This window comes from Myxocyprinus asiaticus, chromosome 10 (assembly GCF_019703515.2).
Source record: "Myxocyprinus asiaticus isolate MX2 ecotype Aquarium Trade chromosome 10, UBuf_Myxa_2, whole genome shotgun sequence".
Taxonomy (NCBI): Eukaryota; Metazoa; Chordata; class Actinopteri; order Cypriniformes; family Catostomidae; genus Myxocyprinus; species Myxocyprinus asiaticus.
This window is the reverse complement of record NC_059353.1, coordinates 47,493,203-47,637,381: the sequence shown is the minus strand read 5'-3', so window position 1 is coordinate 47,637,381 and position 144,179 is coordinate 47,493,203. Positions and strand designations below refer to the sequence as shown.

The following is a 144,179-nucleotide window of genomic DNA, read 5'->3' as shown; positions in this document are numbered from 1 at the left end:
GAAGGAAATGGGTCTGATCACTGGCTTGCTAGAATATTTTATACCATTTACAAGATAAGGAATCTAGAATTAAATACTCAACTTACTTACAAGTAGAAATTAAAATCCACTTTATCCACTAACCTTGTTGTCTGTTGAGATGGACTATGCTGTTTACAAAAGTGTTGTGAGTGCCCTTTTATTAGTTCAGTAGCCAACATTTACATAAAAGTAAAAGGAGGGAAGCATTTCCCCTGGAGTATTAATGAAAACTATTACACTGCATCCTTTCTTCAGAGACAAAGGCACATTTTCTGCACAGACACATTTGCCAGAGAAACACCGGTCAGTGTTTTCCCCCTAACCAATCACACATAAACAGTAGCATCCAATACCCGATACTACTAACTAAGTGGGTGGAAAAGGCAGATAACCGATTAATCGGCCGATAGTTTTTTAAATCGATTTATTGAATGTTAATTGAATGAAGTATTTCCTTAATGTGAAAGGCACAAACTAAGAGGCAACAAGAGCCTTTAAGGCACGGTTTTCTGTAAAGCTGCTTTGAAAAATATGTATTATGACAAGTACTACTTGTTAAAAAATGGGATCTTAATTTCATGTGATTCAGAATAAGAAAACCAAACTAAATCAAACGAGGAATCCTCAAATGAAATCTGACAGGAGTACCTGACAACACGAATATAACTCAGGGTTTTATAAAACACAATTGACACACTTGATTGAAGATACCATTAAGAGCTAGCGAGCTCGGCTGCCCGCGATCTAGTCCCACAGTCACTCTGAACACTAAACTATGTGGCAGATGGACATGAAAATCTCTCGTGTTCCACAGAAATATGGCAAAGAGGATAAACTGCTTTTCCATATTAATTTTTTTTACATTTTAAGTGGTGCTTGCCTGTGCAAAGCTCACTACCACAATGGTGAGTGAATGGTAAGCTCAAAAAGAACCCATCCCCAAGTCTCGTCTTACTATGTTATATTTATGCTCCATATTGTGCATGAACTCATGTTTAAAATTAACCCCACATGTCAAAAAGGGGGGTGCTATATCACGAAAAAAGTTTACGTTTAAAACGTAAAAGTCCCTGTATAAGTCAGGAATATGTGGTATCATTTGAAAGCTTAGAATCTGAACGTTTCATGATAACCATCACTCCTGCATTTATGTTACTAAAAATAAGAAATTAATGCTTCAAAACATTCACGTCACAAATTAGCGCCCCCTAGAGGTAATGGGGTACAAATATTTATATGAAAATAAAAAGTCCTTCACATAGCATCTAAATGGACAAGTCATATATCAAATAATGCTCCAATAACTGCTGCTGTAAGCCCCAAATAGCCAAAAACCTTATATCTACTTTTACCTTGGGCATTTGTCTAAAAAATGAGCCATTTTTTACTTGTCTATGAGCTTGCTTGGCTCAATAATCCAATGTTATATCTTAGATGTCCAGAACAAAATATGCCATCCAGCAGGAAAAGCATGCTTAGAAAAATATCAAAACAATATGTTAGCTTCTTGTCCCCTCAGAGGCCAAGATATTCAATTAAATAACGAGGGTGGAGCTTGAACTGAAAATTAGACTGAATGTCTATGGACGAGCACTTCTGTGAGGGCTAAAATGTGTTAGAGTGCCACCTACATTTCAGATCTGTATATTGTGAAGGAATATGAAATGAGAGACTTTTCAGATGAGGCTTTTCAATGTGAGGCAGAGTGAACAGAACCAGAATTACATGTTTACAAAGTTAGGACAACAACAACAACACAAACTTTCTGTTTATCATAAGATTATAAACACACAATATTATTATTTTGTATTATTATTCTTTTTTTTTATTTGGGGGGATTTCTGAAAAAGTTAGACCAAGTTTTTGCAATTAGTTCACAGTATGTGTGAATGGTGATCTTTTAAAGTTGAGTGTGAAACATTGCGGGCACCAGCAAAAAATGCCCCAGAGTATACTTGCTCCACTTGAGGGAGTTGGCTAGCATGTGATCTCAGCATTTGGACTGTGACACCACATCTTACAAACACAACAGAAATCATTGCCCAAAATTAACTGTAGTCACAAAGGATTAATCTTATGACATCATGAATAAGTCATAGAACACCACTTATAAAACGTGAGCAGAGCCACACAAATTGCATTTATAAGTGAGGGTTAGATAGATTTGTGGCTTTGGAGTGTGTTCAAGTTAAGAAGAAAAAAAACTTGAAGGTGGAAAAGTCTGTGTTTGAATGCAATGGAGCATTTTTTCAAGATAACTGGGAACTCTTTCAGTTCCCACAACAGGTTCAACATGATTTTATGAAGTGAGACACAATCTGAAAAGCATAGACAGAGTTCTGCTGTCTGTTTGCATGAGTTTGAAATTGACACTATTAATGAGTGTGTCTGCACCTGTGGGGCAATGCACACACAACACGCTCGTGTTCAAAAACAGAAAGAAGTAGTTCAACAGAACAAACAGGGGTCTCAAGATGTGTTTTTTTTAAAGCTGAACTGAGGGCTGCACAGTTCATTAAAAAAGAATCAAGATTACAAGATTAGATCGAGGTTATGGCTGGTGCAATTAACTAATAGTGAAAAGTGTCAATTACAGAATTTCCTTTAGGTATATTCCAGTTGTGTCTACATTTTTTTACTTACAATGTGTTTTTTGCATCACTGAGCATTGTAATCTGTCTGTTGTGTGCATGAATGCAATGATGAATGAGAGTGTTTAGATCAGTCTAGGCCCAGACACAATCTGCCTTTTTTTTTTTTTTTTTTTGCATTTTGTGTGCTGATTTTTTGTGGAAATCTACAAAACTTTGCAGAATGGATTTAAACATGATAAAATGTGTTCTTAAGAGCACTACAGTCTTAATGGCTGTTGAAAGTATTATCAAACTAGCTAAATTAATTCATAAAAACACACCAGGTGCAGTGAATCTTTGTGGAGTGATCCAGTGTTGGGAGATGTTCTGGTCCGCCTCTGATGACGACATCGAGCTTTACGCTGATAGCGTAATGTGTTTCATCAGAACGTGTGTAGAGGACGTCGTTCCGACCAGAACTGTACGAATCTATCCGAATCAGAAACCATGGATCAATAACGATGTTCACGCGGCACTTAATGTGCGGAATTCTGGGAACGTGAAGGAGCATAAACAAGCCAGTTATGCCCTCCGAAAAACTATCAGAACCGCAAAACGCCAATACAGGAGTAAGATTGAAGGACAGTTTAACACCACCAACTCTAGAAGCATGTGGCAGGGAATTAACATCATCACGGACTTTAAAGGGAATAAAAACTCCGCCATGAACACTGCTGCCTCTCTACCGGATGAGCTAAATACTTTTTATGCTCGTTTCGAGGGAAATAACACCGCCCTCGCGGAGAGAGCTCTCGCGGCTGAAGCTACAGAGGTTAGTTCACTCTCCGTCTCTGTAGCGGATGTAACCCGATCCTTCCGACGGGTGAATATCCGCAAAGCCGCTGGCCCAGACGGCATTCCGGGCCACGTCATCAGAGCGTGCGCGAACCAGCTGGCTGGTGTTTTTACGGACATTTTCAACCTTTCCCTCTCTTTGTCTGTAGTCCCCACATGCTTTAAAACATCCACCATTGTGCCTGTTCCAAAACAATCAAAAATAACTTGTTTAAATGACTGGCGTCCTGTTGCTCTGACCCCCATCATCAGCAAATGCTTTGAGAGACTAATCAGAGATTACATCTGCTCTGTATTGCCATGCTCTCTTGACCCGCTGCAGTTTGCTTACTGCAACAACCACTCCACTGATGATGCCATTGCATCTACAATACACACTGCTCTCTCCCACCTGGAAAAAAGGAACACTTATGTGAGAATGCTGTTTGTAGACTACAGCTCAGCATTCAACACCATAGTGCCCTCCAAGCTAGATGAGAAACTCCGGGCTCTGGGCTTAAACAGCTCGCTGTGCAGCTGGATCCTGGACTTCCTGTCAAGCAGACGCCAGGTGGTTAGAATAGGCAGCAACATCTCCTCATCACTGACCCTCAACATTGGAGCCCCGCAGGGCTGTGTTCTCAGCCCACTACTGTATTCCTTGTACACACATGACTGTGTGGCAACACACAGCTCCAATGCCATCATTAAGTTTGCTGATGACACGACGGTGGTAGGTCTGATCACTGACAATGATGAAACAGCCTACAGAGAGGAGGTGCACACTCTGACACACTGGTGTCAGGAGCACAACCTCTCCCTCAACGTCAGTAAGACAAAGGAGCTTGTGGTGGACTTCAGAAGAAAAGACAGAGAACACAGTCCAATCACCATCAATGGAGCACCAGTGGAGAGAGTCAGCAGCTTCAAGTTCCTGGGTGTCCACATCACTGAGGAACTCACATGGTCCATCCACACTGAAGTCGTTGTGAAGAAGGCTCATCAGCGCCTCTTCTTCCTGAGACGGCTGAGGAAGTTTGGAATGAACCACCACATCCTCACACGGTTCTACACCTGCACTGTAGAGAGCATCCTGACTGGCTGCATCTCCGCCTGGTACGGCAATAGCACCGCCACAAACGCAAAGCATTGCAAAGGGTGGTGCGAACTGCCAGACACATCATCGGCGGTGAGCTTCCCTCCCTCCAGGAAATATATACAAGGCGGTGTGTGAAAAAAGCTTGGAGGATCTTCAGAGACTCCATCCACCCGAGCCATGAGCTGTTCTCACTGCTACCATCAGGTAGGCGGTATCGCAGCATCAGGACCCGCACCAGCCGACTCCATGATAGCTTCTTCCCCCAAGCAATCAGACTTTTGAACTCTTGATCTCCCATGATCAAAATACATCAGCACTGCACTTTATTACCCTTACTCTTATATATCTCACACCGGACTGTCATAAATTATATTATTATTATTATATTATGTTCTCTCTTAACAACTGACTATCAACCGACAGCCTGAATGTCAGTACAGTACAATACTGTACATTCTATATATATATATATATATATATATACTTTTTTATATATTTTTATTTTTTATTTTTATTGAATAATGTGTATCTATATAGTGCATATTGTATACTGTACAGTGTATGTTATTATTTGTATACTGTTGAGTGTAATTATGTGTATAACAGATGTTTAAATTGTGTTGTGTTAATTTGATGTTATTGTAGATTGGTATATGTCTCATCACTGTCACGACTGCTATGTTGATCGGAACTGCACCCAAGAATTTCACACACCATTGCACTTGTGTATATGGCTGTGTGACAATAAAGTGATTTGATTTGATTTGATTTGAGTTTTCTTTGCAAATCTGAGGTTTAGTAACAGTCCTGAAGAATTAGTTTTTATCACAGTCTGATGCATGTTTTATGTCTCACATGAACACAGTTATCAGCTAGTTTTGGATATGTAGCCTAAAAAAAAAAAGCAAAAAAAAAAAGCATGCAGTTGTTATTATTTTTTTTTTAATGTAAATTCTATGAATAATTTTTTTTTGTTGCCCTAATTCACACAGTTCGAAAGATTTTCAAAAGAATCACAAAGTGAAATATGATTTCTGTAAGTCATCAAATACAAACATCTCTTTTATGCTCCAATAACTGCTGCTGTAAACCCCAAATAGCCAAAAACGTTGTATCTGCGTTTACCTTAGGCAGCCATTTTTTACTTGTCTATGAGCTTGCTTGGCTCAATAATCTAATGTTATATCTTAGATGTCCAGAACAAAATATGCCATCCAGCTGGAAAAGCATGCTTAGCAAATCATCAGAAAAATATTACAGCTTGTAGTCCACTCAGAGGCCAAGATATTCAATTAAACAACAAGGGTGGTGCTTGAACTGAAAATAAGACAGAATGTCTATGGACGAGCACTTCTGTGAGGACTAAAATGCGTTAGAGCGCCACCTACATTTCAGATCTCTATATTGTGAAGGAATGTGAAAGAGAATTTTCAATGTGAGGTAGAGTTAACAGAACCAGAATTACAATTTTTTTTTATTTTTATTTTTATTAAACACATACAATATTATTTATGAATAATTGGAGTCTTACTTTTTTTTATTTGGGGGGATTCCTGAAAAAATTAGACCAATTAGTCCATAGTATGTGTGAAAAATTAATAATAGCGATTACAACATCAAGGGAAATAATCAACAATTAAAATTTTTGTCTTGTGGTGCATCGATCAGGAAAATTGAGGCCGATACCAATCACCAATATTTTAACACTGTGATTGGCCAATACCGATCCGATTACCGATATTTATTTTTCAAGTGTTCTTTGCCCCACATTTGCAAGTTATATGCAGCAGTTATATGTTTTGCTCCACACTGTAAAATTACAATTATCAATTTACATGATTGAAATGCTAACATTTATTTGAATTGAAAACAGTAATCAATAGTTCTTTTGTCACAATCATCAAAGATAATAGTGACATACTATGCGTGCAGCTCTAGTTGAACTACTTTTAATTGGATCACAACATCTTAAAGGTAAAAGGTCAATGGTTAATATTTCCTTAAACAATTCCAACGCTCTACAGACACGGAGAAAGAATCGCAGGCTAGTAAACTTTAGTTTTTTGTTTTTGTAATGCAACTGAAAACTCAAAAAGATATTAAGCAAACTGAGAAGGGGGCATCTTCACATACAGTATATATGGTTTTCATATACAGTATATGACTTCACACAATATAATATGAGGGATTGTACATTTTATTTTATATTTCACTTTTCATCATTTTAATCACATTTTAGTTTCTTTTTTTTTTAAGTGCAAATTTCACATTCTATCAATTTATATGAGGTAATGAAATTGTATTTTTAATAATAATACAAGCGTTGTCACAATTTAAAATTGCATACACATTTTTAACAAAATTTTCACAAGGTTGGAAACTAAAAATGAAAATAGAATAGCTGGTATAACAATTATTTAATAATTAATAATTAATCATTTATGCGCTACTACATCAAAATTACTATGCAAAAAATAAATAATTACCAAACCCTTACATAGATGCAGCATGAGCCTTTTTGTTAAGTTCTTTAATATTTACAGTATTTTCTGAAGTTTAAATATTTCATAATGTATGATCGAGCCTGCCTTTAATATTTACGTATTTACACATTTATTACACTTTGCACATTATGTTACATGTTTGTTTATATGCACTTGTGTGAATTACATTGAGTTTATACTGACATGTATAAAAAACACTAAATTGGTACAGTTTCTTAAAGAGAGCCAGCAGCTCCACGAGCAAATATTAAAGTTTGAATGACCGCATATTTTCCTTATTCATGCAATGTACGGTAAGAATTAATGTTTATATTTCCATTTTGATCACCAAATGACTGTAAATAACAGAAAGGATATTAAAAGAGACATGAAATGTAAATGGACTGTGTGGATCTCGCCTTTGGACACACAAAGGGAAACTTTTACTTGTATAATGTGTATTGACTTGCTTGTTCACATATTTATTATACAAGTTCTTATATTCAAATCTACAAAATCTCGACTTTTACCTTCTAACCGATGTCCAACAGGCGTGTTACACTGGTCTGTAGTCATGCTGTAAAATGAAGAATGTTGTGTAAACAGTCGGTGACAAAGGACCCACTGCAGCCAAACAAAATACATTTCATTCAGAGTGTGTGCTCACTAGAAACAGCACGCAGTATTCTTATTCAGTAAAAGGATTGCTATGCTCAAGTTGTTCTTCACCACTACACAACTCAATCACTGGTGAGTAAAATCTGAATATTTATTAGCCAGTGGCTAGTAACAGATATGTTTTAGTCGCATAGCATGAATTTTTGGAGCTTATCAGTATCGTCACTGTGAGGAAAAGAGCTGCGAAAACATTTTTCAACAATTCTCCTTTTGTGTTCTGCAGAAATAAAAACAGCATACAGGTTTGTAAGGACCCCAAGGGTGAGTAAATAATGACAGACATTTTTAGGTGAACTATATCTTTAAAAAAGGAACACTCGTGGCACTAAATGCGACACAATGGCCATTGACCTCCATCTAAAGTTTAACTTTGGGTCACAGCGAAAAGTGACAGTTCTTCACATAAGCTTGCGTTTCCAATCTCCTGCATTTGGATGCATTTGAAGGGAGTGAACGGAGCATACAGTCTAGTGTGAGCACATCTTGAGTATATGTACTTATACAAATCATTAAAAAATACAGCAGACAGAACTGTGTGAACAGCCCCCTAAATCAGTCCTATAGCATCCATAAGTGCTTTTGGAAGTGTGCAGGTACATGTAAATACTAAAACACACAACACTTACAGCGTACAGTCGTGCCAACAAATGCATCACACTTTCAGAACTCAACATGCAACATCTTCTGGAATGTGGCAGTAACAGGACAGCATATCTGCGCTCTGACAGAGGCAGTACAACTCTCCAAAAGACATGCCAACTCCTGATTCACACCAACACACATCAAATGAATCAGTTTGGAACATATTCCTTTTTGCTGCATTCAAAACAGTTTACGGTCACTGCCTGCAGTCCTGACAGCAAAAACAAAGACACCCCATTCTCCTGTGTTCCCTGGAGGCCTGCCACATGCTTTCAGAGCTCTGAGAAATGCAACGTGGAGAAATAAAGACCTTGTATTTTCAGACGGGGAAGGCAGTGAAAAATCAAGTGCTCCAGAGAAATACTGCTTTGAGTTCTAATGAAAATGTTGTATAATTTGGAGTTTTAATAGGATGGCTCACCCAGAAATAAAAATTCTGTCATCATTTAGGCTACTTACCCTCACGTCTTTCCAAACTTGTATGACGTTCTTTCTTATATGGAACACAAAACCATTGGAAAAAAAATGCACTGAAAAAGAATGGTGACTGAGGCTGTCATTCTGCCTACCTAACTTCTTTTTTTTGTGTGTTCCATGAAAGTAAGAAAGTCATACGGGTTTGGATGAGTAAATGACTACAGAATTGTAATTATGGGGGGAACTATCCCTTTAAATACAGCTGTTGAGAAAGAGGGAGCATGTGTATGTGTGGTATGTGGAGAAGTCAAGACATATGGTATGTACAGAAGATCTATGACATCTACAGAAACTACCTATGTAGGCAGCATTTTAAGGCATCATGCATGTTCCCAACACAAAGGCTGTTCCAAAGTGTACACAACATAAAGCAACTGTAAAATAACCAATATACAAACACACCTGTGACCACACATCAATTAAATTCTATATTAACAGTTTAAAAAGTACACAAAATAAACTAACACCCCCTTAATACCAAACTCGTCCTCGTCTTGACTTGTTTGGGACACGTCCCGTGCTGTATTTTGTTTTTCTCTGCGCTTCTTTGTTGCATTCCAAGGCATTCCAAGTATTCCATACTTATATTCTAAATCCTCTGTAGCCAAAAGATAGCTTTATTTAAAGGGATAGTTCACTCAAATGAAAATTCAGTCATTATTTACTCAGCCCTGTGTTGTTATAACCCTATATGACTTTCTTTTTCTTGTGTTGTTATAACCCTATATGACTTACTTCCCTTTACAAAAAATTGCGAAATAAATTTGTTCTCAGTAATGTCATACAATGACAGTTTATAGTGACTACCTTTTCAAGCTTCAAAAGAACACAAAAGTATAATTCAGAAGTCTAATAAATTATTCCATGAGACTCATGATTGTTATGAAAGCATACGATAAGGTTTGGTGAGAAAGGCTGGGCATAGAAATGAATCAATTCTTTGACTACAAGCTCTTCTGACATGTTTAGTAAGTTCTGTTCTCTGTTCTGTCTGCAGATGTGTTGTGTTCTCTGTTGCTATCGCTGTGGTGGACCTGTTTTTAGAAAAACAAAATTAGTTTTCACTTGAATGCCCCAATGTCATGAGGGCACTGCATGAACTGTTGCTCTTGTGCCCTATCACGAACGTGCACAGGAGATCAATGGTCTGTGAACATTTTCAATTGCATTAATCAATACATTAGATTTCAGTTTGTTTCTCACCAAACCTTATCGTATGCTTTCATAACAATCATGAGTCTCATGGAATGATTTATAAGACTTCTGAGTTAAACATTTGTGTCATTTTGAAGCTTGAAGAGTTGGTCCCCATAAACTGCCATTGTATGACATCACTGAGCACAACATTTTTTCACAATTTCTCCCTTTGTGTTAAGAAAAAGAAAGAAAGTCATATGGGGTTATAACAACACAGGGGTGAGTAAACAATGACTGAATTTTCATTTTTGGGTGAACTAATCCTTTAAGTGTTTATCCACTAAAAATCTTTTCTTCTATGCTCACCCTCAAATCTTGTGCACACATCCACACATTTAAACAAGGCACATTCATAGACCTTATTCACAATAGCACTAGGGCTGGGTATTGATACAGATTTCCTGATTCGATTCGATTCGATTCCGATTCATATGGGTATATTTTAGTGATAGTGTCCCTTTTGCTTACATATGAAAGAAATTCTCTCCCAGCTAATGCTGTTAATTATACAGGGGATCTTCTAAGTAGGTACAATACATTTTAGTAATTACATTTTATTCGTTTATTCACATTTTAGTTTTTAAAAGTTAACAAATCCATAAATTAATGAATATTATATTGCAGATATAATTTTTTGTTACATGTTTTCTGTTTAATTGCATAATTTGTACCATTTACAGGTATTTACATTGATTACACGTGCTAAAACCGGTACTGTCTCTTTAAGAAAACCAGCATTTCTGTAAAAAGATCTGTAAATGAGCACATATTAAGCAGAGGTTTGGATGGCTTTACCGCATGATGTGCATGGTTATAATTAAATGTTTATTTTAATTCTACAGAACAGAAAGGTTATTAAAAGATACACTGTTCAATAACAAATGGGTCGTGTGGATCTTGTCTTTGGACACAAATTACATGTAACAACTTTTACCCTTATGACACAGTGAAAGGATCTCACTGCTGAATACACCACCACTACACAATTACTGGTGAGTGAAATCTAAACATTTACCAGCCAGTTGCCAAATATACCTTTTAGTCACATAGCCCGAAATTTGGTTGCAAATGTGAGTGATTTCCTCTCATTGTAGTAGAGGGTTGTGCATATAGAGTACAAGATAGATCTTGGGATTTAAGAATCGATTTCGAGATCATTCAAATGAAGATCACGATGCATTGGAAAAATCTATATTTTTTTACCCACCCCTAAGTAGCACCATATGATATGCAGGGAAGACAAGACAAATGAGAGAATATATAGAAGAAGGGAAGATTGTGGACAGGTGTTGCCAATAATCACGAGCAGCGCAAATCAGCACTGCCATGGCAATGCTGATCTGCTGAGCAGCACCTGTGAGAAACATGAGGGAGAGAGGAAAACAACAGCACATGGGACAGCCTGAGAGATGGGCGGAGGAAACTGTCACAATCCTGCCAAAACAAGAATAAAACAAAACCAAAGAGGCAGCATCATGACAAAAAGCATCTTAGGGAGTTGTCGCTTAAAGACCACCCTTAACCATATGTGCTACACTTTGAGTGACAAACACTGGATTACAAATTAGAGACATTCTATTCATAGAAATCTCCCAACCTAAAACCTTTGCAGACATGCAAAGCGCTCACTACATTTCAAATTCTTTTGAACTTTCAACTTGTACATTCTCTTTCACACTAATCATAACTAGAAAGGCAAGACTGTTTTGACAATCTTTGTGTTGCTTTGTGTTGTGTTTGTGTAGACTTGACAAAACCTTTGCAAAAATGTGCAATAGTTTCAAGGTTAGTTTGAAGGTTACAGTATGTCTTATGCATTTAAAAATCTTGCAGAGGGATTGCTAGATGGTTGGGTGTTCTTTCTGGTTGCTAGATGTTACATTGGTGATGTTAAGGTGTACATGCTGGTTATGGTCAAAGATGCCAGTCTGGCGAACGTTTAAATAGAAAAAACATTGGAAAAAGGGCATTTTAATTTGGGTTAAAAACTAAAATTACCAAATGGTATTGTTTTCCAAAGTATGTGGTACAAGAGAGCGATTTCGAAAGTCTCAGTTTTCGATGGAGGCAAATGCCATTCCAATATAGAAAAGAGCTGTAAACATAGCAAACTCAATGCATTTTTAACCGAAAAAGTATTAGTGTGGACGTGGGCTCACAGAGCATTCTGTCAATGCAAGGCCACATCTACACTAAAGTGGCATTCAGAACGAACACTTTCTTGTGCTAAAAAAGCTAGATGCAGCGCAAAGCATATAACAGAATGTCTCGTGAAATGCTTTTAAATTTTACCTGACAAGTATCTAAAAAACGCAGAGACCCTTCGCAAGACGCTGAAACACTATTAGTATAGTCAAATATGTCCCTCTAGTGCATGTTTACATAAAAATACAATGGAAAAAGAGCGGAGATGAATACAAAAATGCATTAGATGTGAACAACCCCAAATAAGTTTTCCATTAAAAACTTGTTTTTCAGTTTCCGAACATCACTGTTTTCCAAAGTACGCTGTAATAGAAAACGATTTCGAAAGTCTCAGTTTTCAATGGAGGTAAATGCCGTTCCAATGAAGACGAAAGCTGTAAACATGGTTTTCATGATTTTCAACCAAAGTATAAGTGTATTAGTGTAGTGTATATTAAAGTATTAGTGTGGATGTGGCCTCACAGTATATTCTGACAATGCAAGGCCCCATCCACACTAAGGTGGCATTCAGAATGAACACGTTCTTGTGCTAAAGAAGCTAAACGCAGCGCAAGGCATATAACAGAATGCAGACATGCTTTTAAAAGTTAACATAAAGGGTTGATGAGAGGCGTAAACATCGCAAAATTGATTAGTTTTGACATGGCCTGTGGAATTTTTTGTCTATTTGCTACATGAAAACAAATAAGTCCAATCGTTTTTAAAAATACCAAATTTGAATGGCCAAATAGTATCAAGTTTGGTGGATGTAGCTTACAGGAGGAGTTAGTCAGAAATTTTGGTCTCAAAAGAATAACAATTAAGTTGAAAAATTGACAAAATCAGCATGTTGGCTTTGGCAAGTCAACATCATAGCACCAGTGTTTACTGTATCTTTTAACACTGGACCAAAATGAACAGCTGGGCTAGAGTGTGAGAAAGTATGGAAACATCTGCAACAGTTCTTAAGTGCTTCCATACCCGTCCCGGACGTGACACTTTTTTGTCAAGGCCTGGTCCAGTAGAGGTGTCTGTAGTGATCATCTGGAAATGGCCAAAGATCACATAACATGACATCATAAGTGAGTAAACATTTCTACAGCTATTCACACTGCCACAGCAGTCCATCCAGCTTGGAATTCCAAGGACAGATGTCACGAGTGAAAGAAGCCAAACTGCAGCAGCGTTCAGGAGAATTCTGCCAACACCTGTGAAGTTCCACATCTTGCTTTCATATTTGCAGCCACATAGAGCTTAAATTCCCCTAATTTGTCAGTCTATTCTTTTACCATTCTGTGCATACTATAGATGATTGTAATGCTGAATGTGTGTAAGTCTGCAGTCGCCCTAGCCATAGCAGGACCTGCATACTTCTCATTTTCTGTGCTTTATAGAATGCATCAAAATATGGTAAAACATGTTAAATGAAGATGAGAATCCTACATTCTTATTAGTAGCTGAAAGCGTTATCAAATTAGCCAAAATACTAAACAACCTTTAAACAAAGTGGCATGAGAAGAATTTAACTTTATAAATGAAAGATGTTCAAAATCTGTAAAACATTTTGTGGCATTCTGCCGGCGCAGACAGACAAACGCAAGTGCCATTCTTTGCATCTAAAGACTGGTGCACCCCAAAATGAAATTTCTGTCATTATTTACTCAGTCCACATCAACACTAATCCATTTTCGTCAAAAAACTAAAACAAAATTCAGTTTCCTAACATCATCTTATTCCAAAGTAAGCTGTAATGGATAGCATTTTCAAAACATTTCAGAAACGCAGTTCCAGTGTGGACGAGAGGGGTAACCATAGCAATGCATTCAAAGCATCTTCAAACGAATACGTAGTAATGTAGATGTGGTCTCACCCTCATGGGGTTCCAAACCCGTATGACTTTCTTATACAGAACACAACAGGAAATCTTTTAATAAATATTGTGAGGCATCTTTTTGGCTCGTGATAATGAGAGTAAATAGTAGCTCTTTTCAAACAAGTCATGAAATACTCTTTTATAATAATTTTATTATCTTCCCTGAGAACCACTGATAATGTTACTAAAGTTGTTTTTGCACCAATACAGGTCATAATTTAGTAATATATGATAATTTTCCACCCTGTCAATGGCCCTCTGTCTGAAACGCACGGTTTTGGCCTCAGCGCCTCCTTAAAACTTCAACGTATCGCACAGTGTTATGATTGGGTAGCATCGTGCAGCCCCTTGATTACAGCCATATTTGAACCTCAATTGGAAGAGAATGGACAAGATGCACAACATCATAAATCTAAATTTCAGGGTTTACACATAATGCATATCCAACACATTGCATCCGAATATATCAGCACCATAAACTATCAAACAGTCATGACATATGAAATATTCATGAATGAAACTGTTTACTTATGGATTTTCGATCGGGTCCAATAGTGTTTTTAACTGCCCCATCCTTCAATGACAGTTCCTTTGCAAAGCTTGAATCTTATTATGACTGGTTCACAAGCAATCCACGCTGATATGAGCCGAAAAATCATAAAATCAACACTGAAATATGCTGAAGACACAGCCACATGACGCACACACATACAGTATCACATCGCCGGAAACGCATCAAAATGGTCAAAGACATCCATCTAGTGCATGTTTACATACATCATCCAATTAAAAATAAAATTGCATGCTCAAAGCCTTTTGTTACCACCCCTTTAAAGTGAGGCACAGTCCAATGCAATGGTATTGAAAAGACAGCCCGCAGTGTTTATTAAAACATCTCCTTTTGTGTTTCGCATAAAAAAAGAAAGACATATGTGTTTGGAACAACATGAGAGTGAGTAAATTATGACATCATTTTTATTTTGGGGGGAACTACTTAGAAGAAGAAGCCTTTATATTTTTGTGACACATTATACATATACAGTGAAATTCTTTTTCGCATATCCCAGCTAAGCTGGGGTCGGAGCACAGGGTCAGCCATGATACGGCGCCCCTGGAGCAGATAGGGTCAAGGGCCTTGCTCAAGGGCCCACCAGTGACATCTTGGCAGTGCTGGGGCTTGAACCTCCGACCGTCTGGTCAGTAACCCAGGGCCTTAACCGCTGAGCCACCACTGAAAACCACTGAGCCACCATTTATTTTAATAGGCTAAGTTAAGGTAGGTGCTACAGTGACAAATAGTAGTCACAAATGATTGTATCCACGCAAACGTATCCCGGTTCAGGCCCAAATAATACGATGCAAAAAGAGACCTACAGGAGCAGAAGAATAAAATCTAACTCCTGTACTGACCAAACAATTAAACCAAGAGTAAAGACAGCCTAATGAACTGGGCAACTTGGTGAAAGGTGGTTTTGCATTTCCAAAGGAAGTTGCACCACAAACAAGCAAGGGTTGATGGTCTGGTGCCCTGCATTGCCAAACAAACCAGAATCTTGCTCCCGAATTACACAACAAGTTCTGTGCGGTTAAGGGTCACACTGTTTTACACAACAACTTTCCCTCAGAAAACCACTAGCAAAGCTACTTGTTTATTTCTGGGTGGAAAACCAGCCAGTTTGTGTGAAGCCCATAAGGCTCCCGTAAAACGCCATCAAAATTCAGAATTGCTTCTAATTAAAATCTCAATAATGCAGAGATGTGCTCGAGCCAACATGGGAGACGAAATGTGTGTGTGTGTGTGTGTGTGTGTGTGTGTGTGTGTGTGTGTGTGTGTGTGTGTGTGTGTGTGTGTGTGCACGAGAAAGGGACAATAATGGCGGAAAAAGAGTTATGAGAACGTGTTGGAAAATCTCGCTCGGATTTCACAGAAAATGCTTCCAAGCATTGGAACGCTTTATGTTGACATCATCCTCCGCTAGCTAAATCTGAGCCCATGGAGCACAAATTTCCAATGTCTTAAAGTTGAAAGTATTTTAATAAAGATCATTGACACTAATGTGGACAGAGGATTCCATCATGATATAGATGGCCACAAGTGGTTTTCAAGGAAAATGTGTGACTGGTTTGTATATTTTACATTTTCTAGACTTAATAGGGCCACAAGTCTTCTGATTTGGAGACTGTACTCTTGCCCCACAGCCATGGATTACTACACAAGATATGTTCTTAGTAGTTTTTTGTTTTTGTTTTGTTTTTTTGTGGTCATATCTATGTAGGAAATGAAAATCAGACACTATTCTTGTCCAGTAGTACAGTTTCAAATGCAATTACATCCTCATTTCCTCAGCTAAGAAATTAACCAGAAGTTAGCGCAGATTCTGCAAAGAACCCCCCTTCTTAAAGTTAATTTCCCATGCCCTCCACATGTGTCCAAGAGCATTTCTCAGCTTTGCTCTGCAGGCAGGAAATGCACCGATGTCAAAGGTCAATGCCTGTGACAACATTGACTTTAATTACAGTCAGACTGTCTCGTAAACAAACATAAATAAAGGCAGATACACAGTTAAACACATTATGTTAACTCTTTCCTTGTTAATAGAAAGTTTACAGTGACAGCTCACAAAGTCACAAAGTATACTCAGGACATTACTGATGTAAAAAACAGCACCATCACTATTTGATAAAAGTCATTTTTTTGATCAACTCTAGACAGGCCCCATTTCCAGCAGCCATCACTCCAACACCTTATCCTTGAGTAATCATGCTAAATTGCTAATTTGGTACTAGAAAATCACTTGCCATTATATCAAACACAGCTGAAAACTATTTGGTTCTTTAAATGAAACTTAACATTGTCTTTGTGTTTGTTTTTGAGTTGCCACAGTATGCAATAGACTGGCATGTCTTAAGGTCAATATTAGGTCAAAAATGGCAAAAAAGAAACAGCTTTCTCTAGAAACTCATCAGTCAATCATTGTTTTGAGGAATGAATGCTATACAATGCTTGAAATTGCCAAAACACTGAAGATTTCATACAAAGGTGTACACTACAGTCTTCAAAGACAAAGGACAACTGGCTCTAACAAGGACAGAAAGAGATGTGGAAGGCCAGATGTACAACTAAACAAGAGCATCAGCACATCAGAGTCTCTAGTTTGAGAAATAGACACCTCACATGTCCTCAGCTAACAGCTTCATTGAATTCTACCCGCTCAACACCAGTTTCATGTACAACAGTAAAGAGAAGACTCAGGGCTGCAGGCCTTATGGGAAGAATTGCAAAGAAAAAGCCACTTTTGAAACAGAAAAACAAAAAGAAAAGGTTAGAGTGGGCAAAGAAACACAGACATTGGACAACAGATAATTGGAAAAGAGTGTTATGGATCTTAACCCCATTGAGCTTTTTGTGGGATCAGCTAGACTGTAAGGTGCGTGAGAAGTGCCCGACAAGACAGTCACATCTATGGCAAGTGCTACAGGAAGTGTGGGGTGAAATGTCACCTGAGTCTCTGGACAAACTGACAGCTAGAATGTCAAGGATCTGCAAAGCTGTCATTGCTGCACGTGGTGGATTTTTGATGAGAACTCTTTAAAGTAGCTTAAGAAGTTCTGAAAAAAACAATTCTCAAATTGTAATAGTAATAATTCATTTTCATTTATTAATGTCCTGACTATACATTGCGATCAATTGAATGCCACTTTGGTGAATAAAAGTAGAGTCACATGGGGTAACCTCCTCGTGGTCGCTATAATGTGGTTCGTTCTCAGTGGGGCGCATGGTGAGTTGAGTCCGGATGCCGCAGTGGATGGCATGAAGCCTCCACACGCACTATGTCTCCATGGCAACGCGCTCAACAAGCCACGTGAAAAGATGCGCGGGTTTATGGTCTCAGACGCAGAGACAACTGGGATTCATCCTCCACCACCTGGATTGAGGCGAATCACTTCGGGACCACAAGGACTTAAAAGCACACTGGGAATTGGGCATTCCAAATTGGTTTAAAAAAAATAAAAAAATGAATTACTAAAATTTGATGGCTAAACTGAAATCAGAAGAAACTGCTATCTACCATTTGAAATAAATATTATTTTTTTTATTATTATATTTTACAAAGTTAAAGTTTAGAGTGAAATTGAGTAAATACAGTGCTAAATTAGAGTTTATTCATTTTTTTAGCAATTTTATGTTTGTTATTTACTATGTTAAATTGTGTGTTATATCGGCATTGTATTGGCCTATCAGCCATTAAAAAAAACGGTCGATCACTAATATGCCTATAGTATGCCAACTTTTGTTTTTATAAAACTAGCAAGCGAAACAGTGGGCATTATTCCACAATAAACATTTTAGCTAAGTCTAATGTACAGTAGTATGTTACATTAATGCAACACTTACTCATGTTGCATGTGAGTGAAGCAGTTTTCATCTTGGGAATACAGTTATTTTGTTTTTACAGAAAATGTGCATACTGTGCACAGTATACAGTACATACTTTATAGGCTACAGCAGAAATAGTAGGAAAAGTATGTTAGGCCACGTCCATATTAATCCATTTATATTTTAAACCTGCAGTTATGGTGAGCATTTTCGAAAGACTCTGAAAAAAAAAAAATCCATCCATGGAAGGATAAATGGATAAGCTTCAATAGTTTGGATAAATTATAATAGTTTGGATAAGAGGCGTATACACAGCAAAATCAATGTGTTTTCACCCGAAAAAACAGATTAGTATAAACGTGGCTTTAGGATGCTATTCCGAACAAAACCTGTATTGTTAATTTTCCTGTCACATTTATTATATTGATTGATTTTAATAATAATTTAATAAAATCTCTTTTAAATACAGACCTTACAGTACCCATAACTATGCTTTTTCTTTGCAGCCTATGGAACTGTAATGTGCAATGAAGCCATTTCATCAAGTTAACTCGCAGGAAAAAAAGGCACGTCCTAGATTATGCATTCCCAAAGATCTTGATATCAAGAATATAAAAGTAGAACATTAAACACACCTGCACCATTGTGCTGCCCACCTGATTCATAACCATATGCAAATATGCAACAGAACATGTGTCATTTGCATGAAGTACTGTATTACAATCTCCCATTACATTTTCCAACAAGACTTGTTTATCTACATTTGCAAGTGCTCTAAACTGAGAAACCCAGAGCTGAAAGAGTAAATATTGGCATTTAAGTGCTTACTGTGTACCTTCGGTCAGGTGGTCGGCTGTGTGCATTACCATCCATTCCTGAGGCAGTCTGTGCGGCTCTGAAATCCCTGGCACTGCAAGACAGAAAGTAAACTGGAGGGGTGCTAACTGATTAAGAAGTTAAACTAGATCAGTCAGTTCTGCAGAAGATGGGTGCATCCCTTCCCTTCATACATGCATGCCAACATGTCAATACAAGGCATTGTGGTTGCATGCAGGTGTTTTCCCAAGTAGGAGGATCTTTAATCATGATTAAAAAGTAGAAACTTTCTTGAGTCACAGTTACAAATAGGAGTGTCATTTACACAGATACAGTTGAAGTCAGAAGTTTACATACACCTTAGCCAAATACATTTAAACTCAGTTTTTCACAATTCCTGACATTTAGTCATAGAAAACATTCCCTGTCTTAGGTCAGTTAGGAACACTACTTTATTTTAAGAATGTGAAATGTCAGAATAATAGTACAGAGAATTATTATTATTATTATTATTATTATTATTATTAATTTTTTTTTTTTTCTTCAGATTTTATTTATTTCATCACATCCCCAGTGGGTCAGAAGTTTACATACTCTTTGTTCGTATGTGGTAGCATTGCCTTTAAATTGTTTAACTTGGGTCAGTCGTTTTGGGTAACCTAACACAAGATTCTCACAATAAGTCAGGTATGTAGGCCTCCATCCTCACACAGGGCTTTGTGATGGCCTCTCCAATACCTTGACTTTGTTGTCCTTAAGCTTTAACTTCCTGGCTGATATCTTGAGATGTTGCTTCAATATATCCACATAATTTTCCTTCCTCATGATGCCATCTATTTTGTGAAGTGCACCAGTCCCTCCCGAGGCAAAGCACCGCCACAACATGATGCTGCCACCCCCATGCTTCACGGTTGGGATGGTGTTCTTCGGCTTGCAAGCCTCACCCTTTTTCCTCGAAATATAACGATGGTCATTATGGTCAAAATGTTAAAATTTTTGTTTCATTAGACCAGAGGAAATTTCTCCAAAAAGTAAGATCTTTGTCCCTATGTGCACTTGCAAACTGTAGTCTGGCTTTTTTATGGGGGTTTTGGAGCAGTGGCTTCTTCCTTGCTGAGCAGCCTTTCAGGTTATGTCGATATAGGACTCGTTTTACTGTGTATATAGATACTTGTCTACCTGTTTCCTCCAGCATCTTTACAAGGTCCTTTTCTGTTGTTCTGAGATTGATTTGCACTTTTCGCTCCAAACTACATTAATCTCTAGGAGACAGAATGCGTCTCCTTCCTGAGCGGTATGATGGCTGCATGTTCCCTTGGTGTTTATACTTGTGTACTGTTGTTTGTACAGATGAACGTGATACCTTCAGGCATTTGGAAATTGCTCCCAAGGTTGAACCAGACTTGTGGAGGTCCACAATTTTTGTTTCTGAGGTCTTGGTTGATTTGTTGTGATTTTCTCATGATGTCAAGCAAGAGGCACTAAGTTTGAAGGTAGGCCTTAAAATACATCCACAGGTACACCTCCAATTAAGTACACCTCCTATCAGAAGCTAATTGGCTAATTGTCTAAAGGCTTGACATCATTTTCTGGAATTTTCCAAGCTGCTTAAAGGCACAGCTAACTTGTATGTAAACTTCTGACCCACTGGAATTGTGATATAGTCAATTAAAAGTGAAACAATCTGTCCGTAAACAAATGTTGGAAAAATTACTTGTGTTATGCACAAAGTAGATGTCCTAAATGACTGAATGATCTGTGGAGTGGTTAAAAAATTAGTTTTAATGACTTCAACCTAAGTGTATGTAAACTTCCACTGTATTGTATTGTTTATTATTCTTGTGAGAGAGTAAAAGTGGCAGTCCTTACTCATTTGTATGCTAGGCAAGTTTACATTTAAATTTTTACATTTAGTCATTTAGCAGATGCTTTTATCCAAAGTGACTTACAAATGAGGAACATAGCAAGCAATTTGTCACACAAGTTAGAGTTAAAGGGATAGTTCACCTAAACATGAAAATCCTGTCATCATTTACTCATTCTAATGTTGTTCCAAGACTGCATGTCTTTCTTTCTTCCATGTAAACACAAACAGAGATGATAAGCAGAATGTTAAACGAATACTCTGGGTTCAATACAAGTTAAGCTCAATCGACAGCATTTAAGGCATAATGTAGATTACCACAAAAAAATTATTTATATATATATATATATATATATATATATATATATATATATATATATATATATATATATATATATATATATATATATATATATATATATATACATATATACATATACACTGTTGATCCAAAACATTATGACCACTCAAAGGTGATGCGAATAACGTTGATCATCTCCTAACAAGGCCACATGTCAAGGTCTGGGTAGATTCGATGGTAAGCGAACAATCAGTTCTCGTAGTCAACGTGTTGAATGCAGGAGAAATGGGCAGGAGTAAAGGTTTAAGGTTCTTTTGGGTTTATAACAACTTGAGCTCACCCTCGTGTTGACAGAATTTGCACTTTTTGGGTGAAATGTCCTTTTAAAAGGAATATTCTGGATTCAATACAAGTTAAGCTAAATTGACCGGCATTTGTGGCATAATATTGATTACCGCAAAAATTTATTTTGACTTGCCCCTTCTTTTCTTTAAAAAAAGCAAAACTCTGGGTTCCAGTGAGGCACTTACAATGGACGTGAATGGGGGCCAATCCGTAAACATTAAAATACTCATGGTTTCAAATGTATAGCAACAACGCATAAACAGTATGCATGTTAAAATTATTTTAGTGTGATAAAACCACTTACCTTTGCTGCGTAAAGTTATAGCCAATTTTACAACTTTGTTGCCATGATGATGTAATGTGAACAAACCCTAAAACTGTAAAGATTACGATTTAAACAACTTTACAGCTCAAATAATACATCAGTTTTAGCAGAAGAATTAATGCAAGTGCTTTTATAATATTATAAGCTTCACATTTCTGCCTTTAAACCCTCCAAATATTGGCCCCATTGATTTCCATTGTAAGTCCCTCACTGTAACCTCGAGCTTTGCTTTTTTATTTTATTTTATTTTATTTATTTATTTTAAGAAAAAGGGGGACGAGTCGAAATAATTTTTTTGTGGTAATCAACATTATGCCACTGATGCTGTCGATTGAGCTTAACTTGCATTGAACCAGGAATATTCCTTTTACACATAATCAAAGAAACATGGTACTTTTAACAGCTAATCCGAGTTTAGCGTGCAAAGCGACCTGATATATATATATATATAACTCATTTGTGTTACGCGCGGAAACAGGTAATAGTTTGAATGAGCATGAAGCGTCGGGTTGCGAACTTACCTTGATCGCCCTCGATGCTCTGCGCGTCCGTCAACTGTCATCAGTCTTGTTGCCAAAACGTCAATATCATCACAGTTATCAACTTCAGCAGCAGCAGGTTTGGTTTAAAAGCCTCTCTCCTGTCATAACGCAACGCTGTGTTCTCTCTCTACAATTTCTGCATCACTTCTGTCCCGTTACCCTCCTATGGGACTTAAAATTCTGCAACTCCCACCATATTTTCCAGAGTCCTGCCCCAGTCAACAGACGCTTCTCTGTTCCGATTTAACAGTGAGGGAGGCGGCAGCCCCGCATATTCAAGTCATGGCACGATGGGTAAGATCGAGGCTCTGCCAGCCATGCCATCCTCACACTGGACACATCGACTGTACACACTATTTAGACGATGGAATGCGAATTTGCATGCCGCCCCCGACAACAAAAGTCACAACAAAGCAGTGAATGTGCTAAATCCCACGTTCTGCAATGTGAGTTTTCCAGCTTGTTTGAGACGGGACCAGTTTACACTGCAAACTGTGGACAAATGCAGTATATTTCAATTATAAATATCAGGAAGAAAGTGGTAGGAAAATGCTATATTTCAAGGGTGCGAATGCAACTACATTTGTAGGCACAGAGGATTGTAGTTGCACATGCTGCTGATGAAGGTCACATAATCCTTGACGTGGCGAACTATTACTGGCTATATAGTGACATCTAGTTAGAGAGTTGGTGTAGTACATTATTCATTCGGGACTGAATCGTTCACCCAAATGTGATTTTTTTTAACTCAACCTCATGTCGAAACCTGCATGCTGTTATTATTATTATTATTATCATTATTATTATTATTTTAATGTGGAAGACAAAATTCACACAGCTCTTTTGCATTCAACAATAGTTCACAGCAGTGGCGTAGCCAAGGGTGGGCCGGGTGGGCCTAGGCCTACCTAAATTAGAACCAGAATCCAGAATATTACAGATTATTCTTTGACTTCAAATATATGTTTATAAAATAGTATAAAAATGCATAAATTCTGATTTCTGAAAGTGCGAAAGAACTTTTTGAACACATCACCGGCTGTAAAGGAAACGTTAGTTAAATAGTTTTTGGCGAAAACTTGGCCCATCCTATTTTATTGAGGCCCACCCAAAAGAAATTTCCTGGCTACGCCCTTGGTTCAAAGTGACCACGGCTGTCAAGCTCAATAAATGACCAAAAGTCAATGTGACTCGTATGTGATGTTTTTAATCTTCTGAAGCCATTCGATATCATTATGTGAGGAACAGGTCAGAATCTTTCCCTCAGACGAAGCATTAAAATGTTGTTTAAATTGGAGTTCAGGTTAAAAAATGGCTCCTCCGAACGCCACTACAGGTTTGACTCACGTGTCCAATGGCTATAGCAATTTTTAAAAAACAACCCTCGGCATATTTCTGCTGTGCACCAATTTAGTGATAAATCGTTGTCTGGTGATGGATATTAACAGTATATCGACATAAAAACATGTACTGTTCCTTTCAATATTTCAGCAATCACATCGTGTGTGTCCGTATTTCTATCGGCTGTTTAGAATCAGAACTAGTGATGCCTGATTCACAAATTAATCACTCTTTTGTGTCGGTTCTTTTCAAATAATTGGTCAAACAAGGTTAAAGGAATAGTCCAAAAATGAAAATTTTGGGTAGCTCAGGGAGTATTGACGCTGACTACCACCCCTGGAGTCACGAGATCTAATCCAGGGTGCTGAGTGACTCCAGTCAGGTCTCCTAAGCAACCAAATTGGCCCGGTTGCTAGGGAGGGTAGAGTCACATGGGGTAACCTCCTCGTGGTCACAATTAGTGGTTCTCGCTCTCAATGGGGCGTGTGGTAAGTTGTGCGTGGATCGCGGAGAGTAGCATGAGTCTCCACATGCTGGGAGTCTCCGCGGTGTCATGCACAGTGAGCCACGTGATAAGATGTGCGGATTGACGGTCTCAGAAGTGGAGGCAACTGAGACTTGTTCTCCACCACCCGGATTGAGGTGAGTAAACGTGCCACCACGAGGACCTACTAGTAGTGGGAATTTGGCATTCCAAATTGGAAGAAAATGGGATAAAATAAATAAATTAAAAAAAATTCTCTCATCATTTACTCACCCTCATGCCATCCCAGACGTGTTTGACCTTCTTTCTTCTGCAGAACACAAAGGTTTTTAGTCCATACAATGCAAGTGAATGGTGGCCAGAACTTTGAATGTCCAAAAAGCATGTGATTAAGACTCCAATGTTTAAATCCATCCCTGCTAGCCAAACTAAGTGACCGTTATGTAACTATAATGTAATATGATGACCAAACTTTCGTCATGGCAACGTAACTGGTTACGTCGTGACAACTGGAAAAGTGAAATTCCTGGAACGTCGTGGAGTTGTGTGCTGGTAACCATGTTTTTTTGGGGGGTTTTTTTGTCCCTCTAACTAACACATTTAATTCAAATCATTGGTAACCTTTTTTCACTTGAATTTGACATGTCTGGTTTCAGAAATGTAATGTCTAAATAAGTAATCATCTGAGACTGTAAAGCAAACAGATACAAAAGCAAATAATGCATGAAAAAGTAAGTAAATATATATATATAAAATATATTTACACATTTTGTAAGATTTATTACCCATCCCACTGCTTACATTATTAATCTTTGATAAAAATGCAATTATCCTAATCAATATTTAAGTCCTTTGTTACTATAAATTCTCCACCCTGCCCAGTAGATGGCGATATGCACAAACAATGCAAATTGTTAAAAACAAAAGAAGAATGTGGATGTGAAAGTGAAAGTGGAGATTTAAAGTAATGTTGATCTCTTTTTCACCCACACCTATCATATCGCTTCTGAAGACATGGATTTAATCACTAGAGACATATGACTTACTTTTATGCTGCCTTTATGTGCTTTTTAAGCTTCAAAGTTCTGGCCACCATTCACTTTCACTGAATGGACCTCCAGATCTTAAATATTCTTTTAAAAATCTTCGTTTGTGTTCTGCAGAAGAAAGAAAACCACACACATCTGGGATGGCATGAGGGTAAATGATGAGAGAATTTTCATTTTTGGGTGAATTATTTCTTTAACTAAATGGTCTGAATCGGTTCGCATTTCAGTCCGAATAATTTAGACAGTTTGCTCACAAACTGAACTGTTTGTAGCGGTTTCCCACAACCTAAAACAGACAGTAAAGTGATACGTGATTAGAACACCGAGAGCAAATCGCAGGATGAATTGGATATTTACATACAGTCAATTAAAATCAAACCTACAAATGTATCCTATCATTTGCCAGAGATTTAGAAGGTGCATGTGCATGATTTAAGGTACTTAAGTGTTTGAATGACTTAAGGTACATCTCTCCAGACATTTTTTCAACCAAAAGAACATCAGAACATTAATAATACATGAAAGTATTTAAAGTGCCACAAATATCTTTGCATTTTAAGGGTACACTCAAAAAATTATTTTAACCTATTTTTAAAGATTTACGCATTTCAAATTAAAACAAAATTCCATCAAAATAAACTGTAATTGTTTAACAAAATTAAATTAATAAAACAAAGTATTTGTTTTTTTATTTTATTTAGTTAATGATAACTTAATTCAATTTGATGGAATTTTGTAAAGAAATTAAAATGCGTAAATCTTAAAATTGTGTAAAATGAGTGTAATTTTTTTTTCTTGAAGGAGAACATTGTAACATTTTTTTTTAATTTTTTTTTTTAATCTTTTGTGTCTATATTTTGAGTAAATATTTAAACAAAATTATAGACTAACTCGGCTTGAAGAAAAAAAAGCTATTTTGCTGACTTGTTTTTTTGTCATTTATTTCATACACAAATACAACAATTAAGTGCCTTAACAAATTATTGCAACAACAAAAAAAAAAAACATCATACAGTATACTGTAAAAAGGCTCCCAGTGAAAATGTTACATTTTAAAATAAAAATTATTTAATGTTTAAATATCATAAAATGCTAACATTCTGTGTGGTGTTAATACTCTGTAAAACACTGCTCGTTGGAGTTGTACTGAGAACTGAGGCGTTGGAGACCGTACAGTAGAACATCTCTGCTCCATGTGAACAGTCCTGAGGAAACAGCACCATCATGATTAATCCGATAATCATAACACAAATACCTGCAATCAGGATGATACTGGGAATTAGATTTTCCCCATGAAACCAGCGGCCATCCGAGAGCTTCAGAAAGCAGGCGGCAGGGAAGATAAAGATGAGGGGAGTCGCACTCAGAACACCCTGAGAGAAACACAAATACACAACAGTTAAACTACAGAAAAACTTTAACATCTCTACAAGCAAAGAGAGCCATTTGCTAGCTTAGTCTTAAAGATTCTGGCAGTTCAAGGTATGTGAAGACCTCATGACAGGATTAAGATACAGGCTTTTATACATGATTAAACTAACTAAAAAAGCATTCTTAGATTCCACAGGAGTTCAGTCTAGATTTTTGTTTCAACATGTAAACTTCCAGAATTAAATATGTAATCATGAAAATTTAGAGATTTTTTAAATGCTCATTCATTTTTGTTATTCATCATCTAAGGGGTTTATGTTCTGCATTTTTGTTTTTTGTTGAGGTCCTTATCAGTCAACGTTTTAGCACCAAAATGGTTATAATTTAGTTTTCCATTACCATTTTACACCTTCTCTCTAACCCTTAGAATTAAACGGGTAATTTTTTTACTACTGTGCCTATAAAAACATTCTCTTCACATGTAAAATTAGAAACATGTTTTGCTGGGAACAAGGGCGTAGCAGCCATGAGGGACATGGGGGACACGTACCCCCCCGCACTCTTTAAAAAAGTGATTTTTGTCCCCCAAACAATATGGTGGATTTTTATACAGTATTCTTTGCGTTCTGTTACTTTGGGCTGATTGAGTGACCATCCAGCCAATCAAAGGTGAGTTTCTTGAGCCGAAACAACCCTTATGTAATAGGCCATCAGTCATACAGTCTAATCAACACGGCTCCGTTCATTTCTACAAAGTTGCTTTCAACAATGCTCATTTATCCATGTTTTTTACTGACACTGATGTTGATCTAAATTAATAATCTAGAGATGAGGAACACACAAATGAGAGTTATTTATCGGCATATTGTTCTTGATTGGCAGCATTACCTTAAATGCACTGCAGAAAAACAAAAACAAAGGACAATCCTTCTTTTAAGCACACATTGTAAGTGGAGTTTATATCAGCGCATGAGTCTTCATTAAGTTATGCTTTTTACATTACGTTTGTGAGGTAATAGTTTGATCGGATGTTTTTGTCCATTTAAGCAGATTACTAGATCTGTGTTAAACATGTAAAGCTATTTTTAATATCAGCTTCTGTTTTTTAACTCTATGTTGGTGCGCAGTCGACAAAATGTAGGAAAAAAGATAGATCTGCTGTGTTCTTAGAACACTTTTGCCTTTTACTGAAATCAATAGATATGTAGACACGCTTTTTTATACATGAAAACGTTCGGACGTTATTGAAACTCATTATAATCATTATAAGACTATTATTGTTGTCTTTTGATATAAGTCATGCTCAGCAGCTCACAAATTGTAGGGAAATGATAGATTTGCTTTGTTCTTATAATGCTTAAATCCTTTACTAAAGTCTCTTTGTAGGTCTGTAGACATGCACATTTTAAAGGATTCAAATTTTCTTTTGATTGTTGATTCGGTGACAAACTCATTTCACACAAGACACTCATTTGTCACCACCTTCTGGCATCACCAGAAATGGTCACTGAATCATTAAATGGATCTGAACAAACTTTGGTGAACGTAGTCACTCTTGCGTGTAACTCTGTCAATGTGAACTGGCTCCGGTCCAAAAACATTACAAAAAAATAAGGCTGGGCATAGAAATGCATAAATTCTCAGACTCTTCAGATATGTGTAGTAAGTTCTGTTCTCTGTTTTGTGTGCAGCTGTGTTGTGTTCTTTTGTCACTATCGCTGTGGAGGAACTGTTTTTAAATAAAAAAAACACGTTTTTGCCTGAACGCCCCAATGTTTCGAGGGGGCTTCGTGAACTGTTGCTCTTGTGCAGGAGATCAGTGGTCAGTGAAAATTTTCATTAAATAATACATTAGATTTCAGGTTTGTTTCTCACCAAACCTTATCATATGCTTTCATAACAATCATGAATCTCATTAAATAATTTATCAGACTTTTGAATTATACTTTTGCATTCTTTTGAAGCTTGAAGAGGTGGTCAGTATAAACAACCATTATATGACATCACTGAGCGCAAAGTTTTTTCATAATTTCTCCCTTTGTGTTAAGAAAAAGAAAAAAAGTAATATATGGTTATAACAACACAGTGGTGAGTAAACAATGACTGAATTTTCATAGGTGCTATTTTAGTACATTTCTATCTTTATACTGTGGATGACTTTGTTTGAAAATTTTTAATAAAGCATTATATTGTTACATATTGTTTTGTTTTGTTTCCTAAGATGGAAATAAATACATTTTGACAGGAAAAGAAGTATATATGGTGTCAAATTTCAGCATTTTCAAAATCTGCGATTAATCAAGATTAACTACAAGAAAATGAAAGTAATCGTGATTAAATATTTTAATCGACTGACAGCACTACTTTTTAGATGTTGATGAATCAACTGGAAAACTCACATTTAGTTCTAGTACAATACCCAGACAGTCATAAGAAAGGGAAATTGCAGTCGTTGCTGATATGATCACCAAGGTAACGATGACGTGGGCTATGTTACTGAGTTCTTCTTTAAAAAAGACATTGGAGATCACCTGGACACAGAATGGAAACCATAAAAAAAAAAGAGATGTGAATTGTAAGTTACTACACTATTAAACTACTAGAACAAGCATCTTTAGCATGGCATTATTTAAAATGCCACATTTGACAGATCTGCTTTTGTTTTGTATTTAAACCCAGAAATAAATAAAGTTGTAGGGTTTTTACTATTTTAAAACAAAAGTTATGCCATAAAATGAAGAAGAAATATTTAAGATTCTGCACTATTTCTAGGCCACTAATCAATTGGAAAAAAGGTAGATTTTCTTGCTTCCTCTGAAGCACACCAGATGCTCTTTGAATCATTCTTAAATTATGCTGGATAACATGATCATCAGATTTTGCACAAACTTGTGGAGCACAAGTGCATGCTATATATATATATATATATATATATATATATATATATATATATATATATATATATATATATATATATATAATTTTATTTTTTTACTATACATATATATATATATATATATATATATATATATTATTATTTATTTTTTTTTTTTAATTTTTTTTTACAAAAGTCAGTAAAAACACAAATGAAAACAGAAATTGTTCAGTATCTTATGATAAGGTTGTTTGTAGATTTTTAAACTGATACAAGGGGGGCATGCTGAAAATGGCCAAATATCAATGGTGAGGTGTAGTGGTGTAAATACCACTAAATACTGTCCTACCTCACGGGTTACAAAGCACTCTAGAGGGAATGTGGTGATGATACTGACACCATAGCAAAACCTGCCGAATGTTGCCAAGTTATCATTCTTGCAGTAGTTCTCAAATATATCACCTGCAGGTGAAAACATGCAATTCCATTCAAACTGTCTCTCCATGCATAGTTTTTTGTCTATGATACAGTCCAATTGAAGTAACAGGTGCTGATTTTGATACATAGTACTTAATTTACCTTGTGTGTAGCCAGTAAAAGTTGCATATCCTGCAGCTGCAAAGATAACACTGACCAATAAGGCCAAGCCCACCGACACGTGTGTGACAAGAGACCAGTTACTCAGCGTGGGCTCCTTCAGTGATCCATAGATCATAAAGCTGTTGTGGTGGCAGATAAAAGCTGAAAAAATATTAACAATGTCAAAGCTGAAATTGAAAAACCAAAGGTACTTTTTTATCTGTTCTCTAACTAATATATTTTATAATATCTGAAAGGGAAGTTTCATCCAAAAATGAAAATCTCTTATCACTTACTCCCCCTCGTGCTTTACTTCTGTTGAATACAAATGAAAATTTTTAGAAGAATATCACAGCTCTATGGTGGCCAGAACTTTGAAGGTCCAAAAATCACATAAAGGCAGCATAAATGTAATCCATACAACTCCAGTGTTTAAATCCATGTCTTCAGGTGCGATATTAGGTGTGGGTGAGAAACAGATCAATATTTAAATCTTTTTTTCCCTATAAATTGTCCTTCCTGTCCAGTAGGTGGCGATATATACAAAGAATGTGAATCAGCAAAAACAAAAGAAGAAGAATGTGAAAGTGAAAGTGGAGATTTATAGTAAAAAATAATATATATCTTGATCGGTTTCTCACCCACACCTATCATATTGCTTCAGAAGACATGGATTTAATCACTGGAGTTGTATGGATTACTTTTATGTTGCCTTTATGTGATTTTTTGAGCTTCAAAGTTCTGGCCACCATTCACTTGCATTGTATGGACCTCCAGAGCTGAGATATTCTTCTAAAAATCTTTGAGTTCAGCAGAAGAAAGAAAGTCATACACATCTGGGATGGCATGAGGGTGAGTAAATGATGAGAGAATTTTCATTTTGGGGTGAACTATCCCTTTAAAAGGAAAGTTCAGGTTTCAGTACAAGTTACGCTCAATTGACAGCATTTGTAGCATGATGTTGATTACCACAGAAAAAAATATTTTCAACTGGTCCCTCATTTAATAATAATAATAATAATAATAATAATAATAGTAATAATAAAAATTAAAACGTAAAAATCGCAGTTAGAGTAAGTCACTATAATGGATGTGAATAGGGCAGTATGTTAACATTAAAATATACACTGTTCCAAAAGTACAGCCACAAAATGTTAACATTACACATGCTAACATGATTTTAGTGTGATAAAACTTCTATTCTAGAGGAGGGTTTTTGTTGTGATTTGATATATCATACATTATTACGGCTATTTTTATATTTGTTGTTGACTTAATTTCATACGTAGGTAACAGCTATAACATACCAGGCTGAGAATACATTTCAATTAATTGTTAAAACATTTGATTTAAATGGACAAAACACTTTGTGTTTTTCTGTGTAAGGAAAAAAAAAATCCTCAAAAAGATGAAAATACCAATATTAGGCAAATATTACCCCATAATAAAGAAGTTCTGAGCACACTGAAATAGTTTAATGAAAGTAAAACCTCACCAAAAGACATGACAGCAACTGCCTGAACTGCATTCCATTTAGCAAACACCCATGCACCCTCTGATGGAGGTCTGGACAAAATAAAAATATGAGTAAATAAATAAATCTACAAACCTCTACAAAATAAAATCTACCAAAAATGTTTTTTTAAGTTTAATATTTAGGGTAAGAGGTTTGTTCAGATCACCAACTCCACGTGTGAACAAAAGTAAAAGTGATGCTTGCCTTAACAAGCACCACTAAGAAAGAGAGAAATAAATAAAAACAATAATGCAAGTTCATGCAGGTCATTTCTCAGAAATCAGCATTTAAATGGGTAAATATTAGCCTGAGCTACAGTCAGCAAACATCAGCATATGGTGGATGATGTGAATGAATGCACACAGAGGGAGAGAGAGCTTTTGTACATCTGTGGTCCAAGAGTCGCTGCTCTCACGATCACTACGATGAGAATGGCAACAGTCAAAAGCATAGACAACAACGATACCTGAAACAGAGGGAGAGAGTTGAATCATCTTCTTTTTAAAGGAGTAATTCACCCTAAAATGCATCCTGTTATTATTTACTCACCCTCATGTTGTTCCAAATCTGTATAGTGTTTTTTGCCTCACATAAACAGAATATTTAAAGGATCTTTGCGCAGATTTTTTTTTTTATATGCCAGTTTATTGTGACCTGTCAAGCTCTAAAAATGACAAAAAATACAATAAAAGCACCATAAAAGTAGTCCATATGACTTGTCTGCCTGATATCATTAATATACGTAGCTATTTGTACGTTAATATTTATAACATTTAAACGTACATGTTTGAACGCTTGGATAGATGCTAAAACGTACAATATGAAAATGTTCACGTATTTACAGCTTTAGAAACTGAAAATACTGACGAATCCATTACAAATAAATTTTAATAAATGAATCGATTATAAATATATTTGTACTGTTTTATAGATACTTTAGATCCCTTAACCCTACCACAACTTCTAAACATATTTTCAACAATATAAATACATGTAACAAGTATATTAATGTACAGTAGCAATTATCTTTGTTACAATATATCAATTTAAATATATTTTACAGTCGCTAATCCCACAAATACTCCTAAACCTAACCATAACCATTTATTAAGCATATAAAACGTAACAGGCAGATACATTTAATCACAATAATTTATTCAGAAAAATGGCAAAATTCAGTACAAAAGTAGTCCAAAGGGCGATGCGCAGTGTGTTAGATGTGCTCCCTGATGGCACACAATAGCATTGTGTGAGGTAGAGTATGGAATATAATTATTAATTGCTGTAAATCTTCTCCTGATGCACACCATAACAGCACTGTCATATCTCATGAAGTCATAGCTCAAACATATACATCGCAGAATACAGCATGTCACAAACGGACACGAGACACTTGAGAGCCAGTGAGCATGCAACATCACTGCCGTAAAACCGGTGGTCGTAATGCTTGAGGCATCAATTTTTGAATTTTGAAAACAAAACCAACCAACGCAGGTTGATGGTTACGGCGGATGCATGAAGATAGAGATCGATGAATTAAAGGCTTGAATTGTGGTCTGTTCTTCACAGAAAGCAATCTGAAAAGTTGGATTAAATTTATGGTGAGTTTTGTGGTTTATTTAGTTTTTTTGGCATATTCTGAAAACTCGTATCCCGTAGCGAACAAAAATAAAATAAAATGCTTAATAAATGATTAAATGATTTCATAGTTTTTGTTCATTGTAACATTTTAAAGTGTTATCTTTTTAAAAATGTGTTATAATCCTTTAAAACATTGTTTAGGGCTGCAGAAATCACACAGAGTTGAATGAAACTGTTAAAATGTCATATTATAATGTCAACTGCGTTAAATAAATGTGATGGCATTTAACTAATAAATTATGTGTAATTAACTGATTCATTCTATGAATTCTATTAATTCAATATTAATTGATTCAACCAGTGCATGCAAACATTTGTATGTTTCTATAGGTGTTAATACTAGTGGTGGTGGTGTAGTGGGCTAAAGCACATAACTGGTAAGCAGAAGGTTGCTGGTTCAATCCCCACAGCCATCACCATAGTGTCCTTGAGCAAGGCACTTAATTCCAGGTTGCTCCAGAGGGATTGTCCCTGTAATACGTGCACTGTAAGTTGCTTTGGATAAAAGTGTCTGCCAAATGCATAAATGTAAATGTAATTTAAAATGATGTCATTTAGATGCTGTCAATATTGTACGTTTCGGTGACTATGCAAATGTAAGAGAATGTAGGTTTGCTAGAACCAAACTTTACGTAAGCATACATACGAATCCTCATGAGATCACGTTGGACTTGTGCGATAATATTCCATGTCCTCTGAAGTCATAAGATAGCTTTGTGTGAGGAACAGACCAGAAATAAGTCATTATTCACTGATAATCTTATCCTCTGCTAAAGTTCTGAAATCTCACCATCTCTTTCAGAAAATGGTGAGTGAACACATCAGGTTTGATGCCAAATAGCCACTGGTTCTCACATGTAACATGTTTTTGGTCCTTTTTTGAGCTTGACAGACATGGTCAGTCACTGTGAACTGTCTTTATGTAGAAAACAGCTTCATGAAGATTCTTCAAAAATTCTCCTTTTGTGTTCCATAGATCAAAAATGATTATATTTATGCATAATATATTATAGTAAAAGAAATAGAGATACTATATTGTTCATTAAAAGAGTGAATAACTTGCAACACTTTACCTTTCCCAGCTTTCCGATATCTCTAAATAGAGACAGAGGGAGAGTGAAGAGAAGAGTAGACACCAGAATTACAAAGTGTCTCTCTGTAAGAATGTCCCCAGGACCAACTGCAAGAATAAAGAGTACACGTCAGCTCTCATCTTCAAGAAGAAAACATGGATTAATGATTTTTGGAGGGGTAGTCCTCTCAAAACACACTACAAGAAAGTTAGAAATAAGATAAGGAAATATTATTTTAAAACATGTAAATATTTTAAAAGAACTTTGTTAGCATGGATGTTCACTTTTTGGTACAACATGAGGGAGAGTAAATGATGACAGAATTTTCATTATTTAATAAACTGCTCACCTCCTGGAATTCTCATAAACACTTTAGTCAGGGTGTCCCCTGTTATGATGTTGTAGCTGATCATTGCTATATATGGGAAGCAACGGGGGTGAAAGTTTTCTTTTCATTAAAATCTCACTTCATTTCTGAGTTTAAATACAACAAACGGTCATAAAGACAGAAAGTAATGTCTGTGATTACCGATGAATGGGTATAGAAACTGTAGAGCTGACAAAATCAAATATCCGATCAGGCCAAATGTGCTTTGCACCAGAGATTGATAACTGTTAGTCCCAGACAGATTTCCCCCTCTGACAAGCAGGATAATGGAGTAATCTGCACAGAAGGAAAAAAAAAATCTTAAAAGTACTGGCTGTTTTAAAGTGAAATCATCTCTTAAATGGTATATTTCACCCTCTTGTCGTTCCAAACCTATATTAATGTCAATGCATGCAAGTATTTTTAAATACACATAATTGTCATCAAAATGCTTAATTAACAGAGCATTCACAATGCATACTGTACCTGTGATAAAGGCAACCAGAATAAGCAATAGAAGGCCCAGAGGAAGACCTGCTTGACTCATGGAATATGGCAAACCTAATTAAATTAAACCAAGAAGTTAGTGATGTGAAGGACTTGTTCACTCTGAAATGCATGCATGTGGGAAGGATATGAGATTAATTAATGTTGGAATAATCAGGTAGGTGATTTTGGGATTTGATTTGATAGTGTACACAGATATGAAAGTTGTCACTAGGGTTATACTGTTAGATTTTGAGTTAAAAGTCCAACTGCACAAGTGCATGTTTTATCCACCATGTTGGTTTCAAACATCTTCAAATTTAAAATTGAATTCTATCCTCCAAACTAAAATTCCAAAGTCATCATATTTTTGTTTGACAAAAAAGTGGTAACCTTAATTGTTTACTCAGTGATCTATTTCTACTGATCTAACCCATAAAAATGACTTTTGATGGTGTAAACTGCAATTATCTTTTATCAGGTCAATTTAGTCAAATTAAATAGCCTTTCTGGATTGAATAAAGCTGGTTAATTTAGATGTTTCCATATATAGCATATTTTTAAGATGAAAAAAAAATGTTAATGTGCTTCATGTGGTAACATCTAAATGAACTTTTAACTCAAATCAAAAATATGATTTAACATCACTGAATCAACCTGAATACATTGGGGAAACACCAACAAAACTCATTTTAAGTGTTTGATCAAGCAGAAATATCTCCTTAAGATAACAACTGCAGGTTACCACTTTCTACAGTGTATAGGTTACCTGACAATTTATTTATTTATTTTTTATTTATTTTTTTACAGTGAATATATTGTACAATATTTCGTATGTTACCTTTTTTGTATTGTGTTTCATAGTTATTTTGCCGGTTATTTTTTATTATTTATTTTTTTTTAAAGAAAAGCCTATATGCTATTAAAGGCATGCTCCCATGTGACAACGTGCCCCACTATTGCAGTAATGTTTTTCTTTTTTTATTATTTATTTCTTTCTTTATTTTTTTATTAGTATAACAGAGTTAATCTTCAATAATTTTGCAGCCAGTATTTGTAAGTGCCTATACAACAACTGTCTTAAAAAAATCAAATAAACCAACTTTGAGAATTATTCACTGGTTTAAATGTGTGACAACTAGCCCCGGCCAATCTCCCTTCTGGGTAATGTGGGAAATATATAGTGAGTTCACACAAATAGTAAGAAGAATCCATACATTCAAACATTCAGTGCTGACCTTTATGCCCAAAGATATATTATAGGGCCAGTAAAAATATTTGTGTGTTTTTTGCCCAGGAGTAAAGAGGCACGTGCACTGCTCTAGAGTCATATGATTCTGCACCGCGTGAAATCTAAGCCAGTTTCCACTGGAAGAATGTACTTTTTATAGAAATATTTCTAAATAAATAGCTTATTATAAATATTCTATTTTAAATATTTTGAGGACAAATACATATATATATATATATATATATATATATATATATATATATATATATATATATATATATATATAATATGAATATTCAGGTCTATTTAAAATTATTTGAAGACAGCAACCAAAAGGAGCCTATATGAAAGAAAAAAATATTTACTTTATTTTAATTTGTTGAAGAATCAATATAATATTAGCCTACCAATAATTCCGGATCCGATAATAGAATTGATGAAATTAAATGAGGCCGAAGACATCGAACTAGTTCCACCTTTCTCCGTGTGGAACAAAAAATCCCTGTCATCCTCCGTCTGAAATGACAAAAAGTCACATCAGGAACATTTTCACTGTCCTGAGACTTAAACCTATTCAATTAATTATTTGATAGCCTAATGTGCAAACTCACCTGTTGAACACTGTCACGTTTCTCTCCTTCGTGGTTTTCCATTAAATCAGTCCTTCTTAGTTGTCCTGCAGGATATGGATGTTCTCTCATGTCACGGACTTGAACAGCAGTGAAAGTGCGCTCCATTGATTCTTTCATTCCGCCCATAGAATAACAGTACGCCCCTTGTTGCATCGGCTCTGTTTGGAAAGCTATTCCTGCATGGAAAACTTAATCTGCTTTTGACACAAAAAGCCACACTAAACTGTAGGCTATTATACCTGCTGGCCTAACACTTGCTCAACAGTGTCGCTTTGTAGAAAGGATAGGAAAATGGTTGCACTCAGTACACTGTAAACAATTTACCAGTTAATTTACAGTAAATTACTGGCAGCACAGACGCCAGTACATTACTGTAAAAAAATAAAAAATAAAAAATAAAATAAAAAAGAGAGAGAGAGATGGGAATCATATGGTACCATAATTCTAATTTACACTACTTACCGTATACCAAATACATCATGCTTACTGTATTTTCTCTTATACACTGTAATACAGTTTTATATAGAGTACAAAGTCTTCACAGCAGGACACATGCTCACTGTTGCTTATACATCTGAAACATTTTTCTGGAGCTTTCATGTGCCACCACTCCAATAACCTTCATTTTGTAATGATGCCAATGGCGTAGCAGACATTTTAAAAGTGGGGGGACACAGCTGTCAGTAGGTGGCTCGCACAGACCCAACACTTCCAGTGCAGTATTAATATATTACAGTATATATTAATATACAAGTATAAGTATTGTATTAATATATACATATTATTTACTTTTAATAATAATGTAGTATTTTAAAGATTTGAGTATTGCAAAATAATTGCAAAATTTCGCAAAACTAGCTGCAAAAACAAAGGCCATCTTGTGGAGCACTTGCTTCTGTTTCACACATGACAATAAAGGACTGAGCACAAGCTGGTCCTGAATAAATTATTTAATCAATTGCAATAATGTCAATTGTGCGTGTGCACAATTTTATTTTTTACTCTGTGCTCGTGCATTGTGGGATTTAAATGTATCCAAGTGGCTCGAGTGTTTGGACTGCGTTCACCAAAATGAATTCAGATCCATTTAATGATCCAGTGACCATTTCTGGTGATGCCAGAAGGTGGTGACAAATGAGTGTCTTGTGCAAAATGAGTTTGTCACCAAATCAGCAATCAAAAGAAAATTTGAATCCTTTAAAATGTGCATGTCTACAGACCTACAAAGAGACTTTAGTAAAGGTTTTAAGCATTATAAGAACAAAGCAAATCTATAATATCCCTACAGTTTGTGAGCTGCTGAGCATGACTTTTATCAAAAGACAACAATAATAGTCTTATAATAATTATAATGAGTTTCAATAACGTCCGAACGTTTTCATGTATAAAAAAGCGTGTCTACATATCTATTGATTTCAGTAAAATGCATAAGTGTTCTAAGAACACAGCAGATCTATCTTTTTTCCTACATTTTGTCGACTGCGCGCCAACATTGAGGTAAAAAACAGGAACTGATATTAAAAATAGCTTTACATGTTTAACACAGATCTAGTAATCTGCTTAAATGGGTTCCTTTCTCCTCCAAACATCTGTGTGCCCCTTCCTGAGCTGCCTCTCCTCTTAAAGCGACAGTACCATTTTCAGTGCCTGCCTGAAAAACTCGATGCAAAATCAATGTAAAACTTGAAACAGTACAGAGTATACATGCAAACAACATAACATATCTAAAATGTAAATTAAATGTGTAAATATGTAAATATTCAAAGGGGAAATTATGAATTATATAGATATAAATACTGAATTATGATGACTTCACTAAATAGGCTCTTACACATAATTTTGTGACAGATTGAGAGAAGGGGGAAAATCAAACTGTTGAGGTAGGGGTGTGTGTAGATGGGAGACGGTTTTCTTTTCTGCGTTTCGAAATGTTACAAAATTTACGAAACTGGGAAATAAAGTTGCCAGATGTTAGCAAATTATCAATTGTGTTAGTTCAACAAATGATCAGAGATGTCAAATGTCCTCTGAAATTTTACCTGAAATACTTTTTTCCCTCCTTGCAAAATGCAAACATTAGTCACACCAATCTTTGTGATTCTTGCAGACAAATCTTCCCATGATTATTTTATCCTTACTATATAGATGTATATGAATGGGTTGACAACAAAAACTCCCTTGATTAAATAAAAGCTAATCCCAACACATATCATATTATTATTACACAAATGGTGAAATTAAACATTTCTTTGTTCAGTTTTCTCCAGTTATCTCACAAACTAACTTAAAGTGTGGGTGTCTTGAAGTGTGCGTGCCTTGTAATGGGCGTGTCCTGTAGTAGTCTTGACAGGCCATTCTCAATGCAGAAGGATATGTTTGGTTTGCGTGCCTTCTATAGGTCTTGATTAACAGGAAAACTAAGAGTACAAATTGTATTATTATTTACAAATGACATATTTAAATGACTGTATTCCACTACAGGGATGTTAAAACTGAACTGTGTATAATGTGATTTTTAAGGTAACTAAATATTTCAGCATTAATGAATGTATGATGAGACATGTTTCTCCACCGTAGAAAAAAAAAAAAAAATGTATATATATATATATATATATATATATATATATATATATATATATATATAAAACACAGTTCAGGAATCAGACTACACAGGTCACGCTGTATGTCTCGTGCTGTAGACTTGAAAGAATCTGTTACGAACGATAGTGAGACAAACAGACCTAATAGCAGAGGAACAGTTCAAAGGATTTATTTACAATAACTTAGGTAGATGAGAAAAGCGCACCGTGGCCACACAAGGGGCAATCCTTCACCCGACACACGGGCAGAGATGAAATATCCTCCGTTGATTACCAGCTGACACACAGCAAAGTGGAAGGCAACCACACACCCGACACGCGGGCAACCAACAGATACACAGATAGGGCCAACTAGGCAGAGAGGGTGAGGTTAGTACTCAACATCAAACAGCTATCTATAATGTAAACACATAACAAACTACATTCAACATTAAACAATCCAGCGAAGGACATGACACACGAGGGGATTAAAGTAGGCATGAACAAACAAGGAACAGGTGCTGCTCGCCAGCTGAAAGTTGGCATGATCAGCGTTCTCATGTAAACAATCAGGGTTCCCATGGAAATGCTGATTTCACATGCCAGCGGCACCTGAATCACATGAGGAAGAAAACGTAAACACGCTTGTAACAAAACAAACGATGATGCCACAGCCCTTGTCAGACAAAAACCCAACCTGACAAGACGACAGGACCGTGACATCACCGGAGGGCACACGGTGGTAACTCATGGCAGAAACCAACAACCGGACCCATGCGGTCACACAAAGAATGTACACGAAACATGAGACAGACAGGGGACGATGATGCCACGGTCTGTGACAGAATCGACTCGTCGTTACAAATGAAATCGGACACCACACGTTTTTTTTTCACTCTGCTGATTTAGTGGTGTTGCAGTGCCACTGAATGGTAGGCTATAGGAAACACATTTAAGAAGGCTACGGTGTTCTGTCTGCATTGAAAATCGTTGGGTTACGGTATTTTTTAAAAGTGGAACAGGTTCAGAGGGGCCTGGGGAGCTCAGTGGTAAAAGACGCTGGCTACCACCCCTGGAGTTCGCTAGTTTGCTAGTTCGAATCCCAGGGCGTGCTGAGTGACTCCAGCCAGGTCTCCCAAGCAACCAAATTGGCCTGGTTGCTAGGGAGGGTAGAGTCACATGGGGTAACCTCCTCGTGGTTGCTATAATGTGGTTCGTTCTCGGTGGGGCGCGTGGTGAGTTGAGCGCGGATGCCGCAGTGGGTAGCGTGAAGCCTCTACACGCGCTATGTCTCCGTGGCAACGCGCTCAACAAGCCACGTGATAAGATGCGCGGGTTGATGGTCTCAGACGCGGAGGCAACTGGGATTCATCCTCTGCCACCCGGATTGAGGCGAATCACTACGCAACTACAAGGACTTAAAAGCGCACTGGGAATTGGGCATTCCGAATTCGGTGAAAAAGAAAAAAAAAAAAAGAAAAGTGGAACAGGTTCTCAAAAAGACCCTCAGTTTCCAACCCTATTTTTGTGACATTGTTGTAACAATATTTTAGTGTCAAGTGAAAATGTATAATTAATTATAATTGTAATAAATGAATAATTGTTTTTTCTCATTACTGTAATGCGAAAAAGCATTTATATGTAATTTAAATTGTTAGATATTTATATACATCATTTTAGTATTTACAAAGTTGTTTTTATGCTGATTTAAATGTAAATCCACTGTATTACAGTATGAGAAAACATTTTTTTTTTAGGTAAATGCTTAATAAAAATTATATAACTATATAAAAAAACTCTTAAGGGTCTTAAATTATGCTTCTCTGTGCAAAGTATAATTTCTTATTTTTCTTTTGATTCAAGGGTTAAAGGTGAATAGGACATGTTTTCATGTGATTCACCCTGTAACTGTAGCCTAATAGTCATTGTGGTACAACATAATGAACATTATAGGTCTATAAATACGCAAACACACAGGGATGCACACATGCTGTAGTCGTGTAATATACACAGACACCAAAACGAAGGGAGAGTGCTGTTGTGCCTTTAGGACATGTCTTTGAGTCCTGCTGATAGTCAGGTGCTGCTGAACAACCATTCGATGACAGTTTTTATTACATTGGCCTGTCAGAGACACTGTCACAAGCATTCACCATGACCATATATGGTGTAACATTGATGATTAAATTTAGCTTTACTGTAAAATGTATTTCAAGTGTGATGCATTGATTTTTGTTATATTTATTTAAATAGTTATGTTTTAACTTATTTTTGTTAGCTGTTATGTACATTGGGCTGTTTTTAGTTACATTATATGTTGTATACTGTTAATGTCATATGTGTTACCATGATAGTGTTTTGTCTTTCTGTGGGTAACACTGTCAATTGTCTAAATTGTTTATTGGCTTAATCGAAAAGCTGTCTAACTCTTTTACCAACTGTACTATTATGGTGGTGTTCAGTATATTTTAAAGAAAATTGCAGATTTAAGTAGTTCAAGTTGGATAGTATTTTAGCATTATTTCATTTAATAATATACGGTTATGAACAGCAAAATATACAACCAACAAAAAATGTCATGTCGTGAAGCCTGAAAGGTTGTCACCATCATTTTACAGTGAATTTCTGGCAAACACACCTGCCAGAGTTTACTTTCTTTGTTGTTGTTGTTGTTTTTAGCTAATTTAGATTAAAAAAAAAAAAAAAAAAAAGCTTGAACCAGTGTGCCATGCAATTTTGATGTTTGACTCACTAGGTGGCGCGCGCACGCTTTTTACGTACAAAAATGGCAGAAGGCAGAGGAGACCGGGGCTAGTTGTCACATGTTATTTATTTATTTATTTATTTATTTTTTTGTAAATATTTCTCAGGGTAGGTTTATTTTATATATATATATATATATATATATATAAAGTTAATTTCTGTATTGACCTTAATGTCTCAGCAACTAAAAAGCTATTGACTCTTCCCAACCTAAAAAGATGCAGGTGATTACACTTAACACACGTTAGCGGGGCATGTTGTCACTTTGTATGGGGAAAGTTGTCACTTTAGAACCTGGTTGTCAGCAAATATATAAACCAAAAAAACAATGATGAAACACAGCAATTCATGAAACTGCATTATATAGTTGACCCTTGATGGGTTTATTGTGTTCAGTTGTTTACTCAAAAGCTATAGCAAAAATATGATGATATTAGAATTGCAGAATTTTAGTTTGGAGGATAGAATTCACAAAAAAATATTCCACCTTAAGAGATTTTTGAACTAGGCTTTTGAAACTAACATAAAAAATAAATAAATAAATAAAAAATGCTTGAGAAAATAAACATTTATGCAATTTGACTTTTGACACAAAACCTTGTAGTTACTGAAATATAGCTTTTTGACATTATTGACTCCTACAGTGGAATCGTGAAAAACTTTCTTAACCGTAGTTTCATTTTCAATAATAAAAGTGGCGCTTTATTTGTGAATTTTTCCTCACAAATAATGTAAAAATTCACTTGCCACTTTTTAGTGCTCTAGTAAGCATGAGTCGCACGGAATCGGTCTGGCGTCGGTGTCTGTCAAGCTTTGAGAATTTGCGACGCTTACTAAGGTTTAGTTCTTAACATTCATAAGAAAATCCCTCTCCATTGGAAGGTTACTACCCTACGTCATCACATCCTAATAAATATATTTATGAGCCAAGCCCTCGGCAATGAATAGTCGACCGAGCTACGTTGGAATGACTTAATTAATATTAATGAGCCAAGCCTCAGCCATAGTAGGATTGGTAATTTCGCTCTCGGTCTATAATGAGTAACCGGAAGCGCTCATGGCTCTGGCCTCTCAGGCGTTTTTCACACTTGACCACAGTCTTCAGTGATTTTTTTTTTTTTTTTCCGCTGAAAAATCTCTTTGGAATTTACTTACATGAGGAAAGTTGCCATATTGTATATTTTCCTCGCCCCTGCACCAACACATCAAGTTTTGCTCTCGGATGCTGAGGATGACTATTTTCGCTCGAGCGCATATTGACAGAAAATCTCTGATTTTATCTGGACGATGGTGAGTAGATCAGACAGTTTATATTCTCTTAAACTTAACTTTTAATGAGTTTAACCATGGTACAAAATTACACAACATTGTCTATTTGTTAATTATTTAAGTAGGCTGAGGTAAGTTACTTTGCTTTACTATGACCATAGGAAAAGTCATTGCAATTTTTTTTTATATATATATGTATTTTTTATTTTATTTTATTATTATTATTAGGCCTATTATTAATTTTTATTCATTTGTTTATTTTTATTTTACCATTCGGTCGCAAACACATATAAAAAGTTTCATTTATGCTATTTATATTATTTTGCATTAATGATGATATGGGCTTACCCTTATGTTTCTGTGTTATTTAATAACAACGCATGAGCACATGACAAAGTTATTTAGCTACATATCGGTACACTGATGGATATTGTTTGCTTTTCCGACATCTATTACATGCACTGATGTGGACTGCGCCACAGGTTCTAATTTATGTAGATATGTCGAATAAAGAGAAGAGTGTGTTGTTTTTTCACTGCTGTTGCGTGATACTCGTTTGTTTATGTGCTGGTAATTTTATGTCAGCTGTCCTAACCCTGGTTGACGCCCTGGATATTCACTTTTCCAGCGATTGATTCCTGAAACTGTGGTGGAAGAGATGATGCCACAGGATTCCAGAGTTCATTCAGCACTTTAGTCACATTTTTAAATAGAGAGCTTTTATTTGACTGTTAAAGACCCCATGAAATTGGGGTGTAGGAGGGTGTAGTTCATTCAAATAATAACTTAATCACATAATCTGCTTCAAACAGTAGCTACTCTTTAATTTCTTTCAAAGATTCAATGCAATAAACTTTGGTACACTTTGGCAAATCCAGTCCAAATGTTTTAGACTACAGTTCTTCCAAGGTGCTCATTGTGGCAGCCTGGTAACTCTTAAACCTGCACACCTGTCTGACAAGAGTTGCCTGAAGCACACCAGTCAGTCAGAATCTCTTTTATTTTTTATTATTATTATTATTATTATTATTATTATTATTATTTTGCCATTTTTGCAGCAAAATATTGAGATAAAAAAATCGAAATAATGAGATACTAAATAAAAATTAAGAGATTAAAAATCAGAATTATGAGATCAAAAGTCAAAATTGTGAAAAAAAAGTCATAATTATGAGATAAAAAGTCATAATTATGAGATGAAGTCAAAATCTTTCGATAAAAAGTCAATTATCAGATGAAAGTCAAAATTGTGAGATGCTAAGTCAACTTTTTAAGATAATCATCTCAATTATGATTTAGTATCTCATAATTCTGACTTTTTTATCTCATAATTTTTTATTTTTTATCTCATAATTTTGACTTTACCTCATAATTTTGTCTTTTTTTATCTCATAATTTTGACTTTTTTATCTCATAGTTTTGACTTTTTTTCTCATAATTTTGACTTTTTATCTCATAAGTCTGACTATGTATAGTGTATATAAAAAGTCTACATACCCCTGTTAAAAAAGCAGGTTTTTGTGATGTAAAAAATTAAACAAAGATAAATCATATCAGAATTTTTGCTCCTTTAATGTAAAAATTACAACCTATGCAATGCCACTGAAAACCAAAGTGACACATTTCTGAGAAAAAAAATAACTTAGAATAACTGCATAAGTGTTCACACCATTTTATAATTGGGTATGTGGCTGTGTTCAGAATCAACCAATCATCAAGCTCATGTGAAATAGTACACACCTGTCTTCACCTGAAATGACTCTGATTAACTCCAAATAAATCTCAGCTGTATTTTTCTGACATCTTCTTAGTTGCATGCTACTACAAGAGATATGGGCCACAAAGAGCTTACAAAGCATTAACGGGATCTCATTTTTGAAAGATATCGCTCAGGTGAGGGCTACAAATTTTTTTCCAAGGCATTAGATATACCATGGAACACAGTGAAGACAGTCATCAACAAGTGGAGAAAATATGGCACAACAGTGACATTATCAAGAGCAGGACGTCCCTCCAAAACTGATGAGAAGATAAAGAGAAAACTGGTCAGGGAGGTTGTCAAGAGGCCTACAACAACATTAAAGGAGCTGCAGCTCTTTCCGGCAAGTACTGGTTGCTCCCTTCATGTGACAACTATCTCCCGTATTCTTCATCTGTCTGGGCTATGGGACAGGGTGGCAAGACCAAGCCTTTTCTGATAAAAAAAAAAAAAAAAAAAAAGAAAACATCCAAACCCGGCAAAAACCTATATCCAGTCTCCCAAAACCAAGTGGAAAAATGCGTTATGGTCTGATGAGACCAAGATTGAACTTTTTGCCCAAAGTTGTAAAAGGTATGTTTGGCGCAAAAACAACACAGCACATCAGCAAAAGAACACCATACCCACAGTGAAGCATGGTGGTGGCAGCAACATGCTTTAGGGCTGCTTTTCTTCAGCTGGAACTGGGGCTTTAGTGAAGGTGGAGGGAATCCTGAATAGCACCAAGTACCAGTCAATTTTGGCACAGAACCTTCTGGAATCTGCTAGAAAGCTGAAAATGAAGAGATCTTTCAACATGACAATGATCCAAAGCACACATCCAAATCAACAAAAGAATGGTTTCAGCAAAAAAAAAGATTAATGTTTTGGAATGGCCCAGCCAGAGCCCAGACCTGAATCCTATAGGAAAGCTGTGGGGGGACCTGAAGAGGGCCGTACACAGGAGATGCCCTCACAATTTGACAGATCTGGAACATTTTTGCAAAGAAGAGTGAGAAAATATTCCCAAATCAAGATGTGCCAAGCTAATAGACTCTTATCCAAACAGCCTGAGTGCTGCAATAAAATCAAAGGGTGCTTCAACTAAGTAATAGTTCAGGGATGTGCACACTTATGCAGTTAGGTTATTCTAATTTATATATATATATATATATATATATATATATATTATTTATTTATTTTATGTGTAATGTGTCACTTTGGTTTTCAGTGGCATTGCATAGGTTGTAATTTTTACATTTGAAAGGTGCAAAAATTCTGATATGATTTATCTTTGTTTAATTTCTTTACATCACAAAAACCTGCTGTTTTAACAGGGGTATGTAGACTTTTTATATCCACTGTATCTTATAATTATGACTTTGTATCTCATAATTGTGATTTTTTTTTTTAATCTCATAATTATGACTTTTTATTTCATACTTATGACTTTGTATCTCCTAATTTAGACTTCTCATTATGACTTTTTTCTCAATTTTGACTTTAATAATTTTGACTTTTTAATCTCATAATTATGACTCTCATAATTGAGACGTTTTATCTCATTATGACTTTTTATTCTTAAAATTATGACTTAGCCTCTCATAATTATGATTTGGTGTCTCATACTTATTATTTAGTATCTCAAAATTATGATTTATTTAGCATCTCATAATTCTGACATTGTATCTCAATATTTTGAAGTACCAAAGCACTAGTTTTGTTTTGTTTTATGTGGCAAAAATTGGCTACCATAATTATGTATCATACTTGCCATGAATGATTTGTGGGCATTCCATGGGCATGCTGTATAAACAGATTTAAATCTCCTTGAAATTTCCTTGTCTTAATTGAAATGTTTAGTTACAATTTCTAAAACGCATTGTGCATGTTCTTTATTGCAATGCCCTTAATAGTCATCACTTGCAGATTTTCCAAGAACTGGAGATTAAACTAAATGTGCAAAACTGTTGCAGTACAGCTCAGTACAGCTCCGTAAAAACAGCCCTAAGTATAGGCTTACATTTTCAATTGAGACTACGCACGCCCGGCCCCCAATCAGGCTCATCAGCCGAGGAGAGGGATAAGGGCAGCCGGATGCAGCAGTTCAAGAGAGAGAAAGAGCCACACGCAGCTGCCGTGTGTGCGTTTGTGTTTTGTGTCTTTTTGTTTAAGTTTACAATAAATATTACTTTGACTGTTCAGCCGGTTCCCGCCTCCTCCTCGCCCATTTTAAACCCTTTTACATGAGTATTATAGTTTTTTGCCTTGCAGATTGTGCTTGACATCTTGACATCCCTTCCATCCATTAGATCCAGCCTGTTTTTTTCTACTGTTCCACCCAACCTCAGCCGAGCACAACAGTCTGGGAAGCACCAATTTAAATTAAATCAGATATTTCCTCTGGCAGTCAGTTATAATATTAAGCCTGTCTTCACTAGGGATGGGCATAAGTACTCGAGTACTCAGGTACTCGGACGTGGAAGCAATGGTCGATCATGAAAACGATGATCGATAGTGATCACGCATGATGTGACTTTTCACTTAATTCGAAATCCAGTGACAATTACCTGACAACTAAACACAAACGTGTCAATGAGTGAGCTTATTTTTAACTTTGAGATTGATTACGTTGTGGTTTTGAGGGGTACATTGATTGTCAGAGACGTCTCATAGCAAACTAACTGATACAACGCTGCAATGCTATCGTTACGATAATCAAAACAAAGAGAGTGTAATTAACCGTGTTTTTAACACCGGTCTCTGCAAAACGTTTGCTTAACACGTTTTATTATCATTTAATGTAAGAACTTTGACTCGTTAATGGATATTATTTAATAAAAGTGAATGTTTGTCACTGACTGTAAACCTCCCTGCCCTGTGTGACGTAACACATCTGCATCTCGACTGTAGTGGCTTTCCATTGTTCGCCAGAGGTGAATTGGGTTCGAAGAGTGAGGAAGTAATTGACTCGTGTCAATAAAGCAAATGTCTTCTTCATTACTCTTTGTTTGTCTTTTATTTGTAGAAAGCAACAGTTTACAATGTATCTCACCAGTAGTTTGAAGTCGTCATTTGTTAGTTCCACAATTCCAATATGTTCAAGCCAACCTCGAACTTGACATCATTGAATACAGTCAAGTAGAATACAATCCAAATCAAACACGGTGAAATACATACACGCTTAAGTTCACATTCATGGTCACACACATGGTAAAGCACATGTTCAAGGACATGTTTCACACCTGGTCACACCTGTTCACATTTACAAGCACGGTCAAAAACTGTGTGCTTCCTCCGTTCCCAGAAACACCTGCCCTTCTATCCCATGTGTACCTATTTATACATTTCAATATACTGCCACCCAAAGGTTAACCACAGTATTACAGCAAAATGGCTTCTACATCGACTAAATGGGAGTTGAAGATTTCCGCACCAGTTTCCAAGTTAGAAGTCCGACATTAAGTGTCATTCCGTTGCACTTTCCCCAGTTGAAAGGTGGAAATTCAGACTCGCCATGTTGAATGGAACGCTTCAAGAATCACAGCATCTACAGTACTCAGCATTGTAGCTTTCATCACGAGCGAACATTTGGACGCACACACACACCAGGCGCATATGGCAGTGTACAGCAGGCGAGTGTTTCAAACAGCTAAACAGAGCGCAGCTAAATGGAACACAATGCAGAATCTTCAAAAATGAACTTCAACTTAACATGCATATTAAAACACAATGGTTATGGTGTCTCCTGTTATTTGAAAATAGGCAGTTCAGACAGTCACTAAAAAAACTGGTGCGCACTTACTAAGATTACTACGGTAACCTGAAGGAAGAACAGACAGACGCGCATTGCGCACATTCATTGAGTTGGGCAGCGAATCTTCACATAATGACAAAATATGATGCATTATATTTTGATCATGCAATCTTTTGTATATTTTTCACATATTATTTTATAACAGCCTATAATAATGAATAGACGATGCAATGCAGCAGCCATAGACGTTTGTCAGACATGTTATTATATATACAGTTATGTAATTGCCCCTCGAGTACTCGGGTAATTAGTCCAGGGCTGTTTCTAGGCAAAGGCGAACTAGGCGGTCGACTAAATAGGAGTTGAGGGGGGCGCCAAATTAGAAAGCTGCCTCCAAACTCTGCACTGCACACACTGCCACCCCACCTCCCCTCGTCCGACAATCACGATCTCGCCTAGGGCGCCAAACGAAACAGCCCTGAATTAGTCAGAGTACTCGAGTAGACAGCATGACCAAAATGCCCATCTCTAGTCTTCACCAGCTGTATTATATGAGAGAAATGGCATTTACTTTATGCTGCAGTCTACGAACTTTAATACACAGGCTAAAATCAGTTATTTTAGTATCTTTTGTCACACTAGTCTGTTAACAACAACAACAACAAGAAAACGGTTGAGTATTCTAACCAATCCCAGCTATGTCTGTTGCGTTGAATTCGTTACATCTCATGCTGCTGGACTGCAGGACTCAAATGGTGTAAACCTGCAGTGAGTGATGCTACTAAGTGGGCCAATCTAAAGTTGATTTACTGATGTATAAATCAACATTATAGTAATTCAGCATGTAACAGTTCTCAGCTTGTTCTGGATGTGTAGTCTACATTCAGACTATGAATATTCAGTATAGTTGTTTATGAGGTAGGGCTGGGTGATATGGCTTCAAAAATTATATCTCTATTTTTCAGCCTATTGAAATTCGATATATATCTCAATAATTATGTATTTGCTCTAGAATGGCTCAATTTTATTTATTTATTTTATATCAGAGTAACTTTAATCCAAGCAGCCACTGTAGCCAAGCAGATTCAGTATTTTAAAGACATTGAATAAAAGTCTTTTAAAATAATAAATGCATGTTTCCCCATAGTTTTCCACTTAATTAACACATGTAAAATGAAATTTGCATTGATATGTACTTTTAGATGTATATTTTATATACTGTACAATGATACAAAGTAGCTTAATAATAAAAAAACATTTACCTTCATATAATTGTAAATTTTATTTATTTATTTATTTTTTGTGAATTAACAACGTGTACAAAAACTACTCCTTATTTTTTATTTTTGGAACCCAGTTGAATATTGCATATTACTAAATTATTACTGTGGGACCCAGTCAATTTTATTATTACAGTATAATATAATACTGAATTATCATTTATTATTTTTAGAATTAGATTTGTTTTATATAGTAATATATAAAGTACCTATTTACTTCACCTTCACCTGAAGCTTTTATTTTGACACAGAGTGCAGCGTCAATGTTTATTTTACAGTTTACATACTGTATGTTCCGCATACGGTGAAACGCTGTAATTTCCTTGTTTTCTGTTATTGTATGCCACATTTTTAGATGTATTTAATAACTTGTAGCAGTTACTAATGCTTGGAATTGCACGAATGCTTGAACCTGCAGTACTTTTCTTTCACAATGCACGTGGACTGCTCTAAAAGCGCTAAAAACACGAGCCCATGTGCCCCACACAGTTTAATAAACACATATGACCATATCACAATTTTGGTGTTATTTGAATTAACTGTACAGCCCTAAAAGATTGTGAAATTAGTCTGCTGATGCGCTTTTTATGAAATTTTATGGGAAAATAAAAAGCACATTAAAATCATTGTGATATTCACAATATTGCTTAATTTTATATCTTCAAATAAAATATTAAACTTTGTGGTTTCTGCGAGATGGAAATACACGCCTGATTTTGCATTCATAACTTTTAGGCAGAGGCTATTTGAACTAAGTGTAATAGCAACAAAAAGCATCTTTTAGTGTTAGATGCTATTTGCTCCCTGGTGCAAATAGTGGCAGTAACTATTTGCACTCATAATTAAATACTAGAATACAATATCACTGCAGTATGTTTATTGTGTTTATTTAGAGTCCCACAGACAGCCTACTGCAACCTCTACCCCTAAACTTAACCCTTACCTTCCCTTACAAAAAATAACCATGGTTTTACAACAGTAACCATAGAATCACAATGGCATTTTGTAGTAAAATCATGGTAACCACAAAATTAAACATGGTTACTATATTAACACTACATAACTGTAGTAGCATCATGGTAAATTGTATTAAAACTATGGCTTCCACCAAAATACATAGTTACTTACTATAATATTACTATAGTAAAACCATGGTTAATTTTACCCGGATCAAACCTTTCTCACTGTGACTAAATATTTGCGAAGAAATCAACCTTTTTATTAATTTGTATTTATTATTATAAGTTGTATTAAAGGAAATATTAATAGTGAAATAAAACCTAGAACCATTTCAGAGCTTCATTAAGAGTCATCACTACTAAATGCACATATTACTTTACATGTGTTAAAGCTTAGGCTAACATTTCTATTATTCTGTTCTTTTTTATTACATTCTATTCTATTAGTGTAGTACAACTATTAAAAATAAATGCATTACAGTCTGACAGGAGACATAAATGAATATAGGCTGTTAGATCCATTATTGAGCATGGTTTGTGATTCAGAGGCATTCTTCTAAGTGCTCTTGGAGGTTTCTAGTTTCACTCCAGTGTATGTCCACACTTGGGAAACATAATGTTTAGCTTACGAGGCAACAGGAAACACTTCAAGTGCCTGCACTTTTCAGAATGGCTTCTGATTGAAACTATTTGTGGTTGTGGCTTTATTCCTTGGAAAAGATTTACATCTGTCCTGCTTTGAATGGTGTGGAGAGAAAGAGATAGAGAGAGAAATGGAGAGGGAGAATTTGCATAATGTAAACCAATGTGTTCTTTTAGACAATAGTGCAAATAACTCAGGAAAACAGGAAGAATCCCTATCACATTGTTTAAAGGGATAGTTCACCCAAAAATGAATATTCTGTCATCATTTAAATTTGGCTGTTGATTAATTGTCAAACAAATAATTGCTATTATGTCATTTAATTGTCTGTTTTAGGGCATTCACGTTTAATTGTCATATAAATTGTCATATACAGTTAAAGTCAGAAGTTTACATACACCTTAGCCAAATGCATTTTTCACAAGTCCTGACATTTAATTGTAGAAAACATTCCCTGTCTTAGGTCAGTTAGGAACACTAAATTATTTTAAGAATGTGAAATGTCAGAATAATAGTAGAGAGAATTATTTATTTCAGCTTTTATTTCTTTCATCACATTCCCAGTGGGTCGGAAGTTTACATACTCTTTGTTAGTATGTGGTAGCATTGCCTTTAACTTGTTTAACTTGGGTCAAACGTTTTGGGTAGCCTTCTACAAGCTTCTCACATTAAGTTGCTGGAATTGTGTCCCATTCCTCCAGACAGAACTGATGTAACTGAGTCAGGTTTGTAGGCCTCCTTGCTCACACACGCTTTTTCAGTTCTGCCCACAAATTTTCTACTGGACTGAGCTCAGAGCTTTGTGATGGCCACTCCAATACCTTGACTTTGTTGACCTTAAGCCATTTTACCACAACTCTGGAGGTATGCTTGGGGTCATTGTCCATTTGGAAGACCCATTTGCGACCGAGCTTTAACTTCCTGTCTGATGTCTTGAGATGTTGCTTCAATATATCCACATAATTTACCTTCCTCATGATGCCATCTATTGTGTGAAGTGCACCAGTCCCTCCTGTAGCAAAGCACCCCCACAACATGATGCTGCCACCCCCATGCTTCACAGTTAGGAAGGTGTTCTTCGGCTTGCAAGCCTCACCTTTTTTCTCCAAACGTAACAATGGTCATTATGGCCAAACAGTTCAATTTTTGTTTCATCAGACCAGAAATTATTCCTCCAAAAAGTAAGATCTTTGTCCCTATGTGCACTTGCAAACTGTAGTCTGGCTTTTTTATGGTGGTTTTGGAGCAGTGGCTTCTTCCTTGCTGAGCAGCCTTTCAGTTTATGTTGATATAGGACTCGTTTTACTGTGGATATAGATACTTGGCTACCTATTTTCTCCAGCATCTTCACAAGGTCCTTTGCTGTTGTTCTGGAATTGATTAGCACTTTTCGCACCAAACTACGTTCATCTCTAGGAGACAGATTGTGTCTCCTTCCTGAGCGGTATGATGGCTGCGTGGTCCCATGGTGTTTATACTTGCATACTATTGTTTGTACAAATGAATGTGGTACCTTCAGGCATTTGGAAATTGCTCCCAAGGATGATCCAGACTTGTGGAGGTCCAAATTTTTTTGTCTGGTAATTTTCCCATGATATCAAACATGGAATAAAAATAAATAGTTCTTAAAATAAATCCACAGGTACACCTCCAATTAACTCCAGTTAGCCAATCAGAAGCTAATTGGCTACTTGCCAAAGGCTTGACATAATTTTTTGGAATTTTCCAAGCTGCTTAAAGGCACAGTTAACTTAGTGTATGTAAAGTTCTGACCCACTAGAATTGTGATATTGTCAGTTAAGAGTGTTACAATCTGTCTGTAAACAAATGTTGGAAAAATTACTCATATCATGCACAAAGTAGATGTCCTAAACGACTTGCCAAATCTATAGTTTGCTAATATGAAATCTGTGGAGTGGTTCAAAAATGATTTTAATCAAAATCAAATCAAATCAAATCAAATCAAATCCCTTTATTGTCACTCAAGCATATACACAAGTGCAAGAGTGGGTGAAAGTCTTGGGTGCAGTTCCAAGCAACACAGCAGTCATGACAGTGATGAGACATATACCAATTTACAATAAACATCAAATTTACACAACACAATTTATGAAACTAATATATACACAATTACTCACAATATGCAAATAATAATATACAATGCACAGTATACAATACACACAATATAGAATACACAGTATACAATAAAAATAATATAAATGTGCATTAAGGTTGTATAGTGGTTGTATTGACATTCAGGCTGTTGGTTGATAGTCAGTTGCCAGTGTGTTGTTAAGAGAGATATGATTTATGAGAGTCCAGTGTGAGACTAATAAAGTGCAGTGCTGATGTATGTTGATCGTGAGAGATCAAGAGTTCAAAAGTCTGATTGCTTGAGGGAAAAAGCTGTCATGAAGTCGGCTGGTGCGGGTCCTGATGCTGCGATACCACCTGCCTGATGGTAGCAGTGAGAGCAGCCCATGGCTCAGGTGGCTGGAGTCTCTGATGATCCTCCGAGCTTTTTTCACACACCCTCTGGTATAGATGTCCTGGAGGGAGGGAAGCTCATCTCCGATGATGTGTCTGGCAGTTTGTACCACCCGTTGCAGGGCTTTGCGGTTGAGGGCGGCACTGTTGCCGTACCAGGCAGTGATGCAGCCAGTCAGGATGCTCTCTATAGTGCAGGTGTAGAACCGTGTGAGGATGTGGTGGTTCATTCCAAACTTCCTCAGCCGTCTCAGGAAGAAGAGGCGCTGATGAGCCTTCTTCACAACGGCCTCAGTGTGGACGGACCATGTGAGTTCCTCTGTGATGTGGACACTGAGGAACTTGAAGCTGCTGACTCTCTCCACCGGTGCTCCATTGATGGTGATGGGGCTGTGTTCTCTGTATTTTCTCCTGAAGTCCACCACAAGCTCCTTGGTCTTACTGACATTGAGGGAGAGGTTGTGCTCCTGGCACTAGTGTATCAGTGTGTACCTCCTCTCTATAGAGACTTCAGCCTAAGTGTATGTAAACTTCTGACTTCAACTGTACACCTTAGAAGTCATTTTTACATATTTAACTTCAAATATATAAATCGAATAATAAAATAGGGATATATGATTTCATTTTACAGCTTTAAAAAGTTATGAACAACATGAAAAATGTTTTATTTTTTTATTATTTATATTACATTATTTTATATTATGCAATAGTAAAATATTTCTGTCCTAATTTCTTCACTTTAACATGTTATTTTAATGCTCTTTGATTAACCCACAAGCCCTAATTTTTAATGAAGCAAAACATTTGAGATTTAATTTCATCATTTTATGCATGCATCTCCTCCTCTGTCACTGTGTAATTAACACCGCGTGTATGAACCCGCTATGAATAGGAACATATGCCATTACACGATCATTTAAAGTGAAGTTTGAGTGCTTCACATTCACTATCAAAGTTTAAATTTGTAAGTTTATATTTTCGTGTGATTTTGACACGAGCCAGTGCTTGATACGCGCTTCACCTGCTCTTCCGGAAAGGAGCTGCTCTGGTTGACATCTGAGGTGCGGCACAGTGATGCTCTTTGTGGAGTTTATTTTGCATTGATGAAACTGGGTAGGGGATTTCCATTTCCCAAAATGCTTTGCACGGGACATGATGGGGAGAGTAAATGTTAAAATTAATGTGTTTTTTTAATGTGTAATTTCATGTGTATTTTTGCAATATGTATATAAAGGGGGAGACTTGTTAGTGTTTAATGTTTTGCAATGTTGAGATTTTGAGAGATTCTGTTCTGTTGGAGTTTTTGGGTGTAACCATTAAGGTGAAGAGTGGCACTTGAGCTAATGGTGAGGACAGGTAGACTTCAATGTTGTGAAATTGATTGCTTGCTTTATTGAGCAAATGCTGTGCTAACAATAGCATAGTTACTTAACTACACTCTGTAGTGCTTCCAACCAGCATGTATTTAGCATGCCAGCATTCACTTTCAGTAGTTTGTATATAAAGAAATTAAATATATATATTTGAGCTACATTGACACAACCTTATGCAACCTTATATACATTCAGGTAGTCAAATGACTTCATTTTATTGTCGCATAACGTCACTGAGCCTAGACCTGACCAATTGAAGCACCCCCAGATCATAACACTGCCTCCAGGGGCTTGTACAGTGGGCACTATGCATGACGGGTGCATCGCTTCATTTGCTTCCCTTCTTACCCTGACGCGCCCATCGCTTTGGAATAGGGTAAATCTGAAATCATCAGACTGAGACCACATGACCTTTTTCCATCGCTCCACAGGCCTATCTTTATGCTCCCTACCAAATTGAAGTTGTTTTTCTCTTATTAGCCTCACTAACAAGTGGCTTTCTTGTGGTCACACAGCTGTTTAGGCCCAATCCTGTAAGTTCTCGTCACATTGTGCGTGTGGAAATGCTCTTACTTTCGAATGCTCGAACCCGACAGTTGCTTGACTGCTTGGTTATTTGTTTGGCTATTTTCTCTGCCGTTGCTATAATGTTAGTCAAATTGGAAAAATAATTCAGAGATGGAGCGATTTATTTAATTTTGATTAAAGATTGACAAACTTTTATTTTCTTTTGAATAAAATGTGTTGATGAATCATTCACTATAAGACCTTGAACATGTTTTGAGATAATAAAAATAATCAGTTTTGATTTCTTGTTGACCTTAAGGTCATCTCAAATGAACTTTTTTAACATTTAGCAGATACTTTTAATCAAAGCATCTGATTTTACAAACAAGAATAATAAAACCATAAGAGATTAATCGAAGGGAGAAAACAATACTGCTACTCTATCAAATTTCAGTTTTAGTACTAGAATGGTTAAATGTGAGAGTAGAATAACTGTTTGTACAGTGACTGATAAAGAGCAATTCAACTGCCATTTGCTCTGTCTACCTCAGTAGAAGTCTGTTGTCAGGTATATTTGCCTTACAGAGAAGTCGATATATCATGAAGAGAGAATAGAGGCTTTGCACGAGAGTCAGGTTTCTATTGTCGATGGTAATGATGTGATGAAAATCATGTGTAATTTGAAGTAACCTCAGCCATCGCTTTAGATGTTGACTCGTGTCTCTGTTTGAAGTTTGTTTTAGCTCGTGTAGGATAACTGGGCCTGTCAGTCAGCCACTCAACCTCTAATTAAAATGACTGCTGCTGAATCTGCTGGGAATACAGATGTGGTCAACAACCTGTTCATCTCCCAGAGGACAAAATGTATAGCCTACAGCTAATTATCTGGATTTATTACATCATTCGTGTGCTAAGGGTAATGTCCAGCGCAAACTGTCCTTGGTTGGTACAAACAGCTACGGCTGGGTGATATATATTGCAATATTTTTCAGCCTTTTTAAGATGTTTCTTAATATTTATAAATTTCTCTGAACAATAAGTGGAACCATCATTTTGACCAAACTACTGTTGCCAAATAGATTCAAAATGTTTAATGCAAGAAGTATATGTTACTGTAATATTAAAATTATAAAGGCACTTTATTTTATTTTTTACATTGGTCTTCACTAAATGAACATAATAAAAAAATGTTGGATCATTAATTTACTAAAAAAAACTAAAAACTGGTCATAGCAATACAGTACATAAAAGAATATGATTGATTGAATATAATTTCAATAGTCAACAATTATGATTTTTGTTATAATTGTGCAGCCCTATTGTGGATGCTGATTTGCTGGTTAACCAGAACATGTAAGTGCCTCAAACAAAACGCTGAATGTCTTTAAAAGATTTGATGCCGCTAAGCTGGCAAACTTTATTCAATGCAGTGATTAGTTATTCCTCAAAAGCACTCTTTGTATCAAGTCAGTGATACCTTGTAAACATGCCTTTGTTTCAAGATGGACTGATTTTATATATGACATACATCCCATGTTAAACAGTATCTCATGTTGTGGGCTGTACATCTCTCTAACATTATTGGTTGCTTTTTTTCCCTAGTAGGATTCTGGTCTGACTCTCTTTGTCTTTTCAGCATGACATGTAAAGTCTGATATCTAAAGGAAATGATGTCTCCTAGTGACCTGAGGGCAGATTAGGATATGATAATGGAATTAGGAAATTATATTTGCTAACGATTCTCTGTAATATAAAGGAAATATCCCAAGACAGATGTCTGGTAATGTTCTTCTCACATGTCAAACGACTGCTTTGCACCGTGTTTGGTTCCTGGAGTGGAATGCTATCTCCATCTCAATTAAACTAAGAAAGTGATTCAGTCGAATTACAGAGAGTGTTGACTGCACAGTTTTGATAATCTTGGGAGCTTTAAATGTTGACAGTTTTCCAGAGAAGACCTATGAGAAAGTAACAAAAGAATTTTCAGTTGTAAGATCAGACATGGGCAGTTTACGGCCCGCGGGCCATATCCGGCCCTCCACGTATTTTAATCTGACCCGTGGCTCATTTATCGTAAAAGCGTTTTTTTTTTTTTTTTTTCATTGGATATTTCAGTTATCTTACATTGGGCCCTAACACGTCTCCACAGGCATTTAACATGCTCAGGGTTGCCAGATAAGAGATGCAAACCCACCAATTAGAGATTTATACTTGGACAAATTGGAAATATTCCGCCTAATATTGTACTTATTTTGTGCAATCTGGCAACCATGCATGGGAGTGTGCTCTAACCCTCACTTTCCCCTTTGGACAAACATAGCGATCTCTAGTGTGATATTCTTCTGCTCAAGGAAAAGTGTTAAGCCCAAAGTATGCTTCACTCAGATGTGAATGCTGAGCGTCTGCGTAAAGCACACGTGACGCAAATCTCGCCATGTGCACGCAGCCCGATCTTTGAATGTGCAGAATGTGCATGCGCCTGGAATTACAGTGTTTCCTCTAGGATTTTTTTCAGCAGTGGTGCTGTTGTGTGCGTGTCCACAAGCCCACAACGCCGGATCCATTTTAACGTGTATTAGTCCAGTAATAGCTTAAAACAGGGGTGTCAGCTCAATTTCAGACTGGGCCACATCAGGGTTTCTTTGTGGCCTCAAATGGCCTGTTGAAAATGTGGCACCAGTACCTGCTTTGGTAGCACCCATGCAGTTACCAATAATATTACATGTTATGTGCATTGAAATGCACATTTGACAGTACAGCATTGATTTTGAGGTTGTGATGCAGATGAAAATTATGATATTAACAACAGTAACACCCAATTTTTATAGAGCTGAATTGAAATATTCTGACAGTGTGACTAAGTTGGGTCTTCTTTACAGTTTCCTTTCATCAGGCTCCTACTAATTAAACTACATTCATGTTTTGGAATTTATGAAGGCAAATAAAACAACCTACAATCAGAGAGCATTGCAAGAGAACACATTTTATACAGTTGGAAAACTGATAGCTTGGTCCATAATAATTATGAATATTTACCATAGTCTTTCCATAATATCCATAGTTTTAACAATGATATTTGTAATAAATCCATGCTAACCATAGGTAAATCCATGCATGGCTCCTCACTACTATGATTAGTAACTGGTTTCTATATAAAGAACTATGGCATTTTTGTTAAGAAAAAACAGCAGTCTAAATACATTTAGAAAAATGTTCTACCACAACTACCATAGTTAATACAGTTCAGTTAGTGTTAATACAGTAAATCCATGGTACATTTTTGTAAGTGTTGTGATTTGAGAATTGAAAGGCCTTCTAATTGATGCGTTCTTCTGATTTCTTTGTCAGTGTCGTTTAGAATGTGGGGGCTGGGGAATGTTTGTTTCATCACCGAGACATAAGAGTTTTGCAACAGACAATTCTGTATTGCATTCATAAGGGTTTCGCAATCCCCGCCGCGCATCTCACTGGTTTTCAAATAGTCTGTGCGGTTAAGGCCAGTCCGCGAATTACCGCACCTGCTCTGCGCTCGTGCTACTTTATCCATGATTGAGCCATGTTGATAATTGATCTGTGTAGCGCTGTTTCATTCTGCTTTTGAAGCAAGCAAAATGCACTCCAAAACATACAGATGACAGTAGAAGGCTCATTAATATTCACGAGGAAAGCGCTAACTGATTATTCAGTGAAATGTTGCGATCCCCTGCCATCCGACATTTCAGAATTAGCTCGCGGGCCACTTGAAATGAAGCGAGTTTGACACATGTTATGTGGTGACGTCACTGTGAGTATGTGCATGTATTTGTGTGTGTGGTGGGGTCTCTTCGCAGTGTACAAAGTGCACAGCTGACTAGGGCTGGCAAGCATTACATTGCGTCAAGAATATTAAATGAACCATGTGAAATCCCAAAAGCGGCGCAGCACTTCTGCAAAATGCATATAGGGGAAACACTGAGTTATTTGCACTAATTAGTGGGTCCACAAGGTGGCAACACTTTCATTTTGAGCCTTTGCTATCACGAAGAAGCGCTATTAGAAGATGTAATCGCCGCTAAACATCAGGAGATGAAGGTAAAAACAACAACAGTGGATGTGCAAGTCAAGAGAGCGTGTGTGAGGAGGTCTGGCAATACCTGCATTTGTATAACTCAAGTCTGAAGGGCTATAAAGAAATATTTATTGGTGTAAACTTTAATGCGAGCAAAAGCAAGCGAGAGACGAATATGTGTTTTTTATTTGTGCAATTTAGAAATGTTGAAGTCCCTCGCACCTGTATGTTAATCTAACTCTTGCAATAATACATTTTCATAGTTGTGCAACCTGTTTTATTCAGTTGTATGCTGAATGGAAAGCCAAACCATTGACGAGACCCACATCATGACCCTTTTAGCACGTAAACGGGTTATGTTTTGAGAATAAAATAAGTAAACTCGCCCGCTTTGCGACAAACATTAAAAGTTGTATCATTTTCTATTTTTTATTTTTTTATTAAAACAGACCCCTGATGTAGAGAGTGTTGAATTAAATAATAAATAACCAGGGAAGTAGAGATGGTAAAACAAATAATTTATAATTATGCTCAGCCTTTATTCCTTTTTTTTAATGCCTAATAGATAAGTATCTACCTTTGTAGAGCAATACAATACTTTAGACAGTTGCAGAATAGTCCCATTAGTCACATATACACTTCAGATAATTGAGTACACTCCTATTTCTTGGCTTAAAAGATACAAGAACCAAATCAATGCAGAACATTGTACAGGATCTCAAAAGGACTACAATGTGGCCCCCCATGCACTTCTTCGATTAACATTTTATTGATTCATAAAGATGACAAAGAAAAACAAAACATATATACAATGAATCAACATTTAACTCCCACTACCATCCCTCCCCCTCCCCAATCAATAACCCCACCCGACCCCCAACAAACATCCCTGTGGTCACACATAAGTACACACACACACACACACACACAAAGAAAAAATAAATAAAAAATAAATAAAATAAATTGAAATATAATAATTATACACATCTAAAACCATGACTCTCTCTCTACAGCCAACCCCCCCCCCCGAGAGTCCCCCAAAAATGCCAAATAACTGCCCGCTTTCCCATCAAATGAATCCCAGATCCCCAGCCTTCTACATGACACCTCCTCAAAAGCTGCCACCCTCCCCGTCTCCGCACACCAAAATGAGGGCGCTCCAGTCGACTTCCATCCCCTTAAAACAATCTGTCATAACACTGGTCAGGACCCAATTTTTTTTATGAGTTCATCCCCTATATCATGTCACACACAAAACTCTGAACCTTCAACCAAAATTCCTGTATCTCAACACACCACTAAAAAACATGGGCCGTGTCTCCATCCTCCGATTTGCATCGCCAACAGGTGGGGGTGTCTTTAAGACCAAGCCTATACAATCTAGAGGGGGTCCAGTTGAATCAGTGTAAAATCTTGAATTGCATAAGCGCACCCTTGCATCTCTAGATGCAGACTTGATGTTTTTTAGAATCCTAGCCCACACTCCCTTCTCCAATACCAAGTTTAAATCTTTCTCCCTTAATTTCTTGATAGAAGTTAAAGCTCCATCCCCCAGACTCTGAATTAACAGGGAGTAATACACTGATACCTCATGACATTTTCCAAAAGCAGTAATCACCACTCCCAGAGTATCTGCCATTTATGGGGGGTGTATACTACTCCCAAAAATAGTACAGAGCAGATGGCGCAGCTGTAAATACCTAAAGAACTGAGATTTTGAATCCAAAAATGTTGAACCAAATTTTCAAAGGATCTCAACACTCCACTCTCATATAGGTCACCGAGTGTATTAACCTCCATCACAATCCACTCTGACCAGCAGAAAGGGGACTTATTAATACATAATTTTGGGTTCAGCCATATGCTCGAGGCAACCCCCATGCACTTCTTAAAGCCTGATGTGGCACATTTACCAGAATAGTTGCCCTCCCCTGGGTTAGATCTTATAGTGCTTGATATGAACATAGGTAAATCATCATCTGTCATCTTTGTTTGAACAGTATCGATATTGATTCTTAAATCCCAAGATCGATCTTTTACTCTATGCGGAGCTATCTCTGCTACAATGAGAGTAAATTGCTTGCATTGGCAACCAAACTTTGCGCTATGCAACTAAAATGTATATATTTGGCAACTGGCTGGTAATTGTTCAGATTTCATTCACCAGTGATTGTGAAGTATAGTGGTGATGTATTCAGCAGCAAGATCCTTTCACTGCATTTTGAGAATGAAAGTTGTTTCATGTAATGTGTGTGTGTCCAAAGACGAGATCCACGCAATGAATTTGTTACTGAATAATGTCTCTTTTAATACCCTTTCTGTTCCCTACAGTCAGTTGTTGATCAAAAAAAAAGGAAAAATTTAATTCTAATCACGCTTAGGACAGATGAGATAAACCCGTTTGAGTCTCTCTTGTTAACATGCGCTCATTTACAGATGCTGTTTACAGAAATGCCGTCTTTCTTAAAGAGACAGTACCGTTTTTTTAACGTGTTCAACAAATCAGTGTACACCCTCTAGAGCTTAAATAAAAAACAATCACTAACTCCTTGTGGAGTTTGTTGTGCAATGTGACTAAACTATGCAAAGGGGTGGGGGGTTAATGTTTGGGGGGAAGGGTTGTAAATTTATATAATTTGATTCCAAATATTCTTTTTTTTTTTGTTATATGGAATCAATAAAATTGTTAATAACAAAAACTATACAAAGGGACGGACACTTCAAAAGTGGATTTAAAACACTGACAGAGAAAAGTCAAGGTATGTATACAATGCACATTATTATCATTGTCGTCATGGTACAATAAATCAATTATTTAATACAACCAAAGCTGGTTTGATAATTAATTTACATTTATTCATTTGGCAGACGCTTTTATCCAAAGCGACTTACAAAAGAGGAAAACATAAACGAATCATCTTAAGCAGACAGTGGTATGAAAAGTGCCGTATTACAAAGTTTCAACAGCATCAGAATAGTATTCAAAACAGAATAAAGTGCAACAGGAATATTTGTTTTTAAATGACTGGTTAAGTGCTCATGGAAAAGATGTGTTTTTAGTCGTTTTTTGAAGACAGAGAGTGAGTCAGCTTTACGGATGGAGTTGGGAAGGTCGTTCCACCAACATGGTATGATGAAGCTGAAAGTCCGGGAAAGTGTTTTGGTGCCTCTTTGTGTTGGTACAACAAGGCGACGTTCCTTAGCCGACTGCAGGCTTCTAGTGGGCGCGTAGGTCTGCATAAATGATTTTAGGTATGTTGGAGCAGACCCAGTGACTGTTCTGTATGTCAGCATCAGAGCCTTGAATTTGATATGTGCATCAACCGACAGCCAGTGGAGAGAGACAAGGAGTGGTATAACATGCGCTCCCTTTGATTCATTAAAGACCAGACGTGCTGCTGTATTCTGGATCATTTGCAGGGGTCTAATTGCACATGCTGGGAGGCCTGCAATGAGAGCGTGCCGCTACAGTAGTCCAGTCTAGTTATGACAAGTGACTGGACAAGCAGTTGTGTGGCATGTTCAGAGAGGAAGGGTCTTATCTTCCTGATATTGTAGAGTGTAAATCTACATGATCTTGCGGTCTTTGAGATGTGGTCTGTGAAATTTTTGTCTGTTGTCGATGGTTACCCTTAGATTTCTGACCGATTTGGAAGGCGTTACTGTAGTTGCACCCAGCTGCACGGTGATGTTGTGTTCAACAGCAGGGTTGGCTGGAAAGACAAGGAGTTCAGTCTTGCCTGGGTTGAGTTGCAGGTGGTGCTCCTTCATCCAGGCCAAGATGTCTGCCAGGCAGGCAGAAATTTGAGCAGTCACTGTGGTGTCGTTTGGCTGGAAAGACAAGTAGAGTTGCATGTCATCAGCGTAGCAGTGGTAAGAGAAACCATGTGACTGAATGATGGGTCCCAGTGATGTTGTGTATATAGAGAAGAGAAGTGGCCCAAGCACTGATCTCTGAGGTACCGCAGTAAGTAGCTGAGGAGGCTTGGATACCTCACCTCTCCAGGCTACATTGAAGGACCTACCTGAGAGATAGGAGTTAAACCAGTCAAGCACAGTTCCTATGATGCCCAGCGAGGAGAGGGTAGAGAGTAAGATCTGATGGTTGACTGTGTCAGAGGCTCCAGAAAGGTCCAGCAGAACCAGGACAGATTATCTGGATTCAGCTTTCGCCCATCTCAGTGACTCAGTGACAGAGAGCAGGGCAGTCTCGGTGGAGTGTCCACTTTTGAAACCTGACTGATTATCATCCAGCAGCTTGTTCTGTGAGAGATAGGCAGAGATTTGATTGAAAACTGCCCTTTCAAGTGTTTTTGCCATGATTGGGATGAGAGAGACTGGTCTGTAGTGTTCTATTTGTGTGGGGTTAAGTGCGGGTTTCTTCAGCAGTGGGGTTACTCGAGCCTGCTTGAATGTAGTGGGAAAAGTGCCTGTAAGTAGAGATGTGTTAATTATGTGTGTGAGTGCAGGTAGGATGGACGGAGAAATGGCTTGGAGAAGGTGAGAAGGAATGGGGTCAAGGGAACAGGTGGTGGGGTGGATGGAATGGAGGAGTTTAGAGACCTTAGTGTCAGTCAGAGGAGAGAACATAGAGACAGAAGAGTTGCATACAGGAGACGGGTGTTTGTCAGGGTGTGGTGCTGAGAATGTATTGCTGATGGTTGTAACCTTATTATTAAAAAATGTGGCGAAGACATCTGCTGTCAGTGATGTGTCAGGTGGTGGAGGGGGAGGGCAGAGAAGTGTGTTGAATGTTCTAAACAAGCTGTGAGTGTCTGTGGTGCTGTTGATCTTGTTCTGGTAATAGGAAGTTTTTGCAGATTTAACGTTATCTGAAAAAGTTGCAAGCAGAGACTGATATTTACCTAGATCTGCTGGATCTTTAGATTTCCGCGATCTCCTCTCAGCTGCTCTGAGGTCAGTCCGATGCTCACGAAGGACGTCAGACAGCCAGGGGCAGGCCTAGAGGAGATAGGACAGATGTTGTCTAGACAGGTTGTTAAAGTAGAGCATAGTGTGTCTGTGGCAGTGTTTACATTAAGCATGGTAAATACATTTAGTGTGGGAAGGGAGGTAGAGACAGCAGTGGAGAGGCATGAGGGTGAAAGAGAACGGAGGTTACGGCAATAGGAAACCAAAGGTGGAGACTGTTTAACTGTAGATGGGAGAGTCATGTTGAATTGAACAAAGTAGTGATCAGAGACCTGTAAAGGAGTAACAAGAATATTTGAGTTGGTACAGTTACGTGTAAAAATGAGGTCCAGCTGGTTGCCCGATCTGTGAGTTGCTGTGGTGTGTAGTCTTTCCAAGTCAAATGAGGCCAGGAGAGTATTCAGTTCAGTGGCCTGGAGCTTGTCTTGGTGTACAGTGCATCCGGAAAGTATTCACAGCGCTTCACTTTTTCCACATTTTGTTGTTACAGCCTTATTCCAAAATGGATTAAATTCATTATATTCCTCAAAATCCTACAAACAATACCCCATAATGAAATCATGAAAGAAGTTTGTTTGAAATCTTTGCAAATGTATTAAAAATAAAAAACGAAGAAAAAAAAGCACGTACATAAGTATTGTAAACATAAGTATACCAAAGTACCTTTGGTACCAATTACAGCCTCAAGTCTTTTTGAGTATGATGCTACAAGCTTGGCACACCTATTTTTGGACAGTTTCTCCCATTCTTCTTTGCAGGACCTCTCAAGCTCCATCAGGTTGGATGGGGAGCGTCGGTGCACAGCCATTTTCAGATCTCTCCAGAGATGTTCAATCGGGTTCAAGTCTGGGTTCTGGCTGGGCCACTCAAGGACATTCACTGAGTTGTTGACTTTGTAATCTTGGCTGTGTGCTTAGGGTCGTTGTCCTGTTGGAAGATGAACCTTCGCCCCAGTCTGAGGTCCAGAGCGCTCTGGAGCAGGTTTTCATCAAGGATGTCTCTGTACATTGCTGCATTCATCTTTCCCTTGATCCTGACTAGTCTCCCAGTTCCTGCCGCTGAAAAACATCCCCACAACATGATGCTGTCACCACCATGCTTCACTGTAGGGATGGTATTGGCCAGGTGATGAGCGGTGCCTGGTTTCCTCCAGACATGACGCTTGCCATTCAGGCCAAAGAGTTCAATCTTTGTTTCTCATGGTCTGAGAGTCCTTCTGGTGCCTTTTGGCAAACCCCAGGCGGGCTGTCATGTGCCTTTTACTGAGGAGTGGCTTCCGTCTGGCCACTCTACCATACAGGCCTGATTGGTGGAGTGCTGCAGAGATGGTTGTTCTTCTGGAAGTTTCTCCTCTCTCCACAGAGAAATGCTGGAGCTCTGTCAGAGTGACCATCGGGTTCTTGGTCACCTCCCTGACTAAGGCCCTTCTCCCCCGATCGCTCAGTTTGGCCAGGCGGCCAGCTCTAGGAAGAGTCCTGGTGATTCCAATCTTCATCCATTTACGGATGGTGGAGGCCACTGTGCTCATTGGGACCTTCAATGCTGCAGACAATTTTCTGTACCCTTCCACAGATCTGTGCCTCGATACAATCCTGTCTCGGAGGTCTACAGACAATTCCTTGGACTTTATGGCTTGGTTTGTGCTCTGACATGCACTGTTAACTGTGGGAACTTATATAAACTGGACATGATTTGGAAAGGCACACACCTATCAACTGAATTTACCACAGGTGGACTCCAATCAAGTTGTAGAAACAGCTCAAGAATGATCAGTGGAAACAGGATGCACCTGAGCTCAATTTTGAGTGTCATGGCAAAGGCTGTGAATACTTATGTACATGTGATTTTTTTCGTTTTTTATTTTTAATAAATTTGCAAAGATTTCAAACAAACTTCTTTCACGTTGTCATTATGGGGTATTGTTTGTATTTTGGAATAAGGCTGTAACATAACAAAATGTGGAAAAAGTGAAGCGCTGTGAATACTTTTCGGATGCACTGTATGTTGAAATCACCAAGAACCACAAGTGGCCTACCATCCTCCAGCAAGGAGGACAGCAGGACATCCAACTCCTCAAGAAAGTTTGTCAGCAGACCTGGAGGGGGATAGATGACAACAACATGTATTTTTGTGGGTTGCATTGCAGTAATAACATGGAATTCAAAACTAATATTGTTACAAAGTGACAATACTTTGTTTATAAATAATCGCTGCATTTAGGGGTGGGCAATATGACCAAAATCCTATATAATGATATGAGTAATTTTATATCACAATAACGATATATATCACGATATTGTTAAATTTTTCTGAAAAAATCAATAAAATTGCATTATATATTAAGCCATGTCGCAATGTGTAATTGTGAGTAATCCAGTCAGTGAATTAAACACTTTACAAATGAAAACGTATATAATCTTATATAACTTTCTCTTTATTTTGATTAACTTTCCTCAAGAAACTTAACATCTTCTCAAAGCAATGCAAAAAGTAAAATAACAGATAAAAAAATAAAAAATAAAAAAAAAAATCCATAAATAAAACACTTAATTAGGCTCTTTGTGTAAAATATCTGAAGGAAAATATGGCTGGTTTATTTCCTTGTATCAAACATCATTTGAACAGTATTTTAGAAAGGGTTTTGATGTGTATTTTAAAAACTCACTTGACATCGAGAGAAACCAGAACGAGTAGCTGGTGTGATCTGCGCTTTTTCTGTCACAGGAGCACAAATGAAGGGACTGGGATGACTTCAAGACTCGTGCGCACTTGTGTGTTTCAGACTGCGTGTGCAACACTCGCACAAAACACAGCTGCGTGTGTTTGGATGGGAGGCATGTTTGGAGCGCAGGATGAATGTCATTGAATTTGCTTTGATGGTGGCTCAAGCAAAATTTCATTCCGCAGAAGCAGATTCAGTGTAATTTCTTTCTCCCGTTCTAGACAAGCTTTTCATATAATGACACGTGCAGCTGTCAGTGAAAAACTGCGTTTCATTATTTCTATCAGTCACACGTGAAGCCCTGACCACTGATATATATGCACACATGGATATATCGACATACACAAACCTTGCTAATCACAGTTTTCTGCTCGGTATCACGTTTTCTGAAGCCAAACCAATTCCACATCACAGAGGATGCACTTTTTCTTCATAATCACCTCTCATCTTCTCATTCAAATGAATTTGAGGAACGAGCAGTCACTCCACCTTCCACCATTTATCCGACAGGGTGTGTAATGCGTATGCGTTATGGGCTGTACACATTTCTCGTGTGGCAATTTTGCATTACCGCGATAGAGACGATAATCCAAAATGGATACCTGTTGGCAAATTTGTTCCGGTTTGTCATGTCGCCCACCCTTAGCTGCAATGGAAAACTGCATTGCCAACAAGGTGGAGAGAATCATAGTAGAGCTAACATTAGCTATTTGAATCGTTAGAACAATGTTACAAAGTCAAGAATGGAAATGGCTTATCTTTCCTCTTAATACACAGTTTTGAGAAAGAAAAAAAAAGTTACTTATGAATTTGTGCAGATCCGTTGAGTTTTTTTTCCAGGGTTGATGGGCATCGAATATGTTCCAGTCAGGTTATAAACATGAGCACTCTGAAGAGTTTTTGTTGCGAAGCAGACTGATAAGTTAATTATCAGTAGTGAATCATAATGTCATATTAATGTCAACCTTACGTGAAACTGCTGCCTGAGTTTTTGCCTTTGCTCGGCCGTTTGCTTGTGTCAGAAGACCAAGCACGGGCACAGTACATTGAGTGAATGCACATACACAGGAACAGTTTTATAGTTTTAAGTGTTATAGTGTTTTGACTCTAAAGTTTCCCAAACTTTTCTCCGGTCTCACAAAATAAACTTTTGTCCAAGCTTCCTATTTTTGTGACATAGTTATGGACAAAAGATATTGGAGATCGTTAGATATCGGTATAGACAAAATCCACTATTGGTCGACCTCTTGGTAATAGGGCATTTTTTGTGCTGGTTGACTAACATATGTTGTGTTTGGGAAACTGATATGCTGGTTGACCAGCTAGAACAGCATGGAATTCAATGCTGGTTTACATTTATGCCATTAGCACACACTTTTATCCAAAGCAACTTGCAGTATATAGAATGCGTGTTCCCTGGAAATCAAACCCATGAACTTGGCATTGCTGATGCCATGCTCTATCAGATGAGCAGCATCTGATGGTTTTATGTTTAAGCTGTTTTTTCTTCAGCAGGAGGGGACTGCAATACAGTCAAATATTGATTATGTGGCATTCATAATCCTGATTTTTAGAGAGCTCTTCTCCTAATTACTATGATGGTTTTGAGTAAAGAAGTGTGTCCATGACTTATAGGATGTGTCTTGTCTTTGTGGTTCGGGAAGAGTTGTGTAGAAGGTTTACCATACCGTTAGCAATCACATTTAGTGAGTTTCTTTCTCTTTATACCTTTCACAGTGGTTCTACCAGTCGATTCTCATGCAGACATGTTGTGAATCACTCTGAACATTCAGGATGAGAAGATGGCGCAGATGTTTACTCCACCAGGACCAAAAAGTCTCCGTCTTTTCACCCGTGAATCTCTTAAGGCCATCGAGAGCCGGATCGCGGAGGAGAACGCCAATAAGTCAAAGGAGAAAGGGGAGAGGGATAAAGATGATGGAAGTGGAACGAAACCCAACAGCGGCCTGGAGGCCGGGAAAAAACTGCCATTTATATATGGAGACCCTCCCAGAAAACTACTGTCCACACCACTGGAAGACCTGGACAAGTTCTACAGCAAACAGACAGTGAGTGTTGATTTACACTTGTTTGTCTAGGTTTAATGAAGAGGTGGGATTTGATTTATGACCTAACATCCAAGGCATCATGTGATCCGTCTTTAAAACATAACTTTTTTTAAGAAAGAATCAAGTATTTTATCATCTTTACTCTCATTTGTCAGCCACATTAAGATCATTCTGTGTCTGAAGTCCATTTCCATTCATTTTGAAATCTGAGGTAATCTATTATTATATCTTATTAATGGCTCTCAGCAAAATTTAAACAGTAAAACAATTATGAAGCACAAAACTATTTATAAAACTGCAAACATTTGAAAAGGTAAAATTAATTGCAACATTTAAAACACATACAGCTTATGAAAGTGACAGCTTGCCCCAACATGACATTTTTGAGGAACATTCTTATCCTGAGAACAAAGTTCAACTTTTTGGTTAAAATCTAGCTTCATTATATAGTCAACCCTTGCCTGAATATATGCTATTGTGGTTTTGTTCTGTTTACTGGTTTACCCAACAGCTATTACAAAAAATATGATACTGGAAGTTCAGTTAGGGGATAGAATTCACAAGAATTATTATAAATTAAGAGGGTTTTGATCTAGCCATTGGAAACCAACATATTAAACCACTGCGAGAGAAAACACATTTGTGCAATTGGAGTTTTGACTCGTAATTTTATAGTTACTGAGATATAGCCTTTGTGTCAGCTTTTCTGTGAGACAGCTCCCCTATGTAGACTTTTCATGTCTTCAAATGCAATTTGAGAAGAAATAATCATGTCACTGTTGTCATTGTTTTTTGCCGACTGTTGCTTAACCCTATAACGTGCCTGTATCAAATATGATACGCTATTTTCTAAAGCCTGTGCATCATTAACATAATCAAAATTTTGTGGAAAATCCTGTTGTCTGCAATGTACTAGATGTCTGCTGCCACCTGGTGGACATTTTCGGGCATACCTTGATGGAAAAATATTGTTTTAAATTTTCCAAAAATGCATGTACTCATTTATTTATTTATTTATTTATTTTTTATCTTTACTGATTTTAATAACGTAAAAGTGACAGTAAAGATTATATTGTTAGTGATATTTTAAAATGAGTATTTGCTGAATATAAGCAACTTGTGCTTGGTTACAATTTTGTATATTATGTTATTGAAAAAGCCTGTTGAAATCCATGTATCAGATATGATACAATAGGCTTTTGAGGCATATCTCTCAATTGCCATTACATTCCATTCATGCCCACCACAAAAAATAAACAAATCACAGAGCTTTGAAAATTCTATACTTTTTATAAGATATATTTAAAGTGTGAACTAATATTTTATTAAAATGTATTTTCATATATGCAGCCTGCTCTGTCATTATAAAAATCTCAATATTTTACATTACATGCTATGATGATGTCATCTTACCACAAGTTCCTGAGACCCAGCAAAAGAAGTTTTACAATTTCCTTTATTTAAATGTCAATATAGTGTTTGGTGCATAAAATACATATGATAAAAATTGTTTATTGAAAAAATAATATTTTACTCATTGTTTTGATATGCTGAATTGAACTGTGATACATTTCAATCCATATATTTAGAGCAAGGAGAGGAAGTTGTCATGGCCAAACTCTCAAACATTTGGTATCTCTGAAAAGTGCAGGGAGTCCTCTGAAAATACCCCAAGATTTACCACTGTAGCATATATGGGCTAAGAAAAACTTCAATAACAAATGTCCTACATAAAAATTAATTGCTGGGGCTCAGGAAGATAATGACCTTTAAAGCCTAATGTATTAAATATAATACATAAAAAAAATAAAACGTGCAATTTTTTTATTTATTTATTTTTTTTATAGTTTGTCTAATGGTACTAAAAACAGTTTAATGTCAAAAAAATACATTTTCTGACAATTCTTTCATATGTCAGGCTTTACAGGGTTAATTAATCCTCATATTCTCTCTTCTTCAGACTTTTATAGTAGTGAACAAACAGAAGACAATCACGCGCTTCAATGCCTCTCCTGCCTTGTACATTTTCAGTCCCTTCAACCCTCTGAGGAGAATATCAATCAAGATTTTGGTGCATTCATATCCTTCTAAAATGCTGAAAAAAATGTTTATGCTTACAACTGCTTTGCTGTTCTGCATGGGTGTAATGCTTTTACACTTCATGACATTATGCAGTATTTACAAGCTAAAAATCCTTGAAGGTTTCAAGCACACCACATAGTACACAATGCAAAGCTTTAGAAGTTACAACTGCATTTAAATACTGAAGTGAATCCCTGAAATCATTCTTTGTCTGGATAGAATCAGGAGCCAATCCCGTATATGCAATGGTGGACATAGTGATAAGTGGTCAGCTGTAGACACAAAACAAGGATACTAACCGATTTACCTGATTAATGTTGTTAAATATATTTCATGAAATAAATATTAGCGACTAGAGATGAATAAACTTTGACGAAAACCTCTTTTTGACACACTGCAGATAAAGTATAATTTCAAGTAGTATGTGTTGATTTTTTCCTTGACTGTGTCTTTCACATTGTTCAGCATGATTATTATGTTAACCATACTGGCCAACTGTGTTTTCATGACCGACGCACAACCACCGGACTCGGCCAAGAATGTCGAGTGAGTTGGTATCTATCTCTCTGTTTCAAGTTACAATTTTTTACATTGTAATTCAAACAAATCTGTCTTCATTTGCTCAGTGCAGTAACTGAATGCTCTTGGTTGCAGGTACACATTCACTGGGATATACACCTTTGAAGCGCTTATAAAGATTACGGCTAGGGGATTCTGTGTGGGTCAGTTTACATTCCTCAGGGACCCGTGGAACTGGTTGGATTTTATTGTTATTGTAATGGCGTAAGTATAACTATAACAAGTTATTTTCTACAGATCAGCTGCCTGGGAGGCTACACTGCTATTGTTTACAAGGAAAAGCTGAAAATTTTGCTAATTTGTTAACATTGCTTAAAGGTGAAATGTGTAATTTTATGTGATTAATAAGGCTTTCTTTTTTACCAGTTTAAAATCAGCATGAAATCAGAATTGCCCCTTTTACTATCTCAATAGACTGTTTTCACAGAATATGATGATGCATTTCCACTTTAATTTAGCAGTGTTAATCTAGCAAATAATTAGTTAATTATTAAGTGTAAATGTATAGCATTAATCTTTGTATTATATTACCCTGGCATGAATAAAAATAATATAAAAATTAGTCAACACTGCAGTAATGGGGTTTCAAATACAGCTGCTGTGGGAATGACAGTACATTTGGCATCTGTCTCTTCTCTGACTGCCATAATGCATCTTTCTCAGTTTTTTTCCTCTTTTGGAAAGTCGTGGAAATGTAATGTATATTTTTTATTTTGCTATTGTAACAGTTGGGAATGCAAAAATAATATGTGCTGTCACCGCTATAGACATTTACCCCGGTATAGTTTACTTCCATGTTCCAAACATGGAAATGTGAAAGGGGTCCATTCACATTTTTAAAGCTAAAACTAAGTTTTTACTTTTTATGGTCCCTAACATTTGAGATCCAGTATGAAGCTACTGAATTGATCTATCACAGTTTATAGGTTTATAATTTAAACTTGTAAATATATATAACGATCAGACACAACATTAAAATCACCTGCCTAATGTTGTGACAGCGCCAACCCGCATCTCAGAACAGCACTCTGAGATGACATTCTTCTCACCACAATTGTACAGAGTGGTCATCTGAGTTAAAGTAGACTTTGTCAGTTCAAACCAGTCTGGCCATTCTCTGTTGACCTCTCTCATCAAAGCATTTCCGTCAACAGAACTGCCGCTCACTGGATATTTTTTGTTTTTGGCACCATTCTGAGTAAATTCTAGAGACTGTTGTGTGTGAAAATCCCAGGAGATCAGCAGTTACAGAAATACTCAAATCAGCCCATCTGGCACCAACAGTCATCCATGCATTTATCTAATCAGACAATCATGTGGCAGAAGTGCAGTGCATAAAATCCTGCAGATATGGGTCAGGAGCTTCAGTAAAAGTTCACATCAACCATCAGAATGGGGAAAAATGTGATCTCAGTGATTGGACCGTGGCATGATTGTTGGTGCCAGATGGGCTGATTTGAGTATTTCTGTAACTGCTGATCATCTGGGATTTTCACACACAACAGTCTCTAGAATTTACTCAGAATGGTGCCAAAAACAATAAACATCCAGTTAGTGGCAGTTCTGTGGACGGAAATGCTTTGTTGACACACAAAGCAAACTAACACCACTTCCCAAGACAACTCAGTCAAGCATCGAACCCATGCCTCTATCTTTCACATTTGTATACACTTTTCTCTGCACCACAAAGCCATAGAACTAACAGCCTCCAAAAGGAACATACCAAGCTTAGAGTCAGCAGGTTTTGAATAAAAAATAAAAAATAAATATCTCTCTTTAAGGACTTAGAATAAGGATGCAATGATACATTAAACATTTTATTTAAATTTATTTAGCATTTTGACCATGTGGTGCTGTCACCCAAACTGCTCAGGACATGATGTCGAAGATACATAACAATTTTCTTTCAAATCCGACAAAACGTTCAAAAGATACATAAACAAAACAAATCAAAATGGTGGAGAGATGATATGGCTGATATCAAACACAGTGGATAGAAAGATCAGACTGGACACTATGTATTTTGAAGATTCTCAATGGATTACAAGTTGCCTTGAGCTGGTCTTGTACTGGTAACCTTTTGATCTCCACAGCACAGAGGTATGATGCACCAACCACTGCACCGCATTGCCACAAACTTTACAGGTGCTAAAGAGACATACCAGACTGGCAGTCAGCAGGTATTAATTATAAAAAAATAAAAAATAAAAAAAACATTTTGAAATTTATCCGCCATTTTCTGTAGACTTTCTGATGATGGACTAAGTTAGAAGGACATGAAACGTTTAAACTGTATACATCATAATCCAAGATGACAGCCACTGTAATGGGTGGAGTTTTAATGTAAGGGGTCCATTTGAAACTTTAGGAGAAGAGTAATCAGATGCAAAAATAATTTTGTTTATTTGAAAAACAGTTCAAAAGATATGCACAAAAGAAGTGAATTTTAACTGGTGGTGGCACTATAGAGTGTGTTCTAGAGACCCCAAATTTGGTATGGGTGTTAGTCATGCCCACCACTATCAGTGTGCCAAATTTCATAATTTTCTTATGTACGGTTCTATGTGCTGCCATAGATTCCCATTGGGGAGGAAGAATAATAATAATACTAACGGATACAATAGGGGCCACAGCACCTACGGTGCTTGGCCCTTAATTAAATGCAGGTACTTTAAATGTAAGTTAAATGCAACAACGCATATGTACATAATGAATGCATTGTATCAAATGCTTAAGTACACAGTTGTTAAAGACACCTAATATAAAGTGAGTCCAACAAGTTTATCTTCTTTTCTAAGACTGTGTGGGGAAACTTCTCAGATTGTCATATTTAGTCTATTTAGGCTTAAGACTTAAGTAAGACCACCGTGCCAAACAGCTCCTATTGTAACTGTGAATTTGGTTCTACAGGTTTGTTACAGATTTTATAAACATTGGAAATGTATCAGCTCTATGCACATTCAGAGTAGTCAGAGCTTTGAAAACTATTTTAGTAATTCCAGGTAAGCAGAGAACACATTAAGGTTTCCAAACATCTGTGTGACCTTTTAACCCTGACTCCTAACCTGTGCCTCTCGTCCATCCTGTGTCTTGAATGTCCTTCAGTGTATGATCTCCCTTCCTCTATGTTTCAGATATGTAACAGAGTTTGTGGAACTGGGTAATGTGTCCGCCCTTAGAGCGTTCAGAGTTTTGCGAGCCCTCAAAACCATATCAGTCATTCCAGGTAAGAGCTGGGGCAAATGTCTGACTCCACAGACAGACCACTGTACAATAGTCCAGAGTTATGTTGACAAGCATGTCTAGCATTTTAATCTCTCACTGCTATACAAGAGTCTTATTCCATTTCTTTTCTAGTGTAAATGATTCCTTTTACTTGTAGAAGTGAATAGATTAGATAAATTGAAACTATTAAATTATAATAGTCATTTATACTTTTGCTTGGGATTGTATTTATGTTTGAGCTTGGGTTGGGAATCGAGAACTAGATCTTATACAGAACTGGTTCCTTTTAATAAAAAAAATTACTGAGCTGAATGGTTCTTATGACGTTTGGTTTGCTTAGCCAATGCGGATGGAATATCGTACTAGAATACTCCTATAGTGTTTCATGCACAGCTACTGAATCTTCAGTGCCACGGCAAAAAAAAAAAATACAATAAAATGCTTATCTGAGTTGTGTGTTAGCAATCTGAATTGACTGTGATGAGAAAGAGACTGGCCGCCATTAAAAATACAAAGACATTAAGCAGACATCATGTCTTTTTATTGCGATGTTCTCGCCGGTTGCACACAACAACAAACATGAAGCATGATCAGTGTATTTCGATCTGCAAACAAATTACTAATACCAGCTGTCTCTTTTTAATGAATCGATCATTAGACCCAAAAAAATCAGTTTTGAATTCATGAATGATTTTTCACTCAAAAAATATTTTAGCCAATTTTCAAGATTTACTCGTTTAAATTTCATAACAAAATTCCAACAAATTGAATTGTGTAATTACAAATCAAATAAAATTTAACTTATTTAGTTTTTTGTTGTTGTTTTTGAAGATTAATCAATTAAATTTGATGGAATTTTATTATAAATAAATAAAATGCTTATTTACTCTTATTAAATCTTATTTTAAATTTTTTTGAGTGTTGTGGATCAGTTTAATGACTCAATCACTGAATCATTTCAAGCTGTTTTTGACTTAATAAATAAACCGCAACGTGTTACTTTCGTAATGTCCTATTCAAAAGAACCAAGAACTGTGTTATGTTTTTAAGGCATGTAAGACCTGAATCAGTGTACTAAATCAGTGCACTGATATTCTGTGTATTGATTAATATGGAAGTAAAATCATGACTAAGTCTTTGAAAAAAGGGGGTTTAAGTCAGTGTACTGATTTAGTTCAAAAGTACTAAAAGAATCGTTAAAAGGATGGTCACCCAGAAATGAAAATTCAGTCATTGTTTACTCACTCCTGTGTTGTTAGAACCCTATATGACTTTTTTTTTCTTAACACAAAGGGAGAAATTGTGAAAAAAAAATTGTACTCAGTGATGTCATACAATGCCAGTTTATGGTGACCACCTCTTCAAAAAAGAATGCAAAAGTATAAATCAGAAGTCTAAAAAATTATTCTATGAGACTCATAATTATGAAAGGATGCAATAACAACAACAGAACACAACACAGCTGCACACAAAACAGAGAGCAGACCTTACTACACATGTCTGAAGAGTTTGTAGTTGAAGAATTGATGCATTTCTATGCCCAGCCTTGTTTTTTTTTTTTTTAAAGGAGTACTCGGAATTCAAACAGAAACATAGTGGAGGCTACAGGCAGCCACAGTCACACCGTGTCCTAACCTGACCGCAAACGACACTTGATAAAAGGTATATTTTCTACGGTAATCAGAGTTTTTGTCCTAACCAGCAGTGATGAGCAACAGTACATTCTATCAATCGCTTGTTTTCTATTTTCGGCATCACGCGGGTAACTCCGTCCGCTGTGAACTGGCACCGGTCCAAAAACTTCCTCATGACAGTATATTAAAGCCAGCATCTCATGAGCTGGTTGAAAATTACTTGATTTTGGCAGAGAATGTTACTTCTACAGACTGTTTTTGCAGAGGTCTCACTCTCTTCAGGTCTGTCACAACTCGCCTGTTCAGAATGGAGAAGAGATGACAGACATCCATGCCTACTCCATCTGTCTCTTTGATTGAGGACTCCAGGCAAAAAAAAAAAAAAAAAGATCTGGGCATAGAAATGCATAAATTCTCAGACTATAAACTCTTCAGTCATGTTTAGAAAGTTCTGTTCTCTGTTTTGTGTGCAGCGGTGTTGTGTTCTATTGTTGCTAACGTTGTGGAGGACCTGTTTTTAGAAAAACAAAACGAGTTTCCACTTGAATGCCACAATGTTGTGAGGGGTCTTCCTGAACTGTTGCTCTTGTGCCCTATCATGAATGCGCACAGGAAATCAACGGTCAGTGAACATTTTCACTAAATAATACATTAGATTTTGGTTTGTTTCTCTCCAAACCTTATCGTATGCTTTCATAACAATCATGAGTCTCATTAAATAATTTATCAGACTTTTGAATTATACTTTTGCATTCTTTTGAAGCTTGAAGATGTGGTCACCATAAACTGCCATGTATGACATAACTGAGAACAAAATTTTTTCACAATTTCTCCCTTTGTGTCAAGAAAAAGAAAGAAAGTCATATGGGGTTATAACAACACAGAGGCAAGTAAGCAATGACTGAATTTTTATTTCTGGGTGAACTAATCCTTTAATGGAATTACCAAGAAGCCGCAATTGTTAAGTGGAATTGGAATCAGAACTAGAATTGTTAAGTTCCTAATGAGACCCATCCCTAGTTTGAGCTATTGTTGATTTATTTTTAGCTCCTCTCCTTTTGTGATATACAGTTGTGCTGTAAGCGTCTTTCATGTCTTCATGTAGTCAGTGTTCATTTATAACATGTAGCAGCAGTTATATGCATGTGTTTCATGAAAATTTCCATCCATTAGTAATCATATAGCTTAAGCTTGTTTTCATTCACAGTTCCTCTTGAATTTGAATGCAATTTAAAGTGTAAATAATAATTGGTTACTCATTTCACAAAAGCTATTTAATTACTTTGCAGTGAGACCGCAGTGAAAAGTTTCCTCTGTTGTTCACACAGGGCTGAAGACGATCGTTGGGGCTCTGATCCAGTCGGTGAAGAAGCTGGCTGATGTGATGATATTGACCCTGTTTTGCCTAAGCGTCTTTGCTTTGGTCGGGTTGCAGCTCTTTATGGGTAGTTTAAGACATAAATGTGTGTGGCAGCCTGCCAACTCCACCCTTGATGAGAACAAAGACCTGTATCTTAACTGGACATCTGCCTGTAATGGCACAAACAAAGATTTCTGTCAGAAATATATTAATAATCCTGGTGAGTTAATACTAAAATGTATATGTATAAAAGGTATGTGGTTTATAGAATAGATTTGAATATAATAGAATGCTAGCTTTAGCAAATGTTGTCAAAATCTACTAGCTCTGATTCAGAACTTGATAGAGATATGTTATATCAGTATGTGTGTTCCCTGAAAATCAAACCCATTGACACTTTGGTGTTGCTAGTGCCATGCACAATAGTTGAATTATCAGAACAGCAGCTCACTTTGCTGTGAAAATTCACCAGTAATCTTGTAATGCTTGCAAATATTAGACAAGGCTTTCAAAACCCCTAGTTGCTCTCATGCACCCCTTAGATATTTAAATGCTTATCATATTCTAAATCAATACAAAAAACTAAAATTTTAATTAAACAAAATAAGGATTATTGACCCCCAGGGCCGGATTAAGGTCTACACAGGCCTCTAGGCTTGGAGGTTTCCAGAGAATGGAATGTTGGGGAGATAAAAAGACCATATGCCGCAAAATAATTTTAAACTTTAAATTCCTCAATGCCGACCTGCTGTTTACAAACATGCCAGTGGAGCCCTCTGTCTGGACTGCCCAGCCGCGGAAATATAGCTGGTAAAGGGGAAGGAGAGCCGGCGTTCTCATCAGACTAAGACGTTGCACAAATCGTCCCCCGCTACCCAGTATTCTACTGGCAAATGTTCAGTCTCTGGACAATAAGCTCTGCGAGCTGAGAGCATGGATCTCTTTCCAACGAGAGACGAGGGACTGCTGCATTATCTGCCTTACAGAAACTTGGATGTCTGCAGAGATTCCAGACTCGGCCATTGAACCCGCGGGGTTCTCAGTGCACCAAGCGGACAGAGCTCAAAGACCTCTCAGGTAAAAGCAGAGGTGGTGGTGTGTGTTTTATGATAAACAAATCTTGGTGTGATCAGAGGAACGTACATTCTATCAAGTCTTTCTGCTCTCTGATCTGGAATTTCTCATGCTTCTGTGTCAGCCGTTCTGGCTACCGAGGGAATTCACAGCGGTCATTATTACAGCTGTGTACATCCCGCCACAAGCCGACACAGACCGGGCACTCAATCTGTATGGGAGTATAAGTGAGCAGGAAACCGCGCACCCTGAGGCCACGTTCATTGTGACCGCGGACTTTAACAAAGCCAATTCCAAATCAATCGCACCGAAATACTTCCAACACACAAGGGGACCGGGTTTTGGACCATTGCTACTCTCCCTTCCGGGATGGCTACAAATCCCTCCCCTGCCCACCATTTGGCAAATTGGACCACTCTTCCATTCTGCTTCTGCCCGCTTACAGGCAGAAACTGAAACAGGAAGCACCCGCACTCAGAACGATCCAGTGCTGGTCGGATCAATCAGATTCTGTGCTACAAGATTGTTTTGATCACGCGGACTGGGAGATGTACCGGTATGCCTCTGATGACGACATCGAGGTTTACACTGATACCGTAACGTGTTTCATCAGTAAGTGCATAGTGGACGTTGTACCGACCAAAACTATATGGATGTACCTGAACCAGAAACCATGGATTAATAGCGATGTTCGTGTGGCACTTAATGCACGGACCTCCGCTTTTAATTCCGGGAACGCGGAGGAGCATAAACAAGCCAGTTATGCCCTCCGCAAAACTATCAGAGCAGCCAAACGCCAGTACAGGGACAAGATTGAAGGACAGTTCAACACCACCAACTCTAGAAGCATGTGGCAGGGAATTAATATCATCACGGACTTCAAAGGGAATAAAAACTCTGCCGTGAACACCGCTGCCTCTCTCCCGGATGAGCTAAATACTTTTTATGCTCGTTTCGAGGGAAATAACACCACCCTTGCGGAGAGAGCTCTCGCGGCCGAAGCTAAAGAGGTTAGTTCACTCTCCATCTCTGTAGCGGATGTAACCCGATCCTTCCGACGGGTGAATATCCATAAAGCCACAGTTCCAGACGGCATTCCGGGCCACGTCATCAGAGCGTGCGTGAACCAACTGGCTGGTGTTTTTACGGACATTTTCAACCTTTCCCTCTCGTTGTCTGTGGTGCCCACATGCTTTAAAACATCCACCATTGTGCCTGTACCAAAGCAATCCAAAATCACTTGCTTAAATGACTGGTGTCCGGTTGCTCTGACCCCCATCATCAGCAAATGCTTTGAGAGACTAATCAGAGATTACATCTGCTCTGTGCTGCCTCCCTCACTGGACTAACTGCAGTTTGCATACCGCAACAATCGCTCCACCGATGATGCCATTGCATCTACACTACACACTGCTCCCTCCCACCTGTGTCCCATAAGGAACACATATGTGAGAATGCTGTTTGTAGACTACAGCTTAGCATTTAACACCATAGTTCCCTCCAAGCTTGATGTGAAACTCCGGGCTTTGGGCTTAAACAGCTTGCTGTGCAGCTGGATCCTGGACTTCCTGTCAAGCAGACGCCAGGTGGTTAGAATGGGCAGCAACATCTCATCATTGACCCTCAACACTGGAGCCTTGCAGGGCTGTGTTCTCAGCCCACTCCTGTATTCCCTGTACACACATGACTGTGTGGCAACACACAGCTCCAATGCCATTATTAAGTTTGCTGATGATATGACGGTGGTAGTTCTGACCACTGACAATGATGAATCAGCCTACAGAGAGGAGGTGCACACTCTGACACGCTGGTGTCAGGAGCACAACCTCTCCCTCAACATCAGTAAGACCAAGGAGCTTGTGGTGGACTTAAGGAGAAAAGACAGAGAACACAGCCCCATCACCATCAATGGAGCACCGGTGGAGAGAGTCAGCAGCTTCAAGTTCCTCGGTGTCCACATCAGAGAGGAACTCACATGGTCCGTCCACACTGAGGCCATTGTGAAGAAGGCTCACCAGTGCCTCTTCTTCCTGAGATGGCTGAGGAAGTTTGGAATGAACCACCACATCCTCACACGGTTCTACACCAGCACTGTAGAGAGCATCCTGACTGGCTGCATCACTGCCTGGTTCGGCAAAAGCACTGCCCTCAACCGCAAAGCCCTGCAATGTGTGGTGCGAACTGCCAGACACATCATTGGAGCTGAGCTTCTCTCCCTCCAGGACATACAGTATATACCAGGTGTGTGAAAAAAGCTCGGAGGATCATCAGAGACTCCAGCCACCCGAGCCATGGGCTGCTCTCACTGCTACCATCAGGCAGATGGTATCGCAGCATCAGGACCTGCACCAGCCGACTTCATGACAACTTCTTCCCCCAAGCAATCAGACTTTTGAACTTTTGATCTCTCACGATCAATATACATCAGCACTGCACTTTATTAATTTTATAATCTTATTATCTCACACTGGACTGTCATAAATTATATTCTCTCTTAACAATACTGGCAACTGATTATCAACCAACAGCCTGAATGTCAATACAGCACAATACAACATAATGTATATTTTATATATACTATTTATTGTATACTGTGTATTCTTTATTGTGTGTATGTGTATTCTATATTGTGTATATTTTATACTGTACATTGTATATTATTGTATATTGTGTTGTGTAATTATGTGTATATTAGATATGTAAATTGTGTTGCATATTCTGATGTTATTGTAAATTAGTATATGTCTCATCACTGTCATGACTGTGCTCGGAACTGCACCCAAGACTTTCACCCACTGTTGCATTTGTGTATATGGTTGTGTGACAATAAAGTGATTTGATATCTTTGATTTGATATCTTTGAAAAGAGTTTGTGCTTGCGTGTGAAACACAACAACATCCAGCACGTGTATTCTGATTTACACACAAATGACTATTATGAACCGATTATTTTTAGTGAATTAAAACAGACAGAGCAACCAATGTAGTCTGACAAACAAATTACTCTTATGAACAGTTTCTTTTTAGTGAATCAAAACAGAACAGTGTAGTCGAAAATGACTCTTATGAAGTGGTTCTTTTAATAAATCATTCAAAAAGACTCACAAACTGACTGACTAATTTTCCTTTTGCAAAGCTGTATTTAAAGAGACATATCTGCAACAAGTTGTTTTTTGTAATAAATATTCATTTATAAAAAATAAAATAAAAGCATTAAAACATCAGATTTCTCAGCAAATAATCATAGTATTGGTGTACATGTAAACATAGCCACTGTTACCTACTATGTGCACACTGTATTCTGATTGGTGATATCTTGTCAGAGAGCAAAAACATGTGCACCAATCAGAATGTTGAATTAAACATCACAGAATTGTGAGTTAAAGATCAAATAAAATTGCAGCTTACTAATATCACGATTTTATTGTGATTAATTGCACGGCACTACCACAGTGCTTTGATGCATAATATCAGCAAGACTAAATTTATATTGGGTTGTCAACTTATTAGTTTACTACACAGCCAAAAACTGTTGTCAGTCAGAAAGTCCCAACTTGTGCTGCCAATAACCAAAGAATAGGGTTAGGTTAGCCTGTGCATTAGTCTGCCCCTGTTGACCACAAAAGTTTTAACTGGCTATAAACTTGAATCTTTGCTGCCATGTTAGCCAGACATTTTTTTTGTCAGATTAAGTGTACTAATTTAGCTGCACTATGGAAATTTTTTTATTTACATACTTTAATATGATTATTCTAGTGTTTTATCCACTACACATTATTGTTTGTATTGTACTACACATATCAATTTAAGAGGTGAAACTTGTGATACGAGTTCAATTGAAGACACAGAATTTGTATATTACAGTCTACAGCCTCAGTGGACAATGCAAGTGAACCTAAGGGCATACTCACACTAGGCCCGGTTGCCTTGTACCATGCCCAAGCATAATTGCCCCCCCCACTCCCCTGCTGGCTTGCACTCACATTGCACTTAACGTTCCGGGCCTGAGCACGCTTACGTCATTATGATTCGACTTTTTGTTATGAAGAAAACAGGAAGAAACGCACTCTCGCAGAGCACAATGGAGTCCATCATCGTAATGTTAATTTGTGGCTTTGAGTCGTTTGGGGCGTGGTGACACGTGGCCCTCTCACATGCCTAATTGTTGACAGCATCGTACCACTGGAATTTATCCTTCTCGTCCGACAAGCTGACCCATACTGATACTGTTTTTTCAGCTTGTCACGTCATTGCTCAATGGTTCTTTGGTATCCACAAGCATGAAGATAGTCGCGAATTTTAGTTCTTTGAGTTGAATTCTTGTGTGTTGTATCCAGTTGTTCCTGTATACTCTTGTCTGCCCAAATTTCCAGTAAACACTGCACCTATGCCGTAGACCATAGTGAACCCTTTGCCCAGTAGAATCATTGATGTTAAGGTTTGGAGTTCCGTGCTTAGTCACGGTTAGGGATCACACTAGATGCGTACTGTGCCTCAGCCAACTGAACCGTGCCCGAGCCCACCTCTTCAAGTGGTTCAGCATATCACACTAGTCAAACGAACTGGACTTCAACTGTGCTCGGGCACGGTACAGATTGCCTAGTGTGAGTACACTCTTAAAGGTGCTGTAAGCTAGAATTTAAACAGTCTGAGCTGTTGGTTTAGCCACGTCCCCTCTTTCCAAAACCCCGCACTCCAAGGATACCAAATGAGCTTTACTAAGACACATATCGAGCAGAAATGGTGGTCAAAAACAACAACAGCAAAATAGCATCCTTAGCTGACAACTGTTATGAACAACATGGATAAAAATGGCTTTAAGCTTCAATAATTTGCTGTAACTACAATACTATGAGAATGCGCAAAATGACTGACAGGCTGAAAGCGTCATTGACCGCTGACCGCGGACACATTTTTGTTTGCTGTTTACAGAGTCCAGAGCTATCACAGAGACAGGTGAGATATCTCACAACACTTATTTCATTAATATCTTTCAGGGAGAGTGACATTTTATTTGCATACCTTTCCATGAAAAAATAAATAAAAATTAAATCGCTTACAGCACCTTTGATACTACAATAATAGGTTTATAGCACTGCAAACAATAAGACTGTATTATGAAAACACAAAATGAGGAATCAATAAAAATGGGGATGAAATACACTTTTTTTTTTTTTTTAAACAAAAAATAATATGTAGAAATAGGCAAATTAACAATAACAATAATAAACAGTTTCCATAATCCTTTCTTTGGAAGAAAAGTTGTGATAAAGAGATGGTTACACGCTAAACAAATTCATATGTACATTTCTGTGCTATGAAATCAGTACATTATAAACAACTTGAGATGAACATACATTAATTGGGAATTACCTTGCACCTATAGTGGCTTTTAGAAGCAACTTTAAACTGTCCACTCAGTTTAAACACACTACATTATCTGCTAAAAGGGCAATGGAAAGTGACAACAACTTGTACTACTGAGGTGAAAGAAATAATAAAACAGCGGCACACACACTTAGGGAATCTGGAAAAGATTGGTAAACACATGAGTAATGTTCGAATAATTTAAGCACGACATTATTAGCTTCAAACACCCTACCAGAATACATATTCAAGCATTACAGCAAGTAAACAACTTCGCCAAACAGTTATTAACAACTTCGCCAAACAGTTAACCCTTTAAGCTCTGAAGGTGTTTTAAAGATTTCCTGTTTCAGTGGCATACACAAAATTAAAAGCTAATAAATAAAAAAGAAAAGAAAAAAAAAGAAAACAAGGAGGGTGTTTGGTATCATTCTAAAGAAAACATTTTAAATTTTTTAACAATGTACATTGATACATTCAGAGACTCTCAGTCTAAGGGTACTTTTACATGACAACGATGTACTAAAAACTGAAATGTTTTTCCTTTTGCGTGTTTGAACAGTTTCACGTACAGACGACAACGTTGTCAGAACGATCCCCGTTCACACGGATCCACGAAAACGGCTAAAAACGCTGTATTATGCATGCCAGGCCAGTAGTTGGCGATGTCACTTTGTAAAGAAACACTATGTGCCTGCGCATGTGAATACAAACAATGATGATGGCGAAAGCATCAAGCAATTTTGTCTGGACAGATGATGAGGTTGCTTTATTACTACAATTACTTTGCTGGAGAAGCGTCAATAAACTCAAAATCTTGAGCAGCAAAATCACAGTCCTGTAGTCCGCCGTTGTAGTTTTGAATGTCTTGCGCATTGTTTTGAAGTACTCGCACACATGCCTATAGACTGAACTCTCAAGATTATTCAATAAACTCTGCTCATTTTTACAATCACTTCGTCTCCTGCCTTCTTCTGTATTCCCCCTGCTGACTCTTGGGCTGGTAGGAGAGTAAGTTAACATAAGCTGTTGATGTTCACTGGTTTTGGATATCAGAAAGAACTCTGATATATGGATATCTTCTGATGGAGAGAGAGGTCTTGTGTACACTGGATCTAACATGCATTTTCACTGCCTCATGTTTTCTTATTCTAAGCATATCATTGAATACTGTACATGGCATCACATCTCTGTCTATAGAGCTTGGGAAACTACGTCACTTCGCATTGCATTCTGGGTAGTTGCCACCATGTTTTAGGACACGCTCCTCAGTTATCAGCGATAATAAACAGGAAAAAAAAACAAATAAATAATAATGGACCGAACGAAGACCAAGTGCAAGATTCTATATAGAGAAAAGCTCAACAAGGAAGCAAAGTTGCAGTACTTACAAAAAATCAAGGAAATCAACGGGCTCGATCCGTACAAACACAAAGAGTGGTCCGGTGATCTTAACGAGGTACCACACGGCAGATTCAGCCTCAGGCGCATCAGAGTTGAGAGGAGCATCTGAAAAGGTGAAAGTTATCGGCCGGTCTGTGGCAGGCAGGGAAGAAGCTGTGTCGGCACACCCATCAGAACCGCAAAACATGGAAGCCCAGTGTAGTACCTGACCTTCACGTCATCATCTTGAATCCTCATCCATCTTCTTTTGAGAGAGTCTCCTGTTCTCCTTAAACAAGCAGTTAATTTCGGCACGTCTGCAGCTACAAAAAAGACATTCCTGCTGTTCTGCAGTGTTGTCTTTTGAACCAGTGTCATCCATCAGTACAGCACCATCTGTTGTTGCAGTTTCATCCATCTCCGGTCTCTGGCCAGCTAGATCAAGTTGTGCAGGTGCAGTGTTAGTCCCTGTGACAGCTTGCTGTCTGTGTTCTCCAGTTAAACCGCCCAGAGTGCGTTGCTTTAACTCGGTGTGCCCGAGATGTAATGATGGTACCCAGTCAGGATCACACTCTAGCATTTCATAGGCTGGTTTGCCTAAAAAGAATAGGCTGAATTTATTTGATTAGTTATGTAGTTATGCAGCCAGTTACTAGTGCAAAGTTAGCGGTGTAGCAACAACTCTACGCCATGTTTGCATTGCTAGCTGTAACAACAAAAACAGTTAGAAGTGCTTTGATTATATCTTTCCTTTGTGAAAAGGCCTTGAACAAACAAACCTGTGTCGGGGAATGTTGAAGGTGATGTTTTTCCATCTTACTGCTGCTACCCATGCCATGCGACGCCGCTTTGTTAACTCGGAGACCTGAGTTCCAACGTGTTGTTTCCAGGCGGGAAAGCTGAAAAATCGCACTCCATTTGAAATACGGTTTCCACGCCGGTCGTGAGTGCGATTATGGCAGTTAATTACACAACAAGCATTCACCATTGTTACGTATTTTTATCTGTATAATACAAACTATACTGTCTATTTCCAATACAACACAGTATCCACCACAGCTTCCGTGTCCTAAAGTCCCAACATGCATTGCGTTGTTGACGTCACGTTCCCAGAACCTATAGGCTATATACATAAGCGGTGGGTGAATGAATTGCAGGGAAAAGGTACATCACATAAAATTAAGTAAATAAATAAATAACATTTAAAATACAAATACATTTTTCCCATCTGAATCCATACATTCGTTTCAAGATTTTCAAATTGCAGGTTCTGCCTACTGTACAATGTTCACACTCCATACAAAACACTCCAAATGAATAAATTGTTGATTAGTATTTGCACAGACACCAGTATTCATATTGATAATTATACATCTCAAATTGATGCCTATCAATCCATCATTCTATATATAACACGTAATACGCGTGCGCATTACGTCATCGTTTTCACAAATTTGCATTTTTGTATGTTTACACGGAGACGATAACGGCATAGATTTCAAAAACTTGCACTTTGAAACCCGTTTTCAAAAGTTTGCGTTTTGAGTCCTCAAAATGCCGTTGTCGTGTAAATGAACAACCAAAACGCATAAAAGGTTTTCCGTTTTTAGTTGAAAACGTTGTGGTGTAAACGGCCTCTATGAAACTGCTGAAAAATCACAAAAAAAGAACAGAATTCCTCTGGTGAATTTCATGGGGGAATGGCGTTCCCATTCAAACTGGCTACAATCGATAGGGAAATTAAGAGTATATTTCTATCTTTTCTCCTCTAAATAGCCTACGAAGGCTTTGCGGGTTCCACACATACATGCGTGGGACCTTCTGCTTCTGTGGTTACGCAATGTTGACTATCATGAGTGGCCAGAACACATTCAAACAACAGATCAACAGATGCCCACGGGAATCCACAGGCAACCAAGCCACCAGTGGCGAATTCTCAATGCCAGCAAAGCCTTCTCCTGCTGGCCTAACATGCCAAATAAATAAATATTTTTCAACCTTTCATTCTCAATCACCTTTTTGCCTATGTATTTTGAATCACTTTCCACTCTTAATTAATCTACAAATAAATAGAGAAAAACAAAAAAAGTTTATCCAGACAGAATTTATTCCTTGATGCTTACAAGCAAAGTGTGACAACTGTTTCACAAATCGCATGCCCGAAGCAGCGTGTGTGTCTGAGCTCCACCCCGTCAAGTCTTCAGAATTTCTACAGAATCCCTCAACAGTGCAAATGAATGAGCAACTAAAGTCAGATTGTCAGATTAATCAGCCAATCAGATTGATTTATTTGTTCTTGGTGGGTGTGATCTTTTGGCTATGTCCCGGTCGAGGCCTTCTAGCTGGCCTTGAGTGACGCAATCACGCTTTAAGTGACGTAATTTGAAAGCGAAGAGCGCGAGATCTTGCTGAGGAGTTGACTGTCACTGCCACATCACCACTGAGAAAGAGATTCTTATGGATTTAAAAACACGAGACGTGCTGCAAGACTGTGATTGCTTAATTTATTAATCAGGAAAGGAGGACTGATTTTCACTTCAAGCAAATTGGTTAGTGCTTTTTGCATTGTTATAGCAACATCAGGAGTTTTCTAAGTGTAAATTAGGCTGCTGGAGCATTCAGTGTCGGATAAAGTTTTGAAAAGTAGTGCTGCGTTCCATTCAACTCATTGAAGCTTATTTTACGATATTAAAATAAGCTTAATGATATTAAAGCTTGTTTAACAAACGCCTGCAGGAACAGGTGTATAAAACATTATAATCTCTTTTGATAATCGTACACCTAAAGCACAAATGCTAGCGCTGCAGCATTGTTTATCAGTTGGGTTGCTAGGAGACATCTCTAATGAGAGTCAAACCCCTGCTAAGCTAACGGAAGCGTTGCAGTTTTGTTTCCTTAAACATCATCTTCCGAATATCTGGGGATGGAATACGTTTATGGTCGGAGATATCAAGTAGGAATATCCAACATCCAACTTGAATGGAACGCAGCATAACCGTGTACCCTGATGAAATGAAATTTATTGCAAACAACATTTAAATCGCAAATATTATTAGATCAATTTTTCCAGGTATTATAGACCTCCTTGGTAGATTCATATGAAAAATTATGATTTTTGAATGTCTGTTCGGCAGAAGTTCATTTCACAAAACAGTCATGCTGCAGTTAAAATTAGGCTTGCATGAGCATTAAGTGTCGTTTCAAGTTCTGGCTTTCATGCGTTGACGTGTTTTTAAAATGTCAGTTGGTATTACTAGTTAGCTGCGACATAAGCTTATAAGTTAGCTGCCCAAAGGCATAGGGTGTCTTATTCATTGTGAAACTTTGTTTTCTTAATGGCATGAATCACACTGAAGGCCTCACTCAAGTCCAGCTAGAAGGCCTCGACCGGGACATAGCCTAAAGACTACACCACCAAGAATAAATCAATCAATCTGATTGGCTGATGAATCTGCCTGGAGACCAGTTCTAGGGGAACACCTGCTCGTAGTAACGAGAGGTCGGTCCAAGGGCTGAAAAGACGGTGACAGACCGACGTAATGGCCACGCGGTGTGTCCCGTGGCGCCATGCCCGTCTCGGGACTCGAGTCTGGAGCCAGTGCTGAAGCGGCCTCATATGCATCAACCCGAGCGGGGTGGCCACCGCCGAGGATGCCATATGCCCCAGGAGCCTCTTAAAAAGTTTCAGTGGAACTGCTATTCCCTGCTTGAACGCCTTCAAACAGGCCAGCACCGACTGGGCACGCTCGTTCGTAAGGTGCGCCGTCAAGGAGACTGAGTCCAACTCCAAACCGAGAAAAGAGATGCTCTGCACTGGGGGGAGCTTGCTCTTTTCCCAGTTGACCCGAAGCCCTAGTCGGCTGAGGTGTGAGAGCACCAGGTCCCTGTGTGCGCATAACACGTCTTGAGAGTGAGCTAGGATTAGCCATTCGTCGAGATAGTTGAGAATGCGAATGCCCACCTCCCTTAACGGGGCAAGGGCAGCCTCTGCGACCTTCGTAAAGACGCGAGGAGACAGGGACAGGCCAAAAGGGAGGACTTTGTACTGATACGCCTGACCCTCGAACGCGAACCGCAGGAAGGGTCTGTGTCGAGGAAGGATCGAGACGTGAAAGTACGCATCCTTCAGGTCTACCGCCGCGAACCAATCTTGATGCCGGACGCGCGCCAGAATGCGTCTTTGCGTCAGCATCTTGAACGGGAGTCTGTGTAAAGCCCGGTTCAGTACTCGCAGGTCCAAGATTGGCCGCAACCCACCGCCTTTATTCGGTACGATGAAGTAGGGGCTGTAAAACCCTTTCTTCATCTCGGCTGGAGGGACAGGTTCTATCGCGCCCTTCCGTAGGAGGGTAGCGATCTCCGCGCGCAGGGTGACAGCATTTTCGCCCTTGACCAAGGTGAAGTGAATACCACTGAACCTGGGCGGGCACCTGGCGAACTGAATCGCGTAGCCGAGTTGGACGGTCCGGACCAGCCACCGCGATGGATTGGAAAGCGCAAGCGGGACCAAGGGGACAAAAGGGGACAACGTCGTCGGACATACCGGCAGGTGGGGCCTCGCGGCGGGGCGGAGCACGAGGTGCCACACCACGTCGTGGCCGTGCTGAGTCTAGGGACATCGAAGCACTTACCTGGCTCCTTGTGACCACCCCCGGAACAGCCTGAGATGGGGGAGGAAGAGGCCTGTCCTCATAACCCGTGGAGGCTGCCACATCGGGGGCGGCTGTGTGCCACAGCTGGGCACTCGGGGGCGGAAAGGGCACCGCTGGAGCGCCAATCCTGCAAGAAAAAGCCCGTGGACGGTAGTCGTGGTGACGACCATACACACCGGGTATGTGACCCAGGGAGGAAGGAAGCCGCTCTTTTGCTGTACTGTTGGGTACCGCAGCCACTTGGGCGTGCGGCGAAATCAAACAAAAAGGCAACAAAAGATTTTCCACCCGGCCCTCCACCGGGGGATGGAGTGGTCTTCCTACCAGCTCCACGTGAGTGGGTTCCCTCGTCCCTGGGTTGCCCGTCTCAGGGGCACTTCGAGGATTTCCGTGAGTTCTTCGGCGCCAGCTGTGAGATGGGTGGCGTCGGCTTCCTGCGGTGGGCTCCATGCCGGGGCCGGGCCGAAGGGGCGGGCTGCGGCAGAGCCGGTGCAGTCACCGCAGGGGGACGCCCTTGACGACGAGCAGACGGGGTGCGGGATCTTGAGCCGCGCCGGGGCAGGATGTGCTGGATTGCTTCCGTCTGCTGCTTCACCGTCGAGAACTGCTGGGCAAAGTCCTCAACGGTGTCACCGAATAGGCCCGCCTGGGAAATGAGGGCAGCAAGGAACCGTGTCTTGTCGGCCTCGTCCATCTTGACCAGGTTGAGCCACAGGTGGTGCTCCTGGACCACTAGTGTGGCCATCGTCCGCCCGGGAGACCACCGAGGTCGGTCACCGAGCGCAGTTCCTGCATCAAATCTGGGGCAGAACTACCCTCGTACAGTTCTTTCAGCGCCTTGGCTTGGTGGACCTGCAGGAGAGCCATGGCGTGCAGGGCAGAGGCGGCTTGTCCAGCAGCACTGTAGGCTTTAGCCGTCAGGGATGACGTGAGCCCACAGGGCTTGGACAGGAGCTTAGGGCATCCACGCCAGGTGGCGGTGCTCTGCGGGCATAAGTGCACCGCGAGCGCCTTATCCACCGGGGGAATCGCCGTATAGCCCCTGGCCACCCTGCCATCGAGGGTAGTGAGAGTGGGGGGGCCGGGCAATGAAAGGTGCCTCCCATGACTTCGTCAGCTCCTCATGCACTTCCAGGAAGAATGGCACTGGAGTGGGGCGCGGCTGTTTTGAGCGGCGCCGCGAGCCCAGAAACCAATCATCAAGCCGCGAGGGTTCAGGGGAGAGCGGAGGGTTCCACTCTAGCCTGATGCTCGCGGCGGCCCGGGAAAGCATGTCCGTCATTTCGGCATCGGCCTGTTACTGGGCGATCGTCCCCGAAGGGGGAAGCCCAGCTGAGGCTTCTGCGTCCGTCTGGACAAGCCCGCTCTCCGATGCTGCGCTCGAGAGCTCCTCATCTTCGCGGGCTCCGAACAAGAAGCCAGACTTGCCGTGCGACGAGCCGGCGAACTCATCCGGAAGCTCGACTGGGGCAGATGAGCGTGCTGGGGAATGGGAGGTCCGCGGGGGGATACCCGGCAGAGACGTTCCCATCGAGGTCCCCAAATTGCCCCCAGTGCTAGCCGCGCTGACCTCATACCCATAGGTAGAAGGACCGAGGCGGGGAGCCACACGTGACCACAGTGTTGCCATGGTGGGGGCAGTGGTAGCTCAAGCGGTTAAGGCTCTGGGTTACTGATCAGAAGGTCGGGGGTTCAAGCCCCAGCACCGCCAAGATGCCACTGTTGGGCCCTTGAGCAAGGCCTTTGACCCTATCTGCTCCAGGGGCACTGTATCATGGCTGACCCTGCACTCTGACCCTAGCCTAGCTGGGATATGTGAAAAGAAGAATTTCACTGTATATGTGCAAATGTATAATGTGTGATAAATAAAGAAAATTATTAAAAAAAAATTATGTCATGTTCTCACAGTGAGAACATAAACCATTCACAAACGCTGCCTCCGTGTGGGTCGCGCCCAGGCACGAAAGACAGCGATCATGACCATCTGAAATTGAGAGAAAACGACCGCAACCAGGAATAACACACGATCGGAAAGGCATCTTTAGAAAGACGCGTCTTTAAAAAGACGTTCCGTGTGTGCGCTCTTTTAAAGAAATATACTCTTTTAGAGGGGAAAAATGCTCTTTCAGAAAATATACTCTAGTTTTTCTGCTGAAGCGCCCAAGGGTGTTCTCTGCAGTGCACCAGTGTAGAGGAGGGAGAAGCCGCTGAAATGCGCCGTCAGATCCAGCAGAGGTGAATGAATAGTATTCAGCTCAATGAGCATGACCGTTCGGCTCCGAAGAGAAAATCTGAATGAGTGGTTGCATACCAGCTCCTTTTATACCCGTATGTCCGGGGGAGTGGCATGCAAATACCACTTGCCAATTTTCATTGGCCTTTTATCAAAGACCAGAGGTGTCTCGGGCTCCCAAGAGTGACCCCTAGTGTCACTACATGGACACCAACGTCGAGTGAGTGACAGATAGGGAACTAGTTTTTTATATGTTTGATTATTTAATGTGCTATGTAAGTAATATGAACTAACAATGAACAATTGTATTTTTATTAACTAACATCAAGAAAGATTAAATGTTTTAAAAAATATGTACAGTAGTTCAGTGTTAGTTCATGATACCTAATGCATTTATTAATGAATGGAACCTTATCGTAAAGTATTACCGGTTGTATTTGTTAACATTAGTTAACTACATTAGTTAACATGAACTAACAATGAACAATACTTTTACAGCATTTATTAAACTTGGTTAATATTAATTTTAACATATAGTAAAACATTTTTCAATCTAAAAGTTGTATATGTTAAAGCAACTTAATGCATTATGAAATAACATGAACCAACAATGAACATTTGTATTTTTATAAATCAACATTAACCAACATTAACACAATTTGTAATAAAATATTGTTCATTGTTAGTTCATGATACCTAATGCATTTACTAATGTAAACAAATACAATCTTATTGTAAAATGTTACCCCTCCATTTGTGTTCCAAGTAAAAAAAATAAAAAATAAAACAGCATACATTTTTGGAACGAAATGAGGTTGAGTGAATAATTATTTAAGTTTCATTTTTGTCTGAACATGCACTAATGTGACCGGTGTTTACTCCCTCATTTGCATGGGGTGCAGCTTTACTCAGTCTGCTTACGAGACTCTTTTGCCATGTTATTTTAATAAATGTATCAGTCCTGAGATTATCAGTTCTTGGCAGGCTTCATTGCAAAATGTATCAAAATTGTAAAATAAAGTGCAAGAGACAGATGCATGGCTGCAGCATTCTCTAATCAAATTCAAATCTTCTTCCAATTGAAATGTATAATATTTTAAAGCAATGCTTTGTTAATGAACCAAACTGAAGTCAGATAAACCAACAATCAGACTATAGAACAAACCACCTAATGCACTATTTCTCATGAGATTTTCCTCATTTTTTTCCTTTAGATAATCATTATATGATAGGAAAGAAGGCTCTGATCTGTGGGAAAAGCAGTGATGCGGGGTAAGCAACATCCTCCATACCAAACATATGTAAACGGACCAATTTTGTAAAACCTTGGCAACATTTTCCCTTTAAACATTATTCACCAAGATCCTCAGATACAAGCCTCCACTCATCCACACTGGAACGGCGTTTTCCTCTACCAAAAAAACTTTCAAAACGTTCTTTATTGCTGCATACTTTGGAAAACAAGGACAAGAGTAGTTCTGTGAAAATAGTGGTACCGAACGACATTTTGCGACAAGTAGTGGTGTTGAGCAACAAATTGCTATATCACTGTTTTTGACACATATTATTGCGGGAACTGAGAAAATAATCAATAATAATAATCAATCATGTTTTCCTTGAATGTTCTCTCTTATAAGTAGCATTAGGAAGTCTGATTCATTTTAATGTATCGGTTAATTCGGACAGTTCATGTAAATGAACAGGTTCAAAAACGATTAATGGAGTCACTGCGCAGAAGTCTCGTTTCTTAATGCCGTAGCGAAATATTAAGTTAAATGCTGCTGTTTATTACTTGATTATTTGAATTAGTATGTTTCTAACTTTATTAGTTGTATTTTGTGAACATTTTATCTGTTCAATTTGAATGCTGTCTTCATAGATTTTGTGCCAGATAAATACTGTTTTTATTGTAAAAACAGCTTGTGTAGCTCAGTATGTATTTGACAGGCAGTTACGTTTCATGACATTTCTGTATGAATCCTGTTCTACATTTGTTGCATCATCTCTTTGATATATGAAAAACAAAACATCAGAATATATCATAAAATATCCTTTTCTATTATTTTCTAATTGTCTTGAATATGTTTTGAAAATCTGGCATATTGTAGATCAATTTGTGAAAGATATGCATGTCGGGTCATGTAATAATATTTGGCGAAACCCATGCATTTAAGGGTTAAATTATAAGTAGCTTGTAGATTCAACACTGGTGGCAAGTTTTTTTGTTTTGTTTTTTGTTTTACCTACTCTGTCCCATAAATGTGCATTTCAGGCATTGTCCAGATGGATTTATCTGCATGAAAGTAGGCTCCAATCCTGATTATGGTTACACAAGCTTTGATAGCTTTGGCTGGGCCTTTCTCTCCTTATTCAGACTGATGACTCAGGATTACTGGGAGAATCTTTACCAACAGGTGTGTATAGTTTACTGTACATGTCTAGTGTTTTGTTTACCTTCCTAAAGACATTGTTCACCCACCCTCGTGTTGCTGCAAACTCGTATGATTATTTTTGTTCTGTAATACACAAAAGGAGATGTTTTGCAAATGTCCAAGCTGCTCTTTTCCATACAATAAAAGTGGATGGGGACTGAGCTTGATAGTCCCAGTTCCCATTCACTTGCATTATATGGATTTTTCAGCTTTCTCATTTGTGTTTTGCAGAAGAAAATAATAAGGGGTTGGAACAACCTTGCAGCGGGATCTGTTTAATCGGACACTACGCAAGGTAGAAAACTAATTGTTGGGCGCTAGATAGGTTAAACCTAACAATTAAAAAAAAAAAAAAATCAGACTAACTAAAAATACACCTGCTACACAAACCTGGAAAAGCAAACATGAAATAAATCACTCTTCACAAAATCAATCTCAGTCAAAAAATGAATTAACAGAAAATTTCATAACTCAACACCAAAGAAATTAAGGTTTGAGTGGCCAAGTTACTACAAAGTCCATTAAGTCCATTTTTAGGCCCCAAAGTAAACATAAAACAAGTCCATCAGTAAATTCAGTTCAAGATAAATGTTCAATTTGAACCCAAAAGCAAAAAAAAAAAAAGAAAAAAAAAAGAAGAAGCAACAGGCAGATAAAGAAGGTAAAACAATTAAACCTGCTCCTGAAGAGGTGATTTTGGAGTTGTAATCCACTGTAGTGACATTCCAGCTGGTACTGAGTGTCTAGAGTGTGGTGTTCACACTCTCTTTATTTCTCACCATGGCATTTACAACTTCCTGTTGGGCCTACTTCCTGTTGGTATCTTAAAGGGCCAGTGTAAAAAGAAACAGCAAAATCTGCTTCAAGGTGACAGTATGTATTTACACCAGCCTGTCACACTTCTCCCCCCTTAAAAAATCTAATTTAATTCATCAGATTCCTCCTGAAAAATGTCAATGTGTTTTTCTTTTCTTGAAAGTCTATATCTTCAGCAGTGGAATAAAAAGGTTTCAGGTTGCAGACATGACCAGTACGAACATCTTCACCAGAATCCTCCAATACCACTTGATAATTTAGGGGTCCCAACTGAGCAACAACTCGGTAAAGGCTCTTCCATCTTGGTGCCAACTTAGCTGTGAACTTATCCTTACTATGGGATAGTGGGAAGTTTCTGACCCATACTCGTTCTTTTGTTTGAATCTAACATGCCGTCTTTTTCCTCTAGTTCCTTAGTTGACGTTGTTGTGCTTTTTTAGGACTGTTCTTTACTTGAGCATGAAGTTGTTTCAACTGGTGGACAAGATCATAACTAGAACAGTCTGGTGTAGGGATTTTTCTTTGTAGAATTTTGTCCATAGGATTTTTAGCTTCCGTCCCAGCTGTAATTTGGCCAGTTATTTCCTGAACGGCAGAATTCAGGGCAAATAAAATTTCTGGAATGTATTTGTCCCAGTTTTTGTGGTGATCCTCAACATAAGATGCATTCATGCATTTCAGTGTATGATTCACTCCTTCTGTCAAATTAGTTTGTTAATGATAAGCTGTGGTAAGTTTTGGTGCAACCATCCATTTTCACAGTGTCTTGAAGATGGATGACACAAACTGTGCTCCAATGTCAGATAAGATGTAGTCTGGAATACCCCACCTTGTAAAGATTTATTTTCTGAGAATCTGAGAAATAGTCTGTGCAATGGCAATTTGGAAGGGAAAAGATCTAACCAGTGAGTGAAGTAATCCACAAAGACTAAGAGGTACTTGTTCCTCTCAGGACTACTAGGCAGAGGTCCCATGATGTCCACACCCAACATCACATTAGGTTCTTCTACTGTACTTTGTTGAATCTTCCCTGCAGGTTTTCAGTTGTCTGCTTTAAGGGATTGACAGGTTATACAGCATTTGATGAAGTGCTTGACATCCCTCCACATTCCTGGCCAGAAAGCAACATCTTGGAGTCTTTTGTATATTTTGAAGATTCCAAAATGGCCACTTAAAGGACTTGTATGGTAACCTTCAAGCATGGGTTGGACTAGACTCTCTGGAATGTACAAACGGTAATGAACTTGTTTGTCTGACATGTTGTTTTGATAGTAGAACTTGTCTTCTAGAACAACATAATTTGGATTAACCATCTCATCACTTTCTGCCAGAGACTTAAGATTTTCTCGATTTTTGGATCTTTGTGTTGTTCTTTCCGTATTAGATCAAGTGATAGTGGAAGAGTGCTTGTGTCTTGTGTGTCTTTTGCATTTGTGTAGAGATTGCAGAAACCACAGGCAGGTACTCTGGAGAGTGCATCCGGAGCTACATTCAGTTTTCCTCTACGATACTCCACGACAAAATCAAATCGCTGCATATGTAGAGCCCACCTGATAAGTTGTCTTGAATGAATTCAGGATCCACTGGATAGCAGCATGATCAGTGACAACTGTAAAGAGTATAGGCTCAAGGTAATACTGACATTTCTCAAGAGCCCAGACTATGGCCAGATATTCTTTTTCCTGTCGCAGAATAGTGCCTTTCTTCTTTGTTTAAGGTCCTACTGCCATATGCAAGTACCTCTTTTGTGTTGGCATCCCTTTTCTATATCAACACCACACCTAGACCCATTTCACTTGCATCAGTGTAAACGAAAAATTGCAGGTTGAGATCTGGGTGTCCTAAAATTGGTGGAGACAACAGGCATGCCTTCAGTTGTTGAAAAGCAGATTGGCTTTCTGGACTCCAGATGAATGGTTTTCCTTTCTTCTTTAGGGCATTGATGGGCTCTGCAATTCTCGAGAAGTTGGGCACAAATCTATGATACCATCCAGTAAGACCAAGAAATCGCTGAACCTCTTTGAGGTTTTTTGGTTCTGGATAGCTTTGGAATGCTTGTATTTTGTCAGGAGTAACACCATTAACACTGACAATATGCCCAAGGAATTTTATTTCTTGAAGACAGAAGAGGGATTTCTTAAAGTCAATGGTCAGGTTGGCTTGCTGAAGTCTGCTGAAGACATTTTGAAGTTCCTGTAAGTGCTGGAAAACAGATGAAGTATAGAAAAAATGTCATTCAAATAAACAAGACAAATCTTTCCCCTCAGCTCTCCCAAGACAGTCTCCATTAACCTCTGAAAGGTAGCTGGGGAATTATTTAATCCAAATGGCATAACATTGAATTGAAATAGCCCAAATGGAGTAATAAAGGCTGTCTTGTCTTTGCTATTTGGACGCATATTTACTTGCCAATAACCACTATTCAGATCGATTGTAGAAAAGATGGCAGCACCTGAGAGGGACTCAAGGATTTAATTAATATTTGTCCGAGGGTAGATGTCGGTCTCAGTTTGTGAATTTACTTTTCGAAAGTCTACACAGAACCGATGTCCACCATCTTTCTTTGGTACTAAAACGACAGGCGATGCCCATCCTGAATGTGACAGTTCCATTATTCCAGATGTAAGCATTTATTCTAGCTACTCCTTGACTATGACTTGTTTTTCAGGGGACATTCAATAGGGCTTTTGCTTCATTTACAGTGTATGGTGTGTAGATGCAATGTTGCAACACTTCAGTTTTTCCTAGCTGATGGGTGCACACTTGAGGATTGGATTCTAGAAGATGATGCAGTTGTTCTTTATATTTGTCTTCCAGATGTGAATAAGCAACAGCATGCTGGATGTAATCTGAGACATCCAAGTGGACAGGTTCCAAAGACAGTACAGGAGGAGGTATGGAACTCACCAAGAACAGACATGGGGGTAGTTCTCTTTTCCTGACATGCAAATCGTCTTTCTTGTAACCGGAGCTTATTTCAGGTATTTGTGTACCACCTGGCTGGAATGGATAGACAAAAGGACATGATTTAAAACTGTATTGACCATCAAAAACATTAATTTGCAGAGTGCTGAGGAAAATGTAGTCAAGGCCAAGAACAATCCCATAGGCAAGAGCCTTTGGGGTAAGTACAGCAGCAGATAGGTTTACAATGTTTCCTTGCAATTCTACTTTCACATCCATTACTCTCACTGGAGTCTCTTCCTCTCCATTTGCCATATACAAAGGACCATGATTCCATGGTTTGAGCTCAGACCTCCTTAGCTGCACCCAGAGATACTCATGAATTAGAGTATAACTAGCTCCGGTGTCCACTATGGCTTTTCCACACCAGGTACCTATGTAGATGGGCACTACCAGTTGTTGTGGGATTTCAGGTGGATATGATATTAGTGATTGGTTACCAGTGAGGTGGATGGTGCTCAAATTTGTTTGTCTTGTTTGGTCCTTTTGGAAGTTACTGTTGACACTGAAGGATTGTGAGGAGGTCCCGTATTTTTAGAAGAATGAGAGGGTTGTATATCCCATTGCGGAGAGGATGAATTGTGTGAGTGGGAGGAGGCTGCTGTTTTTTAATGAGGGCAGAAACTAGGAGAGTGATGTCCCTTACATCTCCAGCAGAGAACAGGTTTGTCAACTGGTTGATTGGCAAAACCAACTTTATGATTTGCAACATTGGATTGTTCAATCCTTGTACTGTTTTGACTGTCATATTCTTGCTGTTGCTCAAAATCTTTTTCAAACTGATGTCCAAGGCGCACCAAATCATCAACATTATTCACACGACCCCTTAGTTGACTGGCCAACTGTGGTTTAATGTTTTTCAGAATCATCTTGACTATGGTAGATCCAGACAAGTCAGGATTCCATTTTTTGCATAAAGCTCTATAGGAGAAGGCAAAGTCTCTGATTGTTTCTTGCGCTCCTTTTCTTCAGTTTCTCACACATTCAGCTAATTCCTCCTCAGCAAGGAATGCAGACTGGAATGCAGATTTAACCTCAATCCAGGTAGACACACTGGATGTGGCTATTTTCCACCAGTCCCAAGCTGTTCCATGAAGAACCGTTCGCAGAGTTGCTAGAAAATCATAATCTGAAAGAGGATGCAGTGCAAGAAAATCATGGCATTTTGACAAATAATTCAGAGGGTCAGGATCATCACTAAGTTTTTCATAGGCTGGAAAAGACAACTTGATGTGATCACTCTTGGTGACAACTGGAGAAACTTTTGTGGAAGATGACTGCAATTCACTTGAGTAAGTTGAAGTAGAATGCTCAACTCCAGTTTGTTTCCAAATAAAACACATTTCTCCATTTTAACATTCCTTTGTTTCCAACTCTTGCAAACTGTATGACAATTTACTTAATTCAGAAATGCAAGAACTGACTCCTTTAGACAGTCATCATGACTGGTTTGAAAATGTTTTAGGGAAGCACGCATTTCCTGCTTAAGTTCTCCTTGTAGCTGCTCCACCATAAAACGAATATCAGACAAAAAAGGACATTTCAGAATTTTTCACTTCCTCTGAAATTGTAGATTTTACCATTGTCACAACTTGTTCCAGTTAATTTTCAACATTCTCTTTCTTAACATTCATGCTGATTGAAGCTAAGAAAATTGTGCATTCATTTGATCAACCACATCCCTGAATTGCACATCACAGTGTTTTTGATTCTCCTTTACACATTGTGTTAGTTCCTTTATTTTTCTCCTCTGCATTTCCAGTCCATCATTCAGTGGCTTCCAGACATATTGAACTCCTGTTGCCAACCGACTAAAATCACCTGCAGTTGTGGAAAGCATACCAGGTAGTTCACACTGAGATACCAGAGTCTGATGACAAAGAAGTTAGAGACATCCTACTAGTGTCTTGTGGTTCAGTGGTAACTGGTTCATTTGATGCTAATGGTGTAAAGGTGCTGACATTTTCACTATCAAATGTTTGAAAAAACTGCACATGGCGTCCTTGAGAAGAATAGGTTGGTGTCTGTAAATATGTTTCAATAGGAGTTTGAATATAAAAAACACTAGGACCCTCAATATCTAGTGAAACTGAGTGTGGGTCATGTTGTGGATAGTCAGACCCAGACATTTTTCACACAAATCACAATTCAGATTTTAAAGTATGTTAGATCATTAGTTTTTTTCAGGGTCGGTTCCTGTTTGGGCGCCAATTATGTAGTGGGATCTGTTTAATCGGACACTATACAAGGTAGAAAACTAATTGTTGGGCGTCAGATATGTTTAACCTATCAAGTAAAATAAAAATAAAAATCTGACTAACTATAAATACACCTCCTACACAAACCTGGAAAAGTAAACATGAAGTAAATCACTCTTCACAGAATCAATCTCAGTCAAAAAAATTATTAACAGAAAATGTAATAAACTCAACACCAAAGAAATTCAGGTTTGAGAGGCCAAGTTACTACAAAGTCCACTAAGTCCATTTTCAGGCCCCAAAGTAAACATCAAACAAGTCCATAAGTAAATTAATTTCAAGACAGATGTTCAGTTTGAACCCAAAAGTAAACAAACAAAAAAATACTGGTCAGAGTTCAAACCTAAAATGTTCAAAATGTAAATTCAAAAAAGTTTTCAGATTTTTCTTTTTTGAAAATTGTTTAGTGGGTGTTTATGCATTGTTGGAGGGACAGAGGGATTGGAGTTAATTGAAAAGGTAGTTTGAGCAGTATGGAGGAAGCAGGTGAAAACTCATCTTCAAACAAACAGCCAACCCACACTCTTATCAAAGGGACATAATTCTCCACAAAATCCAAGAAGCAACAGGCAGATAAAGAAGGTAAAACAATCAGACTCGCTCCTGAAGAGGTGATTTTGGAGTTGTATTCCACTGTAGTGACATTCAAGCTGGTATTGAGTGTCTAGAGTTTGGTGTTCACACTCTCTTTGTTCCTCACCATGGCATTGACAACTTCCTGTTAGGCCTATTTCCTGTTAGTATCGGATAGTAAAGGGCCAGTGCAAAAAATAACAGCAAAATCTGCTTCAGGGTGACAGTATGTATTTATACCAGCCTGTCAAAACCTGAGGGTGAGAAAATAATGACAAAATGTTCATTTTTGGCTGAACTGTTCCTTTAAAAGACAATGCTTTTACTCATACATGTTTACAGAGTTAAGAACTAATCCTGAGCTGTTCCAACAGACTCTTCGGGCAGCGGGGAAGTCCTACATGATTTTTTTTGTGCTGGTCATCTTCCTGGGATCTTTCTACCTGGTGAACCTGATCCTGGCAGTGGTTGCTATGGCGTATGATGAACAGAACCAAGCCACTTCTGAGGAGGCTTTGAAGAAAGAGGAGGAGTTTAGCATCATGATTGAGCAGCTCATGAGACAAGAAGAGGAAGAGCAGGTCTGTTTGCATATGAAATGTATACACATTTTATACTACTATTCTGATAACAACAAACTAAATTGTTTGGAATTATTAAAACATAAAATGTAGCGCATATAATAATATATGATGGAAAATGTATTTAACTGGTACATATACTTTGCTTAAAATTATTCTTAAAGGATTAGTTCACCCAAAAATGAAGATTCAGTCATTGTTTACTCATCCCTGTGTTGTTATAAGCCCATATGACTTTCTTTCTTTTTCTTAACACAAAGGGAGAAATTGTGGAAAAAAATTGTTCTCAGTGGTGTAATACAAAATGTTTACGGTGACCACATCTTCAAGCTTCAAAAGAACACAAAAGAATAATTCAGAAGTCTAATAATTTATGGTATGCGACTTGTGTCTTGTTCTGAAGGAATACAATAAGGTTTGGTGAGAAACAAACCAAAATCTAACATATTATTAAGGGAAACTCTTGACCGACAGTTGATCTCCTGTGCACGTTCATGAGTCTGCACGCGAGCTTTAGAGCTCCTTGCACGAGAGCAACAGTAGTTAAGCTGCCACTCGCGAGGTGGGGCGTTCAAGCGAAAACTCTGTTTTGTTTCGATTCAACAGGACCACCAGCACAATTAACAACAGAAAATACAACATAGCTGCACACAAACCAGAGAACAGAACTTACAAAACTCGACCAAAATCAAGTAGTTTTAACCCGGCAAGTGAGATACTGGCTTCAATATAATTTTATCAGAATGATTTTGGACCGGTGCCAGTTCATAGGACAGGGTTACCCATTGTGACACCAAATATAGAAACCAAGTGATCGACAGAATGTCCCGTCGCAGCTGCTTAGGACAAAAACTCAGATTAACTTAGAAAAGATAACTTTTATTACGTGTCGTTTCACGACAGAGTAGTACACGGTGTGACTGTAGCTTCCTTCGGCCCCATCTCTCTGTTTGACTGAGGACTCAAACAAATAAGGCTGGGCATAGAAATGCATCTATTTTTTGACTACAAACTCTTCAGACATGTTTTGTAAGTTATGCTGTCTGGTATGTGTGCAGCTATGTTGTGTTTTCTGTAGTTAATATTGCTGGTGGTCCTGTTGAAGCGAAACAAAATTAGTTTTCACTTGAACACCCCACCTCATGAGCGGCAGCGTAATTTATGTTGCTCTTGTGCAAGGAGTTCTAAAGCTCGCATTCAGACTCATGAACACGCACAGGAGATCAACCGGCGGTCAAGAGTTTTGCTTAATAATACGTCAGATTTCAGTTTGTTTCTCACCAAACCTTATCTTATTCCTTCAGAACAAGACACGAGTCTCCATGATTTATAAGACTTCTGAATTATACTTTTGTGTCCTTTTGAAGCTTGAAGAGGTGGTCATCATAAACTGCCATTGTATGACATCACTGAGCACAATTTTTTTCACAATTTCTCCTTTCATGTTAAAGCTACACTACAGGTGCATCTCAATAAATTAGAATGTCGTGGAAAAGTTCATTTATTTCAGTAATTCAACTCAAATTGTGAAACTCGTGTATTAAATAAATTCAATGCACACAGACTGAAGTAGTTTAAGTCTTTGGTTCTTTTAATTGTGATGATTTTGGCTCACATTTAACAAAAACCCACCAATTCACTATCTCAAAAAATTAGAATACATCATAAGACCAATAAAAAAAAACATTTTTAGTGAATTGTTGGCCTTCTGGAAAGTATGTTCATTTACTGTGTATGTACTCAATACTTGGTAGGGGCTCCTTTTGCTTTAATTACTGCCTCAATTCGGCGTGGCATGGAGATGATCAGTTTGTGGCACTGCTGAGGTGGTATGGAAGCCCAGGTTTCTTTGACAGTGGCCTTCAGCTCATCTGCATTTTTTGGTCTCTTGTTTCTCATTTTCCTCTTGACAATACCCCATAGATTCTCTATGGGGTTCAGGTCTGGTGAGTTTGCTGGCCAGTCAAGCACACCAACACCATGGTCATTTAACCAACTTTTGGTGCTTTTGGCAGTGTGGGCAGGTGCCAAATCCTGCTGGAAAATGAAATCAGCATCTTTAAAAAGCTGGTCAGCAGAAGGAAGCATGAAGTGCTCCAAAATGTCTTGGTAAACGGGTGCAGTGACTTTGGTTTTCAAAAAATACAATGGACCAACACTAGCAGATGACATTGCACCCCAAATCATCACTGACTGTGGAAACTTAAGCCCTGGACTTCAAGCAACTTGGGCTATGAGCTTCTCCACCCTTCCTCCAGACTCTAGGACCTTGGTTTCCAAATGAAATACAAAACTTGCTCTCCTCTGAAAAGAGGACTTTGGACCACTGGGCAACAGTCCAGTTCTTCTTCTCCTTAGCCCAGGTAAGACGCCTCTGACGTTGTCTGTGGTTCAGGAGTGGCTTAACAAGAGGAATACAACAACTGTAGCCAAATTCCTTGACACGTCTGTGTGTGGTGGCTTTTGATGCCTTGACCCCAGCCTCAGTCCATTCCTTGTGAAATTCACCCAAATTCTTGAATCGATTTTGCTTGACAATTCTCATAAGGCTGCGGTTCTCTCGGTTGGATGTGCATCTTTTTCTTCCACACTTTTTCCTTCCACTCAATTTTCTGTTAACATGCTTGGATACAGCACTCTGTGAACAGCCAGCTTCTTTGGCAATGAATGTTTGTGGCTTACCCTCCTTGTGAAGGGTGTCAATGATTGTCTTCTGGACAACTGTCAGATCAGCAGTCTTCCCCATCATTGTGTAGCCTAGTGAACCAAACTGAGAGACCATTTTGAAGGCTCAGGAAACCTTTGCAGGTGTTTCGAGTTGATTAGCTGATTGGCATGTCACCATATTCTAATTTTTTGAGATAGTGAATTGGTGGGTTTTTGTTAAATGTGAGCCAAAATCATCACAATTAAAAGAACCAAAGACTTAAACTACTTCAGTCTGTGTGCATTGAATTTATTTAATACACGAGTTTCACAATTTGAGTTGAATTACTGAAATAAATGAACTTTTCCATGACATTCTAATTTATTGAGATGCACCTGTATGTAACTTATGGCCCTCAAGCAGTTGAAGCATAAAACTGCAGGCTACTTGCGGAGGAAAATTATTTTGGAAATTACATGAATTGGGCTTCGCCTCCGCTATTCTGCGCGGATGAATCTGATGGTTTGAGGAGTACTGATGTAACCATGGTTACAGGTGATCATCTTATCAGAGCGAATGTCACTAATGACAACAAAACTCGCCCTCTCCCCTCAAAAAATAAATCAATAAATAACGAAAGGAAGAAAATGACGGATATCTGAAAATATGTTTTATGAGAAGATAAGTAGCATATCTTCCGCTGTTGTTTTGATTTATTGAAAACAGTTGATTAAAAACAAACAGCATTACAAAAGTTAGGCAATGATGACATAAGACATAACAATGACTAGTAATATCAGATAAAATGGTGGAAACTATTATAACTTAGTTAGAACTTATAACTTAGCTCGTAAATTTCCGTTAATCATACAAAACCTTGTATATTGAAGAAAAATGAAAGAAATTTCTTGACCAGTGTTTTTATCACACAGTTAAAGAGTGTAAATATAGTTTGAATATATAGACACTTTAATAAAAATATTGCAGAAACAACGGTGATGTTGTGGTAAGGACAACAACTGAAATGTGTATGGATTTGCATTTCATTAAATGAACAAAAAAATGAAAATGTATTAATCTTTTACTCACCCTCCTATGACTTTCTTGTTAGGCAGGTGAAGTTAGCCTCAAAAGATGTTATGCAGAATGTTATCCTCAGTCACTATTTACTGTCATTGCATCTTTTTTCTTGCGATGAAAGTAAATGGTGAATGAAGCTTACATTCTCCACAACATCTCCTTTTGTTTTCCATGGAAGAAAGAACGGCATACAGGTTTGGAACAACATGAGGGTGAGTAAATGATGACAGCGTTTTCATTTTTGGGTGAACTTTCCCTTTAAGTGGTCTGTTGCCTGTGTAACAGTATGGCATCTGTTATGTGATTGATTGATTGATTGATTGATTGACAGGCCTCAGCATCAAAGTGTGATGAGCTCAGCGGAGGTATAACGGACAGCTCTTCTGACGCCTCCAAATTCAGCTCCAAAAGTGCTAAGGAAAGGCGCAACCGCAGGAAGAAGAGACAGCGTCAGGGGGAAGATGAGAAAAAAGAGGATTCAAGCCTTAGAAAGAACAGCTTCCGAAACAACCGGCGCTCATATGAGAGGACATGCACATCTCCAAACCAGGTTGGAAATATCTCGCATGCTGTGTGATTTGTAGATTTCATGCTTGTCGTAGTAGAAAAGAAGTCTTATTTTCTTGTTCGCAATACAGGAAAGATTTTTTTTTTTTTGTGTGTGTTAATGTGTGTCATTTTTAGACAAGAAAAGGAAAGTAAATCCACAATTAATGTTGGTGTGTTGGCTTGACAAACACTTGCCTGAAAGTTTAGGCAAGTAGTTTTAAAAGATTGATGTTTGATGGTTATAGTTTCAAAGTTATACAGGCCTTTGAAGAATTGAAGATTGAAAACTTTGTGGTTGCTGGGCAGTTGCTAAGGTGTTCTGGGTGGTTGGTAAGCCATTACATACATGGGTGGATGGGTGAATGAATGGATGGATGAGGATTGTATGCTCCGCTTCTTGACTTTCTTTTTACATTCTCATAATTCATCATAATTCTCAGTTCTTATCCTTGTTTAGAGCAAGTCTGTGGATTTATTTTCATTTCTTTGTTTTAGAAAAACTTTTTTTTTTTTTTTTTTTTTTTTTAATAGAATCCACCATCAACATTTTTTATTTTTATTTTTTTATTTTTTTATAATCCTCATCTTTCTGTTTTCACATCATTATACTGTAATTTATAAAATCAGCCAAACCATCAACATCTTTTTCTTCTTCATCACTTTCATGGCCTCCTACACTTCCACTCTTACAGCCATTTCTATTCATCTCCAATTCACCGCTTTAAGACCATGCTTTTACCGGTTTGTCATGCCTTGAATTTTTGGCTGTGCTTACACCTGGTATTAAAGTCCATCTTGGGTTATCTGCTCACAAGTGGTCAGCCAAGACAGATCACTGTTTACAGATCTGATTGGATAATTTGAATTGGATGTTCATTCCAGGTGTAAACAGGATCTTTGAACATGTGTGTGTAAAGCTGAGCTTGAGGCCTGTTTTTCTCTCCAGTCCCCGCTGAGCTTTCAGGGTTCTCTCCTTACCCCCCGTCGGAACAGCAAAGCTAGCATCTTCAGCTTCCGCGGCCGTTTGCTTTCCGAAAACAACTACGCTGACGATGAGCAAAGCATGTGTGAGGAGACAGGCAGCCGAAAAGACTCGCCGTTTGTACCATGTCATACTGAACGTCTTTACAGCAGGGTAAGCAGAGGCAGCCTGACACCACGCATACTGCTGCCCTCTAACAGAAAAGTGCGCTACGTGGTCGACAGCAACAGTGTGGTGATGGTGGCGAGTGGAGCTTCTACTCCCAACTCTCCCTCAGCACTACTAACGCCGCAGGTGTCCAGAAAAAAAGCCATGTTTGACGACACTTGTGTAAGGGAATTAACTTCAGTGCCCAAATCCTTGCTTGCCCTGTGATGTACCGTATGTTATGTGGTTGTGGTTATGATGTGAAGCATGCAATGCTTGCATTTTGAGCTTGTTAACTTTATTTCACGCAATTGTATAAAAAATGTTCTTCTCACCTTGCTGGAAAATCCAACTTAAGCTGTAAATGTTTTTAAAGATGCTGGATCAGCTAATAACCAAGCTGGTTATTAGCTAGTCCAGGCTGGTTATTAGCAGATCAGATGGTTATTAGCTTGTCAAAGATGGTTATTAGCTGATCCTAGACAGTTATTAGTTGATCAAAGCTGGTTATTAGCTGACCAGCATTGGTTATTAGCCATTTCAAGCTGGTTATTAGCCATTTCAAGCTGGTTATTAGCTAATCCAAGCTGGCTATTAGCTTATTCAAACTGTTTTTTTTAGCTTACCCAAGATGTTTATTAGCAGACTTAGTCATTAGTAATTAGTAAGTAGTAATTAGCTGACCTAAGTTGGTTATTAGCTTATTTAAGATGGATATTATCCTGTTTGAGCTGGTTATGAGCTGACCTAAGTTAGTTATTAGCTTATTCGAGCTGGTTATGATCTTACCTTAATTGGTTATTGGTTTATTGAAGCTGGTTATTAGCTGACCTAAGATTGTTATTAGCTGATCCAAGATGGTTATTAGCTGATACAGGTTGGTTACCAGCTGACCAAAGTTGGTTTTTAGCATAATTAAAGTTGGTTATTAGCTTATTCAAGCTGGTTAATATCTTATTTAGGCTGTTTTTTAGCTGACCCAAGATGATTATTAGCAGACTTACTTTGGTTATTAGCTTATTCAAGCTGGTTATTAGCTTTTTAAGCTGGTTATTGGCTTATTCAAGTAGGTTATTTGTGTATTCAAACTGGTTATTAGCTTATTCAAGCTGATTATTAGCTGACCCAAGAAGGTTATTAGCTGACCTAAGTTGGTTATTAGCTTATTCAAGCTGGTTATTAGCTTATTTAAGATGGCTATTAGCTGACCCAAGATGTTTATTAGCAGACCTACTTGGTAATTAGCTTATTCAAGCTGGTTGTTAGCTTATTCAAGCAGGTTATTAATTTATTCAAGCTGGTTATTATCTTATTTAAGCTGATTATTAGCTGACCCAAGATGGTTATTAGCTGAACTAAATTGGTTATTAGCTTATTTCAGCTGGTTATTAGCTGACTCAATCTGGTTATTAGTTTATTTAAGATGGTCATTAACTTATTCAAGCTGGTTATTAGCTGATCCAAGAGGGTTATTAGCTCATTCAAGCAGGTTATTAGCTGACCTAAGTTTGTTATTAGCTTATTTTAAACTGGTTATTAGCTTATTCAAGCTGATTATTAGCTGACCCAATATGGTTTTTAGTTTATTCAAGCTGGTTATTAGCTTATTTAAGATGGTTATTAGCTGACCCAAGATGTTTATTAACAGACCTACTTTGGTTAGTATCATATTCAAGCTGCTTATTAGCTTAAGCTGATTATTCGCTGACCCAATATGGTTATTAGCTTATTTAAGAATTTAAGTATTTCAGATTTGACACTCAATATTTCTCTCATAACAAGGCCCAGGTTGAATATGCATACATTTTCACATTTTCTGAACTGACTTTGGGGGGAAATCTGCAAAATTCTGTGGGATGGATTTAAACGTGGCCAAAAAAAAAAAAAAATAATTAAAAAAAAAAAAGGAGAAAAAAGTTGAGCCTTGAGATTACTGCACTTTTATTGGAGTGCAGATTATATTTTTATTATAATATAAATAATTATATATTATTATTTGATCAATTTACCAGTTAATTAAAAAGAAGCCAAATTTTATTTTTAAGCATTTTATTGAAAAGCATGTTAAAGCATGTTTTAAAAGCATGTTATTCCACATCTTGTCCAATGCTCTTTTTCAAACAATACGCAAAGATTAAATATACGCTATGTAAGTTAATGAATGACCCTTTTTGGGTTAGCTATTCCTTCAATGATGTCTTTAGTCAACTTGTTGACCACATTTATTAACATTTTTGCTCTCCTGCAAGCACTGTAATGAACACACATCTTCAACACAGTTAAGTTGAGGTGTTTTCTATTTATTGAATGTGTGCTTTACAGGGTGACATAGATGAAGAGTTCAGAGAACGATGTGATTCACAACGTTTCTCAGTGGCTTTTCTACACAACCAGTCAGCGAGACAGCGAGCTCTGAGTGTAGTGAGTGTCAGCAACAACCCTACTGACTGTAAGTAAACCGTAAATGCTAATTAACACATTTTGAAAAAACAGAATGTGAGAGATATTTGTTGGCTTTATCACTTTATGCAAATGTACTTTTAAAGGAGTAGGTCACCTAAAATTAAACTTCTGTCATTATGTACTTGCCGTTTATAGTGACCATGACTGTCAAGCTCTAAAAAAAAGACTTTAAAGCATCATAAAAGTAGGTCATATGACTATAGTCTGACTATAGACAGACATTTTAGTCATTATTCACTGAAACTCTTTCCATTACTGACGGCAAAACCCAATTGTTTCTTGTATATGTCGTAACAAAGACATGTGAAACTGAGAATTAAATTTGGAAGCTGCAGTGGAGAGGAAGATTTTCAATAAATAATGGCTTGAATTTCAGTGTGTTCCTCACACATACTGTAGCTACTTTATATTATGACTTGAAATAGTTTGGAATATAGTAGTCAAGTCGTATGGACTGCTTTTATGATTGTTTTTGTCCTTTTTGAACTTTAACAGACATTTTTACTAAACTAATTAAATGGAAAGATTAGTTCTCCTCTTGTGTTCTGGAAAAAGCAACAACAAACCTGTTTGGAATGACATAAGGGTGCATAAAAAATGACAGAATTTTGATTTTGTTCAACATTAACTTGGTACAAATGGTGCAGAAATGTATGCTTGCGTACAGAATATTATACACTATAAATAATTTTAAAATTGCTAACAAAATAACCGTGCCCCCATGTTTGTGACCAAAATTCCATTTACCCTCAGTATGCTACTGAGTATATTTTTATGTCTTTCTTGATATAGTTTAACAGGTGTTTTTCCATTCACCTCTATTGCTTCCTCCTGCTGAAAGTCACAAATATGACGGCTGCTAGGTAAAAGTGATGTCACTGAAACAGGTCAATACAGCTTTCAGATTGTTGTTTCCATCTTTTTTTAAACACAACAGGGTCTGATGTTTGGAAACAGAAGTGTATAGAGTGCTGGTACGATTTTGCCGAGAATTATCTAATCTGGGAATGCTGTCCTGCGTGGCTGAGGATAAAGAAGATTGTCCACATGATTGTCATGGACCCGTTTGCTGATCTGTTCATCACCATTTGCATCGTGATAAACACTGTCTTCATGGCCATGGAATATCAGCCCATGGAGGATTCTTTTTCCAAAATGCTTTTAATTGCCAATGTGGTAAGCACATTTCAAGCAGCATTTGACAGTAATATGTAGTATTAAAATTCACTGACAGTCCTAATTTTAATAAATGCTTGTACTGTTAAAAAAGTTTTTTTTTTATCTGCAGGTTTTCATCGGAATATTTACAGCGGAAATGATTTTAAAGATCATTGCTTTGGACCCGTATAATTATTTTCAGGAAGGCTGGAATATCTTCGACAGCATCATAGTCACTCTTAGTCTGCTAGAGCTTTGTTTGACAAACGTGTTGTCTGGAATGGGTTTCCTTAGGCCATGCCGATTGGTAAGAGTATCCTGCTTTCATCTGTCAGGTCCACATCTGTGTTCAAAACCTAGTTATCTGCCTACCTATACAGCAATTTAACCCTTTAAGCTCAGATGGGACGGGCCCTTTGAGAAAAAATAATTATCAAATTATTAATAACTACAGTCTTGACCAACACAAAATAGGTATCGTTGTAAAGCTTAGAAACTCTACCTTACAATGCATTTAGGCACTATGACGAAAGCTGAACAACTGCTTTGAAATTTGCAGACAAATCAGAAGTGTTCTGTTTTGATAATTTATGAAAAATTTTGCATTGTACTTATTATTGTAATCAGTAAAAACATCAAACTGATCAAAAAGCCATGTGTCATACGTCATTGGAAAGCTCTCAAACAGTAAGATACAACCAGACTATTTGTTTTACTCAAATAGCTAAGTACATATCTTTGACGTAGAGTACATGTTACATGTAAACAGGTGTTGCTTATAAGCCGCGTTTTCGCCTCTTAAAAAATAAACAGAACATAAAATATCACATACCGTTTCTTAGATGGCCGTTAAAATGAGCCCACACACGACGTAATCAGATCATTAGATCAGTATATAATCCACACAAAGCTTAATGTGCACACTATAAACACTAGCTTTCCTGGATCAGATGACTTCTTTGGAAATAATGTAGTACGTTGTGAAGCGTCATGGAACGCTAAACAAATCGCATTAGGATTCAGATTGCTGGAAGTCATCCAAATATGGGCAGAGAGGATCGTTCGCTCTAATTACATATGGCCATCAGGAGATGGTGCCAAGTACATGACACAGACTATAATGATGGCTCAAATGACACAGAATGGAACTGAATGAGATCTCGTTACTCGTGCCTGCATTCTTAGGAGAGATCATACCTTTAGCCATTGTTGTATTTACGTAATAAGTTCTTATGTACAATTATTATGTTTTATTTGTTTGGAGACATTTTTGGACACTAGGAAACACTATATTTGTAATGCTATAACTTTTGATTGCTTTGTCATGTCAACACAACATTTTAATCAGTTACAGGTGACATGATTGGAAACAAAAACAAAAGCTGTTTTTCTGAGCTACTTTATTTACACCCTGAGATATATATAATGTCAGATTTGAAAAATAAGAACAAAAAGTCTTTAAAATTATATCACACCATTGACCCTCCTTGTTTTTTTGTTTTTTTATTAGCCTTTAATTTTGGGCATGCCCAAAATAAAGTAAATCTTTAAAAACAACTTCAGAGCTTAAAGGGTTAAAGTTATTTAATTTTCTCACTCTTATGGAAAAAAGTTGCAATTAAATTCTACTTTGAGCTAGTTGTATTTGGGTCAGATTCATTTGGAAAACTGTGTTTGTTAGATAATAAACTAATTTGTCTATTAGTGTTGGTGTTGCCTAGTCTTTTTTGTTTTGTTTTGTTTGTTTGTGCAGAGATAAATGCACTAGTTTTTATAATGCTAAATCATTCTTTATGTCATTTATTGTCACAGCTGAGAGTCTTCAAACTAGCTAAGTCCTGGCCGACTTTGAACATGCTAATCAAGATCATAGGTAACTCACTGGGGGCATTGAGTAATCTGACATTGGTACTAGCCATCATCGTCTTCATCTTCGCGGTGGTTGGCATGCAGCTGTTTGGAAAGAGCTACCGCGACTGTGTGTGTAAGATTTCTGATGATTGCACTCTTCCTCGCTGGCACATGATCGATTTCTTCCACTCGTTCCTCATTGTCTTCAGGGTGTTATGTGGGGAGTGGATCGAGACCATGTGGGATTGTATGCAAGTGGCGGAACAGCCCATGTGCTTGATAGTCTTCCTCATGGTCATGGTGATTGGGAATCTGGTGGTATGTAAAGTCTATTTCTTGGAATTAGCATGCATGACAACAGAATGTATTTGCAGATATGTTATTCTAGTCAATCAACATTCCATAGGATAGAAAAATGTCAAATGAGCTCTCTTTAATATCTCTTGTTTCTTGTAGACATTAAATGGAGACTTTTGCTGAAGTTGGATTTTGGACCTGATAAAGAAATTAAATTACAAAAAAAAAACAAAAACAAAAAAAAACTGTAATCTCATGTGTCTCCTCTAGAGTTTCAGGAGAGATCTCAGCTGTGTCTTAGACTGTGTTCAGATTTGTCAAGATACCAACATCTGTAATCAAGTCATAGATTTCAAATGACCATGTGATCTCACCTATGCTCTCAATATTAATTTTATAGCTCTATAATTTTACTGTATGTTATCCATTGTCTCATTTGTTTACATTTTTATTTCTCCAGAGGAGTATTAGGTGATACATTGTAGAGGACCAAACCTGCAAAAATGAATTAAATTAAAAGAAAAAGAATGAAAGAAATTAATAAATTAGGAAGAAAAAAGAAAATCAAGCAAGAATTAAAGCAATAAATAATGAAATATAATAAAGAAATGTTTGTGGAAATACAAAAATGAAGGAAATGCAAAATCCAGTAATCCATCATTTAATTTTAATTCTACATTTCTCTATTAATTTAATTATTTCTATATTCATATATTTACTAGTTATTTGTTTATGTAATTCCCCCTCCATTATGATAATGACGGGGTGGTCTGTTTATCCCAGTGGTTGATTGATCATAGAATTTAACTAAATGTGTCCTGTTGGAAAATGTGGAATTAAATGAATGAAATTAAACATGGAAATTAATACGTTTAAAAAATAAATACAGAAAAAATAGATAGTAGTATAAATAAGTACTAAGTAATTGTAATACATATTTACAGAAATTAATTAAAACAACTTATTGTCTACATATAGGACTTATTGTAGACTAATTGTTATTAGTACTAATTTATTTATGTATTTATTTATAGTTTTTGCAAGCTTGGTCTTCTATAATACATCTGAGACAAACTTTATGCTTCAAGATGATGTGTGCAATCTTTTTGATTTTAAAATACTTCCTTCTATACCAGTTTAAAATGCAAAGACAATTCAAGTAAGCCATTCGAAGGTTGATTTTCCCCGAAAACTGTAAACACTGTAGCATTTTAAACATTGCTGTTGTTTGAGTGGACAAACATTGACATTGGGCCTTATTCATGAAACATGAGCAGAACAAATGTATGTGTAAAATGATTGTAACACCATTCTACACATTTAATTGAATGTCACAACTTTTGTAAGAATTGGTTCTGTCTGTTTCATGAATGAAGCCTTTAGAGCGCAACAGTTAGAGCGGCCATTCATTTTCTCCATAGGTGAATTGATCTTTAATGTTAACTTATAAAAACTTTAAAGACAGACGTACCATGAGCTCCAAGGTTGTTAATCGATAGTATATGTTTCTGCTGATGCTTCATGGGATTGTAGTTCATTCCCTCATTAAAGATGTAGTACACATTCTTGTATCTTTGACTTTTTGTCAAAGTTTGTATAATGGTGTGATTCACCTTGGAGCTCTTTTATGAAGGTTTTTTTTTTTTTTTAAGCACTTTGGAATAAATAAATGGGAAAAATACTTCCGGAACCAAGATGGCTAAAAAAGTGGGCAGGCACTGTTGCGCTCTAATGGTGAGAGTTTGTAGCCGGACTACCTGTTTTCCCAACCAATGGAAGACAGATGGAGTGTTTTGGGAAACTGTTTTGGAAACGGTCATTGTTTTGCAATTCCATTTGGTTCCACTAGTGGCACAGAAATTACACACTTCACCTCTGACTAAAACATAACTGAGAACTCAGTTTCCTGAGCTATGAAAGAATGAAATCTGGGCATAAATCTTTCTCTGGAATGCTTTAGAAATGACTCACCAATGCTTAAAAAAACAATGCTTTTTTTCTGTTGCATAAAGTTATACCTCACCTGTTGTCGGTTTCTTCGTTTTTAACGTTTCCTTTAGGTTCTAAACCTGTTCCTCGCTCTGCTGCTCAGCTCCTTTAGCGCTGACAACCTTGCGGTCACCGATGATGAAGGCGAGAAGAACAACCTACAGATCGCAGTTGGCCGAATCAAGAAAGGCTTTGCCTTTGTTAAGGCCTGTCTGCAAAGTTTCTTCCAAAGCAGTGGTTTAAGACACAAGAAGAAAAATAAAACTAGAGATGGGAACATGCAATCGATGAACAGCTATGAAATAAAAGACAACTCCAACCAAACTGCATTAGAGCTGTTTAAAGACCCTGGGGGAATGGCCGGGGTGGATAGAGAGGGTGAGAATTTCATCAGCAACCCAAGCCTGACCATCAGTGTCCCAATCGCTGTAGAAGAGTCTGATTTTGACTGCCTTAAAAGGGAGGATTTTTGCAGCCTTTCATCTGACCTAGATGAAGATAAAGAGGTAAGATGATTTAGCTGGCACTGGCAAGATTAAATGTGTATATTATTTTTCAAACTCAGGATCTTTGAAAGTAACGAACTGTACCAATCAAAGCTTGACCAATAATGGAAGTTACATATCTGAGACAGTTGTTCACAATGCACATACAGTAAATCAGATAGATTTTTCAAATTCAGTCTTGAGGACTGACTGATGACACTGTCATTTCGTAAGTGATGAAATCTGATCCATCTGTTCAGACAGAGTAGTTAATATCCGGTGGCTACGGTAATGATGTACAGTAAGTGTCAGCACGATGTCAAGAGATTTTTACTTTTGGTGTGAATCTGTTCTGTCTTGGGTTTAGGGTTCGGACAAAGTAATCAAACATCTACAATGTAGATATTTTAACATACTGTCTGTGGCCCCAAAAATTCTTATTGCCATAAATCCTGGACAAGTTCGTTTCAGTCCGGGTTAATTCCCTTAAGTGCATTGTGAATTACGTCAACACTTATGTGGCCTAAAGGGGTCATGGAAACAGATCACATTATCTGCCATTTGAGGTTAAGTGCGAATGGTAGCCCTCATGATAACATGCTCATTTGCTTTCTGCTGGGAAATGGGGAGGTGGTGGTCTGTGGTGTTGGCATACAACTGTCTATATACTGATCATCTATACAGCTATTCCTTTGGTGCATATAGTGAAAAGTGCTGTACAAAACCTCGGCTAATTGCCACAAATAGAGCAGAACGCAGATGTCTTGAGATGCATTTTTAAACATTTGAAGTTCTTTTTAACTTGACATTGCATCTAAAACACACCACTCCCGCTGAAAAAACAGTGAGACATTTCTACCATTTGACACATTTTGTATCTCATCCACCTCAGAGCCATGATTTATCTAATAATCCAGTACACTGTACTAACAATTATTTTCTTAGTAATGGCAATTCTAGTGAAGTTCATGCTTAAAACAAGAACAATAAACATATTAATGTGTTTTTTGTTCTGTCTTAGCATCCTTTACCTGATCTGTCATTGCAGCATTTCTAAGAAGCTAAGTTAAGACCTTTTTCAAATATATTACCACAGCCATGAAGCATGTTCTTTCATTCATAAAACAAGGATATTTCTTCTTTATGGATTGTTTATGCCATTTGTGCACTTAATATACTGCAATATCACTAACACCATCAGTTTCATCTGCAGTCATAAAATTAGTTGTCCTAATTCAGTCGTCAATATGTAACAAACACATCTCTAGCATTTGGAATCAAGAAGCGGTTCCTATTCAGAACAAGTTCCTTAAAAAAAAGAACACTAGAACCAAATGATTTCCTAATTAATTAAAGTTCTTGAACATCTGCATTTTTCTGCCAATGCAATGATGATACATTTTCTGGTGAAAACGCATTCATTTTTCATTGTTTATGCCTCTCATCCACAATGGAGCGGCATTTCTTTCACTGAAAATGGAGATGGTGATGTCAGGACACTCAATATTTTCGTAGCCTGAGTTTGAACTTGGAGTGTGAATTGGATGTGATAAGAGAGAAAGACTGGTTGCCGTGACATAAAACAATGAAAAACAAACTGCATTGTAATTGGTTAAAATGACTCAAAAATCTGTCTCAAAATGTTATCTGAAAGCCTGCAAGCCACTTCACAAACATTAGTTAGCAAAATAAAATTTCCCACAAATCAGCATAAGCCATCAATTCCATTAATTTTAGAAAACATGATACTACTACACATCAAATCGACTGCTGTGGCTTCAGTCGCATCAATGACTATTAAAATGACTTTAGACAGAAAAGGTCCTGGGCCAAACAAGGAATTAAGCCATTCAGGCTACTGTATATTTTCCTTTGTCACATAGGAAGACAGTTGGTTGCGGATGGATTTGATTATCAAATGCATATGTCATTACACAAGCTGCATAAGCTGGATGCCGTGACAGCAAGAGCTACTGCACAAAAGTGTACTGGTGCTTTTGCATAGGAAACTTCACAACCTTTGTTGAAACAAGCCCCACACTTTGAGAACCACTGGACTAAGGCAAAATAAGCTAATTGTGGGGCCTGGGAAGCTCAGCGAATATTGACGCTGACTACCACCCCTGGAGTCGCGAGTTCGAATCCAGGGTGTGCTGAGTGACTCCAGCCAGGTCTCCTAAGCAACCAAATTGGCCCGGTTGCTAGGGAGGGTAGGGTCACATGGGGTAACCTCCTCGGGGTCACGATTAGGGGTTCTCACTCTCGATAGGCTGCGTGGTAAGTTGTGCGTGGATCGCGGAGAATAGCATGAGCCTCCACATGCTGTGAGTCTCTGCGGTGTCATGCACAGCGAGCCACGTGATAAGATGCGTGGATTGACGGTCTCAGAAGTGGAGGCAACTGAGACTTGTCCTCCGCCACCTGGATTGAGGGGAGTAACCACACCACCATGAGGACCTAGTAAGCAGTGGGAATTGGGCATGCCAAAATTGTGGAGAAAAGGGTTTTTTTTAATAAAAGAAGGGTAATTGTGAAAATTCCAAGCAAATTAATTTTGTATCATTTCTGAGTGATATGTGATGCTATAAGTGCATAGCAGGGATGTGCTGGTTAAGTCATCATGAAATCAAAATTCACCCTAATTCAAGAAAATTAATATTTGTCTTCATAAACTTTCATCAAAATGTAATAACTTGCTCCACCTCTGAAATGGCTTTCCTTATTGGCTGACATCATCAAGCCTTCTTACTTTTCCAGTCCCTCTCCTCCAACTTTTCACGATCCAGTCAGTTCCCAATGGATAAAATCAGTTCCTGCCCTACATTCTTTTCTCTTTGAATAACCTGTTTCACTCAGAAATATGTCACATTACGAAAGTAAAATGTGTCGTAAACACCATTCGATGTTGACTTTAGGCTAATGCAGGCCTCTTTTTTTAACACACGTGGATTGTTCATTACTAATAGAACAGGCATTAAGTACTATATGTGTTTTCATGTCAGAAAAGTAACAAATATATATATATATATATATATAATTTTGATTTAAAGCTGAAGAATGTAACTTTTAACATTTTAAAATACTTTCTCCTATCTTATAATGCAGAGACAACTACAGTATAAGTAAGCCATTCAATGCTATTAAATTTCATGGTAATTGTTTTTTTTTTGTTTTTTTGTTTTTTTTGGAAAACTGTAGGCAAAAAAACAGTGTCTCTGTTGCGCTATGAAAATTCCTCTGTTTGTTTTGAGTGACCCGTCCCAAGGAGACAATATCATTGATTCGGCCAACAACTATGTTTGTTCGGTCAGCGTTAGACGGGGGCGTTTTCAGAAAGCTGTTTGTACGTTTTTGCTAATCTGTTTAGTGGCGCATAAATTACATACTTCAGCTTTAATAAGTTGGAATAACTATTTACTTTATGTTGAGTTGTTGAAGACATGAAAACACAGATATGTGTTGCACAGATGAAGAGCCAGTGGGGACTTTTGATTGCCACTTCATGAACCACAAATTATAGAAGGAAACCAACAGAAAATTCATGCTTGTAGAGTCACTGAAAGTTCAATTCTCGGCCTTGCTGAATGACTCAGCTGAAATGATTGACTTTGGAAACCGCATTATTATGTGCCATCTCTTTGGTGACTGCCCTCCGTGGAGGCGTTGCCATAGTAACCTGTAGTGCATCTGTGCTGCATTTGCAGAAGCTGACTGACGTGGATCCGATCTCTTCTGAGGGCAGTACGGTGGATCTCAGACACTTTGGACATAATAAAGATGGAGAAGACACAGTGGACTTTGAGATAGAGGAATCCACAGAGCCAGAAGCCTGTTTCACACCAGGTGAGCCATCCGTTTACCCCTAGCGATGCAACCAATAAAGCTGACTCTGTGCAACAAAATCCATTCCATATAATGAGAAAAAAAGACTTTAAAGCTGTAGTTCTCAACCTCTTTGAATCTAAGGCCCCCCTTTGTCCAAGACATAATATCCGCTGGGAAGTGTCAGTAGATAAAATAAAATAAATTATTACACAGCACAATACTCGATTCTGATTCAACGGTCTGATATGTCTGAATTATGGCCAGATATTCAGGGATAAAGTGATATTACACCAGTCATCTTTTTACAAGTCATCTTTCTTTCTTCTACTTGCAATCTCTACAAGTAAGCAAATAAAATAATTTTAACTCAAATCAATATTTCATGTCTTTTTATTTATTTGGCAAGTTGTCATGTAATAAGCTGGATAATAGGCAGTCAAACGATCATTTTCACAATATATGAACACCAACATAAAACAAAGGGTGGAATTCTGCCGTCTCTGGAGATTCTGTGGTCTCTTTCTTCTCTCATAATATAATTTCAACTCTGATAAATATGTCATGCTTTTTATGTATTTATTTGGCAAATTGTCATGTAATAAGCTGGATAATGAGCAGTCAAACAATACATAAACACCAACATAAAGCAAAGGGTGGAATTCTTTTCATTTCAACTAAAATTAATATTCCATCCATGTACATGTAAATGTTTAACTTGGTAAGTAGCCATGTAAAAATCAGGAAAATGTACAGTTAGCCAGTTACTATTGCAAAATAAGGGTGATACAAGATCCCTATGCTTCGCATTGGGGTCCTGACCACCCTGCAGGGGTTCATTTTGTGATAATGACTGTACATCATCCCTTATGTACAACCCCAATTCCAAAAAAGTTAGGACAGTATGAAAAATGCTAATAATGTGATTTGTTATATTCACACTTTGCTCTATTGGCCTATTGCTGAATTTACTACAACTAAACATTACATGGTTTACCTTGTGAATTAAATTTTTTTTTTATTTATTTTTTTAATTTTTTTATGTACAGTAATTTCAAATCAGTTGATTGCAACACACTCCAAAAAAGTTGGGTCATTTGAATGTTTACCCTGTGAAACATCACCATTTCTTCTAATAACACTTATTAAGCATTTAGGCACTGAAGACACAAATTGTTAAGTTTATGAAGTGGAATTTTCCCCGATTCATCCATTATGTAGGTCTTCAGCTGCACAGTTGTACGGGGTCTTCGTTGCCGTATTGTGTGCTTCATAATGCACCACACATTCTCAATTGGAGATTGTAAGGACTGCAGGCAGGCCAATCTAGTACTCGCACTCTATGCTTATTTGGCCAGTATGTTTGAAGTTGTCCTGCAGGAAAATGCAGAGATATCCCTGGAAATGTGCTGGATGGCAGTATATGCTGCTCCAAAATGTTTACATATCTTTCTACATTAATGGTGCCCTCACAGATGTGCAAGTTACCCATGCAATGGGCACTGACACACCCCTGGCCCATACAGACACTGGCTTTTGGACCTGACACTGATAACAGTGTGGATTGGCCCAGAGAACACAAAGGATGTGTTTCTCAAAAACTATTTGAACTGTGGACTCTCCAGACCAAAAACACAGTTCCACTGTTCTGCTTTCCAAGATGAAGTCGGCAGCTCTTCTGGACAGTGTTGATGTAGGGCTTCTGCTTTGCATAGTAAAGTCTTAACTTGCATCTGTGGCTGCAGCGGCGAGTGGTGTTGACTAACAAAGGTTACTAAAGTTATCCCAAGCCCAAGTTCATGATATCCATTACAGATGAACGACATTTAAGACAGTGACATCTGAGGGATCAGAGATCATGCGCATTCAGAAGTGGTTTTCGTCTTGCTCTTTACACAGCGAGATTTGACCTGATTCCTTGAATCTTTTTACTATATTGTGCACTGTAGACGGTGAACTGCCCAAAATCCTTCCAATTTGTCTTTGGGGAACATTGTTCTCAAAGTGCTGGATTATTTGCGGAAGCATCTGTCGGCAAATTGACAAGTCTCAAATGATCCTTGCTCTTGATGGTCTAGGCTGTTTTTGGAGACTCCTATATACTATGACACAATTGCCTCACCTGCTTAACATCTCCTGTTTCACATCTCCTTGTTATTTCAACTCGTCAAATTGTTATTAGTCTTAAATTGCCCCTGTCTCAACTTTTTTAGAGCGTGCTGCGATCATCTGATTTGAAATTACTGTACATTATCAAAAAACAATGAAATTCACAAAGAAAAACATATATAACTATAGTTTGTTGTAGTATTTGTTTGTACTGCAAAAAAAAAAAAAATTCTGTAAGAAAGTAAGAAGTTTTTTTTTTACCCCATTGTATTTTTTTATATTATAAAAAATTAAAAAACAAGACTTAATATCTTGTCACTTTGTTTCTCACATAAATGTATCTTTATTTAAGGATGTTCTGTGGTAGGACCATGGTAATACTATGGTACTTTGTGATATACCATGGTATACCATATAAGATGGTCTTTACGTGGTATGCCAATGTAAGAATATCATGGTAATACCATGGTACGTATCTAAAAATCCGTGGCATTACCATGGTAAGTGAAAAATTATGGGTGTCAAGGAATTTTTAATATTCAAATAAGCCCATGTTTGACGTTTTGTTCTTCAGGGTGTGTCCAGAAGTTTCCATGCTGCCAAGTGAATGATGAGAAGGGCTTTTGGAGAACATGGTGGATTCTGAGACGAGTTTGCTTCAACATAGTGGAGCACAACTGGTTTGAGACCTTCATCATCTTCATGATTTTACTTAGCAGTGGCGCTTTGGTGAGGGAGATACATGTTTATCTACAGTATGTTTTAATCAGCAAAGCAACAATACATTGTGTAGCATTCAAATTTATTTCCTTACAGGGATAGTTTGCCAAAAAATGAGAATTCTGTCATTTATTAAATCAGTGTCATGTTGTTCCAAACCTGTTTGACTTTATTTCTTTCATGTAACACAAAATGAGATGTTTTGCAGAATGTTAGCCTCAGTCACCATTCACTTTCAATGCATTTTTTTTTTCTATACAATAAAAGTGAATGGTGAATGAGGCTAACATTCTGCATAACATCTCTGTAGAGCCGAGGAGGGCGGGGCCGGGCTGGAATGACGCACGCCCGGTACCCAATCAGCCTGATGGGGCGCGCGAGGGATGGCGGCCGGGGACGACTGTTCGGGAGAGAGAGAGAATTACAGGCAGCTGTACTGTGTGTTTATGGTTGTGTGTTTTTGTTTAAGTTGTTTATTAAATTATTATTTAAGTTGTCAAGCCGGTTCTCGCCGCCTCCTTTCCATTGAACCCCCTTTACAATCTCCTTTTGTGTTCCACGGATGAAATGATGTCAGACAAGTTTGAAACAACATGAGGGTGAGTGACTGATGACTGAAACACAGTCTGACTTACTGAGACAAAATTATATACAGTATGAAATCATGGAACACTAGCTGTGATTCCATCGAAATGTTTCGTATTTTTAATTGCATTTCTAAAAATTATTGCACGTTTCAATCCAATACGTCACACATAATCTTGAGGGATCCACCTTGTCATGATGGAGCAGCTGTACCTGCTTTAACAATGAGCTGTGGGATAAATACTTCCGAATATCAAGGGCATTGTATGAAAAATTGTGTGCCAAGTTTAGGCCTTTCATTGAGCCAGACACATCAAGCTATTGCACACTCATAACACGAGTACAAATGGTCAAAACATGTTAACGTTTTGCGAATAAACTGTTTCTATCAACTTGATGTGCATTTTAACTAATGCGAAACTCTATAAAATCCACCTCTGCCTAGCGCATAACATTTTAAGTGAATTTTGAGAGTTTATTTACATATCAAATGTTTACATTCAGGATTTCTGTGCGCAATTTTAAAATGTGCTTACAAATATTTGGATAGAAACCCAGCTACTGATATTCTGTCTTTTTTTTTTTTTTACATGGTGTAACATGTTAACTTTGTTTTGCAGGCATTCGAGGACATTTACCTTGACACAAGGAAAAACATAAAGACCATTCTGGAATATGCAGATAAAATTTTCACTTGCATCTTTATTCTTGAAATGCTGCTAAAATGGGTTGCATATGGATTTGCCAAATACTTCACCAATCTCTGGTGCTGGCTGGATTTTGTAATTGTTGATGTAGGTGCTCCTTTTAATAAACATTAAGGGTTTTCATTTCTGTTCCATGAACCATTTTTATTCACTGATTTTAATTGTTCCTTTAAAGTTGTTTTTACTCAATATTTGCAACAATGACAACCAAAAGAAGATACAGAAGGGATAATCTACTGTCATTATTGCAAAATAAACCCTGAAAGGGTGCTCAGGGGGTCTTTTTTTAGATAAAGTCCTGCTGACTGTGGATTATTCTGCTTACTACATGGCTACCTACCAAATAAATTAGTTTTAAATTTAAATTACGTTATTATGTGAGAAGAAAGAGACTACAGAGTATCCAGAAACACTGAGTTCCACCTCCAAATTTTTTCTAGACTACTGGCCAAATAACGAAAAAAATGGGCATGAAATATTGATTTTATTAATTTATAACCATACTTAAGATCGCAGAGACGAGAAGCAGGAATGATGACAATATCTGGTAAAAAATGAGTTTATCCCTGGATATGCAGTCATTATTCAGAATTATCAGATCACTGGATAGCACAATTGATCAGTCAGAATTGGTTATTTCAGACAGAAGCACAATAATAAGTTTTAAAGCACCATTAGTATGAGTGTAACAGTGAACTGTGCTTAAAATTGTGGGAACTGAATTTGTGTGAGTAGCTGCAAATGACGGTCATTTCTACATTTGAAAGGCAATTTTCTAAAGTGAAACCACAGAGAGAGATAAAGGAGACAAAAGACTGATGGAGGAAAGAGGGAGAATATGCTTTTCCTCTAATTACTTGTGTTTGTGTGTGTGTGTGTGTGTGTGTGTGTGTGTGTGTGTGTGTGTGTGTGTAGGTCTCACTGATCAGTCTGGTGGCCAATGCCCTGAATTACTCGGAGCTGAGCGCCATCAAATCTCTCCGAACTTTGAGAGCATTCAGACCACTGAGAGCACTCTCACGCTTTGAGGGAATGAGGGTAAGATACCTCTTAGAGATAATGTGGCCTTCTTCGTAAGAAGCACAAAGCATGAAGCCATTATACAGAGCACTTTATTCAATTAACAAAAGCTTGACTGACAAGAGGGCGAATGGTATTAAACTTTCCTTTCTGACACCTTTGGTCTTTTTAGGGCCCCTAGCACTGAAAGTGCAGAGGCCCTGTTGTTCTTCTAAGAATTATTATTATTATTATTATTATTATTATTAGGGCCCAAGCACTGAAAGGGGGTGGGTGCATTGAAAATGGGCATGTAAGGGGGGCTCTGTAGCATCCCCATTTTCACCTACAGTTACCAAAACTGGTACATATATAGTCCTCATAAAGTCGAACAACTTTGATACTCACAGTCATTAGCTCCGCCCAACAGAAAGTCGGCCATTTTGGATTTTCTGAAAATCAAACCAAATTTGTGTAACATCATGCCAAGACATTGTAGATGCTAAATTTGAACTGATTTTTTATATTTTGAATGGTGTCACCATCACAAATAAATTTATGGTGAAAAATGGTAAACAGGAAGTGCCTTATATCTTCGGTGTGTATTGTGTGATTTTGATGAAAATTCAGCAGTATGTTTGGTAATAAAGGCTGATCACATTGATGTGGCTATTATGGGTCATGGTCATTGCACCACCAACTGGCAGCAGGAAGTATGGCACTTTTAACTTTAAGCTTTGAAATAGCCCTCTTGTGTTTACATGAATTGCCTCAAAATTCTTTAGAATAATGTCAAGACACTTCTGATTTAAAATTGTAAAGGGATATTTGATATCTTAAATACTGTTGCCATGGAAACACATTAATTGTTATTCCTTTCTTCCTATATTTGGTTGTTTTTGAGGCACTTGGCATGCTTAAAATTGTATGAAATTTTGCACACACATCAGAGTCGTTGGCCATTAGGACTGGGCAAAAGTTCACGCATGGGCATGTAGTGGGGCTCTGTAGCTCTGTAGTTCTTGTTTCTCTCAGTGTCATGTGGGTTTTTAAAATACACATCAAAACCCTTTCTAAAATTCAGTTCGAATGATGTTTGATATCAGGAAACAAACCATCCATACTGTATTTTCCTACAGATATTTTATATTTTCTTTATATAGATTACTAAAAACTCTAAGAGCCTAATTAAGTGTTTATGGATATTTTTTCATTTATATTGTATGTTATTTTATTTGTTGCATTGCTTTGAAAAGATGTTAAGTTTCTTGAGGAAAGTTAATAATAATAATAATAATAATAATAAGTGTAATAATAAAAACAAAAAGAAGAATATTTGTGCACATCATCAGACTGAAATGTGGCATTTTTTTATTTTTATTTTAACTATGTTTGCCAACTTGCAAATAAAGATAAATGATATAAGATGAAGTAATTTTCATTTATAAAGTATTTAATTCACTGACTGGAATACTTACAATTACACATTGCAACATTATATCAAATTATGGCTTAATATCTAATACAATTTGATTTATTTTTTTCAAGGAAAAAGGAACTATATCGTGATACATATAGTTATCGTGATATAAAATTACTCATATCGTGATATAAGATTTTGGTCATTTCATCCACCCCTAATATAAAGTTTGGGATCTAAACAAAACTAATGTTAGAAACACCTCTCAAATCACATGTGAAGTGAAAACATTTTACTGCACAACATTATATAAGACGTTTACAAGATTAGAAATATTATAATAACTTCTAAAATAACTGGTTACAATGTAAGTGCTGTTAGCAGTTGGATCCAGCAACTATTTTCATTTTCAACAAACATATTATATTTTTTCTGCCATAAACTATACAAGTGTTGGTTTATGTCACTAGATGATGCAATAAAGTAAAACAATGCTCAGGTGTGCTTATGCATGAACATTAGATGAGTGTGTAATAGCCTTTAGCCCGTTAGCTGCTCTGAACACCCAGGCAGATCATGCGCTCCTGCCCGTACATCAAGTATTCCTCATCAAAACTGCGTGGAACTTCTACCAAATGTTTATCCAAATTTTATCCAATTAGTTTATCCAAAGCATTGTATGTTTGCATAGATCCATCGAAAAAAGGAGTGAGAACATTTTATTTCGGTTACGATCGGTCATGCACACACAGCAGCAGTGTGAGATGTGATCCTCCAGGCTGCTTGAATGTCAGAGTCCCCCCTCTGGATTGCTCCAAATGATCACGTGGTTGATGCCGCTTTCTAAACTGTGAAAGGCCAGCCCATGTAACCATGGAAACCTCACACTATGCCAGTCAAACCATTACGAGAGATCTATTGGCCAAATTGATCCAGGCAAATAGCCAATACGCATCTGGTAATACCATGGTGTGTCTGATCTGTGTTGAATGAGAGCTCTGGCTGTGAATCACAGATCAAGGTGTGGGTGGGCTCAAAATATGCAGATGAGTCCACAGAATAGGGGAGACTTCATAGATAGCCTATAAATTCATTAGTGTCAATATTTTATTGAAATGAGACATTTAACAAAAATAGAGGATCTATTAGGATCTAATAGAGGTCTGTTTTTTTCTCCATTTTACCTACTATTTTCGATGTTTTGGATAAAATGGTTGAGCCATTTTCATCAGTGAACCCTCACAATGAAATGCATGCTGTTTTTTCTTCAATCACTGGATCAGATCATAAGCAGAGAACGTGAAACATAAGTATTGTCGCTTACATGTCGCATGTTTTTAAAATGCACTCTTTTAACATTTTAAAAATGTTTTTCACTGTTATGTTCTAATTGAAAATAGACTGCAGAAGACGAAAGTTGAGTTTTTAAGCTTTAATTTGATGCCAAGTTTGTGAACATTGATGAAGTTTTTGATATAAAACAAAGCATTTGTTTTATAGCCACACTCAAACGGCCCACCTGTTGCCAATGACAGTTAACAGGTTTAAAATGGGCGTGTAAGATGGCCTCTGTAGTACACCCATTTTCACCTACAGTCACCAAAATTGGTACATATATAGTTCTCATCAAGCCGGACAACTTTCATAATTATGGTTATTATCTCTGCCCAACAGGAAGTCATCCGTTTTGGATTTTTGGAATATTGTAGCCTCTGAACTTTTAAATACTCCTCCTAGGGGATTCATGTGACTGTCACCACATTATGCCAAGACATTGGAGATGCTAAGTTGTGAACAGATTTTTGATATATCGAACAGTGTTGCATGATGAGGCATTAAAAGGGTCATGAACTGCCTTTTTTATTTTGTACTGTTCTCTGAGGTCCACTTATAATGTTATCAAGATTTTTACATCAAAACACATCATAATTTAAAAGTAATAGTCTATTTTCTGTCCTGTTTTGACCCCACTCATCGTAACACACCGTTTGAATAGGCGTGGCGGATTGTAGACTCAGAAGTAAACGCCCACTGGTATGATTGTCTAACAGTTTTGCATATTTAATAATCCTACATCCTTCATAGATGGACGCTGCTGTGATTTAGGTTAAAAACGCATAAATACTCAGTACATATCAAACGATTTGTAATAACAGACAAAGCAATAGTGACCATGTAATAAAAACAGTTACACACACTTGTGTGGCGCGACATTACTGTCGGATCCAATATAGTCGGCACAGCATCGTCTTTTAGTTTCAATCTTTCTGAAAATCCTGCGTCGAATTGTGCCTTGTTTGTAAACGAATCCGCGGTAAAATGAAGTGAACAAAGGACCAAGTTCTTACTGATGCGGTCTGGAACTTCATTAAAAATAATGTTCATCCACTCTTTCCTAATGTTGGGATCAGAAGGAAGGCAATGCAAAGACTGTGTTTTTCCACAACTTGGCAATGCACAGCATCTTGTTGTCTTCGGAGCCATCTTTATCATTTGGTTTCTGCGTAGATCTGCGTTTGCCTCTCTCATTATTTACCTACTACATGCATCGGTGGGTGGGGCTAAACAGGCAGTGATGTAGAAGCAGGCATTGATCTTCTTCTATGGAGGTGGTGTTTAGCCACACTATTATGTAATAAAGTGGCACATTCTACATATAAGCTGTATTTAGACTAACAAGAAAGTTTAGAGTTCTGAAACTTACAGGATATTTTTATAGTACAATGACCTCTTATATGTCAAAAGATCATGGGAATTTTGATTTCTCAGTTCATGACCCCTTTAAATCAATGGTGGAAAATGGGAAACAGGAAGTGTCTCAAATCTTCTGTGTGCAATGTGTTATTTAGATGAAAAATTGTGATGTATGTTTAGTCTTGGGGGCTAATCACATGGATGTGACTATTTCCACCATAGCACCACCACCTGGCAGCAGGAAGTGTGGCTCTTACAACAGACTTTAAAATAGTCCTCTTATATTTACCCAAATTTCTTCAAAATTGTTTAGAATAATTTCAAATGCCAAATGCATGTGTCCACCTTGCATTGTTTTCCAAAAGCCACCGGGTGGAAGTGGACCCATGGTGCTTGGGCCCATCATCGCTGCTTGCGGCTATATTTCACACTTTAAATTGTTAAAGGGTTTGATCTAGAGGTTGACCTATATTGGATTTAGCTGATAAAGACAACTAAGTTGTTGGGGAAAAAAGCCAATATCCAATGAGTAGGCCAATTAGTTTTAATTTTGATTAATTAAAGCTACACTATGTCACTTTTGGCCCTCTAGTGGTTGAAACATAAAACTGCTGGTTACTTACAGAGTTGTTTTGGTAATTATGTGAGTTGGGCTTCGACTCTGCACTTCTGCGCTGATGAATCTGATGGTTTGAGGAGTACCAGTGTAACCATGGTTACAGGTGGTCATCTTATCAGAGCAAATGCCATTAATGACAACAAAACTTGCCCTCTCTCCTCAAAAAATATATAAATAACAAAAGGTTGGGGGTCTGGGTAGCTCCGAGAGTATTGACACTGACTACCACCCTTGGAGTCGCGAGTTCGAATCCAGGGCATGCTGAGTGACTCCAGCCAGGTCTCCTAAGCAACCAAATTGGCCCGGTTGCTAGGGAGGGTAGAGTCACATGGAGTAATCTCCTCGTTGTCGTGATTAGTGGTCCCTCTCAATGGGGCACATGGTAAGTTGTGCGTGGATCGCGGAGAGTAGCACGGGCCTCTACGTGCTGTGAGTCTCTGCAGTGTCATGCACAGCAAGCCACGTGAAAAAATGCATGGATTGACTGTCTCAGAAGCAGAGGCAACTGAGACTTGTCCTCCACCACCCGGACTGAGGTGAGTAACCACGCCACCAATAGGAACTGCTAAGTAGTGGAAATTGGGCATTCCAAATTGGGAGAAAAGGGGATAAATATATATATATATATATATATATATAACAAAAGGAAGAAAAAGACGGATATCCGAAAAATATGTCTTATGAGAAGGTAGGTAGCATATCTTCCACTGTTGTTTTGACTGTATGAAATCAGTTGTTTTAAAATAAATAGCTTTACAAAAGTTAGGCAACAATGACATTAGACATAACGATTACTAGTCATATCAGATCAAATCAAACGGTGGAAATGTATAACTTATCTAGCAGGCAAATAGGCCAAGGTAGTAACTGGTTTAGAGATTGGCATTGTTACCAGCATAAAAGTTAATTTCTTTACATTTTCCTTACTTTCTCGAAAATAAAACTGAAAGCACTGCAGGATCACAGTTCATTATAAAATGCCCCATTAGAGTGGCTAACGCTATCTAATGAACTACTGTGCTAAGAGAGCTACCTGGCTAACTATCGGTCCAGAAGAATATCTTACCTGTCCAGCAAGAAAAACTCCATCTCTGTGTCGGTTTTAAATCCTTTAAGATCTCGAAGTTGTCACCACCTCTGAAAAGCCAATCTGATGTTGTTTTGTGTTTTATTACGGGCTCTGTTGCTTACCCGTTTGACTCTTTTCGATTCAAGGTTTCTTTATTTGGAAAATGGGTGATTCTCCAGAGGTTTGCTTTTTTGAAAGATCCATGGTCAATGTCACTCATTTGTTGTGGCAACAAGTTTTCAGCTTCAAACTACTACCACACCTATGACCGCACGTATACACGCTGTAGTAGCTGAACCTTATTTTCTTTATTTATGTACATGACATAAACACGCACGAACGATGATGCAATGGACGGAAGTATGCAATTTCCCGCCTAATCTGTCCTGACAGCTCTAAAATACAAATCATTATTATAGGCTTACCATAGTGAATCGGGGTAAGGCAAAAACATGGTTTAGAAGACGGATTGTTGGTGTACATGCTCATTGATGAAATTTTGTTCATTTCTAACAAAAAAATCTTACATAGTGTAGCTTTAAATGTGCTAAAAAATGTCCTAGTCTTTCCCTACTGTTAAAGACACAGACATAGAGGCAACAAGAGGACAAATCCCAATTTGTTTGGTGCATAACAGATACACACAAACAGATAAGAGAAATAAAATATGCACTTTTACAATCATTTACAGTGTATTACAATATCAACACTATAAATTAAACATTGTCATATCACAAATATGAGGAGTAATTCAGCATCATTAAATCAGTAGTGATTCCTAAACATTATTAATTAAAGCATTATTAAAGCTGAAGTATGTAACTTTTTCAGTGTTAAAATATTTTCTTCTATCCCAGCTTAACATGCAGAGACAGTTAAGTAAGCTATTCACATGGTGAATTTCTGGAAAACTCTAAACACTGTGTCACTGTGGCACTATAGAAATTCCTGTGTTTGTTTTGAGACACCCGCTTAGACCCGCCCTGACAACGTTAGTCAACCAATGGCATGAGTTGGGGACGGGACTATCTGACTGTTGAAACAACATCAGATGAGGAGTGTATTCCAATACTCCTTGTTCCAATGCCCTGCATGTAAGCATTTACAAAATTAGGTTTTTAAATATAGCCTATATATTACCAGATGAAGGCTTGAATATACTGTATTTCACTAGATACATTTTTTTATTATTATTCACCCAATATCAAATTGGAGATGTGATGAATGTGTTAAGAACACTTAATTATCTTAGAGCACTTGATTGTGTAATCAAAATAACAAAATATCCATTAAAGTGAGGATAACAATATGAATAAATTTTAGGGCTGTCAATCGATCAAAAATTGTAATCGAAGTAATTACATGACATGCAGAATTATTCATCGAATGAATTGCAAATAATCGCATACATATTTGTTTTTTGTTGAGATTGGCCCTAAATAAAGATAATTCATTTAAATAATGCACAGTAATTAAAATAGAAACAAATATAATATGTATAACATCTAGAATAAATATATAGTAAGATTGAAATTCAGTTTGAAATAAATTGCATTATTGTGGCAAACGAATAAAGCATTGATTAGACAATACAAAAAGTGGCTCAAGAAATCAATATATTGTTTGTTTTATTCTCATATCATTAAACAAGCCTACAGTTGACAGCAATCTGTTTTGCGTTGAGTTCGTCAATGTGTCCAGTTCTCAAAGTACGCGTACTTGCATTCCATATGTGCTATTTTTAATTGTCGCTCTATTTATATGTGCGTGCCTCAGACGGACACATTTGGACCATCTCACTGGTATTTGTCGTCATAAACGCCACATTTTAGGACGCTCTGTCAAGTTAAAAAAGTGGAAACTTTGAAACTCATGTCTCAAGATTCCTGTATTATGTTTTGTTTCGCCCACCTGTTGCGCTTCTGCTTCCTCAGTGTGAGCGAATCTCATTCTTTGGCTGCACTGCTTGTGAGTTTTGTTGAGGCGTTCTGCCAACTATTCACGTGGCTCGCCAAAAACAGATGTACTTCAAGCATGAAAAAGTCAGTGATTTTGCTTGCTGACATCGCCTCTACAACTGCTTTACGTAGGTAATGAACACTGGAAGATCTCTCCGCCCACTTGCGCTCATATGGTAGGAAAATCCGTACTTTTATTACAGAATTTACAACACGTCAGGGGGCATGATTAATTGCATAATTTTTTTTACAAATGTTTTTTTAATAGAATTAATCGCACTAAATTAATGCGTTAAATCATCAGCCCTAATAAATATAGATGAACTTTGTCAATGATGACAGATTTAGAAACAGCAAATCCCCACTTGGAATCAGTGACTGTTTATATTTCACCTGCAGAGGCTGTGGTCGTACTCTTGAACTTTCCAACGCCACCCATGAAAAAAAATATAAATATAGGCAAACTGTTGTATTTGATTTTTGCCAAAAATTCAGCTATCGGCACCGATTTATTGGCAAAAAAACAACAACAAACAAACAAACAAACAAAAAACATTAAATCGGTTGACCTCTAGTTTGTTCACCCATAAATACAAAATTCTGTCATCATTTACTCACTCTTATGTTGGTCCAATTCTGTTTTACTTTCTTCTGTGGAACACAAAAAGAGATGTTAGGCAAAATGACAGCCTGATCAGTTACATTTCACTTTCATTGTATATGGAAAAAAGATTCAGTGAAAGTGAATGGTGACTGAGGCCAACATTCTGCCGAATATCTTTTGTGTTGCACAGAAAAAAGCCATTAAGGTTTGGAACAACATGATGGTAGGAACATTATGACAGAACTTTCATATTTGGGTAAACTGTCCCTTTAAGAGGAGTGCAGTGCATGCAGGCTGTACAGTATGACATCATTTCCTCTGTTTCCTCCATTGACTGTTCCAGCTAAATGTGCATGTTCCCCCTAATAAGTGCAAGACTTGCACTCAGTTCAAGTTCCTAATTTTAGAGAATGTAGATGAAATATGTGAAGTCAATTAAAGTGGGCGGGCTGCCACAGTTTGTTTGGTGTGGTGAATGATTGGCTGCCGAGAACATGAAAACATCCTCATGTCATTAAAAAACTTATGTGACCTACTTTCTTCTGTAGAACACAAAGGAGTTCATATCATGCACTTCTTAAGTTTTTCCATACAATGAAAGTTGACAGAACTTATATTTTTGGGCAAACTAGCCCTTTAATACATTTACATACAATTCTGTTTCAATTAAAGAATAATATTGTTTAGATTTGTATGGAAAACTCTGGTACCGTGTTTGGTTTCCACTTGGGTCCAATGTAAAATCTGGATCCTGTAGCAAAACCAGGGAAGAATCACTAATCTAATCCCTGTGTGGTCACCATTTGTTTCGTTTAGCTGTACCATTACTAGCGGTGAATTGCAAGCAATGGTGTAGGCTGCATTGACTTGCAGCTTTATGTAATGAGAGGTCAATAGTGCTGGTATTGACCAAATGCTTGCATACTTTTTCCACACAGATGTGCTGGTGCAATGTCTTTTCCTCACGTGGCAACCACTGAACTCTCCTCTCTCATTTCCTGCTGATCTTTTTGCTCCGTTTGTATCGAAAGTGTGTTAAAAATGCACAGTGCATTCAGATGTGTCATTCCTTATGAGTTCCTCTAACGTTCTTTTTTTTTCTTTTTTTTCTGTTTGTTAATTTACAGTAAACACAAATGCTGTGGCTTCACAGTACTTCCACAGGGTCATGCTTTTTCATGCCATATTGTAAGGGTTGTATACCATTCAGAACTGAATTGAGAATGCCTTTTAAACTGCAAATCAATTCCTGAGTTTGGATTAAATTTGAATTGAGGTAGCAGACAGGATGAAGAATTATTATTCAATTATTCATTTGAATTTAAAGAAGTAGAATTCAAATGGAAGGAAATTCAAAAAAGTATAGCATACAGCTGCTTTTAATTGTATTTTTTAATGCATTTAATGAAAATATATTTTTCATACAACATATGGAGTATTTCCAGAAACCTCAGAAGATATTAGTAATCCATGCTTAAAATGCCACCTGATAATAGTTTTATTTTTATTTATATATATCCACTATATTTTATAAATTGCCTTCCATTTATATGGAATATGGAATAATTTACCCCAAAATCTTCAAAATGGAGCCAAACAACATGAAGTCTACAACAAACCTTAAACAGAACATCAACCTGTTCTTGCCCATTTTGTTGAACCAACTTCAGTCTTTTTCTGTCATTCACATTTTTATTACATTTCAACGTCCTGTGCATCTTGGCCAATTCAATACAAATCCAACCTAGTCTTATAGAATCACATTGATATACCTACATTTTTTCCAATTATTTTTATGTAGCTCGTTGTACATAATATGGCAGTTTCCTTGTGAAATGAACACTAGAGACACTAAAACAATGACTTGCACACAAATCACAAGTAAAACGGCAGACTCAGTTTAGAAACACGTACTTTTCACCATGTTCTTCACACAGTGCTAGCTTATGGCAACACTTTTACCGTAGTGCATGACTCATTTTAACATTTTCATTACATAACGAACTACATTTACAAACTTGTTCGAGTATGATCAAATTGCACGGTAGCTCAATTGGTAGAGCATTGCACTTGTGATGCAAAGGACCTGAGTATGAGTCCTGAAGAGCACACGAGTCGACACATGAACCGAAAGTGTCATTGAAGCACCACAAAATGACCTGGTTGTATTTTTCATCACGCATTTGCTTTTATGACACTATCGTTTAGGTTTACGGTAGGGAGGTAGGTTTTGTTGATTGTAAACTCTATAGAGCTTTAACCTTAAAAACGAATCTGTTTGGGAGAAAATGTAACTCCCTTTTAGCGCCACACGGTGGACATTTCATCTCGGAACTGCCGCATAATACCATTTCACCACATTAAGGTTTCATTTACTGTTAATGCATGATTTTCTGTAAGGCTGCTTTGAAACGATGTGTGTTGTGAAAGGCGCTATACAAATAAATATGACTTGACTTGTTAATGTCATTAACTGTGATGATATGTCCTGCCATTATGCTGCTAGTCATCGCACATTGAGCAGTTTCTCATTTCACTTGTGTTTTCCTGTATTTACCAAAACTGTAAGTTTTGAGTGAGTCAAAAGAGCAGAAATACAGGATGCACTTTGTTTTACACTTTTTTAAAGGGTTGTCAGGCTGATAATACTGTACATAATTTAGGGATGGGCTAAATATCTAAAATAATCTTGATTTTTTTTTCAGCCTTTTTATGATATTCCATATATAACTTCTAATGTAGGTTGGCTCTGAAATGACAAAAGGGTGTTTATTTTTTCAGTCATATGAACCATCATTTAAACCAAATTCTGCCAAGCGCTTAATCCTGATTAAATCCAAAATAATAAATAATATTGAGCTTTAAAACAAAGTGCTTCCATAATGGTTGTACGGTATTCATGACAATTTGTATGTGTTATGTTTCTGTGGTCACAGGTGGTTGTGAACGCTCTTCTAGGTGCCATCCCCTCCATCTTAAACGTTCTGCTGGTCTGTCTGATCTTCTGGCTGATTTTTAGCATTGTGGGTGTCAACTTCTTTGCCGGAAAGTTTTTTGAATGTGTAAATGTTACCACAGATCAGCGTCTGCCTTTCACAGAGGTCAATAATATGTCACAGTGTAAATCATTTGACAATAATGCAACTCACTGGAAACATCTGAAGATTAACTTTGACAACGTTGGAAACGGATACCTGGCCTTGTTACAAGTGGTAAGGATGCCCCCTATGCTGGTCAAAATACTGTATATTTGTCAAAGACACAAAAAATTTAGAATTGTGTTCTAAATGTGTATGTTCCGTCATAACGAGGTATCACAAAACAATATGGATTGTTTTAGAATGCTAATCTTGTATAAGTATGTGTGATTGTCATTATAATAGGTGAATCTCACGAAAACATCACACTGCACCCCAAAATCTTGCAAAAAGAAAATTAAACATATTTAAAGACCATTAAGATTTTAATCATTTTGACATTATTTTAATGATAACTAAGCACGTTTAGCTCCAAAGTCTGATTACTGTAATACGCTGTGCTATTTTGAATTTTTGAGTTTCATTGTAATTCCCATTATTCTCAGTGATGATTATCATTCGATTCTAATTGCTGTAATACAGTTTCTTTTTAAATACTGTAATACAATGATTTCTTTACAGTTTACAACAAAGCTGCCATGATGTATAAATATTTTCCTCTGACAGTTTATATGTAATGTTCTTTTCTGCATTACAATTAATGATCTTCTCGATTCTTATATATACTTTTCAAATTTTGCAGTGGTCTCAAAATAGCTTTTTTTTTTTTTTTTTTTTTTTAGCAAAATATAATTTTTCATTTCTTTTTGGCATTTGGTTAGAAATGTGACTGGATTTGTGAGATTTGCCCTCTTATTCTTTTTTTTTTTTTCATTCTTTTCCCTCTTTTTCAAGGCCACCTTTAAAGGCTGGATGCCCATAATGTATGCGGCAGTAGACTCTCGCAATGTAAGTCTTTTTGTTTGGCCTTTTATAAATCCCTCAATAATATAAAATTAACTAGCTTTACAGTGGTTTTGTCAGCTGGTCAGGATGGGAGACCTGCTGGCCGACTGGCTAAACCAGCTTAACACCAGCTTGGACAATCTCTGAGACTAGCTAAACCAGCTTGAACCAGCTAGTTTAAAGGGATAGCTCACCCAAAAATGAAATTTCACTAATAATTTACTCAACCTCATGCCATCCCAGATGTGTATGATTTTCTTTCTTCTCCTGACACAAAGAAATATTTTTAGAAAAATATCTCAGCTCTGTAGGTCCATACAATGCAAGTGAATGGGTACCAAAATTTTGAAGCTCCAAAAAGCACATAAATGCAGCATAAAGGTAATTCATAAGACTCCAGTGGTTTAATCCATGCCTTCAGGAGCAATATAATAGATGTGGGTGAGAAACAGATCATATTTAAGTACTTATTTAAAAAAAAAAAAAATGTCCATTTTCGCATTCTTCTTTTGTTTTTGCGATTCACATTCTTTGTGCATATCGCCACCTAGTGGGCAGGTAGGAGAATTTATAGGATAAAATGACATATATTACACTGGAGTTATACGCATTACTTTTATGCAGCCTTTTTATGCGTTATAGAGCTTCAAAGTTCTGGCCACCATTCACTTGCATTGAAATGACCAGCAGAGCTGAGATATTCTTTAAAAAAATCTTCATTTGTGTTCAGCATAAGAAAGAAGGTCATACACGTCTGGGATGGCATGAGGGTGAGTAAATGGTGAGAGAATTTACCTTTTTGGGTGAATTGTCCCTTTAAGCAGCAATTTGTTTTTCAGTAGGAATTCAAATATCATATAATCCTACTGATGCTTACTGTTCTTAATGTTTTAATCTTAATCTGTCTCTCTGTAGATAAACGATCAGCCAATCTACGAGGTGAATAAGTATATGTACATCTTTTTCATCGTCTTTATCATCCTTGGAGCTTTTTTCACATTAAACCTCTTCATTGGAGTCATCATTGACAACTTCAATCAGCAAAAGAAAAAGATAAGTATCTATATGAACTTTAAATGTGAGATCATCTTGATTTCATATTGAGAATATTAAGTTTCTTCACAAGCTAGTTTGTTGTCTGCACTCTGCTCTACGAAGTCGTCTTCGTAGTGACATGCAAAGTTGGATGATGAAATCGAGCAGTTCTCAGTACCCAAATGATCTTTCTGTTTTATATTTTTAATTTGGAGGTCAGGATATTTTCATGACAGAAGAGCAGAAGAAATACTACAATGCTATGAAGAAGCTTGGATCAAAGAAACCTCAAAAACCTATTCCAAGGCCAACTGTAAGCATTCCTTTAAAGAAATAGCTCACCCAAAACAGTTTTGTCATCATATGCTCACCCTCGTGTCATTCCAACACTGTATTATTTTCTTTGTTCTGTGAAACAAAAGGAGATTTTAGGCAGAATGTTCAAGCTGCTCTTTTCCATGTAACAAAAATGAAGGGTGGTTTATACAACTCCAATTCTGAAAAAGTTGGGACAGTATGTAAAATGCTAATAAAAACAAAAAGGAGTGATTTGTAAATTATATTCACCCTTTGCTAAATTGAAAACACTACAACTAAACATTATATGATGTATAACCTTGTGAATTTCATTGTTTGTTTTTTTAATTGTACAGTAATTTCAAATCAGATGATTGCAACACGCTCCCAAAAAGTTGAGACAGGGGCAATTTAAGACTTATAACAATTTGACGAGTTGAAATAACAAGGCGAAGTGAAACAGGAGATGTTAAACTGGTGAGGCAATAGTGTCATAGTATATAAGGAGCCTCCATAAACAGCCTAGTTCTTCAAGAGCAAGGATCATTCGAGACTTGTCAATTTGCCAACAGATGCTTCAGCAAATAATCCAGCACTTTGACAACAATGTTCCCTAAAGACAAAATGGAAGGATTTTGGGCAGTTCACCCTCTACAGTGCACACTTTAGTAATCTTTGTTAGTCAACACCATTCGTCGCTGCATCCACAGATGCAAGTTAAGACTTTACTATGCAAAGCAGAAGCCATACATCAATACTACATCAAGAAGCGCTGCCGACTTTTATGGGCTTGGTCTCATCTTAGATGGATAGATGGCTAGATTGGCCTGCCTGCAGTCCTGACAATCTCCAATTGAGAATGTGTGGTGCATTATGAAGCGCACAATATGGCAACGAAGACCCCGTACAATTATGCAGCTGAAGGGATGAATGGGGGAATATTCCACTTTATAAACTTAACAAACTTGTGTCTTCATTGCCTAAATGCTTAATAAGTGTTATTAAAAGAAATGGTGATGTTTCAGAGTGGTAAACACTCAAAAGTCCCAACTTTTTTGGAGTGTGTTGCAATCATCTGATTTGAAATAACTGTACATTTAAAATTACAAAAAAACTATGAAATTCACTAGGTAAAACATCATATAATGTTTAGTTGTAGTGCTTTCAATATAGCAAATTGTGAATATAATTTACAAATAACTCATTTTTGCTTTTATTAAAATTTTTCATAATGTCCCAACTTTTTTGGATTTGGGGTTGTACTGCCAAACCAAATTAAGCACCATTTGATTACCAAAGTAATCCAAATGTCTTGCGTGCTATTTTACAAACCTTCTGAAGCCTTATGAGAACTTTGTGTGAACTGCTTTTATGATACTTTTATGGTGTTTGTGTGTGTCCTATTTAGAGATTGGCAATAGGACTGGGGTGACTAATTAATGACAAAATGTTAATTTTGGGGTTAACTGTTCCTTTAAATCTTCTTTTCTTGTTTATAAATGTCTATAAGTGTCTACAAATCATTCTCACTAAAACATGACAGAAAAGCATCTACCTTCTCATTTATTCCAGAACAAGATTCAAGGATTCATCTTTGATGTCGTAACCAACCAGGCCTTTGATATTTTCATTATGGTACTGATATGGCTCAATATGGTGGCTATGATGGTGGAAACTGATTATCAGACCAAAGAAATGGAGGTCGTACTGTACTGGATCAATTTAATGTTCATTGTGATCTTCACCAGCGAATGTTTGCTGAAAATGTTCGCGCTACGACATTACTTCTTTACCAATGGCTGGAATGTATTTGATTTTGTCGTTGTCATTATGTCTATAGTTGGTGAGTAAGATCTGTTGACTTTTCAGTATAAGAAACTGACCATTCATTAAGCTCCTGTAATTTGTTAAATTACACTGTTCCTTACATTTCTACAACATTCATACTTACTATGATGCTATGAACTCTTAAATAACCATCACCTCTACTATGACCTGAATCACTAACTACATTTATAAACATTAAGTTGTTAACATTAATTTATTTTGAATGAGGACTGACACAGTTAAATCCACTCATTGAGATGTATTTAAAGATTTGGAAAAGGGGAAAAATCCACATGAATCCTCTTGGGGTACCTTGTGTCACTATTGCACGTGCCTCAGCAACAACTTTTTACTGTATTGTAGAATAATTTCTGTAAAATTAAGTCAAAACCTATCCAAAAACACAAGACTTCCATAGACTTGAAGTACGTTCAAGAAGAGCAAATGCTTGTCTGATAATATAGTGGACTGCAACAATTGCTAAGGGAGGGCTGGTCAATAATGTTTTTAAGGCATGACTTAGCAAATAGTCAATTGAAAACCATTTTGCATATCAAAAGTGCTGTGATGATAGTAATTTCCCTCTTGTCCTTTCAGGCATGTCTCTGTCAAAAGTCATTGGGAAATACTTTGTCTCACCCACCTTGTTTCGGGTAATTCGCCTTGTCAGGATTGGCCGCATACTACGTCTTATCAAAGGCGCCAAGGGAATACGGACCCTTCTCTTTGCTTTGATAATGTCACTTCCAGCCCTCTTCAACATTGGACTTCTGCTTTTCCTCGTTATGTTCATCTACGCCATCTTTGGCATGTCAAGCTTTGCCTATGTTAAGAAATCGGGAGGCATTGATGACATGTTCAACTTTGAGACATTTGGCAACAGCATGTTGTGTTTGTTCCAGATCACTACCTCGGCGGGTTGGGACGGCCTCCTGGCACCAATGCTCAATACTGAATATCCTTATTGTAACACAACAAAGAGCAAAAGTGACTGTGGCAACCCACCTATTGGCATCTCCTTTTTTGTCAGCTATATCATTATATGTTTCCTGATCGTGGTGAACATGTACATCGCTGTGATATTGGAGAACTTCAGTGTGGCCACTGAAGAGAGTGCAGAACCTTTAAGCGAAGACGACTTCGACAGGTTTTACGAGGTTTGGGAAAAGTTTGATCCTAAAGCCACCCAGTTTGTGGAATACAGCAAGTTGTCTGACTTTGCAGATTCTCTGGATCCTCCATTGCGTATACCCAAACCCAACAGACTCCAGCTGATCTCCATGGATTTGCCGATGGTGAGTGGTGAACGAATTCACTGTCTGGATATTTTGTTTGCATTCACCAAACGTGTTCTCGGGGAAGGCGGTGAGATGGATGTCCTTCACGGACAAATGGAAGAACGATTCATGGCTTCCAACCCCTCCAAGGTCTCCTATGAGCCCATCACCTCAACCCTACGCAGAAAGCATGAAGACATGTCGGCCGCCGTAATCCAGAGAGCCTTTAGGACGCACAGGATTAAGCATAGTAAGTTCAATAATAAGTACCGAGAGACAAAACAACAAAACGGGAAGGTCCTAAAAAAAAGACTCGATGGTTAAAGACAAGTTTAATGATATCGGCGCTTCATAAAATTCCAACAGAACACCTTCCACATCCTCTCCACCATCATAAGGCAGTGTGACACAAAAATACAAAAACAAAAACGAGAAAGACAAGCGTGAGAAAGAAAAGGATGGCAAAGATATCAGAGAAAAGAAAGAGTGAAGTTCAAAGAGGATACAAGTCATTTCACTGACACGGGAACAATTTTTTACATCTTTAAAAGGTTATTTGTTAGGGTCAGTTGACCTTGCCTTTGTGCCGTGGATGTCTATACCATACTACCTGAACATACTTTGTGCCTATTCCTGAGCTGTAATTAACATAGCTAAGGGGTGTTCACACTGACAGTGAATGGTAATGACAAAGCGACCTGAAGTCATTCAAAGGGAGTTGGCGATTTCTGGAGACAAAGACTCAAAGAGCTTAACCTGATGGAACTGAACAGCAATGCGATTCAGTGATTACAAATGCAAGTGCAGACAGTGATCTGCCTACTGATACAGCTGGATACAGCGGTTGAGTGAAAATGCCTACAAGCGACCAACAACACTGGGACTTGCTGACCTCCTGCGACTTAATCGCTGTCTGTGTAAATGGTGCTTTAGGCAGTGAAGCTGCTATGTTTATCCTGTTTCATTCACTGGCTATAAATGGCGATGTACCCAATGTTGCTGAGAAATCTCTTTATGGAAGTGAGTGTCATGATCTGAAACATGTAGTTGGACAGTGTGTTCTCCAGCAGCTATGCGTGCCAGAGCTACAATCAGTGTCTTGCATTTAAAAGTGACATTTTTCATTTCTGCGCAACTAGCGGAATCAACTAGAATTGCAAAAAAAATTACTGTTTTCAAATAAGTTGCAA

General features: G+C 37.7%; 3 protein-coding genes across 6 annotated transcripts in view; 1 reads left to right on the top strand and 2 right to left on the bottom strand.

Moving 5' to 3' along the window:
- Positions 1 to 22,963, bottom strand: part of LOC127447637 (cordon-bleu protein-like 1) — a 110,664-nt gene extending 87,701 nt beyond the window's left edge. Inside the window, exons 1-2 of one of the 3 annotated variants that reach the window (XM_051709584.1) lie at positions 22,612 to 22,963; positions 19,275 to 19,349 (exon numbers count right to left, since the gene is read on the bottom strand). In XM_051709584.1, coding sequence (XP_051565544.1) covers positions 19,275 to 19,349; positions 22,612 to 22,652 — 116 coding nt within the window. In that variant the 5' untranslated portion in view covers positions 22,653 to 22,963. Of the gene's footprint in view, positions 1 to 19,267; positions 19,350 to 22,611 lie in introns of all 3 variants that reach the window. The other 2 variants (XM_051709582.1, XM_051709585.1) reach the window with 2 other exon arrangements.
- Positions 22,964 to 26,479: 3,516 nt separating this feature from the next.
- Positions 26,480 to 37,317, bottom strand: LOC127447645 (putative sodium-coupled neutral amino acid transporter 11). Of its 2 annotated transcripts, XM_051709605.1 has the most exons (12): positions 37,257 to 37,317; positions 37,053 to 37,161; positions 35,415 to 35,489; positions 35,091 to 35,225; positions 34,911 to 34,976; positions 34,562 to 34,668; positions 32,234 to 32,313; positions 31,827 to 31,897; positions 30,332 to 30,493; positions 30,102 to 30,214; positions 29,277 to 29,408; positions 26,480 to 26,879 (listed from the first exon to the last, which is right to left on the bottom strand). In XM_051709605.1, exons 1-12 carry the CDS (start codon positions 37,296 to 37,298, stop codon positions 26,589 to 26,591), a joined length of 1,383 nt encoding a protein of 460 aa, XP_051565565.1. In that variant the 5' UTR covers positions 37,299 to 37,317; the 3' UTR covers positions 26,480 to 26,588. The 2 variants fall into 2 exon arrangements, with proteins under 2 accessions (XP_051565565.1, XP_051565564.1); XM_051709604.1 differs by having other exon boundaries at positions 30,102 to 30,493.
- Positions 37,318 to 70,136: 32,819 nt separating this feature from the next.
- LOC127447649 (sodium channel protein type 2 subunit alpha-like) lies at positions 70,137 to 143,784 on the top strand. The gene is made up of 27 exons (XM_051709613.1): positions 70,137 to 70,403; positions 72,364 to 72,482; positions 72,942 to 73,031; positions 73,140 to 73,268; positions 76,199 to 76,290; positions 79,252 to 79,503; positions 84,258 to 84,286; positions 95,230 to 95,264; positions 96,265 to 96,406; positions 103,410 to 103,616; positions 107,675 to 107,893; positions 108,839 to 109,121; positions 109,890 to 109,898; positions 111,354 to 111,470; positions 112,422 to 112,660; positions 112,773 to 112,949; positions 114,455 to 114,811; positions 116,851 to 117,285; positions 120,969 to 121,107; positions 123,770 to 123,924; positions 125,121 to 125,294; positions 137,507 to 137,782; positions 138,503 to 138,556; positions 139,469 to 139,604; positions 139,795 to 139,901; positions 141,458 to 141,728; positions 142,310 to 143,784. Exons 1-27 carry the CDS (start codon positions 70,137 to 70,139, stop codon positions 143,311 to 143,313), a joined length of 5,514 nt encoding a protein of 1,837 aa, XP_051565573.1. The 3' UTR covers positions 143,314 to 143,784.
- The last annotated feature ends 395 nt before the right edge of the window (positions 143,785 to 144,179 follow it).

Coding starts and splice junctions, on each gene's coding strand:
- LOC127447645 (XM_051709604.1), bottom strand. CDS start 37,298: ATGGAAAACCACGAAGGAGAGAAACGTGACAGTGTTCAACAG. Junction 37,162..37,256: donor AACGTGACAGTGTTCAACAG/GTGAGTTTGCAC, acceptor TTGTCATTTCAG/ACGGAGGATGACAGGGATTT. Junction 34,977..35,090: donor GTTTCTATACCCATTCATCG/GTAATCACAGAC, acceptor TCCCATATATAG/CAATGATCAGCTACAACATC.
- LOC127447649 (XM_051709613.1), top strand. CDS start 70,137: ATGGCGCAGATGTTTACTCCACCAGGACCAAAAAGTCTCCGTCTTTTC. Junction 72,483..72,941: donor ATCAAGATTTTGGTGCATTC/ATATCCTTCTAA, acceptor TGTGTCTTTCAC/ATTGTTCAGCATGATTATTA. Junction 117,286..120,968: donor ACCTAGATGAAGATAAAGAG/GTAAGATGATTT, acceptor CTGCATTTGCAG/AAGCTGACTGACGTGGATCC.